This window comes from Rhineura floridana, chromosome 6 (assembly GCF_030035675.1).
Source record: "Rhineura floridana isolate rRhiFlo1 chromosome 6, rRhiFlo1.hap2, whole genome shotgun sequence".
Lineage (NCBI taxonomy): Eukaryota > Metazoa > Chordata > Lepidosauria > Squamata > Rhineuridae > Rhineura > Rhineura floridana.
The window spans coordinates 155801314-155945492 of record NC_084485.1 but is presented as its reverse complement, the minus strand read 5'-3'; the positions used below and the strand labels follow the sequence as shown (position 1 = coordinate 155945492).

General features: G+C 42.8%; 1 protein-coding gene and 1 pseudogene across 9 annotated transcripts; one reads left to right on the top strand and one right to left on the bottom strand.

The window, feature by feature from the left end:
- The first annotated feature begins 45376 nt into the window (after positions 1-45376).
- LOC133388262 (5S ribosomal RNA) lies at positions 45377-45495 on the top strand (annotated as a pseudogene).
- A 32228-nt stretch (positions 45496-77723) lies between these two features.
- Positions 77724-141191, bottom strand: TDRD5 (tudor domain containing 5). 9 transcript variants are annotated; one of them, XM_061634233.1, is made up of 18 exons: positions 141102-141191; positions 136459-136697; positions 135146-135574; positions 132596-132798; positions 129633-129716; positions 129021-129077; positions 118933-119086; positions 118082-118230; positions 115589-115809; positions 108709-108921; positions 107481-107547; positions 100859-101059; positions 93513-93686; positions 92703-92864; positions 90619-90792; positions 89063-89290; positions 79481-79652; positions 77724-78210 (listed from the first exon to the last, which is right to left on the bottom strand). In XM_061634233.1, the coding sequence occupies exons 2-18, from the start codon at positions 136688-136690 to the stop codon at positions 77966-77968; spliced, it is 3165 nt and encodes a 1054-aa protein (XP_061490217.1). In that variant the 5' UTR covers positions 136691-136697; positions 141102-141191; the 3' UTR covers positions 77724-77965. The 9 variants fall into 9 exon arrangements, with proteins under 9 accessions (XP_061490217.1, XP_061490216.1, XP_061490219.1 ...); XM_061634232.1 differs by lacking the exon at positions 141102-141191 and adding an exon at positions 141010-141090; XM_061634235.1 differs by lacking the exon at positions 141102-141191 and adding an exon at positions 141010-141062 and having other exon boundaries at positions 136459-136738.
- Between the last annotated feature and the right edge of the window lie 2988 nt (positions 141192-144179).

Genomic DNA, 144179 nt, shown 5'->3' with positions numbered 1-144179 from the left:
TTTAATCCTATACTCACTTTTCTGGCAGTAAAGCTGCAATGCTAATCCCACATACCAGGAGTGATCTCCATTGATTTCAATAGGACTTACTTTTGAGTAGTCATGGATAGGATTGTGCTGTAAATCAATAGGACTTCTCAGTGAACATAGCAAAGGATTGAGTTTGCATAGTAAATCTTTCTCTCCCTCTTCAATCCTATTTTTAAAGCAATTAGGCAGAGCTTACCTAGGTGTCACTACTTTTATTTTGTAGGAAACAAATACTAATTTTATTTTTTTAAGTCTGCTGCAGTGACCAACTAGTTTTGACAATACACTATTATATGGGGTGTATGTACTTTTACATCTTCAGTGTGTGTGTATATGGAATCTTTCCAACAATCCTGTGAGGTGGGGTTGGAAACCAAGGCAGCTCACAACAAGAAATAAAGCCATTTAAAATCCAATAACCATAAAACAAGTATTAAACAGTTGCAAAACAGCTTAAAGTGACATGATTCTGAATTTTGAGTTGGGTGAGCGTTCCTTTTCACTTGAGGTTGCAGTTCTGTGCACACTTCCCTGTTTGAGTAAGCCCCATTGAATACATTGGGACTTGCTTCTGAGTAAACATGCATAGGATTGCACTCTAAATACCTTTACAGGTTGTGTAAATAATAAACATATTTGACATTCATGCTTATATAAATATTTCTTCATACTCTGTCCTGATATGTATCTGATTTCACAGTATGGTTGTATATTATTATTTTCTCTAAATTTTAAGTGTGCCCTTCTTCCTTGGGGTGGTCATAGTCCCCCTCTGTTTTTTTCAGTCTGAGGGGCAGATTAGGCTGAAAGATGGTGAGTAGCCCATGGTCACCCAGTAAACACTGTAGCTGGTTTCCATTTTAAAAAATTAATTAAAATTATTTACGTACAGGCAAGGTTTATTAAGTAGATCCACACAATAAATTTAAAGCACATCCAACACGCATTTAATGTGCATGATTTCCCAAAAGAATCCTGGGAAGTGTAGTTTCTCCCTCACCACCCTTAACAAACTACAGTTCCCATGATTCAATGTGTGTTGGTGCTTTAAATGAATAGTATGGATCTGCCTGCAGATTCTGTGCATTCATTAGTGAATTGAAAAGAACAATCTTAAAAGATACTTTTTTAAACAGGGGAAGGGCTATAGCTCAGTGGTAGGGTATATGCTTTGCATGCAAAGGGCCAAAATCCAGTATCTGGAAAAGACTATTGCCTGGAATCCTAGAGAGCCAACGCTAATCCACGTCATCAGTACTGAGCTAGGTGGTACCAAATGGCCTGAGTCAGTATAAGGCAGATTCCTTTGCTCCTAAAAGAGGAAAGAGACCTAAGGGCCACAGTGACTGCAAAATTTATTTATATGCTTTATTTACAACATTTATATACCGCTTTATTGTAAAAAACCTCAAAGCGGTTTACAGAAGGAATTAAAATAATACAATTATTGGCAAAAACAGTTTAAGACTTTCAAAATAATTAAAGCAACAATGAGTTAAAAACAGATAAAAACATAATAGCTTCTACATGCCTGGGTAGACTTGCCTGAACAAAAATGTTTTTACAAGGCACCAAAAAGAGTACAATGAAGACGCCTGCCTAATGTCAATAGGCAGGGAGTTCCAAAGTATAGGTGCTGCCCACTAAAGGACTGATTTCTTACAAAAGCTGCACAAATACTATGTGGCAGTCGTAACATGGGAAGCACACCTTGAACATGAACTGGTAGCAAATTGGCAACCAGTGCAGATTTCAGAGCAAAGGTATTATGTGCTGATAGGGTCTTACTCATGTCAGCAATCGAACCTGGGTCAGGTTGTGCTGCATGGGGATTTCTGTGGCCTTGGCTGACAGGGTTTTTTTAGTTTTGGTTCAAAAACCTGACTGTTGTGGGATGCTGCATTTTCTGCCTTACTCATAGGAATCTTCTTGTGGTTGGTATGGTATTGCATTTAAGAAAGTGATCCCATCACTTCAGCTGGACCTGGGAATACCCTTTTTATCTTAATTTCCAAGCAGATAATTTTTTGTTTGAGTGGTATGCTCCAAGCAACTGTGGTTGATACTTAATGTATCATGCTTAATGACATCACTAGGGCCTACCCCCATGACATCACTAGGACCCATCTCTGAAATCTCAGGGTTTGGGATGCTTCTGCCTTGGCAACCCTAATATACACATACACACATTTCAATGAAAGAAGTGGTGGCAAACTACCCCCAAAGCATGTTTGGCTGGCATGCAGGAGGGGTGTAATCCGGTTGCTTCATAGGCCAGACTGGGCCCTATTTATTATCAGGGGGAAGGGGAGGTAGAAGAGATTCTTGGTGGCAAAGTGACCTCCAAAATGTCTGGCTGGCATCAGAGTGGGGGGAGAAAACCTAGCTTCTTTATGGGCCAGACTGGTTCCTATTGGGGGGAGAGGAAGGAAAGGAAACTCTTGGTGCCAAACTGACCCCCCAAATGTTTGGCTGACATCATAAGGGGCAAAGGGGAAGAGAATCTGGTTTCTTCATGGCTGGACCTGACCTTTTTATTGTGGGGAGAGGACTGGATTGGGACTTTTTATTTATTTTTATTATTTAAAATATCTGAAAATTTGATGTGGGCTTGCACAAGATAATTAACTCCCATTAGGGATAAGATAAAGAATGTTTTGTAATTATTTTAATTAAAACAAAAAGCTTAACTGTACTTTGGAGGTGTAGATGTTTATTTTCTTTCTGAGCCCAGGACTGTGATGTTCATTTTCTTTCTGAGCCCAATACTGTGTCTTTCGTGGGGTGGGGTGGGGAAGAGACAAGAGCAGGAGAGTAATTGATGACACAGACATCTTGTCATTGGTAATCCAATTAGCAAGGCATGTGTGGGGTTGCTGCATACTTCCAGCCCCAATTTCACTTTGAGTGGGTAGATGGAACAGTGTAGATTTGGCTGATCAAAAGAAGAAAGAAAGAAGGGTTAAGGAATTATGAAATTTAAAGATACTTTGTCCGAGTGCCTGCATCAGTGGAGTACTAGAGGAACCTTCTGCTACAGTTTTTAGAACTAATCATATGGTGTGAAAGACTCCTTTTTCTAATATTTTGCCTTCCTGTTTCCCCCCAACCATCATATCTTTTTCTCTGAGCAATAGGAGCCTACAGTTACAGGATTGGTTTTGTTTTTTAAAAAATAAACTCTGGAGATCTTTAAACCAATGACTATTATCCATCATACTTGAATACTCTGCTCCAGATCAGGGAGGTCCTTTCTGCATATAAACCAGGCATAGCTTAAATAAAATGTAATATTCCTGAACATAATATTTGCTATTTTCTCAAAGTCTTGCATATGTAATGGTTTACTATACTAAGGAGGAGGTATGATTTAGCTGTGACTACTAACATAATCCTATTCATTTTACTGAGACGTAAGCTCCACTGTGTTCATTTAAGTGAGTGTAGAATTGAACCCTGTCTTCCAGGTCCTAGACCAACACTCTGACCACTAATAATAATAATAATAATAATAAAATTTAATTTATGTGTCGCCTATCTGGCCATTGGCCACACTACATTTTATGTAGTTACAGATGCACATTTTAAATAGTTTTAGTTTTTATGTTTTTGTTTAGCTTTCTTGCTTAGTGTTTGGTGTTTTTGGTGTTTTATATGTTTTTTGCTTTGTACGTCGCTCAGAGTGGCTGGGTAGCCAGCCAGATGAGCGACTAAGAAATCGAATAAATAAATAAAATAAATATGTTTTAATTTAAAATATATTATCAAGTTGTCAAAATGTGGGTTTTCTTTTCTTTTTACTCTTCAGTTGAATTCTTTGCATAGTTTAGGGTTGGTGTTGGGAGACAGCAGCACTCTTGTGCCTTTAACAGCTCTGCGGCAAGCAGAAATTATTATGAAATTATTGGATGAACTTGCACTGAACTGTTTTGTTATTTTTCAAACTCAACTTTCCAAGCACTGGTATTGCTAACACAATTCTATTCATTTTATTCAGAAAAAAAAAACCCACTGTGTTCTGTGTGGCTTACTCATGAGAGAGAGCACAGGATGAAAGCCTTTTGTAGTGCCTGCAAAACGTGAGTTTCCAGCAAATTCACTGTGTGTGTGTGTGAGTGTGTGAGAGAGCATTATTGAATGAGCAGAGACCTAGTTTTCTGTTCACTACTGAAGAGGTATAACTGTCTGCACACTTGTGAGAGCAAGCATAAGGCTAAAGCTCTGTTAGGTGCTTAGTATTTTCTGTTTCTTTGTAAAGGAGGAGGATAGGGAAACAAGCAGAACAAGTGGAGGCCGCACAACTTTTCTCCCAGCAGAGAATCAACAGTGACAGCAGGGACCCCTTCTGGACCAAAGTAAGACAGTTTTCCGTTTAGTTAGGTGCTATTTGTCAAACTGCAATGCTTAAGTGTCCATAATGCCATTTGCAAGGGAGGAGAATGGGAGAAAACCAGAACTTGATCACACCCCGTGACCTCATTGGCCATGTCCCTGTGACATCCTAGCAGCCCTACAAGGTCTAGTGGGCACCAGCTGCCAGTGCTTGAAGTACCAATGAAAATTAAACAATCCCTTTAAGACAGGGGAGGGCAACCTTTTTAAGCTGAGGGGGCTCATGCCATAGAGGCAGTGGGCAGGACCAAAACCAAAAGCAAGAAAGGCTCGCTCTCTCGCTCTCTCCTTTCTGCCAGTGGAGGGGCAAGGTACTCTTGGCTAGGGATGGAAAAATCTGTCTGTTTTCAGTTCTCTCAGTTTTCCAGTCTTAGATTCAGTTCTCCACATTTCTTCAGCAAATTGTGTTTTTAAAAAACACCTCCAGCATTTTAGTGTGAATTTCTCCTACTAAACACATTTCTGTAGGCAGTTTTGACTAACGCATACATTTTTGCAAGCCATTTCTCATCATATAATACATTTTTACATGTTATTTTCACTCATATATTCATTTTTATGTACATACTCTCCTTACATATGCATTTTTGTCAACATTGTTTCATTGGTGAAACAACGCCTTGCAAAATTTGAATAAGTGCAAATGTTGAAGAATGGCTGTGTTTTGGGTCTCATGTTGTATCTGAAAGTGTGGATATGATAGATTATGTTGGAAATGTGAACTAAAAAATTCTCACCCATCCTTATTCTTGGCAGAGATCTGAATTGATTGCTTACAGAGAGTGCTTGAAATTAGGCTGAAGACCAAATGCGGCCCTGGGGCAACTATACTATACCATATGAAGGGAATACAGAGTATATTGTCTTTCTTTAAGCTGCAACATTCAGCCAATTAATCATTAATTGGTCTCATTGGAACATACAACTCCCTTGTTACAACAGCTCCACTGGCTGCCAGTTTGTTTCCGGTCACAATTCAAAGTGCTGGTTTTGACCTTTAAAGCCCTATACGGCCCAGGTCCAGGCTATCTCTCAGACCGTATCTCCCTATATGAGCCTGCCCGGGCCCTGAGATCTTCAGGAGAGGCTCTTCTCTCAGTCCCAACACCCTCGCAAGTGCGATTGGTCGGGACGCAAGATAGGGCCTTCTCGGTGGCTACTCCTAAGTTCTGGAACTCCCTTCCTAGGGAGGCACGAATGGCCCCCTCCTTGCCATCCTTCCGTCGGCAAGTAAAGACTTTTTTATTCCGACAGGCTTTTGGGATAGAAGGTGTTTAGGATTGGGCTTTACAAGGCTTGTTTTAATGTTTTATATTATTATCTGTATTATTTTAAATTGTTTTTAGATTTTTAAGTGCCTTTTATGGTTTTAAGGTTGTGCATAGTTTAATTGCATTTTAATTGTATGTTTTTCTATGTTTTTAACTACACGTAGTTTTATTTATAAGCCGCCCTGAGTTCCAGTTTGGAAAAAGGGCGGGGTAAAAATAAAGTTTCAATTTCAATTTCAATTTCAATTGCTGGTCCCATACTATGGAACACTAGCAGAGATCCAGCAGGCATCCTTACTTTTGACCAGGCCCAGTACCAGCAGCGGACAGGTTGGGCTCTGTCTGAGGGCCCCTATGATTGACAGGGGCCCCTGGGGCTGGGCGGCTGTAGCTCCCACTCCGCAATCCACATGCAATCCACATGCGTGCTGCAAGCTGATGCTGGTGCAGAGCATGGAGTAGGAGCCATGCGCCCAGGCAACCCCCCTTCCCCACCGGTGCAGGCTGGCCACGCCACTTCCTGCCAGGCCTGTGCAGCTGCTTAAAACCTTGTGACTAGTCAGTCAGTTTAATGATGGCTTTGCTCTATTTTTAATGTGTTTTATATTTTATTTTTATTTTTTTACAATAATTTTTATTCAATTTTTCATAAAACATACAAAACAAAATCATAAAACATTCAAAGACAAAACAAAAACAAAAACAAAAATGATTAAACAAAAAAATAAAATGTTGACTTCCCATTTGTCGCAGATCAAATCAGTTGTAGGTCTACAATATATAACAATCCTGTCTCTTAAATTATATTATAAAAGCACTTTCCTCCAGTAGTTATCTTAATTAATCATAAAATCTCATAAACATTACTTTATTCTTTCCACAAAAAGTCAAAGAGAGGTTTCAATTCTTTAAGAAATATATCTATCAATTTTTCTTCAAATAAACATGTCGATTAATCCATCTCGTTAATAATAATAATAATCTTATTGTCATAACCATAGTCCAAATAAACATATCGATTAATCCATCTCATCAAAATCTGTTAGGTCCAATAATTTCAATAGCCATTATTCCATTATCCATATTAATTCCATCTTCCATCTTCAATAGTCCTGTTAAGTCCAGTAATTTCAGTGTCCAATCTTCCATTATCAGTATTCCATAATAATCTTGCTGTCATAGCCATAGTCATATAATAAGAGTCTGATGGGAATTTCCTCTATCCCAAATATTTTCTTGCCATCGATTCTGAATAAGTTGCTGAAATATTGTTGTAAAGTCATATCTGTGTTCTTCTTTTTTACAAAATGCACTGGCTCATCTCTTGAGAGTTTTTCCATTGTCACATGGCTGCAGTTAATTCCATAGATTTTCTCTATATCAAGCTCCATCACGTCATTCCAGTCCAGAAGATTATCCAAGCCATTGATAACTTTATCTCTAATATCTTCATTAATTTCTTCAGAGATAATGTTAAATTCCAAACAGTAGATTTTATTTCTAATATCCATAAACTCCAGATCTTTTTCCAATTCCACATTTGTTCCAATCTCCAGGGCTTGTATCTTCCCTTTATTTTTTCTTTTCTCATCTCTGATCTCATTCTCCTCTCTCACAGGATCCCCTATTTCTTTAAGCTCCTGCGTCATTTTGCTCAGTTCAATTTTCAGCTCCTTACTGCCCTGTCGCAGGGTTTGTTTCGTTATCTCAATCTCATCCATTATTTTCTGAAACATAATTACTTCCAGATTCTCAGCCACTTTCTTGATTGCCATTTTTAAAACCACGAAAACAAAACAAAACAAAAATAAAAAGAACCACTTCTTATTTCAGCAACAATTGGGTTAATATTCCAGGCTTGATGACATCACAGTATAAACAGAGCAGCCTGCCTTATCTCTCTATGTTCAAGAACACAAAACAAATTTAGTTCCCAGCATCAAAACAGTTAGTGGCGTCGTGAAGAAGCAGATTCGTCAAAATAAAATAGACCAAAAAGAGAATAGTCCCAGACAATATAATGTTCCTCGGAATAGAAATCCCTCTTCTGTTTATATCTTTAGAATGCACTTCCAGGACAGCTTTTTGCAATAGAAACAGAGATAAGCTGTTAATTTCGTGAATAACAGAGAAGAGTTATAGCTCACCCAGAAGTTCTTTAAAGCTGATTCATTTGACAAATCTCTTTTTGCTGCAACAATTTAAACCAAGTAAAAAAAATAATAGAAAGAAGGGTGCTTGCCTGTTAGTCCGTTTTCTCTTTGAAGAAAAGATAAACGTATCGCATTAATCAGATAGAGCTTGTTCGGAAGTTCGTCCGGCATTGCTGGCTGGACCTTTTCTCATAAATTAATGAAATCCAGTCCTCCCAACAAAAACAGGCTTTTGAGGTTGATCTCTACGTTTCTCCCTGCCCGGGAGAAATTTCATCAGTCAAAAAAAAATGTTCTGACTGATTTATATCTGAATAAGCTTCTTTTGAGGCGGGAGCCCATCTCAAAAGCAGGCACAAGCGAAGTCACCCTTCCCAGAAGTCCTGTTTTATATTTTATTTTAAACATATAACAATATGTACACTGCCCTGATATTTTTGAGAGGGTGGTATGTAAATATTTTTTATGAATAAATACATAAATAAAAATCTGTTCATCTGTAGGTCCCTAGTTCTTCAGGCAGATTAAAAAATGTTCAAGATTTTTGCAAATATATTGGTGGGAGGTGCCATCAAAGGAGAGGCATCCCTCCCCGTCCTGCTTTCACACAGGAGGGAATATCTCCTGACAAGGTCATGCCTGATGTTCCTGTGACTCATGCCTCCCATCATTTAAACGCAAAGAAAGCTTTCTTTCTTCAGAACTATTATTTTATTCATTGGTGCAGCTATGCAGCTTTAATTCTTCAGTCAAAGGTTATATGATCAATATTTTATGTGTCTTAGGGCCAAACTAGAGATGGCTTTTGTCACATCCCTTGCCCTGGCTTCCTTGATTTTTTACAAATAGACAGCACAGGGAGGTCTGAGCCACTTAGGAACCATGATGCTGAAGGAGGAGGCTGGGTGTTTGTTTCCTTATCATTACTGTCTTTTATTCATTATTTGATGTCGGCGAATGTATTGCATTTTATTCTGGAAGCCATGTCAATCCCCTGTGCCTTATATATGCAAGGGGGAGAAAGCTGTCTTTGGCATCAGCAAGAGCTTTTCTTCCAGGGCAAGCAACAGACATAAGGACTGCAGAGGGGGAAGTGTTCTTGCACTCGGGTCCTGCTTGCGGGCTTCCCCCAGGCACCTGGTTGGCCACTGTGAGAACAGGATGCTGGACTAGATGGGCCACTGGCCTGATCCAGCAGGCTCTTCTTATGTTCTTATGTTCTTAAGTGTTACAGTTCTCCGTCTCCCAAGCTACACTTCTAACCCAGCTCATCCCTCCTCCTTTCCCCATTCCATGCCACCTATTTAAAAAAAAATGGACAAGAAGATTAACCACATTAAAGACAAATCTAGTTTCACCCTTAGTGTTCATAAGATTGCAGCCAAGCAAGTCACTGTTCCGTAGAAAGTCCCATTGAATTCACTGAGGTTGCACCTAGGTAAGTTCCTAGGTAAACCTTCCTCTTTTCTAAGGCATTTTAATCTAACTTAATCTAGTTTTAACATGTGCTGTAACTGTTTTTTAGTTTTCTTATTCTCTTATATTTTTGTTGTATTTTATTATGGGATTTTATTTTATATATTTGTATTTCTTTGTTGTACACCGCCCAGAGAGCTATGCTAGTGGGGCGTTATAAAAATTTAACAAATAAATAAATAAATAAATAAGTGTGCTTAGGGCTGTAGTCTCAGGTGGTTAATTTTATAAGTTTCAATTCATTGTTCATATACAAATTTATGTGGAATTCATCTATTTAAGACAACTATTCTGAAGAAGAAGAAAAATAATACCCCCCTTTAGATGATGCTTTTGAACGTCAGGCAAGGCATTCCTTCTTGTGTCAAAGCAAAGAGGAATCATCCAGTTAAGATAGCACCTGCTACCTACAGTTTTCATAAGTATTTGTAATATGTATGTATGTATGTAGCATTACTATTTTGAGGCAGCTTTTTAAGAGATCAAAAAATTATGAGTTGATTAATTTAACTGATATATACTACCGGTTAATATACTAAAAGTGTATCTCACAATACTAGCTTACTTATGGGGACTATCGTGGAAATCTACTTGTAACATTGCAGACGTCCAACTTCCCCAATGGTAGTGGGATGCTCTATTTACTTTTCACTGTCCCTGGAAGATTTAGCAATGGGTTTCATGATCTCTGGTAAAACTAACCTTGGTAGGACAAAGTAGACAGCTGGTATTTGAATCTTTCATGTGTGTGCTCAGAAGCAAGTTAGTGGGACTTACTTCCTGGGAAATGTACATCACATTGTAGCCCTAGAATCATAGAATAGTAGAGTTTGAAGAGGCCTATCGAATCTAACTCCCTGCTCAATGCAGGAATCCAACTTAAAGCATACCCGACAGGTGGCTGTCCAGCTGCCTCTTGAATGCCTCCAGTGTTGGAGACCCCTCCACCTTTCTATGTAATTGGTTCCATTATTGTATCACTCTAACAGTTAGGATATTTTCCCTGACAAATGGTACTTGCCTGAGAATGTGGCAAAAATGTGGATGCAGAAAACTCAAGTTCAGATCCTTGTTCATAACAATGACCCGCCAAGGATGGAGGGAGGGGCTTGGGCAAGCCACAATATCTCAATTTGCTTCACAGGGTTGTTGCTAGGCTGAAATACTGCTCTACGTCTTTGGAATAAAAAAAGAGACACACATGTTTTCAATGCAACTTTGTTGCTTACTTGATTCCCCCCCTCCCCCATTCAAAATTATTATTAAGGAGTAACCGCAACTCAGGAGTAGAATTCATGCTTTGCATGCATAAAGTCCCAAGTCAAATCCCAAACATTTCCAGTTAAATGTTCTCAGAGAGTAAGGTTGAGAAAGGCCCCGTTTGAGGCCTTGGAAAATGACTGTAGTTACAGAATGCTGAATGACAGGGACCAATAAGGTAGCTGTATATGTTTATACTTAAAGCCTCTAGTCAGTCCTACCCTGTTTTCTGAGCAGATTCTTCACCACTTAACCCATATTTAGCCAGCATATAGATCATTACTACAAAGCAACATTCAGTGTCAAACAATGAGCCACAAGAAAAAAACAGAAGTAAGGAATGGATTGCTCCAGAAGTGTCTTTTTCAGGCACGGGAAGTTTACCAAAGTGATGTAGCTGGCTGAAAGATGTAAGCCATGGCACTTTGGACAGACAGAGAGAGATAATCAATTAAAGAAGGCTTTAATCACATACAACATCCCTTACGTATTACAAAGGAATCAGCTGGTGATAGCAGTTCCAGAGTGACGTGCAGTAAGGGGTAGAAATGGAGAATATTTGCAACATATTTATAAAATGGAAGCAAAATAATGACTACTGTAGAATCAGATGCAGTTACCCTGTGTAGAGAGAGGGGGTAAATCTGAATACATGGTCTCTTTTTGATGACTGCAGCAGCCCTACAAATTAACTGGATTCAACACAAAAGCAGGCTGGGGCTGAGGAAGAAAAACAGACATAGAATATCTCCTGCTCTCACTCATCAGCATGGGATACAATCCGCTAGGATTAAGATTGTATGAGCCCCATTTAAATGAATAGTCAAAGATAACCTCTTGATGGACCACATGTGCTCCCTGAGTGAAATCTGTGTGTCTCTCACTCTGTCTGTCACCCTTCACAGCACCCCAAGTCTACCACACTGATGGGGTCACCTCACTTCATGGCTTGAGGGACCCCTGAGTTTGACTCAAAAGAAAAAGAGAACCAAACAAAATACTAAATTGCTCCTTTCTGTAGAGTTTAATGTGTGATGTCTTAATTTCATTCCACCACCACTATCCATCAACTGGACAGCCAAAGGACCAAGATCATTTACCAATATCTACAAAGGGGCTCCCTTTTTTCTCCCAATTCTACGACCCTCCTCCGCTTTCACAAGAAAGAGAGAAAATTCAAAACGTAAAAATTTCCATACATTTCCCAGCCAAAACGCCTTGGGAAGAATGTCAAAGGGAGAAAAAACAGCCCCAGCATAACTCAGCAAGCTTGCACTCATTTGTATTGCATTCCCTCTGACAGAATTCCAACACGCACCCCAGCCCTCCTTCCCCAACAAAGGAGAGAAGGAAAGAAAAATCTCCTTTTATTTTTCAGGAACGGACAGGAAAGGCGCAAAGAGAGGAAAACAACTTCGGACTGAAAAGACACACCTGGCTGTTAAACAGCCACAGGGATCCCCCCAGCACGTCCCTCCCTGCGCCGCGTCGGTTTGTTTCCCAGGGAGTGATCGCGCCAGATCCGTGGTTTCCACAACGAACAAGCGGTTTTCAGAAGGGGTGGGATGTGAGGGGGAACTGAGTGACCATTCTACATAGGAAGGGGTGGTGGGGGCGGCGGCGAGTCACTCTAATAGACACAACGAACAACCAGGGCAGCCGGAGTCGAGTTGAAACATGCCAAGAGTATCCGTGCAAAGGAAGGGAGAGAGGACAGTCAATACCCTCACCCTCTCCGCACACACTACAAGCCCTTAACGTAGTTTTACAAGGAAATGTCCTTCCCCCTTCCCTGCCTCCTTGTTACAAAGGCATTCAACAAGACCACCAACGGATCATTAGAAGTAAGGTCGCAAGAAGAAGACACACACACACTCCGAATCCAGCACAATTTACCTTGGAGCCGGCTGAATCGCCCGATTTCCTATCCTGCGACTGTCTGACGAAGACTCACCCGGCCACAACAGCAGCTGCGGAGAAAAAGTGCAGCCCGGAAGAGCAGGCAGAAGGAGCGGAGCTGGCTGGAGGGGGTGGCGATCCAAGCACCTTCAATCGCTTAGAGAGCGCCTGGTGGGTTTCGTGGCTGGGATCTCCAGAAGGGCGTGCTGGATTCCCCCAGCCTCAGGGGGCGCCTGTGCTTCATCGCCTGCTGGTGGGAGCTTGACCGCCCTCCCCCCCACCACCACGACACACTTCGGGATGACAGGAGAGGGGGCAACACTGTAGCGGAGGGACTGGTCAGCGGTAGTATGAATCCCCGAGGCCGCGTTTTTCAACTAAATGAGCACGGTCCAAGTTAGGGACTGTGCAATGCGGAGAGAAATCGCTGAAGTCCTTTAAAACAAAACAAAAAATGTAAACGCTCAAAAGATTTGAGGTGTTCCGGGTTCAGCTTCAGGTGCCTCGTGTTCCTGCTAAGGAAGTGAGTTCTGCTTCAGCGCAGCTCGGAACTCATGGCAAGAAGGACGAACAGCGGCAAGAAAGAGGATTAAAAAAAAAAAAAGCCTACAGCGTCTGTTAAAACCCCCGGAAACGGTGACTGAGAAGCCTCGAAAGGGTGGAACCACTGGAGGGAAGGAGGTCCCTTGAGATTTCGCTTGAGTTACAGAGCAGAAAGCAAAAGGAAAGCGACTGAGAGTTACCGGCTAATGTTGGCCCAACAGGTTGCAAAGCAAACCCCTCTCCGGACTCCGTTTAAAATTGACAAATGCTGCCTGAGGAGCTGGAAAACGCCGGCTGAATACGATTAAGCAAGCAGATTCGCCCCTCTTTGGCTGCTGTCCGTGGTGCTGAAAATGCTCCAGTCGCTCATTAGCAAAAATTGCTTTCTAACCTCGTTAGTCGGCGCTCATCAGCGGCGCGCATCATAATTCTTCGCCTCAGTCACAGCAAATAAAGCTTTACGTCTGCTTGGCCGGGTTTTTAAAATCTTTGACCTTTTACCTGGACCAGAATAAACGGATTTTCTCATTAACAAGATAAGAGGATGCGAGAAAGCGAAAGAGGGCAGGCTTAGAGATGCTGACTGCTTTGTGTGTGTCTCCTACGTGCCCATAGGTTCGTGCGCGATGCTTTTAAATCAAAATGTCCCATCTTTTTCTGACTGCACGCACAATAGCAGGTCACTAGCGTGTGCCAGGTGGAGTTTTGGCGGAGGTGGGGGAGAAATGCAGGGGGAAGCAGAGATCCAAAGTCTCGAGTTTGGCTGAAGTATCAGGGAACATTCCCAAATGGATACAACAGGAAAGATCACATGAAGAAATGACAACTTGTCATAGTTAAATAAAAACATTGGTACATACCCACACAAAAGTTTATCATTTTGCCAAATGTATCCAACTTTTGGAGCATATTAAGCCTGCACACCAAAGCCTGCAATGTCTGAAATTGATTTTCTGCTTTAAAGCTCTCATTATGGAGTGGATTACATTCCTATCACCCCTCAAAGGAACCTCCTCATGACTTGAAAAGCCCCACCCAATCAGAACATTTTTATTCCTCCATAAGGCAGAACTAGGAAGCACAGCTATAAATTTCATTTGTTTATTCCTTTGTTTCTGGTAGTACTCCACATTCTCCAAAATGGGCATGATTCCTGCTGTATTACGGTGGCATCTAAAACATCATGCTAGCCTCTCCCAGACTCCCATTCCAGGCCAGTGAGGAGAGCCAGACCATTGGCCCCTACTCAAGCTCAATACTGCCTACTTCAGATATAAATAACTTGTGACACAGTGAAGTGAATTTCTACCAACCCTGCATGGTGCTGTGCTAGGTGCTTGATAGCCCCTTGTTCTTGCAGTCTCTACCAAGCAACAAAAATAGGTGGTTTATCAAGCGTCTAGTGCAGGGGTCACCAACCTTGTTGGACCAGAGGGCAGATTTCAAATTTTGAGAGAGTGCTGGGGGCACCAGTCAAAAAATAGCTTCCATGGGGGTGAGGCATAATGCAAAATTAGACAGTAGTCATGGTGATCCTTTCTCCATAATTGTATTTCCATACTAAAAAAGGCTTGACCTGTTGAATTTCTCCTTGCCATACAGCCATTAAAGGCACAAGAACCCTGTTTTCCCCCCATGCCAACTCTAAACCAAAGCCTAGGCTGCCATCCTGTACCCACTTACCTGGAAGTAAGTCCCATTAAACACAAAGAGACTTATTTCTGAGTAGACATGGATACCATTCTACCATAAGTTACCTACACACTGACTTCTTGATGAGTCCTGGGAGAGAAAGCAGGAGACATGCCTAAGCCTCTTTGCAAAGTGTTCACATGTGCCTTTGGGGGGAGCAGGATTCTTTAAAATTCATCCACACTTATTGTGTGGTAGTATTCACAGAAAATAATTTCTAGGCACTACCTGATCTCAGGTGAACCCAGCACAGGAAAAATACATCCTGGTTGCTAGGGAAAAAACAAGGGAAAAACATGGAGATTCCAAGGACTAGGGGGGAAAATCAGAAGTAGGAAAATGCACTAAAAGGGAAGGCAAAACAGCAGCTCTTTAAGACCCCAGAGATTCATACTGCCTGGTGCTGAAACAACTCTCTTAGCAATCACAACTCTGACTTTCCTCATTGGCTAATAACACTGACAGGCAGGAGCAGCCAGGTTGGCTCGGTTCACAGAAATCACTTAGAAGGGTACCTGCCCATTTTGCTCCATAACTTTCTTTCTAGGAGGGCTAGAGACTTTCTTAAAAAAAGAAAGAAAAAAAAGTAAGTTCAGATTCTGTGCCATCTGCTAGGGAAGCCACTGAAGGCCTTCACAAGCATCATGGTCCCTGTGGAAGACAGTTTGGTGTCTCCCACTCTCTTAGGCTGCTGTAACAAGCTGACTTTGACTCAGTGGGCCATAAGGTGCAGGCCTGGCCTACTTTGATTGGCAGTAACTCTCCTAGGCAAGGGACTTTCCAGCCCTACAACTTGACATCTTAACTGGGAGGTGCCAGCAATTGAACTTTGAATGTCCGTATACAGAGTATCTACTGTGCTTGTGAACTAAATAATGATGTATTTTATAACTGTTGTGACCTGCCCTGGGACCTTTGATGAAGGATGGTTAATACATGGATAATAATAAATGGACCCTTCTAAATGGCATTTTAGTCCCTTGTAGGCTTATAATTTTCTGAGAAAGAAACATCAGAAAGAACAACAAAAACCTGGAGATTCATAAAACAGGCATATAAAATGGAAAAGCTCTGGCCAAGCATGATAGTGGCTGAAGACAGTCTAACGACATCTGGGAGCAAAATCTCTTGCCTTGATGTAAAGGCAATGCTGTGTCAAGGCTGGGCAGTTCTTCTGGCTGAGGCTGAAATCCTGCTGGGGGGATGATATATGGTTCCTGGTAACTGGCTCATTAATTCTGCCCTTTTGCTTAGGCACACTGGGAGAGGAATCTCTGCAGAGAAACTCCAGGAACGACCACCTTGTATTGGATGTAATTGCTGGAAGACCAGCCCAAACATAAGTGGCAAGCAACTAACAGGAAGAGTTAGTTTGATCCAAATCAAGTTTACCTCATTTGCTAATGTCTGTCAATTTGCTTTGAGGCAGCAGAGAGGCTAACTGACCATAGCTAAAGCTCCTCCTTCCAGCCATTCGGCAGCACAGAAGAAAAAGGAAGCCATGATCCCCTAAACAATAGTGTGTTGCCTGTACAGGGAGAAGCAACACATTTCCAGAAGGGCAAGTGATATAATTAGGGTACACACCTGAGCCACTTTCTGGGACACCAAAATGCCAAAGATGAATTTTGAAAATCCAGTTGAAAATGAATGTGGGTTGTGCAGGAGTACTGGTGGCTCATATTCATTCCTCATTAAATCTGGCATTCTCTCAGAATTAATCATGAAGGAATTGAAATTAGAATTCCAAATATGATTTCAGCTTGATTAATCATCTGGCTTTCAACTGGTTAATTTATTTATGCAGATTTGAATAAACCTCAGTGTAGGTGCCCTTCTATAGTTTATATATGTATGCATACACATATACACACATTTTATTAAAATGTATATATTGCCTTTCTTGATAAAATAGGCAGCTATATTATAAATATACAATTCAAGATAAAGCCTAATAAACCAACAAACTAGGAGGAGGTAAGAGAACTTACAGAGTTTAACAAAAGCTACCAATCATCGTTAGGATGAAAGGCCATTCTCTTTTCTATTCCCTGTTAACAGTAACAGAACCCCAATGGCCTCAAAAGCCAAAAAAGTGTATCCCAAGCTCTCGGCCTCACTGGATGAAATTGGTGCCCAGCCAATCAGCTAAAGCCATTGTAGCCTACAGCCATATTTGAAATACATCCTCATAAAGCTGAGTTATCTTGGGAGTAATTAACAGGCATCTGTTGGAAGCATCATCCATTCCTAATATTTTGCTAGCCTTCAACAGCCATTTGGCACCTCTAGGCATTTTTAATAAATCCGTCTGGTGCAGTGCCTCACAGTTTAGCATTCTCTAGCTTTCTCTCCTTCACAGTTTTCCAGTGGTTTAGCCAACACTTCAAACGTGGTATCTTCTCCTGCCAAGAAGGGAGCGAAAAAACATGTGGTGATAACCAGGACATATTTCATCATTTTTATTCTTAAAAGCCATAGGATCTCGTTCCCAGCTGCTTCGGCACTTGCAGAGGTATTGCCTACCAGTCAGAGAAACAGAGAGAACGACTGAATCAGAATGACAGCACTTCATAGCTGCTTTGTGTGGGTGTGAAGGACTACAGAAAGAACTCGAGGTTTGGAGGTTGTCATCTTCTTGGAATGAGTTGGCATTCAGCATACTTTTCATTCAAATATTTCTGTATTAGTTTCTCTTTAAAGAGAAAGAGAGGGAGTGTGTTCATCTGATATGTACACACTCCTGTTTATTCTGCATCCAGCACACTTTCACCACTGGTTTGGGAAGCAATGTACACATAATGTTAGCTACAATCCATATCTGTCTTGTATCTATCCTGTCACTTCTGATGAAATACTGCATTTTGATGTGTTTTCCCCAACAAGGTTCAATCCAAATTGAGTTAGCTGCACTTTAAGCTGGTAATGTATACATAGCCAAGCACAGAGAACCAGACATATAATTGAAGAACTGTATACTACGTGCACTAAACAATAAAACCATACTTTTGCACACTCAGCAGTGTCTAGTATGTATGAATTTAGTTGTTTATCATGGGCAGTTATTACATCTTATATGTATAAACATTTAAGCATGTTTCCTCAATCAAATGAAGGCTGCAATCCTGTCTATAGTTGCTACAGAGGGAGAAAGCCCCAGTCACTTACTTCTGAGTAAACACGCTTAGGACTGCACAGCACTTGTAACTTTGGCGGGCTCAAGTACTAATTCAATGGTGGAGAACCTTCCCATTATCCCTGACCATTGGCCACGCTGGCTGGAGCTGATGATGTATCACAGGTTCCCCACTCCTGCCCTAAATGAATACACAGGCAATATACTCATCGATTAATATGTTAACAATATTTGCCCAGGTTGGCAATCCAGCTTTCACTCACAGCATAAGAGCTCCTTTGAAATGAATGGAAGCTGCAGGATAAGCAGTATGTGGGTGACTTTATATTGTTGAACTAGGGGCTCTGCCCCTGTGTGCGTCACACATCAATGCCACCACCTAACCCCAGGAACAGGAACCCCAGGCAGCCAGTGGCTCCAGGTGTTGCTGCATAGCCATCACCACCTCACTCTCCTCCCGTCTCCCCCTCCCCCAGGTCACCAAAGCCTTCTCTCAAAGAGAAGGGAAGCAGAGAAAGGAGGCAGAGACAAACCACTCAGGAAGGATAGGTAGCACAGGCCTGGGCAGCCCCATAGCAGCTACCCTGCTCTCCTCCTGCTTCGCTCTGTTGGAAGTGGGGCAAGAGCAACTCCTGTTTTGTTCTTTTGTTTAAGCTCCAGAGAGAAGATAGAGCTAGGGTCCTCCAGATGGATAGGCTTTGTTCACCTTTTACCTGTGATGCTCTGACTGACTTCCTTCTGTCGCTAGACTGTGACGCCTTTAGGGAAGCTTACCTGCCCCTCCTCCTTCTGCCCTTTCCATACCTTTGCCCTCTGACTGTCCGGGAGAGAGGAGACATCCCTTTGTCTCTGCTCTCTCCAAGCCATGAGGCTAACCCCTACACCTGGGCGTTATGCCTCCAACTTAGTTAGTTAGAACTAGGTATGCCTTTTCTATCTACTATGTATTTCTCTAAATAAAGTAGCTTTTCTTATTTTACTAAGTCTCCAGTCTCAGTGATCCTGATGCAGGGTAAAAGCCTGCTTTCTTAGGCAAACGCATGCACACACTGGCACACTCGCATTTCAAAATCTGCTGTTACTCTCTGCTGCTGTTGTGTTGCTTTAAATGAAATTAAGCACACAAATTACACACAGCGCAGCACCCTCCTCCGTGCACTACTTTGGTGAGGTAGGTGATGGCACTGGCAGCAGCAAAGCAGGATGCCTGCTGAGGAGCTGCCCCAGATTGTTGCTCTGTGGGTCACCCAGGCTGCCGCCCACTGTAGCTTGCTCGTTTCCTTGCTCTCCGCTTGATCTTACCCTCCCACCTTCCTGCCCTCCTTCCTCGTCCCCCATGGCCTGGAGAAAAGGGAGGCTTCACAGTAGTAACACCTCCTATAAAGCAGCTCCGTAGCTTGTGCAGGCTGCTATGCACCACTCCTGCCCACTTGCTCTCCTACTCTCCAATCAGTCTCACCTACCCACTCGTTCTCACCACCATATGGCCTGGAGGAAAGGCAGACCGCGTGGCAGTTCCTTACAGTCGTGATGCTGTAGTTTGCAGTGCCACCTGTCTGTGGCCAAATGACCTGCAGCGTGATGCTTACAAAAACAGTAGATAGATCGCTAACCATCTAAGTCTCCACATTTACTTGGGACTAAGTTCCACTGAAACCAATGGGACTTACTTTTACAGATACATGCATAGAACAAGGCTGCAATACAAACTGAATATTATCATCCACAAGCCACTTGTTTTTTATTTTTTTTGTTTAAGAAATTGTTATTCTTCTTGCACAGGAAGAATCTTGTTTGTTAAGGAGATTTTATCAGAATGGAACTACACCATGACACCAAACATATGTTTCATACATTAGCTGATCAATGAAAATGCAGAGGGGATTTAGCATCAGTTTGTTTAACCCTTCCCCTGCCCATTCATTCTTTCCCATGACTCCTCCAGACATCTCCTCACCCTCTCCAGGATAGCTTTAATTCTGGCCTCAAAACCAGCTGGAGAGGAAATGGCTGGAGACATTGTGCATCTCCACTTGTCTGCTGATTCTTCCCTGAAAATGCCACCTATCCTCACATTAGCATGGAGAACCCCATGTTTGCCCGATAATGTCAAATTCTGCTTTCATGGACAAATTGCATGTTAATACACACATTCCTTGGCAAAAGCCTCACGAGCCAAGGGATAGACAAGAAGGGAAAGTGAAGCCATCTGCTGGTATGGCTAGCTGCTATGAGAAACAAGACAATGGACTAAATGGACCTTGCTCTGATACAGCAAATAAAAATTGTGTGCAAATAAATGGGAAATGAAGAGGAAAAGCAGCCTGCAACACTTCTTTTCTAGAAGGACAAGAGAAGAGTTCACTCCATGAGCTGTGAATTGTGGCTCTTTCTACACCGATCATAAAGTGGCATAACACACAAGTCATCAAGCTAGATCTGTACAATTAATATTTTTCGAACCCTGATAATCTGAGACAAGGGGAAAAGAACATATGGGGGGGTGAAAAGAACAGTGGTGTTGTCAGGGCAGGACTTTGGGGGCAAAAGCCCGGGCCTCACTTGGCAGAATTAGTAGGAAGGCCCCCAAAGGCAGCAGGTCTGGCTTACTACCTTTTGAAGGAAATGAAATAATACGCATAGCCATTCAAAGAAGGGGTCCCCCAAAAACCATTAAGACCAGAGTCTACAAGCACATAAGTGCACCACTGGGAAGGAACGGTTTGCTTGTAACTCTTCATAAACCTCTGAGTTTACAGGGGGTGGGGGGATCACACTTCTACCCATTAGCACTGTCCACACAACTGAATAGGGAAGACTGACTGTACATAACAGGGGATCTTGGAATTCCTCCTCCTCCAAATATACATCCCACTAGTCACCATGAAGAAACCACTTGTGGGTAGGCTTGTGTATGCGATTGGAGATCCTTTGTTTTGCAACCAATTGCACACATGGAAGGGCAGGAATTGGCACTGTGATCTATGGGGCCATAGCTCAGTGGGAGAGCTTCTCCTCCACAAGGAGAAGGTCCCAGGTTCAATCCCCAGCATCTCTGGGTAGGACTGGGAGAGACCCCTGTCTGAAACCCTGAGAGTCGCTGCCAGTCAGTGCAGACAATACTGAACAAAATGGACCAGTGGTCAGATTCAGTATAAGGTAGCTTCCTCTGTTCCTATCTTGCTCGCCCACCCCCTTTACTCACAATACATCTACACATATTCCTCTCATATTCCTCACAACTTATATCGCAGCTCAGATATCCATTTCACAGAGGCGTAAGACGAAGAAAGCTAGAGGCTTGATTCTCAGGTGTATGAGAAGACCTCAGTGCAAATCACTGAAGATATATGGAAATATCACAGGGAAAATTACATATACACCTACCCTCAAAATGTTATAATGCAATGTAACCCCAGAAATGGCTGCATAGTGCGCAGAAGAAAACCAAGAAACCCAAACTTGCTACAAAGTCAGCTGCCCAGGTAATAATGTCTAATCAACCTGACAAGGAAATAGACTATTACAGACACCTGAAGTGTGCCTTGCTCCTCCTCCATCCCTTGCTTGAGACCCTTCCCCCAGGGCTCCCAAGCACAACTATTCCCAGCATCTCTCCCTTGCCTCCCTCATGTCATCTTGGGACCTAGTGATACTTTTCCAGTGGTTTGCTGCCCAAACCCAGAAACGGGATTTGTGAGAGGGGAGGCTTCGCACAGCACTGGAAATGCATCAACTCCTTTCCCTTTCCTCATTGCCTGAGAATGAGATGCTTTGCCTCCTCCACCCCCCCAGACCAAGTTTGTGCCATTTCAGGTACAGCAATAAGTGGGGGGGGGGAGTAGCACAGCCTTCCTATTGCCTCCATCTATTACATTTGCCTGAAGATGGGATACTACACTATAAAAAAAAGTGTAGGAATGCAGTTTTTAAAAAGTGTACCATGGCATGCTTTCAATGATTGTGCAGAAACTCCAAAGCTCCATCCATTCCATAGCTCACAAAAAATCAAAAGCCATTGTCCTCTGCTACTTTGAAAGTCTCAAACATATCCAAGTGTAACCTTGATATTAACAGGAGTTCCTCACCCAGAGTTTCATACACACACTGGCCATGATGATCCAGCTCAGTACTCATAAGCCCCTGTGGTTCTAACGGGACTTGAAATGTACAGACTTGTCCACTGAGTTGGAGCCACCACCTTCCCTGACTGCTTAGAGCCAACAATTCACTGGCTAATGAATATATAGCCTCCAGCTTTCCATTCCCTTCTACCCTTGTGCTGCCCTATCTACAATTTGTTATTACTGTACCACTTTCATTACCTTCCACTGTGATAGATGTGAATGAAGTGGATTAAACAGTATTAAGACTTTGCTGTTAATTCTCCCTATGTGGCCTCTCTTCTTCATGACTTTCAAAATTTTAAAAAATACCAGAGAAAAGTCATAGACTGAAGAGCCTTAATTAAGGAATTCATTTGGTTTAGAGGCCTGACCACTCCCAACCAAGCCAGGCTGGTGCAGGTTTGTTTTTTTTTGGGGGGGAAGGGACTCCAATCCTCTCTTGATTCATATAGATCATGTTTAGCCTGAGCGAGAAACATGCATTTCTTTTCTTCACTAATGAACACGGGCCTTTATATCTGATGAACTAAGAAGCTCTTTCCAGATCTTAGAATGATGAGGTTAGGTTATAGAAGTGTCTTCGCCAGAGGGATGGCAGAGCATCCGCTCTTAATGAAGTGTGGCTGCCAATAGAACACAAGCATTTCCACTCAGCCGTTTTCAAGAACCGTCGCCTACAACTGAATGCACAGCCTGGAATGGAGGGGGTGCACCAGGGAGATGAGAACTCTAGAACATTAAAGCAAACCTATTCTCAGACTCCCCACTGCTGTCTCTGGATGGAAAAAGACAGGCAGCAATGCTCGAAGCAGTCAATGGTTTTGAAGAGAGGCTTCACTTCTTATTGTTTATCATTTTAATTTTGTTCCAGTGCAGTCAAACATGGGCGAAAGGGGGTAATAATTTATTTATTGTATTTATTTTATTCGATTTATATACCGCCCACAGCCCGAAGGCTCTCAGGGTGGTGCACAACATAGGATAAAATACAATAAAATCACAAAAACAGTAGAGCGTAAATATTAAAACAATAAACAACCAAATATACACTAAAAGCTTAAAAGATAGATTAAAATGCCTGGGAGAATAAAAAGGTTTTCACCTGGCGCCGAAAAGATAAAAGTGTAGGCGCCAGGCGAACCTCATCGGGGAGACTATTCCATAATTCGGGGGCAACCACTGAAAAGGCCCTAGATCTTGTTACAACCCTCCGAGCTTCTCTGTGAGTAGGAACTCGGAGGAGGGCCTTAGATGTTGAACGTAGTGAACGGGTAGGTTCATATCGGGAGAGGCGTTCCGCTAGGTATTGTGGTCCCGCGCCGTGTAAGGCTTTATAAGTCAAAACTAGCACTTTGAATTTAGCCCGGAAACGGATAGGTAGCCAGTGCAAACGAGCCAGAGCAGGTGTTATATGTGCGGACCGCCTAGTCAGCAGTCTAGCAGCTGCGTTTTGCACCAGCTGTAGTTTCCGAACTGTCTTCAAAGGCAGCCCCACATAGAGCGCATTGCAGTAATCCAATCTAGAGGTTACCAGAGCATGCACAACTGAGGCGAGGTCATCGTTTTCCAGATAGGGACGTAGCTGGGCTACCAACCGAAGGTGGTAGAACGCATTCCGTGCCACCGAGGCCACCTGCGCCTCAAGAGACAGGAATGGATCGAAAAGAACCCCCAAGCTACGAACCTGTTCCTTCAGGGGGAGTGTAACCCCATCCAGAACAGGTTGAACATCCACCATCTGGTCAGAGAAGGCACTCACCAACAGTGTCTCAGTCTTGTCAGGATTGAGCCTCAGTTTATTAGCTCTCATCCAGTCCATTATCGCGACCAGGCAGCGGTTCAGCACATCTACAGCCTCACCTGAAGAAGATGAAAAGGAGAAATAGAGTTGCGTGTCATCAGCATACTGGTGACAACGCACTCCAAAACTCCTGATGACCGCACCCAGCAGCTTCATGTAGATGTTAAAAAGCATAGGGGACAGAACCGATCCCTGCGGGACTCCACAATGGAGAGTCCAGGGTATCGATCCATGCTCCCCAAGCCCTACCCTCTGGAGACAATCCACCAGGTAGGAGCGGAGCCACTGCCAAGCAGTACCTCCAACTCCCAACTCCGTGAGTCTCTCCAGAAGGATACCAGGGTCAATGGTATCAAAAGCAGCTGAGAGATCAAGGAGAATCAACAGAGTAACACTCCCTCTGTCCCTCTCCCGACATAGGTCATCATACAGGGCGAGCAAGGCTGTTTCAGTGCCAAAACCGGGCCTAAAACCGGATTGAAACGGATCTAGATAATCGGTTTCATCCAAGAGCACCCGGAGCTGGCTGGCAACCACCCGTTCTAAGACCTTGCCCAGGAATGGAACATTCGCTACCGGTCTATAGTTGTTCAAATTATCTGGGTCCAGGGAAGGTTTCTTCAGGAGTGGTCTCACTACTGCCTCTTTTAAGCAGCTAGGGACCACTCCATCTCTCAAGGAGGCATTTATCACTTCCCTGGCCCAGCCGGCTGTTCCAGCCCTGCCAGCTTTCACTAGCCAAGAGGGGCAAGGATCCAGTACAGAGGTGGTTGCACGCACCAGTCCAAGCACCTTGTCAACGTCCTCAAGCTGTACCAATTGAAACTCATCCAATAAATGAGGACAAGACCGTGCTCCGGATACCTCATTAGGTTCAACTGCCATAATACTGGAGTCTAAGTCCCGGCAGATGCAAGAGATTTTATCGTGAAAGTGCCCAGCGAACTCGTTACAGCGGGATTCTGAAGATTCTATAATATCCTGAGGGCTAGAATGTAAAAGCCCTCGGACAATTTTAAAGAGCTCCGCTGGGCGGTTGAGAGATGATTTAATAGTGACTTCCGGGAAGGGTGACTTAGCCTGTGCCTGCTTTTGAGACGGGCTCCTGCCTCAAAAGAAGCTTATTCAGATATATCAGTCAGTTTTTTCTTTTTTTTTGACTGATTAAACTTCTCCCGGGTAGGGAGAAACGAAGAGATTAACCTCAAAGCCTATTTTTGTTGGGACGACCAGATCTCATTAATTTATGGGACGAGGTCCAGCCGACGAAGGTGGGACGGATTTTCAACAGCAAGCTCTATCTGATAAAGCGAACGTACATCTTATCTTCTAAGAGAGAACGCACTAACAGGCAAGCACCCTTCTTTCTATATTTTTCTTTTACTTGACTTAAATTGTTGCTGTTTAAAAGAGATTTGCCAGATTGATCGGTTTTTGACATCTCACTGGGGAGCCATAACTTCTCTCTGCTACGCACTAATTAATAGCTTATCTCTGTTTTTGTTGCAAAAAGCTGTCCTGGATTTGCATTCTAAAGATATACACAGAAGAGGGATTTCTATTCCAGATTTTTATTTTGAAGAATATTATATTGTCTGAGACTACTCTCTTTTTGGTCTATTTTATTTTGACGAATCTGTTTCTTGACGACTGCCATTAATTGTTTCGATCCTGGGAACTGCATTTTGTTTACTTAACTATGGAGAGATAAGGCTGTCTGCTCTGTTTATACTGTGATGTCACCAAGTTTGGAGTATTAACCCAATTGTTGCTGAAATAAGAAGTGGTTTTCCTATATTTTTCTTTTAAAATGGCAATTAAGAAAGTGGCTGAGAATCTGGAAATAACTATGTTTCAGAAAATAATGGATGAGATTGAGATAACGAAACAAAACCTGCGACAGGGTTGTAAGGAGCTGAAAATTGAATTGAGTAAAATGACGCAGGAGATTAAAGATATAGGGGTCCCTGTGAGAGAGGTGACCCTGGAAGGGGTCCCTGTGAGAGAGGAGACCCCGGAGATTGGAACAAACGTGGAACAGGAAAAAGATTTGGAGTCTATGGACTTTAGAAATAAAATCTATTGTTTGGAGATACAGGAGATTAAAGATATAGGGGTCCTTGTGAGAGAGGAGACCCTGGAGACTGGAACAGGGGTCCCTGTGAGAGAGGAGACCCTGGAGACTGGAACAGGGGTCCCTGTGAGAGAGGAGACCCCGGAGATTGGAACAAACGTGGAACAGGAAAAAGATTTGGAGCCTATGGACTTTAGAAATAAAATCTATTGTTTGGAACTCAATGTTATCTCTGAAGAAATTAATGAAGATTCTAGAGATAAAGTTATCAATGGCATGGATAATCTTCTGGACTGGAATGATGTGATGGAGCCCAATATAGAGAAAATCTATGGAATTAACTGCAGCCATGTGACAATGGAAAAACTTTCAAGAGATGACCCAGTGTATTTTGAAAAAAAGAACAGAGATATGATTTTACAGCAGTATTTCAGCAACCTATTCAGAATGGATGGCAAGAAAATATTTGGGATAGAGGTAATTCCTATCAGACTCTTACTATATGACTATGGCTTTGACAGCAAGATTATTATGGAATACTGATAATGGAAGATTGGATACTGAAATTACTGGACTTAATAAGACTACTGAAGATGGAAGATGGAAAATGGAACTAATAGGGATAATAGAACAATGGCTACTGAAATTACTGAACCTAACAGATTCTGATGTGATGGATTAATTGAAATGTTTATTTTGACTATGGTTATGACAATAAGATTATCATAATTAGTAATGAGATGGATTAATCGATATGCTTATCTGGAAAAAAAAAATTGATAGATATATTTCTTAAAGAATTGAAACCTCTCTTTGACTTTTTGTGGAAAGAATAAAGTAATGTTTATGAGATTTGATGATTAAGTAAGATAACTATTGGAGGAAAGTGATTTTATAATATGACTTAAGAGACAGGATTGTTATATATTATAGACTTATAACTGATCTGATCTTTGACAAATGGGAAGTCAATATTTTACTCTTTATTTTTTATTTTTATTTTTATTTTTATTTTATTTTATTTTTTTTGTTTAACTATTTTTGATTTTGTTTTTTGTCTTTGAATGTTTTATGATTTCGTCTTGTATGTTTTATGAAAATTTGAATAAAAATTATTGAAAAAAAAAAAAAGAGAGATGATTTAATAGTGGCAGCAAAGTATCGCTTTTTCGCTGCCCTCACCGCTTCTGTATACAACTTAGTGGAGGCACTTACCAAGGCGTAATTGCATCCGTCAGGAGTACGCCTCCATCTGCACTCAAGCCTCCTCCTCTCTTGCTTCATCGCTCTCAGCTCCGGGGTATACCACGGGGCTGCATGAGCTCTGCATGGGATAGGGCGCGCAGGAGCGATCGTGTCCACGGCCCGGGTCATTTCCGTGTTCCACAGTTCGACCAGGGCTTCGACAGGAGCGCCTGTCTTATCAGCCGGAAAATCCCCCAGAGCCCTTTGGAAACCCATAATGATAATCACACTGCCCTCAACTCCATTTGAACATATTAAGAAGCGCCCCTGCTCCCCTCTGGATCAGACAGAGGCCTCTTTAGTCCAGTTTTCCACAGGGGCCAGTTGGGAAGCCAACAGTATCAGAGGAATGACATACCCCTCTCTGACTGTCGTTTTCAGCAACTGGTATTAGAATCAAGTTGGCACTGAGGAGCACCAACTGAGAATGCTAAAAAATTGTTTTCAAGAGTTCCAAATTGGCTCATTTGTATTTTTATTGGTGCACATGCATTTTCTTTTTAGAATGTCTGCGCACTCTCATAGTGCTACTCGGGAATTGTAGCCCAGGGGAAAGCAGCTTTGGTGGCTACTGAGGGATGGAATGATCTGTCAATTTCGGTCTTCTCCCAGTTTCTCATTTTCCTGATCTTAAACTCAATTCTCCACATTTCTGTAGCAATTTGTTCTATCTTTTTTTTTAAAAAAATCCACTTGAAAATTCTTCATCACTTTACTGCAAATTTTCCTAATAAATAATTTTTGTATGCAGTTTTGACTAATGTACACATTTTTGCAGCAATTTATGCTAATATTTTGCATTTTTGTATGTTATTTTCACCAATATATTCATTTTGTGCACACCTTCCCCAATATACGCATTTTCGTAAATATTGCTTACAGAGCAGCAGAAGTGCTGGGAAGCTAGCAGAGGGAGGGGGCGGCGGAGGAGCTGGCAGAAAGTTCCACGGGGATCCTCCTCCCACTCGGGAGCCACCAGCCTGACTGAATGACACGAGGTGGCCTGACAAACAGACCTCCCAGGGAGTAGGCACTCCCTGTAGGCCACAATGGAAATAAATAAAAAAATTATCGCTCCAGTGTTTTGGCCAATGGTGTTTGAAGGGGGATCAGGATGCAGGGGTGTATTGCCAATTACCGCAAGAAACTTGATGTACAAGGAGATTAGAAATGACACGTGAATGGCCTCTGTCCCCTAATTATTGCCCCTTAACCCGATTTATGGGGGTGCTGATTGCTGTTGCACTCTGTTACTGCTGGGAAGCTCAAAATGCAGGCTCCCTGACACAATCACAGCATTTGGGAAGTTTCCCTATGCCTCTGTGCTCAAAACAACACAGAGTCTGGGAAGTTTTGTTCAAGTAACCAAAACAGTGCAACGTGTCCCACACTTCTGCTCTGTCAGATGAGATTATTTATTTCTCAAGCTTTCTCAAGCTTGAAGAGGTGATGAGCTAATTGGCTTATGAATGTTCTTACTTGGCTGATGTAAACAAGTAGCCTGATAATCAAAGCAAGCAAGCAAGCAGCTGCATTCTCAAGCCCAAGATGTCATGAGGACAGGATCAGGAGACATCACCTGAGGGGGGAACCAGCTACCTGAATGATGGGAAGATAGTGATCTAATAGGTGTAAGGTGCCCCCTCCCAGGGGGTCTTTGAAGGATAAATAGAGGACCCCCTAGATCAGGAAGATTAAGCCTCCAGGGGCTGAAGAAGCCCCAAGATACCATCAAGGTTAAGCCTTCAGGGGGCTAACAAAGCCCCAAGATACCAGCAAGATACCATCAGCAAGAAGACCAAGCTTCAGTTTCAAGCAAAGTTTCCGGCAAGAATCCACACTGCAGCTGTTTAAAGGCTTCCAGCTGCAGGGCAAACCTAAGAGCAACTAAAGACAAGGAAGGGGGGAAGCAGAGACGCATTGCCCTTAGCTTCAAGTTTAGTGCTTTATTACTTGCAAAGGGTATCTGTAACTCCTGCTTTAATAAACCCATCATTTCCCCACAGCCAGCTGTGTTCATGATCTCTTCGAAATTCCAGACTCAATAGTCTAATACTTGGGGAGGGGCTAAGCATTTGGCATTACAAGGGGAAGGCTTTGAACATGAGTAGGATCTTGTGTAAGTTCTCCCCATGACTTCACCCCCACCATCCCTCCGGAACACCCCATTTTCAGGGCTTCAGCTGGCTTTTGCCAGCCCTCCATCCACTGGACTGGCTATTCCTGCTGGATCCCCGGTCGCACTCGCAGGCTCCTAGTGGAGCCACATCGCTGCCGCGGCAGAGGGCTGCTGCCAGTGGAGTCCAGCACAGCCTGGCACAGCTGGGAGCCTCCCATCACAGCCTGCATTCTGCGGCATCCAATTCACCTCAGCCTGGCGGAAAGGTGGGCTGGATTGCACCCTTAGCTGGAGAACTGCATTGCAAAATAGGATAAGTGCAAATTTCAAAGGATGCTTGTGCTTTCGTTCTCATATTTTCAGAAAGTACAAATTTGATAAATTTAGCTTTAAAGGTGAACTGAATCAAATTTCTCCCCCATCCTGCTCTATGTAGGTAGCAGCTGTCACCCAGAAGGAAGCATGTATTGACAAGAGACTCCTCCAGTTTCCTCCCAGTGCAACCTGGGTAAAAGCAGAGAAGGAACCTGACAATATAGGATTTTAAAACACAAGATTTCCCCCCTCAGTGGTTGAGCTTGTAAACTGCTTTGAAAGTTGCCTTGATGTGATACAAGCCCTTGTCCATATGGACAAGGGCTTGTATCACATCAAGACAACTTACCTGACATTTTCAAACTTAGAAGAACCTGGGCCAATTAATTGCTCAAGAATCAAGGTATTGTTCTGTAAATTACCTTCCAATTTTCAAAAAAGTCTAGCAACAGGATCAATCAATGACAGTTTCATCAAGAATAAAGGGGTCTAAGAACTCAGCTTCTGAGCATGCACCAACAGTAGCAGCTGGCTTTGAGTCTAACCTAGTTTGATGAACTCAGATTGCGAAGGTGCAAGATCAATACATCGGTCCCTCCTAACAGAAAAACCAAGTATTGAGTGATAACAATATTACAGCCAAAATAGGACCACTCAAAAGCAAAGAGGGAGATTTCAGCAAGTGTGGGGGAACATTGAGATTTGTAGAAGTACCAATTTATAGTTCCAAAAACCAAACAAACCTAAAGTGGGGGGGGACTCTTCCTCCAAACAATCCAGCAAAGACTGGAATAGAGACACACTTACTGTTGTGCCGTTTCCAATGCATCTCTATCTGTCTTTTCTGAAAATGAAGGCACACCACACTAGTCAAACTCAGCTCCTATTTATTCTAATTCCCTGGTAGGATCCACTTGAGTGCAGGGTTTTTTTTAGTTCAGCTTCAGGCAGATTTCACAACTGATTGGTAAATCAACCCATTTGTCTCCAGGTGTGGCCAATGGAAACACTTTGCTGCAGGCTTAGGCAGAGACAGTGATTGGCCCAATGCTTTGCTGTGGGGGGTCCTGAAAGGTCTCAAGGCAGCAGTGGGGCAGGGAGGTGGGGCCACCAGAGGGCAGAGTCACTTCAAAACACAGTCAGAAAGCAACTTTGAAGCAACTAGCGTGCCCACAGTCTGGAAACTTGTCAAGTCACTCCTCTTGCTTCTCCTCCTCCAACCTTTTCATGATATTCCACACACTCTTCTCCTGATTCATCATAGGAAAGGGAGAATATTCTTTTCCCTGCAGCTCTATTTTATTATTTATTTATTTCAGAATGTATAAACTGCTGTAGATTCAAGGAGTACCGAGTGGTGTATAGAAATAGAATATAAAACATATTACAAATCATAAAACATTACGAAAACATAAAAGCCACAAGAATTAAACGCTGCAGAAATGAAATAGACTAATTTGGGAAAGTTTGGGAGAAAAGAAAGGTTTTCAACAAATGTCAAAAACATAACATTTGCATCACTTCTAAGGGAAGACAATCCCAGAGAATTGGTGTGCATGCTCAAGTCACACTGCATGTTTTACTGAACCATCAACAGATTTTCATCCACAAATCCACCCCTCTACATAATCTTACCCATAAGCCCTTCCTCTTTCTTTTTTAGCTATTACATACATAAGACATGAAGGTTCCCTGCACCTTATAAGAATGGGGTGTGCATGCTTGTGACCAGGTTGACTGAGCATATATTCTTTTACTTTTTAAACCCTTGGGTATTATTGAATTTGTGGTGTTCAAATATGAACATGTCTCATATTTGAAATCATGCAGGGAAAATAAAGAATAAACCCAACAATTTATTTATATAGATGTGCTGAGGAGTGCGGGGAAATCTCTTATAATAATAATAATAATAATAATAATAATAAAATTTTATTTGTGAGTCGCCTATCTGGCCGAGTTAACGGCCACTCTAGGCGACGTACAACTTCACAGTAAAAATACAATAAAAGCCAGTAAGGACCACAACAATAATAATATTACCATATTAAAAACTAACCCACCCCAGAGGTCCCGTAGGCCTGCCTGAACAGCCAGGTCTTTAAGGCCCGGCGGAAACCTATCAAGGAAGGGGCATGGCAGAGGTCAAAAAGAAGGGAGTTCCAGAGGGTGGGGGCCACAATCGAAAATGCCCTCTCTGGTCCGCATCAGCCTCGCTGTCTTAACTGGCGGGACCGAGAGAAGGTCTTGTGTGGCTGATCTTGTTAGGCAGCATAATTGGTGATGCTGGAGGCGCTCCTTCAGATAAACTGGGCCGAAACCGTATAGGGCTTTAAAGGTCAACACCAACACCTTGAATTGGGCCCGGTAAACAACTGGTAGCCAGTGTAGATCTATTAACACCGGAGTGATATGATCACGGCGACGGCTGTTCTTAATCAAACATGCCGCCTCATTCTGTATCAGTTGTAATTTCCGGACTGTTTTCAAGGGTAACCCCACGTAGAACGCATTACAGTAGTCTAAGCGAGAGGAGACCAGGGCATGTACCACCCGTGGGAGCAGATGGACAGGAAGGTAGGGTCGCAGCCTCTGTATCAGATGTAATTGACACCAGGCTGCCCGGCTCACTGCCAAGACCTGAGCCTCCATGGACAGCTGGGAGTCAAGAATGACCCCAAGGCTGCGGACCTGGTCTTTTAAGGGTAATCTTACCCCATTGAACACCAGGTCTATATCCCCCAACCTACCCCTATCTCCCACGAGCAACACCTCGGTCTTGTCGGGATTTAGTTTCAGCCTATTCCTTCCCATCCATTCACTTACGGATTCCAGGCACTTGGACATGGTATCCACAGCCAACTCTGGTGAGGACTTAAATGAGAGATAGAGCTGAGTGTCATCCGCATATTGGTGGCACCGCAGCCCAAATCTCCTGATGATGGCCCCCAGCGGTTTTACATAGATGTTGAATAGCATGGGGGAGAGGATAGAACCCTGTGGCACTCCACAATTGAGAGGCCAAGGGTCTGAGACCTCATCCCCCAATGCCACCCGTTGGCATCTGTCTGAGAGATAGGAACGGAGCCACCGTAGAACAGTACCCCCTATTCCTAATCCTTCCAGGCGATCCAACAGGATACCGTGGTCGACGGTATCGAAGGCCGCTGAGAGATCCAGGAGGACAAGGAAGGTATATTCTCCCCTATCCAACGCCCTCCTCATATCATCCACCAGGGCGACCAAGGCTGTTTCAGTTCCATGTCCAGTCCTGAAACCCGATTGGAATGGATCTAGATAATCCGCTTCATCCAAGTGTGTCTGTAACTGTTTGGCCACCACTCGCTCAATCACCTTGCCCAGAAATGGTAAATTAGAGACTGGGCGGAAGTTATTCAACTCTTGGGGATCCAAGGAGGACTTTTTCAAGATGGGCTTTATAACTGCCTCCTTGAGGGCTAATGGCATTGCACCCTCTTCCAAGGAAGCATTCACCACTGCCTTGATCCCTTCGCTCAGTCTCTCTTTGCAGCTCATAATGAGCCATGAGGGGCAAGGATCCAGCAGACAGGTGGTTGGCTTCACAGTAGAGAGCACCTTGTCCACTTCCTCAGAGGGAAGAGGCTGAAACCGATCCCACCGGACCGGAATGCAACTGGCCGGCTCTGGCTCGCTTCCTGTCTCCACGGCGTACGGAATCATGCTCCTCAGGTGCTCGATTTTATCGGCAAAGTGTTTAGCAAATGTGTCACAGGAGGCTTTAGAATGCTCCGTGGGTTCCTGAGCAACTGGACCGACCAGATTTCGGACCACTTGGAACAACCTCCTGGGACAGCACTCTGCGGACGCAATAGAGGCAGCAAAGAATTCCCTTTTTGTTGCCTTTGTTGCCACCTGGTAGGCAGCAATTGCTGCCCTAACCAGTGTCCGATCATCTTCAGAGCGAGATTTCCGCCACCGGCGCTCTAGTCGTCTCACCTCCTGTCTCAGACCCCGGAGCTGTGGTGTATACCAGGGTGCAATCTGAGCTCTATTCAGGGGGGAGGACGTTTTGGTGCCACCCGGTCTACTGCCCTTGGTGTGCTTATCTCCTCTTAAACTGTGATATCTTTGTAGAATATGGTCAGAGGCCACAGTGGCTTCTAGACAGCAGTTCTGCAGTAGCTGAAGCTCTGATTTGTCAGAGATTGCCCCCTGGGGTCCTTTGACCTCAGCAACCCCAAGGGGGTGCCTTTGCTTTCGAAAACAGTCCCAATTCCCTAGGCCACTGCTTCCCAGGCAAACACTCACTTTCCCAGGGTTAGTTTATACCTAACACCAACCCTAGAAGGTAGACTGCCACCACCCTTTTATATAGTCCTTCACTCTGAGTAAGGGGAAACTCAAAGCACTATCTGAAATCCTAGAGCAGATCTATTGTTAAACTCCTTGTTCTGGAGCATTAACCTAAATTCATCAACAGTAGTCAGTAGGGTGTGGTCAAGGTCTAGATTTAGAGTCATTAACTCCAAGCAATACACACCATTAAGAAAAGGTAGTTTATTTAAAAGAAAAGTACATATAATAATAATAATAATAATTTAATTTTTAGGCTGCCTATCTGGCCGAAGCCACTCTATAAAAAAAGAGCAGCTTTCCTTTAAAGCCAATTACCCTCAACGGGCTGAGTAAGAGATACATTTACATAACACTGTGAGAGATTCAAGCAGACAAAGAAAATAAGAAAGCTCACCTATCCTAGTTAATACTCACTTTGTAGTCTGATAGCCTGGTTCCTGAAGGCTGTTATTGAAATCCATAGACGAAACAAGATAGATGAAAGGGGGGAACAAGTAACTGAAGGATCACCTTCATCTTATGGTGTTTAGCTGGCAAGAGGGAGGGGGCCAATTAGCCATCCTAGGCGCCCCTTCTGTGATCACCTTCTTTGAAGATAAGGAGGCTAGACAGTCACACCAAGCGGTCCCTGATCTGCAATACCCAAACTCCTGACTTGATTTCAGGAAGCAGATAAGAGATAACAGATAGGACTCAGCTGCATCTTCTTGATGTTGAGCCATTTGCAGCTGTCTTGCACTAAAACACTTGGGTTTCCCCAGCACAGAGTATCCCGGAGGTCTTTGCAACAAAGCCCCCCAGAATTCCCTCTGGTTGAGCCATTTTAGCTTGACCATACTTAGCTATTCTTGACATGATTGTCCCAGAAAAAAGAACTTTCCTTTATTCCAGCTCACTATGGTGCCCTGACTTCACTAACCATAAGGTGTGTGGTGGAATCATAACTACAGCCACAAACTCTCTCTTTCTCTGAAAACCACAAAAGCATCACAGATTCTTCCATAGAAAGATTCAATAAATATGAGATATTAGTTGATTTTCATTAGAAGTAACTCTCTGGGGGAGCAGAGAGATTCTTACACAGAGTTCAGTTTCCTTGGAATGAAGGTCACTGGAGACTGTGTTGTCTATATGGTTATGGAGAGATCAATAATATTATAATATTATAATGATATAATATTATTTATGGAGAGATCAATAATAAAGTAGGTCAAACAAAATGTATCCCTAGCAATGCAATGCACAATATGCTAAGCTATGTCGTGCACCAGAGTGACCTGCATCCAGAATTTCAGATGAAATTTCAGACTTGTTTCATCTCTCCCCTCAGTTTCCTAATCAAAAATGGTAATAAAATGGTCTGTCTCCAGAGTGGAAACACCTCCATCTTTCAATGCAAGCATAACGTGGGAAGGGTAACACATGCAGACATGGAAGATGTAGACTTTCTCAGATCTGTTGATACAAAATTGCTATGTTTTTCATATCAAAACCTTTTCTTGCACGTTTTTGGGTTTTTAATAATAGTGACATGTAACAGTCCAAATACACAACCCCAGGTCCCAATTGGGATGACGGAGGGATTAGATCAATTGGCCCTCTCTATAAAACAATTGGCCCTATCATGCCACGTTGTACCAAATATATGCATTTTGGGGGGAAATGGAAATGGACTGCCTTCAAGTCGATTCTGACTTATGGCGACCCTATGAATAGGGTTTTCATGGTAAGCGGTATTCAGACAGGGTTTACCATTGCCTTCCTCTGAGGCTGAGAGGCAGTGACTGGCCCAAGGTCACCCAGTGAGCTTCATGGCTGTGTGGGGATTTGAACCCTGGTCTCCCAGGTTATAGTCCAACACTCTAACCACTACACCACACTGGCTCTCATATGCATTTTAACAGGAGGAATTAATCATACTGTCATAGGATTGGGGGGTTGGTCTGGATGATGTCTTTGGATCTCCTCCAAACCTGCAATTCTGTATCTGTAAGATGTAATCTACAGTGGTGAACTGGCCAAACCAGTCTCTTTGTTAAGGTAATGGGTTGGGCCAAGTCTGACAAGTATCCCATGTACATTGCAAGAGTTGACCATGTTGCCATAGTAACAACTGGCTGGAGATGCTTCTCAAGAGGGGTTGCCACCCCTCACTTTGCTGGAGGTAATCTTGTAGGTAGAACAATGGCCCAGCAGCCAGTCTTGGCTAGTCTCGTCTGGAACTGGGAAGAGACAGAGAGGCTTGACCTGCTCTCTGTGCTGAATACAAAGCTATGGCTTTGTGAACTCCCCTAGAAACCTAACTGCGAAAACAAGATCTGTTGGGGTGTTAGTGCTGTGAGCTCTTTCATTTCGTGCCAAGATTGTATATATATATAAATAAAACCATACAGACAACACAGTCTCCAGTGGCCTTCATTCCAAGGAAACTGAACCCAGTGTAAGTGCTGGAACCCCCCTAGAGTCTTTCACTGCTCAGAGCTTGGGGTGTGCACAACAGTATACTCCAAAGCACTGAGTTAGGAGTGTGAGATGCGGTTTTGCATATGCAAGCCCAAGAACTGGTGCCTGGGTGGAGCCTCTTTCCCTTTGAGAGCAAAACAGACCTTCAGAGTTGGGGGAAGGGAAAATTAATTTACATAATTACAATAAGTCCACAAAAGCTTATATTACAATAAATCTGCTAATATTTTAAGATGCTATCAAACTCCCCACTGCTTGAGCAAATTTGCAGTAGCCTTACTCCTCCCCAGGGAAATCAGGACCCAAATTTCTGCCTCACCTTTTGCCAAGCTCAAGTGACTGGCTTACAACTCTGCAAAGAGACTACAGAGAAAGGTTGTCTACGTAAGGTCAGCCCTGATCAGACAGAAATAGGCCCTTGGGTACGGAACTGTATTCCCTGTGTCTGCCAAGCCACAGTTGTTATTTGGCTTGGCAGATTCTCATCTATCATCACTGAGAAACTTGTGGGCAAAGTAGCTTAATTCAGTATCTACAGGCGACATGCCCTGTGGGGCATGTGGTTAATATGGCTGCAGTCACTGCTCACACCCCAGAATGCACTGCCAAACATAGAACCGGAGGGCAAGCAGAAGTCACAGAAATAGTTAGGGCTGCCAGACAACTGGGACTGACCCAGAGTGCAGAAAATTCTCTACTTTGTGAGGAACAAACCCTATCCTTTACAGAGAAGGTGGAGGAATAAAGAGTGTATGATGAGATGACTCAGAGAAATTAAGGAGTTCTAAGTTGAGTTCCCCACGCTTCATAACAGCTTCTGCTTGTTCTGTCTGTATTAGACACATACGTGTGTGTGTGTGTCTAATACATATATATTTATACACACAGAGATTACACCCAGTGTATTTAATGGAAACCAATTTTAAAAAACAAACTTCATTTAGCAAAACCTTTAAACTATATATGAAGTTTATTTTTATAAGCTAAGAAGCAGAACAAAAGAAAACAACTAAAGGAAATGAAAGGTAAGGCATGAAGACAGAAGTCAATTTGTGAAGTCAAATATCTTCAATTGTAAAATCAAAGTCAACTTTGGATAGTGTTTTTGAGCAGTGGCTATGGTCAGAGAGAAATTAATGGGAGAGGAGGGAGGGGAGGGAGGGGAAAGAGTGGAGAGGGAAGGAAAACACAGGTTTGATCATTTGCATGCTCTTAGGATAGGTGAAACTGACCATGGGGGAGGAGGAGGAGGAGAAGGGGGAGAGAAAAAGGGCTGGAGTGGGGAGGAGAGGAGGAGGGGAGAGGAGAGGGGGAGGGGAGGGGAGGGGACAGGGGGAGGGAACAGGGGCAGGTGGGTGGGGATAGGAGGGAGGAGGAAGGGAGGGAGGTTTGATCATTTGCATGCTTATTAAGTTCAATGGGATTTACTCCTGTGCAATCATGCTTCGGATAGGAGAAACTGACCTGGGGAGGGGCAGGGAGGGAGAAGGAGGGGGAGGGGAAGAGATTGGGTAGGTGGGCACTGGGCAGAGGAAAAGCCTCTTTCCAAAAGGAAAACATGAACAGTATCATTATTTTTTGGGTTCCCCCCCACCTTTTTATTCTACAGCAGACACATGTGTCTCCCATCTAAATTTAAACCAAAGCTGTCCCTGGCCATATCCACACCAGACCTTTATTCCACTTTAAACAGTCATGGCTTCCCCCAAAGAATCCTGGAAGTGTAGTTTGTGAAGGGTGCTGAGAGTTGTTAGGAGACACCCTATTCCCCTCACAGAGCTACAGTCCCCAGAAGAGGGGCTGACGGTTAAACCACTCTGGCCACTGGAGCTCAGGCAATGGAATAGGAGTCTCCTAACAATTCTTGGCACTCTTCACAAACTACACTTCCCAGAATTCTTTGGGGGAAGCCATGACTGTTTAAAGTGGAATAAAAATCTGGTGTGGGTGTAGCCCCTTGATTAGCCAAGCCAAACAACTGTGAGTCTGGCTTTTAGAACACTAACAGTTGGTTCTTACTGAGCATGCCTGTGCTTATCATAGACACCAATGTTAATTTTCTTAAATTAATTAAAAATCAGCCATTCATTTTAAAAAAACTTTTAAACTGCAGAAGATGACGGTCAGCATATGGGGCAAGGTCAGGAATAGTATTACATGTACTCTATGAACATGGCTGATTCTTATATATATATCAACAAATTATGAGACCAGTGACAGAAAAAAGTCCAGCAGGGGCTTGGATTTTTTTACTCTTGTTTTACACTGTGAATTCTGGATTCTCTCTGAGTGTTTTGTGTATTGCCATGAAAACTTAAAGAGTTGTTAAGCAAGTGTTTCTGGGTTCAGGACTATACGTTTTATAAGATTTTGTTTTGAAATGAGTTTATGGGAAGCAGCAGAATGGTATGGGGGCATTTTCAATTTAACATCGCGGAATGTGCAAAATCTATGCTGGCTATAGGATACAGCCACTCTTGTGGCTAAAATTTGTATTGTTTTTATGGTGTTTTGTGTTTTTTATTATGCTTGTTTATATTGTTGTACACTGTCTTGATATTTTATATGACTTAGCGTTGTATAAATATTTTTATCAATAAATAAGGTCTTGCCTAGCATTCATCCTGAGCTCTGCACAAGGACTGGCCTCACCTAGAATGAGGTCAGGGGTTGCATCATAACAGAGACACCCAAGTAACCAAGGATGTATCTGGAATCCTCAATGAGAAGATCAGTGATGATAGACAAGGTGCCCTGAAAGACAGCTTGCCTACCACTGCTCATCATTCCTCAAATGTGTAGTTGTAGGCAATCTTGCTATGGCACATTCTCAGTTCATGCAGGGCGAAGGTGAAGCCCACCAAGCCTGGCCAGCAGCCTCCATAAAATTAGTGTGCACCTGAAAACATATCCCAGAATCCCCTGAAATATGCAGAAGCACAAAGGGCTCTTGCTCAATGAGCTAATATAGATAGTTTCCTGAATGCAGTAAGAAAACTACTATTACTTTGTTGACCACTCAAGTCCAAGGGCTAGCAACTAGCTTTGGGGGGGGGGCAGGCAGGGATAGCATGGTGTCTCAACCACACCACCCCCACCTGAAGTTGCCCAACGCTAGGAAAAGAAGTAGATATAGTAGCTTTATAAGGAGCAGTAGCATGGGATTGGCCCTCTGGAGGAAGTTTGCCTGATTAGCAGGAGGATTTGGGATCTGGCACTAGACACATGAACTACCTGAAGCTCTCCTTTTCTGACCAAGAGCCCTTGTGCTGCAGGGAGCAGGGGACTAATGCCTGAGCTGCAGCATTCCTGATTCAAGCCCTGGGTGCAGCCAAGAATGGTGGACGTCACACTTTTGTCTTAACAGCCAGAACCTGGCCATTCCAAAAAGTCCAATTGTGACAGACAGCCAGATAAGAGGCGGGGTGCTGTCTCTTTAAGACCTCTTTCTGCATCTGTCCATCACTCTTTATGGCCAAAATACTGTCCTCATTATACGCCTGGCTAGTTGAAGGCTGGCCCCAGAGGTAGAAGGATGATGTCCAAACCTCCTAATGGAGCTTGACAGTAGTGAGATTAAAAGCACGAACATGCCATCCAGAAAGAGCTGAACCATAAAATAAACCTTTTGCTTGGGATATGTGGTGGTGGGGACTCCAACAGAGTGATTAAAGAGCAGTGGGGGTGGAATTGGAAGGGGGAAGATATATATTTCACCGCAGAAAAAGCAGAGAGCAGAAGTAAAAAAAACCCCAGAAGTCCATGTTTGCTGAAATGTATTTGTGGCCTCATCCTCAAAGGTACTTTGTTGTTTGTTGTTATGTGCCTTCAAGTCGATTACGACTTATGGCAACCCTATGAATCAGTGACCTCCAAGAGCATCTGTCGTGAACTGCCCTGTTCAGATTTTGTAGGTTCACATTTGTGGCTTCCTTTATGGAATCAATCCATCTCTTCCTCTTTTTCTACTCCCTTCTGTTTTTCCCGGCATTATTGTTTTTTCTAGTGAATCATGTCTTCTCGTGATGTGTCCAAAGTATAATAACCTCAGTTTCATCATTTTAGCTTCTAGTGATATAAAAACACATATGTGGCACAGTAAGACGCAAATGAAATGGAAACAAGAGATTCGCCACTTTTTACTATTCAGTTTAAACTAATGGATTTGACATTGTAATTCAAAATGAAGTTGAAGTGAGAGTACTGGCAAATATTCAGAAGTTCAAACATTCAAATTGTGAAATTCATATTTTGAATGTAAAGTTTAAGATTTTAATGACACTCAAAGCTCAAGTGCTTTCGGCTTGTTGGCATTTCTTGATTGATTTTACTCTGGCAGACATCAAATATCACAAGCTATCAATGGTCCGGTACTAAATGTCACTCCATGGAACAGAGTCAGCATGGCTTCTGCAAGGGAAAGTTCTCTCTCACTAACTTATTCAAATTCTTTGAGAGTGTCAACAAGCACATAGATAGAGGTGATCCAGTGGGCATAGTGTACTGAGACTTTCAAAAAGCTTTCAACAAGGTACCTCACCAAAGACTCCTGAGTAAGTTTAGCAGTCATAGAATAAGAGGAAAGGTCCTCTTGTGAAGCAGGAATTGGTTAAGTAACAGGAAGCAGAGAGCAGGAATAAATGGTAGTTCTCCCAATGGAGGGATGTAGAAAGTAGCGCCTCCAAGGACTGATATTGGGACCTGTGCTTTTAAGCTGGTTCATAAACAATCTAGAGTTAGAGGTGAGCATTGAGGTGGCCAAGTTTGCTGATGATACTAAATTGTTCAAGGTGGTAAAAACAAAAAGGGATTGCGAAGAGATCCAAAAGGACCTCTCCACATTTATTTATATATTTATTATTTGATTTATATCCCGCCCTTCCTCCCAGCAGAAGCCCAGGGTGGCAAACAAAAGCACTAAAACACTCTGAAACATCATTAAAACAGACTTTAAAATACATTAAAACAAAACATCTTTAAAAACATTTTCAAAAAGCTTTCAATACATCTTTTAAAAAAAGGCATTTTATATATATTTGTATGTTGGCAGCTGATGAAGGCGGAAGCTGAAACGTTTTGTCAACATAATAAAAACCTCTGTTTGGTTAATCACAATTACGTTCATATATAGCAAATACAATTCAATGTAAACAAGGGTAAAGTGATGCATACTGGAGAAATAATCTTAATTTCACATATATGCTCATGGGGTCTGAACTAGTGATGACTGACCAGGAACAAGACCTTGGGGTCATAATGGATAGCTTGATGAAGGTGTTGGCCCAGTGTGCAGCAGCTGTGAAAAAGGCAAATTTCATGCTAGGGATCATTAGGAAAGGTATTGAAAATAAAACTGCTGATATCATGATGCCGTTGTATTAATCTATGGTGCAGCTGCATTTGGAATACTGTGTACAGTTCTAGTCGCCTCACCTCAAAAAGGATATTATAAAGGTTCAGAAAAGGGCAACCAGAATGGTCAAGACATGGAGCAACTCCTCTATGAGGAAAAGTTGCAGCATTGGGGGCTTTTTAGTTTAGAGAAAAGGCGAGTAAGAGATGATATGATAGAAGTGTATAAAATTATGCATGGCATGGAGAAAGTGGACAGAGAAACGTTTTTCTCCCTCTCTCATAACACTAGAACTCGTGGACATTCAATGAAGCTGAATGTTGGAAAATTCAGGACAGACAAAAGAAAGTACTTCTACACACAGCGCATAGTTAAACTATGGAATTCGCTCCCACATGAGGCAGTGATAGCCACCAGCTTGGATGGCTTTTAAAGAAGATTAGACAAATTCTTGGAGGACGGGACTATCAATGGCTACTAGCCATGATGGCTGTGCTCTGCCACCATAGTCAGAGGCAGCATGCTTCTGAAAACTAGTTGCTGGAAGCCGCAGAAGGGGATAGTGCTCTTGCACTCAGGTTCTGCTTATGGGCTTCCCATGGGCATCTGCTTGGCCACTGTGAGAACAGGATGCTGGACTAGAAGGGCCACTGGCCTGATCTAGCAGGCTCTTCTTATGATAACATGCAAATACTGTGTAATGCTCTTTTTCAGTGACTAGAAGGACACAGGTAACATGATTATTGCCAGAAACCACTTTAGTCCATGGCTTACCAGTTGTTGCTGACCTCTTATTTTCTGCAGGGGGAGAGTGAGTCCTTCCCATATATGTTGGCAATTCTTGGATCCCTTGTAATGGCAATAAAGCAACGTAGAACTAGAAATGAGAAATCCTTTCATTCATTTTAACATATTATCTTTGAGCTTTTATGGTACAAATTTGCACACACGTCTCCTGTTCCAGACTGAGCTTCATAAGGCGGCTACTAGGGGCTGAGCTGTGATCAGTATCTTGAATTCCAGCCATAGTTGTGTTTAGGAATCAGCAGGCAAGCAGCAGTGGTAGACAGAAGGCATCAGGTCTCTGGACAGGACTCAGAGAAAAGGGATGCAGGGTTAAGGCCAGCAACATGTGACCTAGACTAGAGTTGTGCCAGCACTTTTCAGATCTAAACACCAAGCCAGGCAAGCACAAAGAACTTACTCAAGTGGCATTTCAGACACCCAGCGCCATTTTTAAACCAGGTCCCCAACTTGTAATATATGCAATGTCAGTATGCCAGGCAGGATGGCATCATCCTTGGCCATGGATCCCTGGTTTACTAACACTGTATGTGAGGACAAAGTAACCTGGCTTGAATTAGATGGAGGAATGCACAATTAAGTTCTTCTTGCTAGTTCAGTGACATGTTTATAATTGAGCCGAGATAGTCAGAGATACTGTTCCAGGGAAGCATGGCACCTTGGACCAAACTCGCCTGAGAAGATCAGCACCCACTTCAAGGACTAAGCACTGTCATTCAGAGATGTGCACTCTGGTGGTACTTGTAAGTCTCTATGCACAGTTGCTGCAATCTCTGGCACTAGATTGGCAATGAAGATGGGATGCCAGGAACTGGGGAGTTGCTGCTAGTATCAGGGGACATCATCAGGAGGCTCTTCTGGTGGTGGGTGTTGCAGAAAGCAGGGTCCCTGGGCATTTTTCTCATAATATATGGACGTTTCCACAGGGGAGGGTCCCCTAGTGCCTGCCTCCCAACATCCAAGAAAGGCGAATCTCTACTGGTCTCACACTCTTATGTAGTCCAAGATTCCTTCTATGATATAGATGCTTCAGGAAGTTTTAGGAGAGTATTCATCTCTCTGCTACTCACCCCTAGCCTCTAGCATTTTAAGGTATTTGGGCCACTCAGTGCATTAGGACAGATACCTTGAACATCCTACTTAAAAGCTGCTAATGTTCATATCTTCCAGCATTTGTCTCAGTCTTTTAAAAATTCAGCTATAGGACTGGCCATTACATTCATTCCCCTTTGCATATTTTGCCTCCAAATTACCTGCCTCTTCCTATTCCACAGACAGTTCCTAAAAGCTGTTCTATGCATTATGCATTATGCAGACTGACATGGTTGAAGTCTGGACTGTACCGCTACTATAGTGTAGCCTTCTGTCCCATCCTGCCTCCCCCCAAACAACCACTTCAACAGTAGTGCAATAATTTTAAGACAACCATTTAAAATTATTTCACTACTGGAAGATGACTTTGCATTGAGAAACCACACACAGGCTGTGTTCCTAAACACACTTACTAAGTGAGCAAGTCCCATTGAATACACTAGGGCATATTTCTGAGTAAACATGGAAAGGACATATTTCTCAGTAAATATGCATAGGATGGCACTGGCAGAGGAGATGCTTCCCTAGTTACAAACTGGGTGCTAGAAACATGCCTACTGTAGAAAAGCTAAGTAATCAAAGAGTACTTTTGGTCTGCTGTCTGGCACTCATATCAGGGATCTCTGTCTCCATCACACTCCTATGCCCTCAATATACCTGACATAGAGGCGAAACTTAATTTGCTCTCAAATATTCTTCCCTGCAGATTTTGATGCCAAACAGTTACTGGATAATGACTGAACATTCAACTATTTTAAATTATATTTGACTTGCAGAGAAATCTAATAGTTTCATGTTTGGCAGACTGGTATTTAGTGTCAGATGTGGGTGTGTTTTACATGATACTATTATTTCATTTGTAATATTTAAAATGTCATTCAACTGAAACGCACAAAGGATTACATAAATATAATAATGTCTTACATAAAACATCAAGCAACAGACACAGTAGTTGTTCCAGAGCATCTCTGGGGGAATGCATAGTGCACCCTTCTTTTTCCTCATTTTTTCCTCATTTCTATTGATTCATATCAGCAGAAGTCTCTTAAGGCTTACTCAGTCACTCGCCTATTATTGGAACATGCCTCAACTTCCATTCTTTTACCACCATCTGCATCAGCTTGCCATAATAATTAAGTTGGCAAAAGTTTCCTTTCATATGGGTTGGGTGGACACAATTATTTAATCATCCCAGAAGACATCATGAAGGTATCTGAGGAATACAGTCTACATCTGTGTTGGAATTGCTTTTAAAAATGTTTTTAAACCTTTTTTTTAAAATGTTCTTAAAGCTTTTTTTTTAAAAAAAGATGTTTTGTTTTAATATGTTTTTAAGGATATTTTGTTGTAATATATTTCAAAGTCTGTTTTTATGATGTTTTAGAGTGTTTTTAACGCTTTTGTTTGCCACCCTGGGCTCCTACTGGGAGGAAGGGCGGGATATAAATCTAATAAATAAATAATACATAAATACACAAACTTTGTCACCTATCACTTCCACTCAAATGTTTATATTTTTTGTTTACATTCTCATCAACTATAGTATATATCAGCCCATCTACAGCATTTGATAGATGATATGAAATAGTATGCAATGTCAATTCAAAATGCTGGCCTAATTTAACAAGGTTCTCTTGATATTTAGAATTTGATTGTTAACAGATTATGAGGTTTAATACATCATGTCAACCAAAAATCAAAATTATCAATAAAAACTAAAGCATACAGATTTCAAATTTCACATTCACAAAAAGTATTGCAAAATTTCACAAATATTTATTAATATTGTTTAGGCCTTTAACCATACTACCCTGAACACTCCCGATCTCATCTGATCTCGGAAGCTAAGCAGGGTCAGACCTGGTTAGTACTTGGATGGGAGACCGTCTGGGTATACTGGGTGCCGTAGGCTTTTCCTTCTTTCAGTTGCGGACAAGGAAGGGGCTGGCTTGTGCAGCTGTGGCAAGCTGAGCAGGCCCTAGCCAGCTGGGGAGGACTAGCCTCAGAGGGGGGCAATGGTAAACCCCCTCTGAATACCCCTTACCCTGAAAACCCTACTCATAGGGTCGCCATAAATCGGGATTGACTTGAAGGCAGTCCATTTCCATTTTCCAGGCCTTTAAATGGAAAAATCTGATTTATAAAGCTTATAACTAAATCATTTCTTCTTCATCATCATTTACAATGGAGGAGGAGGACCATGTATACAACAAAAATCAATGTTTAAAATATATCAGAGAAAGCAGCTATTTTCAAAACCTTATTTTGTTATTGCTGTTTCTGTTTTTCTGATGATTCCCATGTTTTCGAGGCTGTCAAAGGCAGGCGATAATGCATCTCTATCTCTCATTAATCTAACTTCTTGTGTAATGTTTTTGGCCACTGCAGTTTTCCATGCATTTTCCTGCCATAATGTATTTAATTATTTTAGAGATTTCCATTTCTGTGCTACAGATAATCTAGCTGCTGTTTTAGGAAATAGAAGCAGCTCCGTAGACTTAATATCTAAATTTGGACCCTCAAACAAAGATAATCGCATTTACTAAGGTGTAAAGTTAATGGGTTCTTTCAAGATCAAAGAAATGTCTTGTTACACTTTTCTCCAGAAAGTTACAACCTCTGGACATGTTCCCTACAGTTGATAATAAGTACCTCTTCGCCCACAGTTACACCAGCAGATTGTGGAAACTCCATTTACAAAATGTGCTAATTGTACTGCATTCCTAGACCATCTGTACCATAGTTTTAATGTATTTTCTCTTATATATGCAGAAACTGATTTCATGGGTTTAGTTAACCAAATCGCTTTCCAATCATAGTCATATATTTTTTCATATCTGTTTCCCATGTTATCTTTAAACTGGTCATGGCACCTGTTGTAATTTTAAGTAGTTCCACATATAATTTTGATACTAGACCCCAGAGATATTGGATCCTCCTGACAAATTTCAAAACTGGTGAGTGGTCAATTTGCCTGCATTCAAATAACATCATCTTTAAAAATATGTTTCTGAGATATTTCTCACAAATTTAATTCAAGTTCTATATCTGTTCTTATTTGCTCTATAATTTACACCCAAGGGCCACAAATTAAGTGAACTCTGGTAGTATTTATAATTTCATTTCTTTTTATTTTGAAATGTCAGTAATTTGCTTTTGTATTGTTTGGGGTTTTGTTTGTGTATATAAATAAAAATAATAATATTGTTTAGGCCTAGCCAGGACAGACCTCCACAGCCTGGTGTGGCCACGGCAAACCCTTAAAGGCTATTAATATGACATTGCCTGGCTGTGACAACCAGTTACTGGTAGCCTGCCAGGCTCTGGAGCAAAGGAGGCAGTGATACAAGTGAGGGGGGCAAGTTGGCTTCAGACTCTTCAGCTTCCTTTTCAGGTCTTGCTTCATCATCTGCTCTGTGTGCTAGCATGTCAAGGTAGGAGTGGACAGACCTCACTGAAGATTGTCAGAAGAGGGTGGGGAAAATGTTGGCTGAACTGCCTGGAGCATCACTGAGGAATTCCTTAAAAGAAACATCCTTAACCTACCAGTCAGAAGACTTCATATGAAGAACAGGGGATTGGTCCTGAAGACTGTTATTCTTTTGTCCTCATTTATCTAGGCCATTTATATCCTACCTTTCCACTGGAAAGCAGGGATAGATGTCCTTGCTGCTGTTGGCCGTGGTTTTTAATCTTTTTAAAAGATTTTTTTTTAAAGGCTACATAAAGGCCTTTTATTCAAGTGGTAAGGCAGGCAACAACAACAAAAGCAGCTTTCCCTGAGGCGAATGACAGAAGACGCCAAAAGGTATTTATTTATTTCCTAATTCATTACATGTTTGCATTGCTTTCTATGAAACATTTCAAATAATAACGTTAACAATTAAAACAACTGAAACAATTGCATATATAAAAACAATTTCAGGTTTGGATTACATCAGGGAGGGGGAACCTGCAGCCCTCTAGATGTTGTTGGACTCCAGCTCCCATAAGCCACAGCCAGCATGGCCAACAGTCAGGGGATGATGGGAGTGGTAGTTCAGCAGCAACTGGGGAGCCACAAATTCCCCATCCGTGAACTACGTGAAGCAGCTGTCAGTAAACCGGCCCTTTTATTTCGTCTTGTAGAAAATCTCGTAGAGATAATCTCTGTGTGGTCCTTCCAAGCTTTTACTGGCACTTGACCAACCAGGACAAGAGCTTAGAACCTTAGAATCCAGGGGCTCTGCAAATTAATTTTTTATCCTTCTTTGAATTAGGGGTTAATCCTAGGGAAACCCCCTCATATTCCCCTTGACTGTCACTCCACAAGCCAAGTAAGGGGAGCCCAGACTTCCTACAACAGCGAAGGACTGAGGTGAACGGCCTCCAGTGCTCAGAACTTGGCAGCCACAGCAGTACTTTGTCAAAACTGAAATGAGCTGTCATTTCCCAACCTTCTCCTGCCAGCACCAAATGCTTTCTGACAGCCCATTTAAAACTCAAAGCACTTCCATTTACAATCTCTGCAATATAACTGCTGACTGCAACAGCAGAGGAAGAAACTAGTTAGAAGGTAAGAATGGATCACTGCCTCCATCCTTTCCCAAGATACTTGGCACCAAAGTTCAGCTGCTTCACTACCTCCATGCCCCATCTCTCACAACACCGACTGCTAGCCTGCCAAGTCTTCAGATGGTCTTCTGACACTGTACACCCACTTCCAGATGCTTCTATGTGTGCTGCTGTCCCTTATCTCAGGGCTCATCCAGACGACTGTATAATGTGCGATATGATCGCTTTGTGTATTCATTAATTTTCGGTGGTCCATACGACGTCACCTGTTTTTCCACATTTTCTCATGGTTAAATCCGCATTTGCATTACCACAAAAAATGTGATTTGTTTTTTTAAATCAAGAACCATCTGCTGTACCTTCAGGCACTCGGATGCAATACCGTGGACTTTAGAGCTGTGGGCATTTCATGAGTGGTTCTTGGGCGGTTCCCCATACCCCTTCCCTCGTTCCCAGCCAATCATGTATTTCCACTTTTGCGCATGTGCGCGAATGTCCAGGGAAAGCCTGGGAAAACTGAACCAATCAGAGCTATGGTGTGGTGTTGGGGGAGCTCTGCAACTTCTACTGCGCAGACGCAAAAATGTGCATTTGTGCAGAAGCAGCAACAGCTGTTAATTTTTAGCCAGTCTGTAAACTGGGCGGACGCTCCGGGTGAGATCTGTAATTGTGGTTGTTTGTAAAGCCCCGTTTTTCCTGGCTGGTCTCACTGAAGTGCAGCTGGTTGGTGCAGGGAGCTCGCTTTGCTCTTTCCTCCTCGCTAGGAGACAGACAGACACGCACAGGCACACACAGCAGAGAAAAGCGAGAACTTGGCACTTTGCAAAGGGCCACTGGAAGGAAAGGGAGAAGGGGGGGGTGAAGGCAACAGAGCATCAAGTTTTGCCCGAAGTGGTTGGGAAGCTGCTGGGAAGCCTCTCTTGGTGGCTGTTCCCTGATGCTGACGCTGCTGCTGCCTACGGAGAGCAAAAGGCAGGCAGAGAGAGAGCGAGAATGGGGAGGAGCTGGGAGCCGCTGCTGAGCGCTGCACTCTAGAAAAGCTTAGCATTTACCCTCTGCCGTTGATGGCAAGTGGGAGAGCGGCAACCAGCCTTGTGTCTTGTATACATGCAGTTGGTTTTGCGAAATATAACAAAACAAGCAAAAAATAACACAGGAATTATTGGCATAAGCATACAAGTGGTTTGCTAGAGCATCTCGGCCACCCAGAACCATAGAGACTGGTGCTGTACCTTCCTAGACATGACATGTCGTTACCTGCTTTTCTGGAGAAATAAGTGGAATTGCCAGCCGTCTGCATCTCCAGAAACTTTAATATGCATAAAGGCAGAAAAGCATACAGTCAGTTTTGCGAAATATCGCAAATACAAGCAAACAAAAATACAGAAATTATTGGCATATAAGTGGTTTGCATGTTTCTTTTATCAGAGGGAACACTGCAAAGCCTGTGCTGGGTGCTTCAGCGCAGATTAACATAGCAGCGCGCGGGGCTGTTTGCCTGCATTCCCTGCCTGAGCCCAGAGCGGCCACCTGCCGGGGGGGCTGTTTGCTTCCCTCAGGGGCAGCATTCCTGCCGCCGAGCCGCACAACGCCCTACAGTGAATGAGCCCAGGGGTTACGGGGGATTTGCCTGGCGATTACAAGCGCTGATCCCTTGCACTGCCCACAATCCCCCTGGACAGTCAGGGGCACCTGGAGACACCCCCCCGGCTGGCCCTGCTCCAGAGTCACGAGCGGCAAGGAACTCCATTACAGCCACTACTACCAAACCATCAGGGAATTCAAACTTTCGCGCTCTTACGTTCAAGCACATGCACGTTATTGTATTTCGGTGCAAAGGGGGAGAGGAGCATACGTCATATTTTGCGGACCAATTGGCTGATAGGGGGTGGTGTTACAGGCAGAGCTTGGAAAAAGCGAAAAGAATGTATGAGTCTTCCCACTGCATGTGCGGGTGCAAAAAAAGCGTATTTTTTACATCAGGAAAGAGCAAACAAACAGGCAAAGTGGGAACTGTCAGATGACAAAGCGAATATGGAAAACATGGATTATCCGGGTCAGTTTGGACAAACCCTCAGTTGCCATCTTTCACCATCCCTCAAGACACTGAAGATGACAATTGAATACAGAGGCAGGCACATTTAAGCCCACTGAGCTAAAATGGGCTTAAGCACACCAGTCTTCTTGCTGGACTATAGCTGCAGCTGGCCTCACCCCCGTTAGTTGTACTGAACACTATGGACTTCTACAGAACCTAAAATTGGACTATGTATGCAACTATGTTATTCAGTAGTAGATTGCAGTCCAGAAGGACATAAAGGGACTAGCTAGCAATGGGAAGAGCAATCCAAACTATAGGAATCCACCACAAGATGCAGCCACCAGCGATTCACCAGCACAAAAATTGCTGCATCCAAACTCCATTCTGTGGTGGTTTAGAGGGGCCACAGCAAACCTCACAAACTTGTTGCTGTGTGTGTTTGTGTGCTTAATTTCGTTTAAAGCAGCACAACAGCAAGCAGAGAGTAACAGCAGATGTTGAAATGCGAGAGTGCCAGCGTGTGTGTGCGTTTACCTAAGAAAGCAGGCTTTTACCCTGCATCAGGATCACTGAGACTGGAGACTTAGTAAAATGAGAAAAGCTACTTTATTTATAGAAATACATAGTAGATAGAAAGGCATACTTAGTTCTAACTAACTAACTAAGTTGGAGGCATAACTCCCAGGTGTAGGAGTCAGCCCCATGGCTTGGAGAGAGAGCAGAGACAAAAAGATGTCTCCTCTCTCCCAGACAGTCGGAGAAGGAAGGAGAGGGCGGAAGGAGGAGAGGCCCGTAAGCTTCCCTAAAGACCTAACAGTCTAGTGACAGAAGGAAGTCAGTCAGAGCATCACAGGTAAAGGTAAACAAGCCTATCCATCTGGAGAACCCTAGTTCTATCTCCCTTCTGGAACATAAACAAAAGAACAAAACAGGAGTTGCTCTTGCCCCGCTTCCAACAAAACTGTCCCAAACATACACTGTTTTGCCAAAGGCAAGAGGTTCAAGGATTGGTTTCAAGGCAATGTTCAGACCAGTGGAAAATATTTACAATAGCAGCTAGTGTTTTATGGCAGGCAAGGCAATAAACAGATAAAGCAACTAATGAGCACAGATCTCACATTCTCCTTTTAGTTGTTGGGAGCCCCAAACAAGCAATGGTGGAGAGATCCCAGCAAACCCCCATGGAGTTCGTGACAGAAGAAGAAGGAGGAGGTTGCACCTCCATGGAATCCACAAGTTTAAGGAGTTATTTCATAATCTTTACCATTGTCTTAAGGCAGAGAGATAGCCAACACGTTGGGTAGCCTTCCTATTGTCTTATGACTACCCGGCACTTACACAGGGAGGGAGGCAGCTGCTTGGCTGGGTCCAAGAAGAAAAGGCAAATGGCATAAACGGGAACAAAATGCTTTGAAAACCTTAGCCACCCGAAACGGCGGGGACATGCTGCTGCACTCATGTCCTTCTTCCGAGCCTCCCCTGGAGAAATGGGGCTGCTGGAGAGTCAGCCACAGGAAGTAAATACCCAGGGACATATTCTGACTAAGAACCTGTGCAGTAACCACAGAGAGTTCGCTGGAACAGACTGGAGTTATGAAGGGCTGCAAACAAAATTACACAGACTTATGAAGGGCTGCACAGTACCTGTCAAAAAGAGTAAAATCAAAGTTATATATATATGTATTTGTTTTATTTTATTTCCCCTTTAACCACTGAAAAGCTGAACTGATGGTAAGGAAGCCAAATATCCATACAAATATCCCAATGTGTGTAACCTTGAGCCAAGTGACACAAATTGAACAGTGAAGTAAGCTTTACCAAAGGCTAAATTGCTTTGATACATTTAATATGGAATTTAAAACTGTTGTAAGTCTCCCAGTGACCTGCAGATGATGGTCAGGAGTTGACTGAACAACAACCACCTTCCAGACCAACTGCACCGCAGAACATATATGCCAATGTGAGTAACCTTGAGCCTAGATACACAAATTGAAAAACAGCGAAGTAAGTCCAAAGGCTAAACGGAATTTCGCCCAGAAACCTGTTGGCGAAGGGCAAGACTTAACCAAACAATCAGTTTAATTTACAATAACTTGCTAAGGTATGTTTACCCAGGAGGATAACCATGGAACCCCTAAATCTTCCAAGGAAGTTCCTGGATGAATCCAATTATTTACTCAGATGGTTGTGAAGGGCTGCAACTGTTCAGAGAAGAAAAGTGGAGCTTTGCATTGACACCCTAGAAATAGATAGGGCAGAACGCATCATGTAGTTGACAAAGCTGTATTCAGCTTAATTTACTTATCTTGCTTATTTATGTTTTCCACTCTGGAATGACAGTAAGAACCTCCTCTGTAAGGAAATTACTGAATAAATCCAAAAATTTATACAACGACTACAAAATAATAATAATAATAATAAATAATTGCACAGTTATGAAGGGCTGCAACTGTTCAGAGGACAGACTGGAGCTTTGGGCTGAAGCTTATGAAGCAATTCAAATACCCTCACTACACTGAGGCCTCCTAAGATAGGGTTGCCATATTCCAGTTCCACAAATCCGGGCAGGCTAATTTGCACATTATGCAAATATTTGCATATGATTTGCATATTATGCAAATATTTGCATATTAATATTTGGATTGTCCAGATTGCCTAGGAATTACCACCAAAAACTGGGGAAAGATGTGAGAAATCTTTTTTTTTTTAAATTTACATTTTCAGCCTGAAATGCCTAGACTCTAGTTTCCAACACTATGGAATATTTATTGATTGATTAAGAGGATTTATATCCTGCCCTTCTGCTGTTAAAAACAGAGTTCAGGACAGCTTACAAATATAATAAAAACAATAAAAATACACAATCAATATAAAAAACAATAAAAACAGAAAATAGCAACAAACATAAAGTAAGTCAGGGCACCAGTCAGGTTAACCATTACATATACGATATATTTCTGAGATGTGGTGGGTGGAGAAAAACAAGAAGCCAAAATGTTAGGAAAAGGAGTCTTTCACACCACATGCTCAGTTCTAAATACTGTAGCAGCAAGTTTTACAAGTTCCTCCAGTATTCCACTGGTGCAGGCACTCGGACATTCAAAGTATCTGTATGTTTCTTAGGTTTTATAAAAGCAGAGCTTTGCTTAACTCAAAATTTCTTCTTCCTTTATCAACCACATCTACACAGGTTCCACCTCCCTACTCAAAATGAAACTGGGCCTGGAAGTGTGCAACAACCCCACACATACCTTGCTAATTAGATTACCAATGCCAGGATGTCTGTCTTATCGACTACTCTCCTGCTTCCCCCCCCCCCTTACCGGGCATCATGAAAGACTCAGTCCTGGATGTGAAAGTGGACAATGAAAAAAGTGGATAAGAGAAAAATCAACTCATTTGAAATGTGGTGTTGGAGGAGAGCTTTGCACATACCATGGACTGCGAAAAAGACAAATAATTGGGTGTTAGAACAAATTAAACCAGAACTATCACTAGAAGCTCAAATGATGAAACTGAGGTTATCCTACTTTGGACACATAACGAGAAGACATGATTCACTAGAAAAGACAATAATGCTGGGAAAAACAGACAGGAGTAGAAAGAGAGGAAGACCAAACAAGAGATGGATTGATTCCATAAAGGAAGGCATAGACCTGAACTTACAAGATCTGAACAGGGTGGTTCACGACAGATGCTCTTGGAGGTCGCTGATTCATAGGGTCACCATAAGTCATAGTCGACTTGGAGGCACATAACAACAACAACCTCTTCAAAGTACTGATAAGCCTCTTGTTTTAATTAAAATAATAATTATAAATTCTTGCTCTTATCACTAATGGGAGTTAATTATCTTGCATATGCCCACAGTAAACTTTCAGATACTTTCAGACCCTCAGCAATTTTCAAGTGGTCTATGTAGAAGAACAGTTTGGGAACTCCTGGTATAAGACATCTGCTTATGTCCCTATGCTGCCCTCACCCCTCATTTAGGTGCCTGGGATGCTTGCGTGTGGACATACCTCCTTACAGTTATGGAAAGTGATTCTTAATAATAAGTCCAGACACAAAGTTACATAGGTATTTATCAGTTGTTTAGTAGAAAATTCAGAAGTGCAGAGTCCCTTCATGATAGTTGCAGCCACATATACCCTTCTTTGCTCCTGGATTAAGAATGAGATCTTTGTTAATGCATTCTCTCACAACAACAAACATCTCTAGGAGCCAATCAGCATGTAAGTGGAGAACGTTAGCAACTGAGAAGAGTCTTCTCAGTGGCTGACTCACCTCCTTTCACTCTGATTGGCTCCAATCAGCAGGAAAGGCAAGGAACCATATTAGAAGACTCTTCTCAGTGACTAACACACTCCCTTTTCATGCTGACTGTAGGATGCTTGGAGACATAGGGACCCTGCTCCCAAAAAAGCAGAGGGACTAAGACCCCCTGGGTGACTACCCTCCTGGTACTTATGGACATGACCGTAAAATATTTTGTGACATACAAGTTCGATATGACATTTATTAAGTGTGCTTAGGATCACACTGATGGCATTCCCAAATATGTACTTTCACACAGACTTTGGTTTTCCATAACACAATGTTCGTCCAAGCCTCCACACTTGGGGGGCACTACTTGCACACCCCTTCCATAAGCACATCAAAGTTGGATACACACCTGAACCAAGACCCAGACAAAAGGGCACTCAAAACAAAAAGGTAATTACAGTGGCTGAGTAGATCTTGTACAGTGATTATACTGACTGGGCAGCCACTGTCCTTCACATTTTACAAAATACTTTTTCCTGTACAAAGATTAAATTTCTATGTATGAAAAAGTAATATATGAAGTGGTCTCAACAGTGAGAAAAGTAAACAAGTGAATGGTGATCCAAATGTTTTTCATTCTCACGTTATGAAGCTAGCTGCCAGATGATGTATCACCTTCCCTACGCATGCAGCGTAGACTGAAAAAGCAGCACCCAAGCCACCATTCAATACGTGCATGTGTTCTTTCTGACATGAATCTACAGGTCTCAAAAAGTAATGTGTGACAAAGTCCTCAAACACCTTATAACATGCCTCAGACATGGTCTCTTGTTCTACCAGCATGCCTTCACACCATCACTTTGCCAAAACATAAGGATAGGTAAATTGCTTTTAGGGAGGTTCACAATTATGATTTCCTATTTATTTAATCTAAAAATATTTTAAATACATAAAAACAGCCAGGGGAAGATATTGGAGAAATATAAAATAAATACAAATAAAAAAAGGGGGGAAGGTGAAGACATCTTAAATGCGCTACTCACCATCTCTCAGCCTATCCTCCCCTCAGGATGAAAACAATGGAGAACCATGACCACCCCCAGGAAGAAGGGCACACTGAAAATGTAGAGGAAAAACCCATCTACAACCATAGTGTGAAATCAAATACTTATTGACACACAGTATGCAGAAATATTTATATAAACATGACTGTCAAATATGTTTATGAATTACACAATCTGTAAATATATTTATAGTGCAATCCGATGTTTGTTTACTCAGAAGCAAGTCCCAATGTATTCAATGGGGCTTACTCAAACTGGGAAGTGTGCAGAGAACTACAGCCTCAAGTGATAAGGAACTTGTTCTTTCAACTTGTTCTTTTAAGTTGAGACCTTATCCCAGTCTGAGTCTGTGTTGGAATTGCTTTTTAATATGTTTTTAAGCCTTTTCTTTTTTAAAAAAATATGTTTTTTTAAAGCTTTTAAAAATATTTTCAAAGATGTTTTAATATATTTTAAAGTCTGTTTTTTCTGATGTTTTAAAGTGCTTTTAGTGCTTTTGTTTGCCACCCTGGGCTCCTACTGGGAGGACGGTCGGGATATAAATCAAATAATAAATAAATAAACTTCATTCACCCAACCCAAAATTCAGAATTATGCCTCCTTAGGCTGTTTTCCAACTGTTTATTCTTGTTTTATGGTTATTGGATTTTAAAGGGATTTATTTCTTATTGTGAGTTGCCTTGGTTTCCCAACCCTACCTCACAGGGTTGATGGAAAGACTCCATACACACACACACACTGCAGATGTATAAATACATACAGCCCATATAATAGTTTGTCAAATCAGTTGGTCATTGCAGAAAAATCAGTATTAGTTTAAAAAAAATCAGTATTAGTTTCCTACAGAATAAAAACTGTAATACCTGCCTACTTGCTTAAAAATAGGACTGGAGGGGGGACAGAAATAGTTAGAACACAAACACAATTCTTTTTTACATTCACTCAAAAGTCCCATTAATTTACAGCACATTCATAACCTTGTCTACTCAAAAGTAAATCCTATTGAATTCAATGGGATTTACTCTGGGCATATGGGATTAGCATGCTTTTACCCCCACAAAAGCAAGTATTGGGAAGGTTTTGAAAACACTGCCCAGGATCTGACTCCTACACACAAGAGGAAAAAAAACTCAACTTCCCAGGAGGATCGCTCCGCCTGTGCTTGCCTCTAGACGAGCTCTCGTCTCAGAGGAAGCTTTTTCAGTTTTAAAACCAGTCAGAAGAGTTTTTTTGACTGGGAAATTTTTCTCCCAGGCAAGGGAGAAACTTAGAGATTACCCACAGAAGTTCCGTGGTGTTTGTTGGACTGGAATTCATTGGAATTGCCTATGAAGGAAGGTAGCCAACAGCGTCGGATGGAGCCAGGGATTACAAACAGGCTCTAACTGATTAAGTGAGACGTTTTGTTTTTCTTCAAAGAAAAACGGAAATTAACAGGCAAGCATCCTCCTGTCTATTATCATCATTTTGTTATCGTTACTGCAAAAGAGATTTGTCAAAGAGTCAGCAACAAAGAAGCCCTGGGTGAGTTATAACTTTCTCTTTTACATACGGAATTAAGGAGGAAGAAAATCGAAATAGCCTATCTTTGTTTTTTATTGCAAAAAGCTGGCATGGAATTGAGCATTTTAAAGATATAAACGGATGAGAGGCATCTGATTTGAAGAGAAAATTTGCTTTATCTGATATTTGAGTATTATATGTCTGGGACTATTTTTTCTGGTCTACTTTTTTTTTTGGCGAATCTGCTTATTCCTTATGCCACTAATCATTTGGACGCTGTGAACTAAATTTGTTTTGGACATATAAGAGATAAGGCAGTTCGTGCTGTCTAGAGGATGATGTCATCTGGCTTGGAAGATTAACTCATTTGTGACTGGAAAAAGAAATAAACTGTTCTTTGCTTGAGAATACTGACTATATTGGAATTGAAGGGGTTTTGTTCTTTTGGTTTTAAGAATGACAATCAAGAAGGTGGCTGAGACCCTGAATGTTCAGGAAGGGGTTCTCTCTCTAAATATGTTTCAGAAAATAATGAATGAGATTAAGCTAATGAAACAAGAGCTGGGACAGAACAGACAAGAGATGAAAATTGGATTTGGCAAAATGAGACAGGAGCTGAAAGAAATTCAGGATTCTATAACTGGACAAGAAAAAGAAGATGAAAGAAAGATCAAAGGGAAGGTTGAAGCCCTGGAGATTGGAATAGATTTATCAAATATGGACCTGGAAAAAGATTTGGATTATATGGTTGTGATGGATCCTAAAGACAAATATTACTGTTTGGAATTCAGCGCTGCCCCTGAAGGAATTGGTGAAGAGATTAGAGATAAAGATATCAACGACTCGAAAAAATTCCTGGATTGGAAGGATTTGATGGAACTTGAAATAGAGAAAGTTTATAGAATAAATTCCAGATATGTGACAATGGAAAAACTCTCAAGAGATGTGTTAGTGCATTCTGTAAAAAAGAGGAACAGAGATACAACTTTACAACAACATTTCAGTAATACATTCAGAATTGATGGCAAGAAAATATCTGTGATGAAAGAAATCCCTATCAGACTCTTATTATCTATGACTATGACAGCAAGATTATTATGGGTGCAAGGATTGAAGCTGGAAGATGGAATTAACACTGATAATGGAAAAATGGCTATTGAAATTATTGGTCCTAGTAGACTTGATGAGATGGATTAATTGACATGTTTATTTGAAGAAAAATCGAGGGATATATTTCTCAAGGAGTGGAAACCTCTCTTTGACTTTTTGCGGAAAGAATAAAGTGATGTTAATGAGATTTGATAATTAATTAAGATAACTACTGGAGGAAAGTGATTTTGTAATATATTAAGAGACAGGTTTGTTATATATCATAGACCTATAACTGATCTGCGACAAATCGGAAGTCAACATTTTATTTTATTGTTTAATTTGTTTCTTTTTTGTTTTGTTTTGTTTTGTTTGAAAATTTGAATAAAATTAATGATAAAAAAAGAGGAAAAAAAACTGAAATGCATATACTTACCCCAATTTCAGATAAATGGGGGGGGGACCACCATTTTCTGGCATTGCAATGAGGTTTTTTAAAAACTTAAAGCTGAGAGTCCGGGCCACCTAAGGGGCTAAACGGGCACCGGGTGGCATGCAAAGAATCTGGGTAAAACCCGGCTAACCGGGCAATATGGCAACCCTACCCTATGACGGGCTGTAAAAATTTACACAGACGGTTATGAAGGACTGCAACTGTTCGGAGGAACAGACTGGAGCTTTGAGCTGAAGCTCATGAGGCAATTCATATACCTACACTACATTGAGGCCCCAAGAGGAACCACCAGGTTATTCTACTGTTGCCTCTGTAAATGTCCTGCTGCTGTTCAGGCCTGGGAGAACTGGAGCTTTGAGCTGAGGCTCATGAGGCAATTCATATGCCCTCCGACCCTGAGGTCCTCTGGAGGAGCTACCAGGATATTATATTTTGCCTCTGGAAATGTCCTGCTGCTGTTCAGGCCTAGGGAGAACCGGCGCTTTGGAACTGAAACCCATGAGGCAATCCACATGCCTTCACCACACTGAGGCCTCCTAGAGGAGCCATCACATTATTCTGCTGTTGCCCTGGAAATGGTCTGCTGCTGTTTATGCCTAAGGAGAAGGGGAATCAGGTCTCTTAGAAATATTGAACCTGCTGTTCTAGTGCTTCCAATAAAAAAAGGGAGAAAGTGGACCCTGAAGAGGTCGCTGCAACAATTCATTTGAAAAAGCCCGCAAAACGGCATCTTTGAGTTGGGCAGGCCTCAGGAATCAAATGCAAAATTTGAGGACCAGGTGGAAGTGGAGGTGGGTGAAGGTCTGTGGCAGATGACTGAGGCAGGAGATGCTCAACACACTCTCCGTCAGGAACTGAATGGCCCCCACATGCAGACAGTTTCATGGCTGGATGCTCTGGCATGCCAATGTACAGAGCTCTCTTAGTGGCCTTGGTAACAGCAGGTGTCAGTTGTGCCTGATGAGGTTTGTCATTTGCCTTATGCTGTGCACTTTCAGTAGCGTGAGCGTGAGAGGCAGCTTTGCCATGCTTTCTCTTTTTAAGGGCCTTTTGGCGCTGTAATGTGGAAGTTGAAGCAGGCACTATAGAAGGATGTGCCGCAGAGGCAGAGGACTCTGCATGTAGAACGGATATGTCACTGGCATCATCTGGCATGACTGTGCCACTTTTCTGATCCTGGATCTCAGCAACAAGAGTTGTATCCGCCATGACAGCACAGCTCAACTCATGAGCACTGGTGGGGGGCATGGAGGAAGCATATGATACAGACTACTCAAATCACATGCAATGGTTGGGGGCGTGGAGGTAGCGTATTTCAAAACAGCCTCTATGTTGGTGTGAATATGTGAATACGGTCCCACAAAAAACTTTTCCTGCAGTGGATCAGCAAAGAGTGAGAGGTAAGAAAAGCAGGTGGTGGTGTAATTTTTTTTAAAAAAAAAATTAGGACCTCACAAACCAGTAAGGTAAGCAACGGTATACAGAGGGTGACAGAAGATAAGCTCTGTGAGTGCGAAAAAAGGTGAAAAAAGGCGGAAGGCGCTCTACCACTCAAAATGGCACCCGCCTCTCTGCCACTTTAAAAAACCAACACAGCGGTGGAAAGAGAGACAGTAGTGCTGCCGCTCCACACAACAGGGCAGGCGGTCTGAAGGAAAAACAGGAAACCCCCAAGCAAGCCCCATATTCACAGCAGGAAAAAACAAAAGACAGCAACTGCGCTACCACCAAAAATGGCGGGCACCACACGGATGAAAGAAAAAAACACCTCACATTGCAAGAGAGATGTCTCACATTGCCGCTCCATGAAGCAGGTGAGGCTGTCTGAGGGAAAAAGAAAAAAACTAGCCCTCAGGAGAGAGGAAAAACCAACCCTCAACGAGGCTCGCTGGCACTTGCGCTGCCGCTCCACAGAACAGGGACAGTGGCCTGAAGGGAAAGAGAAAAAACTATCCCTCAACGAGGCTTGCTAGCACTCACACTGCTGTGTCACAGAGCAAGAAAGGCAGCCTGAGGGGAAAAAAGGGGAGAAAGAAAACATACTATCCCTCAGCGAGGCTCGCTGTCACACGCGCTGCAGCTCCCCAGAGCAGGGGAGATGGGCTGAGGGAAACAGAAGAGGGACAGAGATGGATACTAGAAATTTAAAATAGAAAATAAGGTTAGAAAAGGTTAAACGAAGCTACTCAGCAGGAGTGAGGAGAAAATGATTTGCCTAGACGAAGTGGCGTACCTAGCGTATTTGACACCCGGATGTCCTGCCCGGAGTGTGAGGCACGAGACAGAGACAAGGGTGAAAGAAATTCTTGATTATTAGGGTGATTGAAACATCAGAGGCAGCACGCCTCATTAACTCGACTAACTAAGAACATAAGAACATAAGAAGAGCCTGCTGGATCAGGCCAGTGGCCCATCTAGTCCAGCATCCTGTTCTCACAGTGGCCAAACAGGTGCCTGGGGGAAGCCCGCAAGCAGGACCCGAGTGCAAGAACACTCTGCCCTCCTGAGGCTTCCGGCAACTGGTTTTCAGAAGCATGCTGCCTCTGACTAGGGTGGCAGAGCACAGCCATCATGGCTAGTAGCCATTGATAGCCCTGTCCTCCATGAATTTGTCTAATCTTCTTTTAAAGCCATCCAAGCTGGTGGCCATTACTGCTTCTTGTGGGAGCAAATTCCATAGTTTAACTATGCGCTGAGTAAAGAAGTACTTCCTTTTGTCTGTCCTGAATCTTCCAACGTTCAGCTTCTTTGAATGTCCACGAGTTCTAGTATTATGAGAGAGGGAGAAGAACTTTTCTCTATCCACTTTCTCAATGCCATGCATAATTTTATACACTTCTATCATGTCTCCTCTGACCCGCCTTTTCTCTAAACTAAAAAGCCCCAAATGCTGCAACCTTTCCTCGTAAGGGAGTCGCTCCATCCCCTTGATCATTCTGGTTGCCCTCTTCTGAACCTTTTCCAACTCTATAATATCCTTTTTGAGACGAGGCGACCAGAACTGTACACAGTATTCCAAATGCAGCCGCACCATAGATTTATACAACGGCATTATGATATCGGCTGTTTTATTTTCAATACCTTTCCTAATTATCGCTAGCATGGAATTTGCCTTTTTCACAGCTGCTGCACACTGGGTCGACATTTTCATCGTGCTGTCCACTACAACCCCGAGGTCTCTCTCCTGGTCGGTCACCGCCAGTTCAGACCCCATGAGCGTATATGTGAAATTCAGATTTTTTGCTCCAATATGCATAATTTTACACTTGTTTATATTGAATTGCATTTGCCATTTTTCCGCCCATTCACTCAGTTTGGAGAGATCTTTTTGGAGCTCTTCACAATCCCTTTTTGTTTTAACAACCCTGAACAATTTAGTGTCGTCAGCAAACTTGGCCACTTCACTGCTCACTCCTAATTCTAGGTCATTAATGAACAAGTTGAAAAGTACAGGTCCCAATACCGATCCTTGAGGGACTCCACTTTCTACAGCCCTCCATTGGGAGAACTGTCCGTTTATTCCTACTCTCTGCTTTCTGCTTCTTAACCAATTCCTTATCCACAAGAGGACTTCTCTTATTCCATGACTGCTAAGCTTCCTCAGAAGTCTTTGGTGAGATACCTTGTCAAACGCTTTTTGAAACTAACTCACTGCAAGCCCTATCTAAGCTACTAAGCATACTCTGCAGCATATGAAGGAGGTTGACTCAGCACCCCGGTCAGGGGGGCCGCAACCTTAAATAGGAAAGGTCTTCGCACGTAATCTCTCACTCCTTCGAAGAACCTCCCTCTGACCGACGCGCTTCTCACGACGTCTGGCGCAGGGTGAAAGAGGGCGCGCCTCCGATGGCTCATCTGACAATACCGACTGGATAGGTGCAGGCTGGAGGTCAGGAGGTGGGGAAGCATTTGAAGTGTCAAGAGGGGGATCCAGGGGGTTAGAATAGGCACGCGCAGCAGAGATTCCCCCAACGGTTCTGTTGACGCGTCTTCTTCAGCAGGAGGACTGTCTGTGGGAACTGGCACAGTGTCAAGCATACTGCCTCCGCCAGGGTCCTCGAAAGTCTCAAATTCCTCTGGCTCTGCCCCTTGCTGCTCTAGCTGAGGGGGCTGAAGCTCCTCCAGCCCCCTTCCTTGATTCCCCTGAGAGTCCTGGGGCTTGACACCGGAGCAGATAATTTTTTAACACCCACCTCCTGTATGCGACCAAATTATTTTCAGTAATCATGAAATGAAACAAATAATAATAATCATGATAAGTTTGGCAGAGATTCGTAAAAATCCCATTCTCCCACTCTGAGGAACACAGCCAGAGGAGGGTGGAGTAGGGGGTGTTTCAGCCCTGGGTTGGGCAAGAGCCACGCTACTGCCGCCGCCACTGCCTCCCTCCGTCCCTCCCTCCGGCTGGCTGCAGGGATGGGTGACCCCTTCCATCCACCTGTCCTCCTGCCCGCCCACCTGCCTGCCTCTAGCGGCTGCTCCTGAAAATCCTGCCTCTGTCACCCCCCAGCCCCACCCCCAGCATCACCGCGCACCTCCCTGCCGCCCGGCTCCTGCCCTTTGCAGAGGGTGCGGGAATCCCTGCCAGGAGATCTCGGGGGTTGTCCAGCCTCCAGGCGCCTCCTGTGGGTTTCCGCTGGTGGGGGTGCCCCCTCTCCAATGAGGGACCTACCTCTAGTCCATGCCCAGGATGGAAGAGCCGGTCCACTGTAGCCTGAGAGCCAGGCAGCCGGAGAGTCCCGCCTGCTGCACAAAGGACATGAGGAGCATGTTCCTGCGGCAGGGTGGGGGAGGGAGACGGCAGGGCAGCTACACCTCACGGGTGTATCCTGAAGGAGGAGCCACGTGACGGGTCCTCAACAGACAGCACTGCTCAGGAACCAGGGGTGGGGAGGCGGGTGTAAGCCCCTCCCGAGGAGACCAAATGGGCACAGACTGCCTTGGGCACCCCTGAAAGCCCTGCCCATCTCTCTGACAGTGCCTGGAGCGCACGGACATTCTCTACAGACAATGCACCCCCTTATTGCCCACACCCGGGGTGGACCAGACCCACCGCGTTGCCCTTGTCATGCCACTGCCTAGACGCTTGAGGCAGGATTCAGGAATGGTCTGGGATCTCACAAGGGATGCTACTTCCTCAAAAAACATACAATTCCTGCCTGCTGATGCTAGGTGGTGCTATTTCCCATCTGGTGGGCTGTTCTCCAGGGAGAAAATTATTTTACACATTTCTCCGCTGTATTCCCTGCAAAGAGGATATGACTGTTAAACCAGCTTAAGTCTGTAGTGTAAATAGGAGGTGGGTTCTTTGGGAAGCATCAAAACTGTGTGGCAGAGCATCTGCTTTGCTATAGAAGATCCCAGGTTCAATCACCAGCAAAGCCAGGCAGGGCTGGAAGAAACCTCTGTCTGAAATCCTGGTGACCTGATGCCACTCATTGTAGAGAAAACTGAGCTAAATTGACTCATGGTCCTAACTCTCTATAAGGCAGCTCCATGTGTTCCTATGTTTCTCCCACAACTGAATACCCAGGAGGGAATAAGGAGGGCCTAATGTGGTTGTCACTGAGGTAAGTCAGAGTTTTGTTTTGTTTTGACATTCAGGGAACTCTTTCAATACCTGATCATGAATTCCTGTATGGTGCATGTTCAAGGGCAGTGGTGGGCAAATGTGCCAAGAGGCATGGCCAAATAAAAAGGTAGGGTTGTTCCATATGTAGCCAATACGGTGGGGTTGTTTTTGTATATTGGGCTACTATGGAGGTTCCAGCCTACCAAGCTGAGTGCAAGCTTCAACCCAGTGTAGGAGAGGCAATCAAGTCAGATCTATTTTCTACAATCAAGTATAGATGGCTATATTCTACCTCCACTGTCAGAAGCAGAAGATCAGTTGCTGGGAACTGCGGGTGGGAAGAGTGCTGTTGTGTAACTGTGTTCTGGTCCTGCTTTCAGACTTCTCATAGGCATCCAGTTGTCCACTGTGAGAACAGAATGCTGGACTAGATGAGTCCTTGGCTTGACCCAGCAGGCTCTTCATATTGTTATGTGTTTGGAGTTGAGTCTGAGGAAAGGCTGGGAACTGGAGACAGGCAGAGGCTGGCTCTCCGCACCATGGTTTTAGGATGCCTCCTCCTATAAGCCTAATGGAAAATGCAAGATCCATTGGACTGCTGATGCTTTGAACCCCCCCCCATCTTCAGCTCAGGTTGTAATGTGTGAAAATAAATAAACCATATTTCATAAAGACACCACAGTCTCTGCTGACCTTCTTTCCAAGGAAACCAAACCCTGGGTAAGCTCAGAGACTCCTGGAGATTTCTCACCGCTCAGAGATTGGGATGGCGTGCAACATTATATTTTTATGACCTGACTTTACTACATAGGCAGACTCATGGGCCTTCCTGTTCCTCTCTGGGAATATCACAAACGACCATTGCCTCTACTGCTTGTGGCATTTATGCCACCCTGGATCTAAGGTGTATAGTCAGCTCACACATATCATTGGACAGTCCCACTGAGCTTCACTGTTGGTCCCCTTGATTTGAGAATCCAGAGAAGCTTGCCTACCAATACTAATCTTCTCGCCGAGGGCCTTCTGAGAAGTGTAAAAGGAACCCTAGCCTTCCCTTGAAAAACAACTTGAAAACCCACTGAAGCAAGGAAGCCAACAAGCTTTTATAATACCCTCAATCTCCTCTTTCAGTACAACTCACTTTAGAGGAGGCCTGAAGTGGGCTGTTTACTAAGCACCTCTGTTCTAAGGGTTCTACAACCCTCACTTCACTAGACTCCCCTGGAGTGCACACCTCACTGGAGTTTACCATGCCCTGACTTTCAGAAACAGCTGGAGTGAGAGGGAACATTCTATTGAAGTTCAATCTTTAATTCACTTTAAACATTTTTGTTTTTCACCTGGGATCTCCCATGCAATAATCCTGCTTGCTAAAATAGCACCTGTTACCAGCTATGGCACTAATTTGCTGGAAGTTTCACCCTCCGCTGATTGTTCTCATAATGCACCATGGTGAGTTCTGAGCATTAGTGCTCACATAGTAGACCAACTCAGAATAGCCTCTTCTCTACATTAGAACAAGGGAGATGGTTGGTGGCCCCCCTAGTGACCAAACTGCATGTTGATATTGCATTGCCTCCCCCTGCACCTAATAGTATGCAGCAATAAACAAAGAAAGGGCCAGTTCCTTTCTGTACCTGCAGTTAAAACTGTGATTCAGGCTCTGGTGATCTCCTGTCATAGCCTCATTCTACTCTATTTTTCTGCACTTATTTTCCATAACAGCTCTGCAGGAAATATCTCCTCCAACTTATACATTCAGTTACTCAAAATTCTGCTCAGTCTCCCCTGCTACCCCTTATCCCTGAATTTCCATCCAAGAATATCTGTGTGGTGCCATCTTTCTCCCTTCAGATTCTTCGGCTCCTTTTCCTGTGAAACATTTGCCTCAAGCTCAGTGGAGGCTGATGACCCCAATGTCAGTGGGGCAGTGAATCCACTCCAGGTTTTAGTCCAATCTTTCAAGGAATGGATTAACTGCCCTACTGACATTGGAGTCACCAACTTCCACTGTTCAAGCCCTTAATCTTCATTCTCAAAAACCCCATTTGGGGGCTTTCCACTGGCTTGCTGGTGATAGCTGCCTGCATGCTTGCCCGCCAGGGTGAAGCTCAGGACCTCTGCCATGACAGAGCTACCTCCGTAGCAGCACTCTTCCTGCAGAGGGGCAACTATATCCCTGCCTGCCCCACCCCATTCGTCATCAGCATTAGGACAGGGTCCATCTAAGTCCATCTTACTGCAGTTCCTTGTATTCAAACCTCTCTCTCTGTTGTCTCCCTATGGTCAAAATTCAGACTGATCTCTCATCTGGGGAGGGACAATTTCTTTTGCTGATGAAACTCTGTTACACAACCAACCACACTCAAGTATGAGTTGACTTCCACAAACTTCTCGATACTGAACAATGGATTGTAGAATATGTCAGACTGGGAGCCCAGTCTGAAAAAATGCCTCTAAAAATCTTGGAGAAGGCATTTTAAGGGGAAGTGGCAACCAAATATTTCTTAATTTACAAAGTGTTTTGAATTTGAAAATCCAAGTTGCCAAATTGGATCTGGCTGCCACTCAACTTTAATTGCTTGATACATATTTAATGCTTAGTTTTGCAAAGTGGGACAAATTTATTTTCAGTGAGGTAGGCAGGGAAATGGAGATCACTGCCGGGCAGAGGGCTCTTTCCTCTCACCGCTGTAGCCATTCTGTAGCTAGGTGGGAAGCAGGGGCAGAGTGGCACAACAGCCTAGGATTAAGCCAGGATATAGAAGTTCAGATGTAACAAGCCACAGTTAACCCAAGCCAAGATTTACAAACCAACATCAAACAATCCTGGTTCGATAGCTGCAAACCAAACCATACTTAGTCATCCTGTTCAGGTTCAGACATACAAAAAAGCCGAACCTCAGCTTAACAAGCCATGGTTTAGTGTTACACTAGAATGGGGTCAATATGACATTTTGAATACTTTAAATCAGGGGTGGGGAACTTATAGCCCTCCAGTTTTTGCTGGACAACAGCTCCCATAATACCTGACCATTAGACATATTGGCTGGAGGTGATGGGATCTGAGAGTCCAACTTCATCTGGAGAGCCACAGGTTTCCTAATCCAGCCTTTAAATGTGTGATGACTTCCCAGCTATTAAGAATAGCTGGGAATGTTTTCATTCTCCTGGTTATTCATAAAATCTTGAAAAATATGTAACTCATTTTAGCATTTATGGCCAAACTATAAAAAATGTAAATGTATTGCCTTCAAGTCGATTCCGACTTATGGCGACCCTATGAAGAGGGTTTTCATGAGGCTGAGAGGCAGTGGCTGGCCCAAGGTTACCCAGTGAGTTTCATGGCTGTGTGGGGATTCAAACCCTGGTCTCCCAGGTTGTAGTCCAACACCGTAACCACTACACCACACTGGCTCTCAGGCCAAACTATACGTTACGTTAAATGTGTGATTGCAAGTGTGCACGTGTGCTTTTTAGAAAAATATTACAGCTGCAGGGAAGATCAGGACCAAGGCATGTGGGGAGTTTGCCCCTTTCCCCTCGTGCTGCAATCCCAGCAAATCTGCCCCCCCCCCAGAAATTTGCTGGAGGAGGGAAGCAGCTTTTGGCAATCTGTTCGGAGAAAATTAAGGTTGAACTTAACAGATCTTACTTCTAACTAAGGATACACAGGATCAAGAGCAGGGGTGGTCCTCAGAATGTTCCTTGGGCCACCTCCCTCACCAGCCTTGCTTTGCACCCTCCATGAGCACTGGCTGCCTATATGTTTCCGGGCCCAATTCAAGGTGCTGGTTTTAACCTATAAAGCCTTACACGGCATGGGACCACAATACCTGTTGGAACGCCTCTCCCGATATGAACCTACCCGTACAACTTCGGTGAACATCGAAGGCCCTCCTCTGGACGCCTGCTCAGAGAGAAGCTTAGAGGGTAGCAACAAGAAAAAGGGCCTTCTCAGTGGTGGCCCCCGAACTATGGAACGATCTCCCCCTTGAAGTACGCCTGGCGCCAACGTTAGTATCCTTTTGGCGCCAGGTTAAAACCTTCCTCTTCTCCCAGGCATTTTAATCATTTTAATTATTTTAATCATTCAATCATTTTAATCATTTTGATTATCTAACCATGTAACATTATAACATCTTTTGTATTTTACACTTAATATTTTTTAGTGTTTAGTATATTAGTATTTTAACGTTAGTATTTTTGTGTCTTTTGAATTCTCTATGTGGTTCTAATTGTATATTGATGTTTTATTCTGTTGTGAACCGCCCAGAGAGCTTCGGCTATGGGGCGGTATAGAAATTTAATAAATAAATAAATAAATAAATATGAGTGTCTTGGCCTGACTGGAATGTGAACATTCATATTCATTCGTTTGGCCACTTGTGCCTCTGGCCCTGCACATCATTGGCATGTGGCCCCTGAAAGTTGCCCAGAAGGCTGAAAAAGGTCCCCCACCCCTGATCAAGAGTCTCAGGCAGGTGGTCACGATAAATCAGAGTACCCTGCACATATTTTTTAAAAGATTATTAACTGCATTTGGAGAAGTTTTGACATCCACAACAGTTCCAAGGAGATGGTAGGATGAAGGTACAAAAACTGCCATTGTGTTTCTTGGAAATATATTGTGAGGCAATTTGGAAAGTGTTAGGGGTTTCATTTGTGTTTTTTAAAACATGGCAGACGGTTCAACTTTAATTACACTTTAATTTACCAAAGGCTACAGTGCAAGTTATCTCAGATCTGTCATTAAGCTGCTGATACAACCTTTGGAGAGAGAGAAGAACAGCTTAGCTAAAATGTGAAGCTGTCCTGACTGAAATAAAGGAGGCAGCCTTGTTAAGAAGGCTGCTAGGTGTTCTGGAAAGATAGTGCCAAAGGAGCAATTATAGCAAGTTGTGCATTTGTTGCAACATCAGCAGGGCAAGGAAGGCAACAGCTACCCTGCCAGACCAAAAAGTTTCAATGAAATCCACTTTGGCGTATGTGCAAACATTTAGAATGAGAACAAGCAAAACACACTAGACCTGCCTTCACCATCCTAGTGGCCTCCAGGTGTTTTGGACAAGACTACAATGCCCATCAACCCCAGCCAGAGTTAGCTGGGGCTGATGGGAACTGTAGCCCAAAACATGTGGAGTGCACCAGGTTGGTAAATGGTTGTCCTGCCCAAAGTTAAGGGATTCAGACTCGGACTCAGCTGTGGCTTTTTCTTTTTCTATTATACATCCAAAGCAGTTTGCCTCATTAACCTAGCTACTCTTTCTAGGAACTCAGCTCTGCTCTAGCACTGACTAAGCATGCCTTCATGACTTTAAGACGTTGACTCAGCAGCTGTGTCACCCCCCCCATCAGCTTAAGTAGGCTTCGATTGCATGCAGAAATGAAGACTCCACCTCAGCTCTGACTGTTGAACCTCCCGCATCAAGCGCCTCTGAGTGCAGGGCAAAGGTGGTTTGATCTCAACCTCCCCCTCCGATGGAGGGGGGCTGCTAACAGTCACTTTGGGTGTGGGAAGCTGGGCAGCGCTCAGCTGGGAAACGTCTGATGTGCAAGGCTGAGCCTCTGGCACAGTTGGCGGGGGCATGTCCAATTGGAGAGCATCCAACAGGCCAGGTGGTGCTAGCTCAGGGGGGTCAGGATCTGAGGGGGCTGAGCTGTCAAAGATGGGGGCTGGGGCACCTTGTGAATACACCCTGCTGCCTGCCCCCTTCCTGGGTTCCCAGTCCAAGTCCTCATCAATCTGTTTCACCCTCATCTATGCACCCACTCCCTGCGTGGTTCACGACAAGGGTGCACTAAGGATTTTAATATTTCAGCCCTTGAATGGAGCTGATTGATCCAGACTTGGATTGTAGGCCAAGCAGCCAGCCCGCCAGCCACTAATGCACAGCACCTTTCCTTAGGCAAAGACCCACATGATAATTAAAGAGAAAAATCACAATGGACTTTTTATTCAGGGTGCTGCAACCTTAGCTTCCTCACCGTTCTGCACTGTATGTGACAAGATGTACATTCTGTCAAGTCCAGCGGTGGGCCAGCCATCAGCCTCTCCTTTCTGTTATTCTTCAGGTGGGCCACCTTTTGTTGCTGTTGTTGTTTAGCGCAATATGTATGTTAGCATGTACATATGTTCATGTATCACTTCTTCTCTTTAAAGGGAAACATTTTGAAAAACAATTGCAAGATTACTCCAGGAAATGGGTGGGGGAAATATCTTGATAACACACCAAGCCAATCAGTACCCTCAATAGCTGATTTTCAGTCCAAAACATAAGTTTCTCACAACCCTAGTGAGAGAAAAGGTACATTTGTATTGAATGTGATGAGGCTTCCCAACTGGGCCCTCTTTTCATATTATCTCCAGGGGAGGGGGGGATAATATCCATATACAAACAAGTGTGCACCACTGTTGTATCTGAACCTGTGTGTGCGTGTGTGTGTATAAAAACAGCAGGAACTCAGTGAACAACATTATTTGTTGTTGTATGATCCTCCTGGCAAACATGAAGGGGCAGGATTGCAGCTTGAGATTAATAGGCAAATGGTCAAGGAATACCCAATTACTTTGAACAAGTTCAAATCTCCAGGGCCCGATGAACAACATCCTAGAGTACTGAAGGAACTGGCTAAAGAACTCTTGGAACCACTGTCTATTATCTGTGTGAAATCGTGGAGGATGGGTGAAGTGCCAGATGACTGGAGAGGGCTTATGTCCCGATCTTCAAAAAGGGCAAAAAGGGGGAACCCAGGACCTACAGACCAGTCAGCCTGACATCAATCGCTGGGAAAATTCTGGAGCAGATTATAAAGCGGTCAACCTGTAAGCACCTTGAAAACAATGCAGTAATTACTAGAAGCCAACATGGATTTATCAAGAACAAATCCTGCCAGACTAATCTTATCTCATTTTTGATCAGGTAATCTCCCTCATAGACTGTGGGAATGCTGTAGACATAATATATCTCAACTTCAGCAAAGCTTTTCACAACGTTCCCTATGATATTCTGATTGGCAAGCTAGCTAGATGTGGGCTGGATGGAATAGCTATCAGGTGGATCCACAGTTGACTACAGAATCATACTCAAAGAGTGCTTATCAATGGTTCTTTCTCAAACTGGGGGAAGTAACAAGTGGGGTACTGCAGGGCTCAGTCCTGGGCCCAGTGCTCTTCAACATTTTTATTAATGACTTGGATGAGGAGGTGCAGGGAAAGCTTATCAAATTTGCAGACGATACAAATTTGGGAGGGTAGCTAATGCCCTGGAGGGCAGAAACAAAATTCAAAGTGGCCTTGATAGACTGGAGCATTGGGCTGAAAACAACAGAATGAAACGTAACAGGGATAAATGTAAGGTTCTACACCTCAGAAAAAGAAACCAAGTGCACAGTTATAAGATGGGGGTACTTGGCTCAGCAATACTACATGCAAGAAGGACCTTGGAATTGTTGATCACAAGCTGAAAATGAGCCAACAATGCGATGTGGCTACAAAAAAGGCAAATGCTATTTTAGGCTGCATTAACAGAAGTATAATTTCCAAATCATGTGAAGTACTAGTTCCCCTCATCTTGAGTACTGCATCCAGTTCTGGACATTGCACTTTAAGGATGATGACAAACTGGAAGAGTTTCAGAGGAGGGCAACAAGGATGATCAGGGGACTGGAAACAAAGCCCTATATGGACAGACTGAAAGATCTGGGCATGTTTAGCCTTAAGAAGAGAAGACTAAGGGGAGATATGATAGCATTCTTCAAGTACTTGAAAGTTTGACACACAGAGGAGGGCCAGGGAGCACAGGACACAGAATAATGGTTACAGGAGTTCAAGTTACAGGAAACCAGATTTCTACTGAAAAACCACCTCACTGTTAAGAGTGGTATGACAATGAAATCAATTACTTAGGGAGATGATGGGCTCTCCAACACTGGATGTATTCAACAGCAGCTGGACAGCCACCTGTCAGGTATGTTTTACGTTGGATTCCTGAATTGAGCAGGGGATTGGATTCAATGGCCTTATAGGCTCCTTCCAAATCTACTATTCTGTGATTCTGATTTATTGGTGATTTTTGATATTTTTGGAGACAATCACTGCCTCTCAGCCTCAGAGGAAGGCAATGGTAAACCCCCTCTGAATACCGCTTACCATGAAAACCCTATTCAGAGGGTCGCTATGATTCAGAATCAACTTGAAGGCAGCCCATTTCCATTTTCTCACCGCCAAAAACAAACAAAAAGAAACTTAAACCCAAGCAAGTGCTTTTGGCCAACAATCAAGGTCATCCTCATTTCTATCCTTTACCAGGAAAAGATATATTTATATGAGGTTATGTTTGCTTGTGTCCAAAAGAAGTCTCAGGCCACAAACACATCTCTGATATTTAGCAGTACATTTCAAAAATCAGGTCACTCATTTCCCCCATTGTGAAGTAATCACACAGCATCCATACATGTTTGATCAAGCCCTAACTTGCAGGAAGAAATGTGTTCAATATGTAGATGATTAATATATAGATTTGTAACATCTGCCTGATGTGATCTTAGATTAAATTTGTTCACCATGGAAAAATCAAACAGTTCTGAACACACTTTTTTCCTGCTTTGCTTGTGATGTAACTCATATCAGCTGCCTTCTCCATTTGACCATTTGCTTTTCTTCCAGAAACTGGACAGCTAAAATCTTAGATGGAAATCATGAAAACAGCTCCTCACACTCTTACAGATTTAGCACCTGCTGGATCTTATTAGTACTTGGAACATCAATCCAGTGAAGTAAAGAATCAATAGTTCTCCCCTAAATTAGATTTTTAGGCTAAATTTTTTAGTATATCCTCCAGACATAACCTTTGGACAGTCATGCTGGGGACATATCTGTGGTCGATGTCCTGTACTTGAGTGCCATCTAGTTGCCAGTAGCTGGAGCACACGCCCTGACATACCAGATCAGAATAGGAGTCTGTGTTGTCCACTGTTCCACCAATAGTGGCCAGCCATGGGCCCATGGAGCATTCGGCAAGGCCACATCATCAGCTTAGAAACCTCTTTTAGGGCTCAGATTCCAAAATCAAAAGAACTTCGGAGCCAAGTTATATATTATATCTGTAGCATGGATCCACAGCAGTAGATATATCTAAACCTAGTAGTCATATGGGATGGATGGATGCATCACATGGGATGTTACCATGGTAGTGAGTGCCGATGACATGTTAACACCTGTGAGATCTGCTGCCTACCTCATGTGATTCCAAGATTTCTGTGTTATTGCTTCAGAAAGCCTACTCACCAGAAAGTAGCAACTATGCTTCTAATTAACATAATTTGGCTCCAAGTGAAAATGAGGATTGAGGGAGGCAATGTCCATGATAGCATTAGCAAGCCAGTCTCCCATGATGCCTAGGCTATTTGAGATGAGCAGCTGAAAATGGGGGGAGGGAAGGGAATATCACACCTGCGTATCACAAGTCTTGCATATTTAGATATGACTTTGTAAATATTTAGGGTCAAAAACAGCAATTTAGTAAAGGGAGAGGGAAAAAGGGGAAAGATAGATGTAAGAATTTAAGAAGTCACACAGCAGATTCTTCACCTGTGGTCTGAGCTTGGCTGTGCAGCAATACAAATCAGATCCTGGATCAGATCTCAATCTGGCCTCTCCAGGTGGGTAGTCTGTATTTGTATAAACATTCACCCCCCATCTTGCAAAAACAACACCCCCTCCAACATCTGAACAACTTGATACCATCAGAGGTGCTAACCAATAGGTGCCCTCCTCACCTTGCTTTCCCAGATTCAAGTTGAACCACCTGCAGAACTGATTCCCCCCCCCTAAGGATCACCCTAGGACAGTGGTTCCCAAACCTTGTCCCCCAGGGACCACTTGAAAATTGCTGATGGTCTTGGATGACTGCTTAATGATTTTTCTGCTTGTTGTAGCAGTTTGTAATGTGCTCTGCTAGATTCTGTGTGGCTTTTAATTGTATATTTTTTGCTTATTTTAATCCTTATATTTTTTGTACAATTTGCATTCCATAGAATTTGGATTGTAATACAATAAAATACAAGAAATAAAAGCAATAAACATACAATTAAAGTCAATGTGAATATTTAATGTGGATATGCCCTGGACCCCCTGAATGAAGCTTGCAGACCATTGGTGGTCCATGCACCAGAGTTTGGGAACCAACTGCCCTAGGAGATTTTATATTTATACGTATGCACACCCTCCAAGGACAACCAGCAACAGAAGGAAACAAGGATGTGAATGTGGGTAAATTCACTAATAGGCAAAACATCCTTGCAGTTTAAGAATGTACTTATAGCCAACAGATATTTTTATCAAACTTTAAAAAGCAGGGAAATTGGGCAACTATAGTGAATACACCAGGAGAGCAGGTGATCTGACCTCCTCTCTTAGACATTGTATTGCCCTACAAATTTGTCAGAATGCAAACACGATTTGGCTTGGTCTTTCACAGTCCAATCCACGTTCTGTGCAGCTTGGAAGCATGTGCCTCTGAGCATATGGTGCTACAATCACCAGAAGAGGGGCTAACTGTTTAAACCACTCTGGCCACTGGAACGCTGTCAGGGGAATAGGAGTCTCCTAACAACTCTCGGCACCCTTCACAAACTACACTTCCCAGAATTCTTTGGGGGAAGCCATGACTGTTTAAAGTGAAATAAATGGCTGGCGTGTGTGTGGCCCCAATTAGCCAAGCCAAACTGTCAGCCTGGCTTTGAGAACACTGACTGTTCTTACTGGCCACGTGAGCACTATCATAGACTCCAATGTTTTTTAACTTTTAAACTGCAGAAGATGAAGGTCAGTAATAGGGTTACAGGTACTCTGTGAGCATGGCTGATTTTTAATTAATTTCAACAGATTATGAGACCGCTGACAAAAAAAAGTCCAAAAGTGGTCTGGTTTTTCCCTCTCCCTTTTTACACTTTGAACTCTCATTTCTCTGCTTTGTCTACTGCCATGAAAATTTAGAGGGTTGTTAAGCAAGAGTTTCTGAGTTCTGTAAGCTTTTGTTTTGAAATGAGCTTATGGGATGCATCAGAATGGCACGAGGGGTATTTTCAATTTAACATTGCAGAATGCGAAAAATCCATGTTGACTATAATATACAGCCACTTTTGTGGCTGTATAATACACATGATTTAAGACCCCACACACACACTTCTTATTGCAGTGGCATATAGCATGGAATAGTATTATACATCAGGGAGATCAAGCTGTATTCCATACAACTTGCCCCATGAGTAGTAATTGCGTTTGCAAAAAATACTAGCATAGCAATGATTCACAAAATAAAGGAGTGGAAGTATGCACCAAGGCTCAGAAGTGTAAGAGGAAATGTTCTTTTGCAGCTGCATTTTAACGTCTATCACAAAGGAGGCTGGAAAGAGCACATGTTAATAATGCCTTGGATCTCTATACAACAGCAAAACAGATTCCCATCGTATCAGGGAAAGGTCCATATTCTCTCAGGGGTAATGTTTTGGCACCATGCCAGCAATGGGTGGGCTGGACCCACCCCACAGCAACCTTGAGAGAAAGAGTGGGTTGGTGATATATCAACTTTCTCACAGAGAGCCACCTTGTTGTTATGTGCCTTCAAACCCTACGAATCAGCATCTGTTGTGAACAGCATCTGTCGTGAACCACCCTGTTCAGAACTTCTAAATTCAGGTCTGTGGCTTCCTTTATGGAATCAATCCATCTCTTGTTTGGCCTTCCTCTTTTTCTACTCCCTTCTGTTTTTCCCAGCATTATTGCCTTTTCTAGTGAATCATGACATCTCACTATGTGTCCAAAGTATGATAACCTCAGTTTCATCATTTTAGCTTCTAGTGACAGTTCTGGTTTAATTTGTTCTAACACCCAATTATTTGTCTTTTTCGCAGTCCATGGTTTGTGCAAAGCTCTCCTCCAGCACCACATTTCAAATGAGTGGATTTTTCTCTTATCCGCCTTTTTCACTGTCCAACTTTCACATCCATACATAGAGATCAGGAATACCATGGTCTGAATGATCCTACATACCTATCCCCACATTTTTCCACACTCAAATCCACCCATGCTTCCCCACTTATACGCCTTGAAATGGTGGGTCCCAAAGATTCCCCCTCCCCTTTCCCAATGAAAGGGTAAGGGAAGATTTGGAAGCCACAGCTACAAGGCAGTCAGGGAGCCTTGAGGTGGTAGCTCTCAACATAGTGTGGTTCCCCTGCTCCCCCACACCCCAAAACTAGGAAAGACATGGGGTAAGAAGCAGCCAGGGCAGTGGGAAAGTTGCTGAAGGCTGAGGTGAGGCCATAGACCAAATGGTAAGTACTGCAAGCTAGGGTCAACCCGTAAGTCAAGAGCTCCCCATCCCTGATGCAAGGAATTGTCCTATTTTAGTGACAAAGGAGCCCATAGGGCATGACAGGAGGATTGCCACAGTACCAAGAACTCCTTTGTCAAGGGTTGGAATGAGGTTTTGAGCCGCTGCTTCCAGTCCACTGCTCCCAGGCTCCATCCCCTTTTGAGGAACTAGAGCAGAAGGTGCCAGCTTTTTTGAGCCAGTGGGCATATTTGGAATTTTGAGGAAGTGCCAGGGATGCCAGTCACAAAATGGCTGCTACACCTAAAAGAGCATTAAAAGACACAAGCCCACAAAATGGTAAAGGCATGCTCCCCATCAATGGGGCACCTACATCAGCCACCACTGCACTCATTCAAAAGATGCTGTTTGCACCTTTCCTCTGCTCAGAACAAAAGGGAGACTGTCCAATGCATCAAATGCATTGTGGGCGTGCTTAAGGGAACGTGTTCAGGAGAAGCTGAGCCAGTGCAAACAGGAACTAAGCAGAGAGCAAATATCCTCTCATGAAGTGTGGATTTTTGAGGGAATATTTACCGAGACTTTTTTTTGGTGGGCACATTGGCACCCACAGGTTGGTGTTGGTGCCCCTGAACTTAAAGGGCCAACCCTTTGTGCTGAAGACAGGCATTTCTGTTCTCCATGACCTCCTGTGTAGTGTGCTCCCTCATTGGGAGGCACTCTGGTCCTCAGGTCTGGGGTGATGGCCTATGTGGGTGTTGGCTCTGGTTTTGTAGGCCCTGGTGCTGTGCTGTCTGGTTCAGCAGGCTTCTGCCTACCAGTGTCAGGGCCCCCCTGCTCACCAGCATTAAGCTTAGAAGCGGAAGCCAGACTGACACCTTAGCCAGTGACACTGTAGGTACCAATTCTGTTCGCTGCTGGACTCTAGGGTTTTGATGAGAATTCATCATGCTACACAAACTAAAAAATCATTTCTGGATTTTCATTTTTCATTGTTCTAGTAACGTCTTGGGGCTGCTGGTGGACTAGTAAACTAGACACTAAGTCATTTGCAAGCATGGGAATGAATTGTAGGAGTATTCCTGAGTACTCTTGTTTTTATATAGTTAGAAGTACCCTAGAATATCCCTATTTTCTAAATACACTCAAAACTAAGAACATATAGAACTGTCTAGAAAGAAGCTTCAATAAAATATCCAGTGTGTGTTCTTCTCTGTTTGGTGCAAACAACTTTACATGACACTATGACAATTCAACAATTTCTTTTGAAACCATTATATTAACAACAGAAGCATCAACACAACTATCCAAACAGGGGCAGGGGGATTACATGAAAAAGTAACACTCATCACAGCATTTAGTCTAAATTGAAAGTGGGTTCTAAGCTGTTATGAGGCAGAGTTCCCACAGCTTTCGATGACAAAATATTTTGACCATTGTGCACAAGAAAGCAGGCAGACTCTAAGTTTCCGATAGGCATCCAGTTATTTCTTGGCTTTCTTCATGTCTTCATCTTCTTAAGGCTAAAGGAAAAATACCCACCAGAAGTAGCCAAGCGTGCTGAGGCTCCCAGGGCTACTGTAGGGCTGCAGGGGACACAGAACGTTGGGGACCCCTGAAGCTCAGCAGTGAACATCAAGGCGTTGTGTCCTGTGGTCTCTTGATGACAGCGGCTGCTAGCAGTATACAAGGTTATTACTTGGGCCTTGGAGGCATCATCCACGTTCCTCTCTGAAGGAGCTTCTCCTGTACAGTAAAGAGAAAGGGAAAATGACCTAGGCCTATGTAGTTTACAGGATTCACATGCAGCTCTCTGACCTGGCACTCCACAGGCAAGTCGCACTTGGACCAGTTTACACTGAAACAGTATGGGCCTGGGTGCCGCTTTCCCATGGTTTCTCCCCACACCTTTCTGATAACAGCTACAAATTAGAACCACATGAGAGTGGCAAATTATGTGGTTCCTTGAAAACTGAACAAAACCTTCACCAAGGAACAGGCAATGCAGGTGGAGAGGGGGATGTCATGTAGTTCCACCCATCCCCATTTTCTTATTACATTTGTTAGTTGCTTTATTTAAAAAAGGCTCAAAGTAACTTAACAGCTAGATAAGATATAAACAGGTAACATCAATTGAGAGCCGGTGTGGTGGTTCGAGTGTTGGACTATGACCTGGGAGACCCACATAGCCATGAAGCTCACTGGGTGGCCTTGGGCCAGTCACTGCCTCTCAGCCTCAGAGGAAGGCAACGGTAAACTACCTCTGAATACCACTTGCCATGAAAATCTTATTCATAGGATCACCATAAGTCAGCATCGACTTAAAGGCAGTCCAACATCAGTTAAACCAATGTACAATACAAAATTCCTAAAATGCTAATCCAACAGTGCAGTAAGACAGATAAGTCCTATCCTAGCCCAGTAAAAAGATGAGCAGTACGACTAGCTTAACCACTCAATGCGTGGGTAAATAAAAATGTTTTAGCTTGGCACCTAAAAACTGACAGCAATGGCTTCTGGCACATTTTTAGTGGATGCAGTAATGCATCAATTGGGACTTGATCTGCATTGCAGGATACTTCTATATATGAAATAATGAAGAGTTGTAGGATATACTAGCCGCCAGCAAGCCTTCAAGGCACTCAGGATGGTGAGGTTTCCACTCATCTCGCCCTATCTTGTTGATTCAAATATTGACCCTTTTAGAACCAAACACACACACACACCCCATTCTCAGAGCAGTCATATCCCTACTATGCTGGAACTTGGTCAATTTAAACTTGAAAAAACACCTCATATGGTCCAAAAGATCACAACCAGATGGTGTTCCTGTCATCTGCAACGTGTTGCATTTCGTAAAACCAACATAGTTCCAACCTCATTTCTAAAGACTCAGCACAGACATTCTTAGGACTTCCACAGAATAATATCACTAGAGTATCAAGAGCACTACTGAAACAGGATTCGTGCAGCTAGATTATGCACACATACAGTTTTGCTCCAAGCTCACAAGTACCATGTAAGGCAGATACTGATGAAAGAGACTGAGAACTGCAGGCAGATAATTTGTTCAGATCGAAATCCAATTGGCTCGCTTCTGCTGATTGCTTGGAATGGACAAGGGAGATGTAAAACTCTTCCATTCTTTGTGACAAAGAATCAGGTGTAGCTCCAAGAGTGTTTTTTGCCTGCAGTCAAACAGACAGGAAAGAAACCTGATTTAGCACAAAAGTAAACCAATGCAACCGGCACTGTTGCAGGCCACTGAAAAGCAAGATTTTCACTTCATACACCAACAGTATCTGCCACATTCACACTGCCATTTGGCAAACACTGTAAAAAATGAACATTTAGCGAACACACATACTGGGGAAGGCTGATCACCCCAGGTCACTACAACCGGTTCCCTGCATGTTAACAAAATCACTTCCATTTCACATTTTATGGTTTTTATTGTATTTGGGGAAGCAAACTCCCTTGCTACCTATTCATTATTGTCTTAATCCACATTTGTGCTGCAAAGCAGATTTCCACAGAGTGCATACAGCAGCTACTCAGCCAGAGAGAGATCAGGGCCTCTTCAAGATGATCCTCTCCTTTTGACCAAATGGCTTATTCTCTGGATCTGTCTCCTTCACAAGGTCACTTCAACCTTTCATTGGAGGGTTATTCAAAAGCATTATCTGCATACCAGAAGTACTACAGTTTACAATCTGACTACTGGAACCTTCAATGGAGCCTTTGAAATAAGGATCCAACACTACAACTTGGATTACCTTAAACGAAGGTGCTTATTGGAAGTTAAGCAACACCTGATAAAGGGAGGACGCTGAGCTCTGAGTATCACCGAAAGGAGTACTGCCTTGATTGAAATTTCACAGCTACAAAAAACTTGAATACCTCTGTGGGAAGACCATTGCTAATTTTTAACAGAGGGGCCAATGAACTTGTCTTCCAGGGGAACCTGTCTTCTCAGGAGAAACAAATGGGGGAATATTGATATCATTTCAACAACAGCAGCCCCGGTAGAACTTATTAAGAGTATAAGGCCATTAACACAAGCAAGGAGAAAAGAGGAGAGCCGACTCTGCAAGTGTGGAGGAGGGAGCTCCCTAGAATGCTGAGAATGATAGCGCAAGGGCATGCTGAGGACGCTGAGCTCTGAGTATATGGAACAGTGAATTGTCTAGTTTGTAAAACTTTTCAACTGAGAGATATGCTTGGGACTAGCTCCTGTTAAAAGTTCACAAGGTGAAGATTTTAAACAAATATTTTAAATATGACGTGCTGATACTTGAATCGTTTTTATTCCCCTATTGAATACCACAGTGTTACTTAGAGAAAATAGGACAATTAAATGTTTTTTAGTCTTTCAGTTTGCTGCAGAATGATTTACAAAAAGTCCTAGGGTTTTATTCCCTTTTATCTCTTTACCTTATTTTGCATTTTTATTCTTTTTTGTTTTGTTTTATTGTTTCATTTATTAATTGTTTGAAGGTTTTTGTTTGTCTGTCCCTAATTAGTTTACCTGGTTTTAATGTATGGTTGTTTTAAAGTATTTCATGAGTTTAATGTCCTGTATGGTTGCCCTTGTATCCCATTCATATTGAGACAGGGCTCAGTAGAGCTGTTGGTTGGTCAGACCCCTTTTGAAAGGGTTGTTCAGTTACTTTACACATCTAAACATTATTATCTCCTTCCCGTTAATTTATTCTACTGCGGTGTGATAGTCCTGACCAGAGGAGGGTACAAACAACTGGGGCTGGTCCCAATGACGGAAGATGTTGTGTCCTTTGTTAAAGCTCACAATCAGCTTAAAATTACAGACTTCTTTTGCTCTAATTTGGAAGAATGTGTTCAGGCAGTTACTGAGAACATGGCATCTGACGAAGAGATTTTAGACTGGTCTTTGGGCCCCCAATGTCTAATGAAAACTATGGATTGGGAAATCCATGAGGAAGGCAGGTGCAGCTTAGCCGCAGAACTAGCCTATGCTGAGGATGTCCCCATAATATTTAGACAGCAGGACAGTAGGCACGAACCCTTGCAAGGAAGCCCCAAGAGCCATAAAATGTCAATTTCTCCAAGAGGCTCTATGGGGGGAGAACGGTGACCCCCCTCCCTCACAGCCAAGTACTTCTCCACTCCCTTTTGGTGATAAGAATTCTGGCTCTCACATGGTAACAAATTTGCTCAATAACCAACTTGAGCTGATTAGGAGTTTGTTTATGGGGTGGACAGATGATATATCCCAGATAAAGAAATTCCTCTCAGAGTGCAAGGAATTACTGACCACTTTAACAGATCTAGTACTAGTTAAATTAAGAGGGAGAGGCAAGCCAGCTTCAACTCCATTAGAAGTTAAGGACTTAATGCAAAAGCCCAAGATAGATCTTTGTGCCAGAAGTGCAAGTGAGCCCTCTTCTCAAGTAAATCAAAATGGAAAGAATAGTAAAAATTCTAGTAATAAGAAGAAAGACAAAAATATTACAGATGTGGCCAGCAGGGAAACTAAGTGTAAAAACACTAAGGTCACTATCAGTCTTAAAAAGAAAACCAACAATATAAAATCCACAGCTAGTACCAAAGGCTGTTCAAAAATGAACTTCAACAAACTATTTAAGCTATTGGAAGCAGAGGATAAGAGTCAGAAGGTCTCTGACTCCAAAAGGCAAGATAATAAAGTGAACAAGGATATCTATGAAAGGGCACATTTGACCCAGAAGCCAAAAATCCCGTTCAACATGATATTTCTGATGAGCCAGGTGAAATACAGGACCCCTGGTCAATCTCCCAGCTCCCAAACAAGACAACATCTCTCACCTTGGAATATGTGGTGCAAGACATTCCCAGAAACCCACTTCAGCAAATAAACAACGCCATTTACAGCTAACAAAACAGAATGTTTTTTATTAACTACCCAAAGCCAAATGGTTTGCTGACACAACAGGATCGCAAAGCACACCTTGTGCAGCTTATATCAGCTTCAATTGCAGTATCCCTAGATCTAGAATATATCCAGAAGATAGAATATCTTTTTTATAACTATAAGTCAGTGCGAGCAATTGTAACATTTGCATCAGCTAATATAGCTGCCAAAATATATTTTGCCAAAGAGGAATGTAAAAGAAAGGGTATGGAAGTCAGGAGACATTTAAAGGATATGACCCCTGCTATATCCCTGGGAACTCTAAGGGAGGAGAACAGATGTCCCCTCAATTCAGTGAGCAAGGATCCACCGATTGGGAAGCTAACTGAGTTGAGACCAACGATATTACTCTCATTCCGTCTCATCAACTATGTAAAGCCACTCCAGTCTTGGGAAGTTTCAGGAGTATAAATAGGGCTGAGAAGGTTCCAGAAAGTAATGATAAATTCACTCCTGGAGATTTTACACCAGAAGAACAAATGTTAATTAGACGTTTCGGTGCCCTCCCAGCGCAGGAACAGCAGATCGTGCTGCGACTCTCTTCCTTAAAGGAGTTATTATTGAACACGTGCAATCAGGGCACTGGGCCCAAATTAATTGAAACCTGCCCACTTGCTCCCAATACCAAAAACAAAACAAAAACAAAAAAACAAAAACAATTTCAGCCTGGAAAAGATCTGTATAGATCCCTGTGAGCTCCCTAGAGGTCCCCAATCAGACAACAGTTTGTAACACTCTCGAGGGAACGCCCTCAACACCTAAGTTACAGCACCTTAATACGAAGGGACCGCTGGCTTTAAGCCCCAAAATTATGGTATTGCAACCACCTAAACTGTCTCAAAATAGTATTTTTTCAGAGTCTGGAGAATTGGGGATTACTCCCAAATTACCTGGACTTACTAAATGTGACAGTGAACTAAAAAAACCTGTCTCTGCAGACTATACAAACTCAAACATTAAAAACATTGATTGGATAGCTCTGCAATACTTGGAAACATATGAGACTGGTTCACAACATTCCAACAACGCACACAGGCCTGTTTCTGTAACATCTAGCCCCTGTGTTACCAGTGCATGGACAACAGTGGTCAGGCTATCTCAATCCAGAAACGGCCACAACTGTCTTACCAGCCCAAGTTGGTAAAAGGTACTGCTAGCCACTGAGCTCACCTGAGCCTCTAGTGACAAAGATGGATACAGGAGCACCCCCAGACTATGGACCTGCTCGTTCAGAGGGAGTACAACTCCATCCAAACCAATTATCCGAATTCAGGAACCACCAACCCACAGCGCCTCTGTCTTTTTGGGATTCAGACTCAGTTTATTAGCCCTCATCCAGCCCACCACCAAATCCAGGCACTGGTCCAGGGTCTGCATGGCCTCTCCTGATTCAAATGTTACAGAGAAATAAAGCTGGGTATCATCAGCATACTACAGACATCTCACCCCATATCTCCTGATGACTGCTCCCAAGGGCTTTATATAGATCTTAAACAGCATTGGGGACAAGATGGTACCCGGCGGCACCCCACAGCACAACTGTTAGGGGGCCAAAATATAATCACCCAATGCTATTCTCTGAAAATGACCCTAGAGGAAGGATCAGAACCTTGTAAAACAGTGCCTCCAATACCCATCTCACCAAGTTGGCCCAGAAGGATACCATGGTCAATGGTATCAAAAGCTGTGGAGAGATCAAGTAAGAATAACAGGGTCACGCTCCCCCTGTCCTTCTCCCGATAAAGGTCATCCATCAGGATGACCAAGACCAATTCAGTCCCATAACCAGGCCTGAACCCTGACTGGAAACCACAAAACTTTAGTAAAAGGCGAAAGATTTATACGATCTGAAGAGAAACCAGACTTGGACTTCCCAGGAGGATCCCTCCGCCTGTGCAGCTCTAGAGACGGGCTCCCGTCTTGGATGAAACTTTTTCAGTTTTAAATTCAGTCAGAAGGGTCTTTTCTGACTGGGGATAATTTCTTCCGGATAAGGAAGAAACGTGAGATTTCCCACACAGCTTTGTTGTGATTGTTGGAGTCTGGAATTCGTCAGAATTGTCTGTGAAAGACAGTCTTCCAGCAGCTCAGACGGAGCGAGGATTTCTATGCTAGCTCAGCTGAATAAGTGACCCGTTTTTTTTTCTTTAAAGAATAACGGATTAACAGGCAAGCATCCTCCTGTCTACGCTTATAACTTTCTTATCTATACAGCTAAAGAGATTTGTCAAAGTAACAGCAATTAAGATAACCTAGGTGAGTTAAGACTTTCCTTTTTTACTCACGGAATTAAGAGGGAAGAAAATAAAAATAGCCTATCTTTCTTTTATTGCAAAAAGCTGACATGGAAAATAGCATTTTAAAGATTACACGGATGAGGGATTTCTGATTGGAAGAGAAAAGAAAAATCTTTTTGATTTATAAGATTTTTGTGTAATATATGTCTGGGACTAATTTTCCTGATCTACTTTTTTTTTTGACGAATCTGCTCATTCTCTCTGCTACTAGTTATTTGGACGCTGTGAACTAAAGCTGTTTTTGCACTTCTGGGCATATAAGAGATAAGGGCTGTCTAGCGTGTGACGCCAGTTGGTTGGAAAGATTAACTCCTTTGTAACTGGATAAAGAAATAAACTGCTCTTTGCTTGGGACATTGAAAATTGAAGGAGTTTTGTTCCTTTGGCTTTAAGAATGACAATTAAGAAGATCATGGATGTACAAGAAGGGACTTTATCTTTTGACATGTTTCAGAAAATAATGAATGGGATTAACTCAATAAAACAAGAACTGAGAAATAATAGACAAGCGTGGAGAATTGAATTTCACGAAATGAGACAGGAGCTGAAAGAAATTCAGGATTCTATGAGAAAGGAGAATAAAGATAGATCTGGAAAACCAAAAAAGGATGAAAGAGAAATTAAAGGCAAGGTTCAAATTATGGAGATTGGATTAAATATGGATATGAAAAAAGATTTGGATTTCCTGGCTGTGACGGATCCTGGAGACAAATATTACAGTTTGGAATTCAGCGCTGTCCCTGAAGGAATTGAAGAGATTGGAGATAAAGATATTATCGGTTCAAAAAAATTCCTGGACTGGAAGGATTTGATGGAACTTTAAATGGAGAAAGTTAACAGAATTAATCCCTGTTTTGTGTCAATGGAAAAATCTTCAAGAGATGTACTAGTGTATCATGTGGAAAAGAGGAACAGAGATGCGGCTTTGCAACAATACTTCAGTGATACGTTCGGAATTGATGGCAAGAAAATATCTGTGATGGAGGAAATTCCTATCAGACTTTTATTATATGACTATGACAGCAAGATTTTTGGGTGCGTAAAGATGGAAGATGGACCCAATAAGGATAATGACAGAAGAGCGATTTGAAATTACTGGACTTAGTAGACTTGATGAGTTGGATTATTTGACATGTTTATTTAGAAAAAAAAATTGATTGACATATATCTCAAGGATTGGAAACTTCTCTTTGACTTTTTGTGGAAGATTAAAATGATATGATGTTAATGAGATTTGAAACCAACTAAGATAACCGCTGCAGGAAGGTGATTTTATAATCTATTAAGAGATAGGTTTGTTATATATTATAGATTTATAGCTGAATTATGACAAATCGGAAGTCAATATTTTTATATATTTTTTTCTTTTTTTATTGTATTAGTTATTGATTTGTGTTTTTTTCTTTTTGTATGGTTTTGGTTTCAAAAATTTGAATAAAAATTAATTGAAAAAAAAAAAAGAAACCACAAAACTTGAATTTTAAGCACAGTTTAAAAGGTTGCGAAGCCTTTTCATTTCTCTCCTTTCTTGCCTGGGAGATGTGTTCCTCTTAATGGCCAGACATTATTTTCCATGTCGGAGAATTGGCCTCACTACCAGCAACTGGGATGCAAGTTGTGTCTTCTTGCCAGAAAGCAGCGCAGGAGAAAAATTCTTATGGCCAGAGCTGACTTTCTTCTTCATATAGGAAAGATGCCTCTGTTATCCCCCAAAGAGGATGATTTCTGCCCAAAATACTTGCAATTCCTTGTCAGAAACTAGCACAATAGCTACATCCTTCTTTGCAGCCAGTTTTAATTTTATATTTCATTGGCCACACAGCAGTCATATGGTAAAAACCATATGCCAGGTAAACAAATGCTAGCACAATAAACATTGAAAAGAGCTGGAGCTCTTTGAAAGCCTTGGCTGCCTTGAAGCAGGCAGGACTGGAACTGGGGAGGGGGCTCCTGCCGCTGAATAGGGCTAAGCACAAAGTCCTTTTCACAGCCTTGCCTCTCCAGCAAGTGTGAAAAATAACCTCCACCGCTGAAGGAGAAGGAGACAAGAAGAGACTGAAAATGGAAGAGTAACAAGGTTTACATGGGACAGCCGCTAGCAGTCTGGGGCAAACAGCTGTGCAGGCTCAACAGCCAGACTCCTAATCTGGGAAAGCCTCTCATCAGCAAAAGACTCACAGGTTCAGATTTCTCTTCGAAGCAATGAGGCTTTAGGACAAGGGTGGGGAAGGTTTTTAAGTCGAAGGGCTGCATTCTCTTCTAGGGGCCACAGAGATGGGAAAATGGGCAAAGCAGCACGCCTAAGTTTTGCATTTGTACTGGAAGCTAGTTTCCACACACACTCCTCTTTACTGTCCATCCCATTGTTAGTAATTAAAAATAACTAAATAAGAGCTGCATCCCTGCCACAGTAACCCCTCACAAATGCATACGGAGAACTGCTAACAACGCAAGTCCCACTCTGATTCTTTCACACCAACCACACAGATAAATAATCTCCAGCCAAACAACCATTATGGAACAAATGCTTGGTCTACAAAAATACATAGCATCACCAGTGGAACTACAGGACCACTTCCATGCACCTGAGGATGAAGCTAGACAGTCTGCAGGGGAAGAATTACAGGAGACCCCATGTGACAGGAAGTGAGAGGCTGGAGTTCAGTCAAGCACAGGCAATGAAACCATGCCCCATGACAAGAATAAGAGCAGTAGTGGTGGGAGACCCGCTGCTTGGGATTGAAACCCAAGTATGCCGAGAAGATCCATGGACTCGGCAGGCATGCCACCTCCCTATCTTCTCCTTAGATTCTTAAGAGTATATTTATACTTATTGATGAACCATTTCTAGGTCAAGGCCTTTCTTCAAAGAGTTAGTTTTCCAAAATTCAACCAGCAAATGTTATGTTAGGTTGTTGGCCTTCTCAGAGTTATCAGAACTCAAGGATACATTCTAGCCAGGCAAAAACTCTGGATGCGAAATAGGGCCAGTGAGCGGTGGGGCCTGGGAGAGTCCCAAGGGACAGATAGATAGGCTTAGGGGTCTAACATTTGGGCCACAGGTCTGAGGTTCTCCACCCCTGCTTTAGGGCTCTCAACAAAGGCATCATTGTGTTGTGCAACCATGCAGCCCCCCTCCCAATAATGGGATTCATCTGTGCCTGTACAAGTAAAGCCAACACAAACGAATTTACCCCCATTTCTCCAGAGGAGCCTAGGATTCTGCTCACAGTTCCAGACTAGGGCAGTTCACTCTCTCAACATCATCTGAAATATCCACATTCTGCCAGACATGATATGCACATTTTGTAAGCAAAAAGGCCCCGCAAGAGCGGTGCTCATCGGGAGAGTAAAACCAAGAGAGGGGTAATTTTGAATACAGTCCACATATATACGGGCAGAACAAAAGTGACCAGGGAGGACTAGGCCAGAGAGAAAGAACGCCTTCTCTGGCGAGCACAAAGGAGGTTGCTGGCTCCTCCTCTTCTCCAGGCATTTTAGCATGTGTTTTTAAATTTGTACATTTGTTTTTAATGTTTTTAATTGCTGTAAACTGCCCAGAGAGCTTCGGCTATGGAGCGGTATACAAATGTAAGAAACAATAATAATAATAGTCATCTAGCAGTAACCATTCCATCAGATTATAGCCATGATGGGACTGAGGGCACTTCTATCAACTCAGCTGAGAGACCAACAACTTTTAGTTCCTCCTCTCCTTCAACTCTATTCCAGCTGGTCATTACAAGAAGTCTATAACAACTAATAACTAGTTAGCTGGATTTCCTTTTCCCTCCTCCACAGCAAAACCTTTTCCTACTGTGTTGTGTCTTTTACATAGTAAGTCTGAGGGCAGGGTCTGTCCTCTTACTGATCTTTGTAAACTGCTTTGGGAGTCTTTTCAGCTGAACAGAAGGCTAAACAAATGCTCTAAAATAATTAAAGATTGGTACGGTCCAGGTATTTCCTGCCTTTTTTCATTCACTTCTCTTTGTTTTCAACAGATCCCTTCAGGTGATGGGTGAAAGTCTAGCTCTTTTGGAAGGCATTTAGATACAGCTTAAATTACTTGGGATATTTTTGCTGTTAATTCTCTGTGTTGTGTGGTCTTTATGCCTGTTCCTAGGGTTTGCTGCTTTTGTTTTTATTTTTTAACATAATGCTTTAGTCTTCAGTTTGTATGTTAGCCATTTAAAGTTTATTCTTCAAGGTGGATGAGGATATAAAAATTTAAATAAATAAATGTGGTAAGGTGTGAATCTTTGGGATGGAGAGCACTGCATTTGCTATCATATAATGGGATAATAAAAGGGCTAGAAAGACATGGATAAGAGATGTGATAAAGGGTTGAACATTAACACTGAAGCATCACCACCTGTTGTGCCAGTTCTTGGGTGAGCTGGGCCTCACTCTTGCTTCCTTCCCCACTTGGAGAATGGTGAGGAAATGCTGCAGTATCAGAACAGAAATCATCACAAGTATCACAGTTTCTCTTTTCTTCATAATACTTTGAAGGCATCCAGTTCTCATCCCAAATTTCTGTGCATAAATACACTGGCTCCAAATATGGCATCTCAGGATCTGAGCACAAGCCTGCTGTATCCTAGAATATGATTCAGGGCAAAGTTAAGAGTACTGTCAGCTTTAAAAAAAGAATTTAACATGCTTTGTTTTAAACAATTCACTTGCTGGAAAAACAAATTCTATCTACTAAAAGTAACCCACCAACTTCTACCTATGTTGTCTGCGGCCCCACCCTCCACAATGTAGTTTAAGGAAACTGTTACAGAGATCAAGCAGGCCCTAATTAAATCATTGTTTAAAAATACAGTAAGTAAATAAGAGTGAGATATTTTATATTGTTGTGACCCTCCCTGGAACTTTCTGGTGAAGGGTGGGTAATAAATTTAACCACCACCACACAACTGACAGGGTCTCCAAAGCAAACTGGCATGGTATTTAACGCCCTTTCCCGTATTCATTTCTAACTGAGACACCCCCTCCTTGGATACTTTACTAAGGCACTTTTCCCTTCATTCCCTTCTGAAAGAATAAACAACAAATGCCAAGTACTTGAGAACTTATTTTAATTGCTTGGATGTATTTCATTGGATATGACACTAATTGCTTTCAAATTGCTCTTTCAGAGCAATCCTGATTTTTTTCAAAAAATGATTACATGATTATGAAAGTAAAGAGAAACCAATTAAGTTTCTCTTTCTATTCATGTCCATTCCTGAAAAAGGCAGAAAACTGAAAAAAGCTTCAACACAAACCAGATTCTAGTATGAGAATCATTTTAAAACAGCATGAGGAAAACATTTAGGTAACAGTTAAAGGTCCATTCCCTCATCTGTTAGTACATCCTGATTCTTAATCTAGCAGTACAACAACAACAATCTTTATTTACAGTCGACCAACCACAAATACAAAAACATGGTATTAAATATTAAAGATAAAAAGATAAAAATGCTTGAAATCAGAAACTAAAGCAGACAAAAAAACAATCCAATTGAGTTAGTTGCCATTTACAATCTTACAGAGTCTGATTAAAATGGCCAGGTTCAGAAATTTTGCCACCTGCACGATAATTGCCTTGTCAGAACCCTCAAGTAGAGCGATCAGAAGAGACTCAAGGGGGCGGTCAGGGAATTAATTAGCAGTAATTAAAAGTAAGATCAACTTTCATTTATTTTAAAGGCTTATTAGGATAAATAGATCACAACTCCCCCCCCTGCAAAATAATATCTATCTATCTATCTATCTATCTATCTATCTATCTATCTATCTATCTATCTATCTATCTATCTATCTATCTATCTATCTATCTATCTATCTATCAGTGTGTGTTTGTGAAAAAACTATAATGCTACACCCATCAGCTTAGTACAGCATGCCTTTGTCCTTCCAATAAAAGGATTTTTTTTGCACCTTGGCTTGCAACATCTTTTTCTCTTGCCCGAGGCCTGAATTCTGAGTTTTTTTGAGGTGGCCTTCTTCTAGGAAGTCACATGAACGATAAGAAGAATCTGAAAAGTTGTCTCCCTGTGCCAAGTGTTCAGGTCCCAAAGGTGAGAAATTCTTCCCATCATCATCCTCAAACATCTAGGGGGAAAAGCACATTTACTGTCAGCTTCCCTGCACCACACATTTTTTACTTGTCCAAGTTACACAAAATGCAAAAAAAAAAAAAAAAATTACAGTGACACCAACTCACTGAACTCAGAATTTCTCATCATGAGAACAGCCAGGATTCAAAAGTCCATGACATTACTTCCAATGGGCCAAGGCAGCTTTGGGCATATTTTCCTTGAGTAGAAATCCTTCAAACTGCTTGGCAAATTACTTCTGAAAATCCCACACAAGTTTCAAAAGCAGCTTGCCATGCTGCTGAGTCTGTCTGTTGCAAGCTCCATCCATGACCCTAAGCACCTCTTGGTTAGTATTTGTAAGGGTTAAAAAATTACTGATGATTTATAAAATGTACTGCCTGTTAGATTTGAACAAGTAATTCTACACTAAAAAGAATACATTGCTGCTCATTGATTATGCACTAGTTGGTAAGTTAAAGGATCACCTAAAAGTTTACAGTCCTATTCTAGTTTAAACAAACTATTAGAAAACATTATCCCTAGGGTAAGAGATAAAAGGACAGATGCTGCATGACAGAAGCAGGTAGAAAGTAAAAATATTGATACAGAAAACAAATTAAGGCCTATGCAGATGTGAATGAGCTGAGTTGAAAAGGCAACAAGCCACATAATCTTATCAGAAGCCACATAATCTCACTGGTTCAAGCTGAAGTCCATCCAGTCCTACACTCTGCTTCCAACAGTGGTATTCCCAAAGAGGGCACATGGGGGATAACTATGCCTGTCCTCTGCATCTAGTATCCAGAGGTAAGCTGCTTCCAGTCAAGGAGTTCCCACATAAATTGAATATGCTGCTGATGGATTAACCTTCTTCCATGAGTTTTTCTAACCCTTTACATCTGTCTAAACTACAGACTATCATCTCATTTGCAGCAGTGAAGTTCCATAATTAAGCAGTGCTACAGAGATGGGGGAAATGCTCTCTTTAAAAGTTCAAGAAACCAGCGGTATTGGAGGGAGTGTGGAATGCTCTGTGCAGATTCAAGCTGTCAGACTCCAGAATAACCAATTTAAAACCTAGCTTAAAATTATGGAAGCCAGCCGAGCAATTTTGTGTACACTGTTCCCACCCACTGTTGAAAACCAAGATGATCTCCATGCAGGAAACGTGTCTTGTGGAAAGCAGCCACAAGTGGAGCCAACACCAGCTGGGCAACACTGAACTGGTTGAGACAGGGTTACTACCTCTTCTATTATAGACAACATTCTCCTTCTAGAGCACTTAAGATTACCCACCAGCATCATCCACATCTTCACCTTTAGCTCATTCTCACCACAGCTTCCAGATACTGGTTCAGAATGGAGACACATGCATTTCCACATAGAAGGAATGCAGAAATGGGTGTCATGACACTAAATCCCCAATGCCTTGGATGGTCTCATTCAGCATCATCATACAAATGGTATAACTATCGGCAGCAATACTGAGCCCTATGGTACAGTGTGTGCGTGGACACACACGCAAAACCTCCCAAATGGCCAAGCTGGTGTCATTAAGCCACACTCCTGGTGTGAAGGGTCACTGTCCTTGGAGAATGGAGTTACAGCAATGCAAGCTCAGACAACTCGGTCAGTTGTTCAAGTCTATTAAGAAGTCTGACAAAATCCCAAAGTACTGGAAGCCACTGAGACATCCAACAGGATCAGTAGTGAGGTATTTCCCCACTGGCCTCCAGATTATCCACCAGGGTCTTAGATTAGGCTGTACTCATTTTCAACAGTTAACTGTTTAACTGTTTTGGAATTTACAGTTCAAATTGTGGCATTTACGTCATTTGGGGTCTCTGGCATGGAAGAGGTTAGAAGGGTTAAGGAACTGAAAGAGAAAAACAGAGGGGGGTAAAAAGTAAAAATATTTTGCACCTGGAAAAGCACTTTAGTCTTGCAAGGCCCTGAATCTGTTATTTGTGGGAGGTCACTAAGGGATTCCTGCTGAAGCAAGGTAGTGTCTGCCTTTGTCAAGCCAGCCTGCTGCTCTAGACTTGGTTTTATATACAAGGTGGAAAGATTTAGCTCTCTCAAATCCTGTTAAAGGCAGAATGAAGAATTTTATTAATTTAATAAACGTGTATACCACTTTAAGAAATAATCTTCCCAAAGCAATTTACAAGCCACTTGTTAAACATCCAATAAAATGCAATGCTAAGATCACATAACACAATATAAAATCCTCATACACAATATTTCAAAACATGACTAAAAGCCAAGAGGACCAACACCAATCTACCATAATTATAAAATAAATGTTTTGCATCTACCAGTTTTAACCTGAAACCTACAACAAGCAAGCAATAACTTGAACCTGCTCATTTGTACTAAAGTTAGTTTTCATTTAAAGTATGTCATTTTCCAAAAGAGAACAATAATGTAACTGAATTAAATCATGCTTTAAAAAGAGATTGTTTTTAAATCACTTTTTAACCACCCTGTAAATGTCAAACCTGTATTTTCACATACTTTCAGATAGGGCTCAATTAGAAAATAACGTATATCACATCTTCCTTTTGATCTTCCTGTCCCCATGTTTAATATTTAGTGTACATTCTGGCAGCTATGAGCCTTTTTATTGTTGTTGTTTAGTTACCCCTAAGAACACTTGGAACAGTTTCCCCTCCACCTCCAGCTTTGAGTGGTTAATCACAAATCAGTTTGAGAACGGACCATTGGTCTCACCTGAAGGGTGGTTTTCTCAGGTATCATGCCATCACGTGGGTTATAGCGCCATCTATCGTTCGAAGGCAAGAATGTGCTGGAGTCAAAACTTGTGGCGAGCATGCCCCTCCCACTCCAGTTCATTTGGGACAAGTCTGAAGTGAGATATCTGAGAAGATGCAACGGCCAACAGTCCTGCCAGCAAGGAATATTTATTTATTTATTTATTGTGCTTTTATACCACCCTTTAGCAATAAGCTCTCAGGGCGGTGTACAACAATAAAAACAGGTTAAAATACAAGTGAGTATAAATAAAATGCACTATAAAACATATGTGAAAACAAGATTGCAACAAAAAAAAATTAAAATTAACATTTGAAATTTAAAATTTAAATTTAAAAAGCCTCGGCAAAGAGGTAGGTCTTTACCTGGCGCCGAAAAGATAACAAAGAAGGTGCCAGGCGTATCTCATCAGGGAGGTCGTTCCATAATTCGGGGGCCACTACTGAGAAGGCCCTAGTTCTAGCTATTGCTCTCCGGGCCTTGCTATGCGTTGGAACCCGGAGAAGGGCCTTCGACGTCAAGCGCAGCGAACGGGTAGGTACATAGCGGGAGAGGCATTCCGCCAGGTATTGCGGTCCGATGCCGTTAAGGGCTTTATAGGTAAGAACCAACACTTTGAATCTGGCCTGAAAACATATTGGTAGCCAGTGCAGTTGGGCCAGAATAGGTGTTATATGGTCAAATTTCTTTGTCCCAGTAAGAACTCTGGCCGCAGCATTCTGCACCAGCTGAAGTTTCCAAACTGTCTTCAAAGGTAACCCTACGTAGAGTGCATTACAGTAATCCAATCTAGAGGTTACCAGAGCATGGATAACTGTGGCGAGGTTCTCCCTGTCCAGGTAGGGGCGTAGTTGGGCCACCAGCCGAAGCTGGTAGAACGCATTCCGTGCCACCGAGGCTACCTGAGCCTCCAGTGACAGGAGCGGATCTAATAAGACCCCCAAACTACGGACCTGCTCCTTTAGGGGGAGTGTAACCCCGTCTAGGGCAGGTCGGACATCAACCATCTGGGCAGAGAGCCCCTCCACCAACAGCATCTCAGTCTTGTCAGGATTGAGTCTCAGTTTGTTAGCTCTCATCCAGTCCATTATCGCGGCCAGGCAGCGGTTTAGTACATCAACAGCCTCACCTGAAGAAGATGAAAAGGAGAAGTAGAGTTGCGTATCATCAGCATATTGCTGGAAACGCACTCCAAATCTCCTTATGACCTCACCCAGCGGCTTCATATAGATATTAAAGAGCATGGGGGACAGAACTGAACCCTGCGGGACCCCATATTGGAGTACCCAGGGATTTGAGTAATGCTCCCCAAGCACCAACTTCTGGAGACGATTCTCGAGATAGGAGCGCAGCCACTGCCAAGCAGTGCCTCCAACTCCCAAATCCGCAAGACCCCCCAGAAGGATACCATGGTCGATGGTATCAAAAGCCGCTGAGAGATCCAGGAGAACCAACAGAGTTACACTCCCTCTGTCTTTCTCCCGGCACAGGTCATCATACAGGGCGACCAAGGCTGTTTCTGTACCAAACCCTGGCCGAAAGCCCGATTGAAATGGATCTAGATAATATACAAATACTGACCCAGTAGAGCCCATCACATTCATACCTAACAGATGTAGAGGTCCTGACTTAATTCTATAAACTAAAAACAATGCAACTTTGAACTGTAACCCATTAGAAGGTGGTACTCACACCCAGGTGTCCTCCAATCGGGAGAGCCGTGATGGCATGATACCTGGGAAAACCACTCTTCAGGTCAGACCAATGGTCCATTTTCCCCAGGTAGCATGCCATCACGTGGGATGTACCAAAGCAGCCCCCAACAGGGAGGAGCCACCACTATTTACCCATGAGAAGGGACCTGTTGCAGCACATGCCTCCTAAAGGAGGCATTGGCAGACGCTTAGCAGTTTATTTTATAATACTTGATAAAGGAGTCTGGAGTAGACCATACCGCTGATCTGCAGATGTCTGCAAGAGGTGCGTTGGTTGCGAAGGCAGCTGAAGTGGCAGCTGACCTGGTGGAATGCACCATTATCTTACTAGGCAGTGGGAGCTTAAGCAACTTATACACCATTGGAATGCAGGTGCGCAACCAAGAAGACAAAGTGGATTTCGAGACCTTTTTACCCAGAGTCCTTGGGTGAAATGATACAAATAATGACTCTGTCAATCTTATATCCTGAGTTCGAGACAGGTATATCTTGAGGGCCCTCCGTACATCTAGCGAGTGCCAGGCCTTCTCCAGTGGATGAACAGGATTTGGACAGAAGGATGAAAGGAAAGGATGGATCTAGGCACAACACCACTGAATCCTTATGGAAGATGCAGAGTTGGCAGGCCAATGACAATGCTCCCAGCTCTGAAACTCTTCTCGCCGAGGTGATCACCACCAGAAACAGGACCTTGAAGGATAACAGTCGCAAAGGCACTGACCGGAGGGGTTCGAAGGGAGGATGCTGCAGGGCTTGCAGGACCTTAGGTAGACTCCAGGAAGGGAAATGGTGGCACACCGCCGGAGAAAGGAGGGCAGCTCCATTCAGAAAACGTCTGATGAGCGGGTGTGAACCGATGGGAATAGCAGACAAGGAGATGGACAGGACTGATGAAACAGTGGAGGCGTGACAACGCAAAGTGTCAGCTTTTAGTCCCATTTTCAGTCCTCTATATAGGAACTGCAAAACCTGTTGTACAGTGGCTTGAGAGGGTTGGCAGCCTTGTAAAGCACACCACTTGGAAAATGCAAGCCAAGTGCTCTGGTAGATGCAATTCATCGACGGCCATCTAGATGCCAGAATTGTATCAACAATCCCTTGAGATAGGCCTGCGCTAATCAACTGCCTCCATTTAAATGCCAAGCCGTCAGACTCAGCCAGTCGGGGTCTGGGTGCCACATCGGTCCCTGTAAGAGAAGGTCTGGCCTGACTGGCAACTTCCAAGGATCTGTTACTGATAGGGAGAGCAGGTCCGAGAACCAGGGGCGGCGAGGCCAGTACGGGGCTAACAGGACCAGTTGAGCCTTTTCGCGTCACAATTTTTTCAGTGTCCTGCCCAGTAGAGGTATTGGAAGAAAGGCATATAGAAGACCGTCCAGCCATGGAGTTGACAGTGCATCTATTGACTCCGCAGTCATTTCCAGATACCTCGAGAAGTAACAGGGCAGCTGGCAATTGTGGCTCGAAGTGAAGAGGTCCACAGAGAAGTTGCTGAATCGGCGCTGGAGGAGGTGGAACACCGCTGGGTGAAATTTCCACTCTCCCGGAATCACCTGCTGTCTGCTGAGCCAGTCGGCCATTATGTTCAGAACCCCACTGAGGTGTTCTGCCCTGAGTGACATCAGATGACTTTCAGCCCAGTTGAAAATCCGGGTCGCTTCCGCCTGGAGGATTTGAGACCTGGTTCCCCCTTGCCTGTTCAAATGCGGTTTTACGCAGGTGTTGTCTGTCCGGATCAGAACATGTTCCAATTGGAAGATTGGATGAAAGTGTCGGACAGCCAGATGGACAGCTCGTAGTTCCAGCCAGTTGATACTCTGACTCTGTTCTGATGTGGACCACACACCCTAGACCAGCCTTTCCCAACCAGTGTGCCTCCAGATGTTGTTGGACCACAACTCCCATCAGCCTCAGCCAGCATTGCCAATGGTCAGGAAAGATGGGAATTGTGGTCCAACAACATCTGGAGGCACACTGGTTGGGAAAGGCTGCCCTAGACAAACTGGGAGTTGTAGTGGGGACCCCAGCCAGTTAGGCTGGCATCTGTAGTGATCACAGTTCTGTCCAGTTCTCGGAATGGGGTTCCTTTCTGAGGTTTCGAGTTGTCGCCCACCATCTGAAGGAAGCCCGCAGTGAGGGATCCAGATGGATTTCACGATGGTTGGAGTTGGCAATGTATGCTTGAAAGGGTAATAAGGTCCACTGGAGCGGTCGAGTATGATGCTGAGTCCATGGAACGATGTGAATGGTGGACACAAATGTCCCCAGAGCTTTTGCCAGAAACATCACGTCCGCCTTCAAACGACACATCAGGAGGCATGCTATATCTCTGATGGTTGAGATGCGCTCTGGTGACAGGAAGACCATGGCTTGTACTGTGTCCAGTATTGCTCCCAGATGCTGTAGTCGCTGATGTTGACTAGCCAACTGTGGGCTCTCAGGATCTTGAGGGTGCAGTGAACCTGGCTGCATGCCTGGCTGCTGGAGTCCACCCGGAGCAGTAGGTTGTCCAGGTAGGGATAAATATGGACCCCCTGGAGGCAGAGGTGAGCCACCAGGGTGACAATCATTTTGGTGAATACCCTTGGGGCCAACGCGAGTCCAAAAGGCATGGCCCGGTATTGAAAACGATGCTGGCCGAATGTGAACCTCACGAACTGTCTGTGGGCAGGGCAGATTGAGATGTTCAGGTATGCCTCCTTTAGGTCAATGGAGGCCAAAAAGTCCCCCTGCTGCAGGGCTTCTATGATTGAGGCAAGGGGCACCATTTTGAACCGTCAATACTTCACAAAGCGGTTGACAAACTTGAGGTCTAATACTGCCCTCCACAACAGATCTCGCTTGGGGACCGCAAACAGGATGGAGTATACGCCCCCCGATCTCTCTGCTGGTGGTACTGGTTCTAGTGCCACTATGTTGAGCAGATGTCCTATTGCTTCCTGCATGACCCTCCGCCGTTCCTGAGTTCTGGGAATGGGAGAGAGAAGGAATCTGTCTGGAGGGGTCGACCAAAACTCTAAGTTGTAACTGTGAGAGAAGATATCTCTGACTCAAAGAGACCTGAGTTAGACCAAGCCAGAGTCTTGCGTAGTGCAGCAGCCTGCCTCCAATAGGGATGGCATCAGAACTGCGTACTCTGACGCGTTCCTCGTCCATATGATGAAGAGGAAGGGCCTTGTCATCCCTGGTACTGAGCTTTGTCCTGGAGTTGTTGTTTGTGCCAGGTTCCCCTGAAGGTGTGGAAGTTGGTAAATTGAGAATTGCGACCCTGCCCCCCAGGCCGCACTCCTCGAAAGGACCAGAAAAAGCAGTATGGAGCAAACCTTCTCAACAGCCTGTGGTCATCCCTCTTGGACGTGGCCATAGTCGGCTTTTGGTTATCTTTAGGATCCACCAAAACCGCTTTAAGGGCTTCTTCGCCTAACAGCAATGACACTGAATATGGAGCTGTGGACACGTTGACCCTGGCTGTGGTGTCTGTGTCCCAGTGTCGGAGACGGAGAGTTCGCCGAGCCACTACTTCCGCAGCCAGTGCCCACGCTCCTTGCTGAGTTGCATCCAAACTGGCATCACCTACAAATACAGCCGCTTTGTGTAACTTGACCAGGCTCTTTCTGAGTTTGACCGGATCCAGAGCAGGATCGTCTAAGAGCTCATCCAGCCACATCATAGAAGCTCTTGAGAAAATGGAGGCTGCAGCAGCAGCTTGAAAGGAGTAGGCGGTAGTCTCGTGGTTCTTACGCAGGGCAAAGTCTAGGCGCCATTCCGATGGATCCTTGAGGTGGGAGTCTCCTTCTTTCAGGAGGAGAGACCTGGACACCAAGTTAGAGATTGGCTGGTCTACCCCTGGGACATTAAAGTGATTCATGAACTCAGGAGGCAAAGCATAATGTCTTTTGGCCAGGGCTGAGAAGCGACGTGGGGACAGTGGCTGAGCCCATTCCTCTTTGGTCAGCCTGTTGATGGGATCTGGCACCGGAAGGAAGTGATCTGCCGATCTGGGAGATTTGAGGACCCTGCCCCCCCTCACAGGAAGGGCGTTAGATTGGGGTGGCAAAGACTGGAGACCTAGGGTGTACAGAACTCTGCGGAAGAGTGGGAGGTAGTCTGCCGGATCAAAAAGACGATAGGACGAGTCCTCCTCCAGTTCTGAGTCCCCACTCCACTTATCGTCTTCAGCCTGGAGAAAAGATGAAGGATCCTCCAGTTCGGGCGCCTCACCTTCAAGTCTGCCTCTGCAACATCTAAGGGGCTTGGAGAGAGAGGTGGAACCTCATCATTGCAGACTTGATGCCCCATTGCGATGGAGGGCCACTGTGCACCTTGCTGAGACAATGGATTTGCCTGAGAAAGGTACTGAACTTGAGAGAAGAACCCCATTATGTCCTTCAACTGGGAAAGAAATTCAGGAGTCAGCTGTAACCCCAGGAGAGGGTCGGGCACGGCCGCCTGAGGGTCCGAAGGCAGGGTCTGTCCTTGTTGAGGCAGATGCGGCTGTACTGGTTGAAGCAGAGATGACACGAGGTGTATCAGATTGGCGAGACGTCGTCGTCACCGGATGAGATGGGCAGCCTGGAGTTGGTTGGGTAGGAAACCCTTCAAACTCGTCCTCTGAGGACACAACAGGTGAGTGGGAAAGTGCTGTCAACGCCTCCTGGCCAGGATTCTCTGAAGCTGGGACTGACACTTATCGTACTCACTTGGCAGCACTGTGGGTAGAGAGGTGTTTGGTTTTAGCAACAGCCTTGGAGTGGAGCTTGGAGTGCTTGTGCTTTGTGGTGCGACGGAGGTTTGCACTGCTGGTTTGGTCCTGTCGCTGCGTCCGCCTCAGGTTGCTGATCTGCCATTATGCATGCGCACAAAGCAAGGGGTGCAGAAATATCACCAACACACGCAGGGGGTGAGGGAAGCGGAGTGGGTAGGGACAACAGTGCACAACCTGGGGCTAGAGGAGCACCAAGTCCAGTAGTCATGACGGAATAAGACCAAGAGATAGCTAAGGTACACACACAGAGGGGGAGTGCAGTACTGCTCTTGTGCACCATACCAGGAAATAAATCTCAGTACAGTAGGGCCCCACTCATACAGCAGGTTAGGTTCCAGACCCCCGCCGAATAGCGGATCAGCTGTAGAGCAGGGATCTGGAACCTAACCCACTGATTGCGCTGGAGGAGAGGAAGATCAGCTGTAATGCACTACAGCTGATCTTCCCTTCATCCAGCGCCATCAGCTTGAGCGTGGGAATCTCATGTGCCAGAAGAGATCAGCTGCAGCGCGCTCCAGCTGATCTTCCCCTCCTCCACACACACACACTTCACAAACAGACACACTGAATACAAACTCCTACACTAAAGCCTTACGCTACGGAGACATGAACAGCCTCGGATGAAGGCAGGAATGAACTGGAGTGGGAGGGGCACACTCACCACAAGTTTAGACTCCAGCACATTCTTGCCTTCGGACAATAGATGGCACTATAACCCACGTGATGGCATGCTACCTGGGGAAAATCCCCTGCCCTAAAAAAATATCAGTCCATTTTTACCTTCCCTCCAATACCCCCATGGAAATAATCTGCTCTCCCCTCACCTTAGATGGAATATTCTCTCTGCAGATGAGTGCATGGCCCTCCAATCTCAGTATATTGTGTAAGTAGACATCTTCATCAGAGCTGGTGTCACAGAGGAAGAGGTAAAGGATGCCATCTATGTATTCATCCACCACCCCCACCAGCAGCTTCAGCCCACACAACCTTTGGAATTCAAGTATGGCATTTAGGGTCCAATCCCCCTTGATAAGAAAAGGATAAAGCACAAAGCTAAGCACAGTAAGAGCCAATTTATTCTGCACTTCAGATTCTGTTTGATTAATTCTAATACATTCTAATTGCTTTTCAGAACCTCCAAGTCTTCTATATCTGAAAAAAACATTTTCTAAAATATTACTTCAAGTCTAATTTCTTATCTTTACTCTCGAAACATGCCTCCACTTTTCTTGCTTTTTTAGTTTGTACCATTTCCCCCCTTTGTCTCTTACTTATTCTATGAGTTATTCTACCTTCTGAAATATTAAAATTCTGATGCTAACTCTGCTCCAAAACTGTACTGTAAATCCTTCATGACTCCTTTTCTTCCTCCCTATTATGTTGTGATTTTTGTTCCCTTTGTCCAGTGTTTATGAACTAGTTTATAAGTCACTCCTGACTATTCAACTGCCCCATAAATAATTCAGACCTTAAAAAAAATCCCAGACACAAAAATACTAAAGAACTAAAAGACTATTCATTAAATAAATCAAAACAATTCTAAACCAGAATTTTAAGTACAAAAATCAACGTAGCAGGTACTTCATTCCAAATAATCGATTCAAGTAAATAGCCCAGCACCCTCCCAACCAAGGAATCTATCACAGTAATCCCAGAAATAATTCTCTTATTACAATTAATGTAGTGGCAATCAACTGATAAAAGTCAAAATCATCTGTATGTTGCTTACTAATTTCATTTTATAGAATAAACACAAAATTCAGATGTATTGTGTCTCAGTCTACTTACCTCAATATAGCCCATACTCTGGCAAGAGATTAAGAAAAAGTACTCTCTCTCTCTCTCTACCAATTGCTGTGAACATCCAGATGCTGTCCATAAACTGACAATAACAGATCTGACTCTGACGACACATACTTTAATTACATCATAATTGGCAACTGGAATGTGCTCTACGTGGGGCTGCCTTTGAAGTGTTCAGAAACTTCAACAAATGTTGAACAGGGACCATTATCAGGATCACGGGCTGTATCTAATGTTTACTCTGAGTAGACGCAATGAAATTAATGAACCCAAGTTAGTCATGTTTGTTAACTTCAATGAGTCTACTCTGCGTAAGACTAGGACCGAATTCAACCACATGTGACACAATTATTCCAGCAGCTTTACTAACTTCCCGTCCATTTCCAGGCACAATTCAAAATGCTGATTTTTGCTTTTAAAGCTCTATATGGCTTAAAATCAGGTTAAAAAAAAGAATTGCCTCCTTCCATATGAAGCTGTGAGGCAGCTGTGTGTCCAGCCAACAGATATGCTTAGTAAGACACAGGATGGGGAAAGCCTGCTCAGTGGCTGCACACAAATTTTGCAATCTTCTGCCTAGAGACCTATTTGACCACCTTATGAAGATCTTTTTATTTTGGAAGATATTTGATTTTGCAGGTCGTTAGGGTGGTATCCAACTAAATGCTTCTGCAAATGCAAGGACTTTTGGCTATGGAATGCAACTTCCCCTTCCACTCCTCTCCTTACAAGCCCTGTAAATCTGTTCTGGGTTTTCTCCCAACTTTTTGAAGCAGCTTTCAGGAGGGCATGGGGCGTACAGAAGAGAAAGGGGAAGTTTGGTGGCTCAAGTGGAAATCCTTGCACTGACAGAAGAACTCTGTTGGATACTGCCCTTAATCTTTTTTTTAATTTACCTTTTCCCAACTGTTATCTGTTCTCCACTTTAATTTTATTAGAAAAATAACATCACTACATAAAAAAATGCTCATACATGTAAACTAAACAAATCATCACCAAATCAAATGTGTCCAAAGAGCAGTAATCAATACTAACAATGGCAGGGGGGTGATGAGAGTTGTAGTCCAGCATCATCTGGAGGGCCACAAGTTTCCCATCTTCGTTTTAGTTAGGGGGGAAGAACAGATTGCTGCAGCTTGTCTCCACTGGTAAGGTTTGCATTAGAACAGTTGCTTCCAAGCTCCCCCCCCCCAAGGACCACTTGAATGTTGCGGAGGGTCTTGGTCGACCACTTAATGAATTTCCTGCCTACTGTAGCAATTGTAATGCACTGTGTTAGTTGCTTTAAGGCAGTGGTTCTCAACCTTTTTTGCTCCATTCCCCCCTTTCACCATCGTTCAGAATATAATTCCCCCCTTCCCAAGATAGTCTCTCATAGCGTGTTGACGTTTCATGAGTGACGGTGGTGTTTCTCGTGAGAGAAAAATTTCTTAGTTTATATTGTAACAGAATTTCTTGGAGCACTTTCTGGTCTTTAAATAATAATTTAATTTTGCAAATGAAAATAATGCTGCATGTTCAAGAATTGATTTTAATCTGTGACATTCAATAAACTTTACTGAATGTCGCAGATTAAATTAAAAACAAACTACAATTTTACAGATTGTACACAATCTACAGGATATCACACTTTGCTGAATAGTGGTCCCAATTCCCCCCCGGAACCCTAAAATTCCCCCCCGGGGGGAATTCCCCCCTTGTTGAGAACCCATGCTTTAAGGCTTTTAATTGTATTTTATTGCTTCTTTTATTACTTATATACTGTAAGAAATAAAAGCAATAAAAACACAATTAAAATCCATATGAATATTTAATACTGTACAATGGGTATGTTATCCCATCTTAAAGCACAAATCTACAGACATGGTGCAGACAACCTGAATGAGGCTTACAGGCCAGTGGTGGTCCATGGACCACAGTTTGGGACCCCCTGTATCAAAGGAAGCAACTGAGACAGCATGCTCCCAGTAATACCCCAGATCAACCCCACACCGCCTCCCCAAAATACACTCGAATTAGCAGCTTGTGAAAAATACAACAAAAATGATGTAACACCACACAGATAAGCTACAGATCAGTCTTGAAAAAGGTGAAAGAAAGCAGTAAAATCTCAAATGTGGAGATCTTTCAGAAAAATATGAATTTCATGCCTAAGGAAAAGTTTTCAGAAGTTATACTTAACTGAATTGGCAGTTGGCATAGAAACAGCCACCGAAATTGGGTGCAACTCCAGCAAAGTAATTAAGTAAAACTATGGAAGATTCAGACCGATAATTCAATGAGCCTCCAAATCCAGGGGCTCTATCAGAAGAATTCTACAAAAAGTTTCTAAAGCAACATACCTCCTCTAGGATGCACATCTTAACATGGTGAGGGGGTTTGAGAGTGCCGAAGAAGCTGACAGCTATGCTGTCAGGAGTCTTAACCGAAAGGCTAGACTCCTAGCAGGGTCACCCAAGGTAGAATGGTCAAAGCTCAGATACCAGACTAAGATGCATCCAGACTCAGAAGAAGGCAATGGTAAACCACATCTGAATACCTCATGAAAACCCTCTGAACAGAATTTCCAAAATGCAACACAAGAGAGTGCTGGAAGATGAGCTCCCAGGTCAGATGGCACTCAGCAAACTACTACAGAAGAACAACGTACAAGTACGAATAGAGCTGTGACTAACGAAGCCACTGGGTCAAAGCCGAATGGAAGCCCAGAGGCTGATTTGCAGATGGGAGAGTCTGGAGTTGTACAACATACACACTAGGAACACGGAATATGAGAAGCATGAACCAGGGAAAGTTAGAAATTGTCAAGCAAGAAATGGAATGCATCAACATTACAATACTTGGCATGAGTGAATTAAAATGGACGGGAATGGGACATTTTCAATCAGGCAACTACAAAATATTTTATGCAGGAAATGAGAAATTAAGAAGAAACGGGGTTGCTTTAATAGTGAGAAGTGATGTAGCAAGAGCAATTGGGAGCTACAATGCAAGGTATGAGCGAGTGATATCAATGAGATTAAATGGGAAACCTGTTAAGATAACCATCATCCAAGTCTATGCTCCAATGGCAAACACAGAAGAAGAGGAATTGGAGAGTTTTTATACAGAAGTATAGGAAGAAATTGATCACACACCAAAACAAGATGTTCTCATAATCGTGGGGGATAGGAATGCAAAAGTAAGGAACAAAGAAGAACCAGAAATTGTGAGAAAGTGGGGCTTAGGAACAGAAATGAAGCAGGAGAAAGACTTACTGAATTCTGTGAAGCCAATAATTTGTTTCTGGCAAACACATTTTTGAGCAACCAAAAAGAAGACTGTGCACATGTAGATCACCAAATGGTCAATATAGGAATCAAATTGATTATATAATTGGTAGCAGAAGATAGAGAAGTTCCATTCTCTCTGCAAACCAGGAGCAGACTGCAGTACAGATCATGAACTGGTCGTATCGAAAATCAGAGTAAAGCTGAAGAACAACAAAGCAATCATAATGCCAAAATACAATTTAAATAATATCCCAGAAGAATATAAAGATAAAATAAGGAACAGATTTGAGGCTTTAAACTTAGTTGATAGAGAACCAGAAGAACTATGGAGTGAAGCCAGAGACACCATCAGGGAAGAACGCAAAAACACAATACCTCTAGTTAAAAAGAGAGGAAGACCCCAATGGATGACTGAAGAAACTCTTAAAATGGTTAAAGGGTGAAGGAAAGCAAAAGCAAAAGCAGACAGAAACATGGTGAGAACCCTAAATGTAATAGTACAGTGACCAGTACGTAGGGACAAAGAACTATTATAATAGTTATTGTATAGAAATAGAAGAGGACAACTAAAAAGGTAGAACAAGAGCCCTATTTCCAAAATAAATTAAAGGGAACTTTAAACCAAGAGTAGGGATGTTGAATGATTAACAGGGGAACACACTGACTGACCAAGATAAAATAAAAGGAAGATGGAAGCAATACAGTGAAGAACTCTATAAAAGAGACGCAAGGATGACAGATTCATTCACAGAGGAACTGTATGATGAAGAACCAGAAATTTTAGTAATGTGAGGTGAAAGCTGCTCTTAAAATACTTGGAAGAAACAAATCATCAGGAACAGATGGCATACCAGTAGAGTTGTTACAAGCTACCGAGACTGAACCAGTCCAAATTTTGACTAAAATATGTCAATAAATACGGAAAATAAAACAATGGCCCACAGACTGGAATCATTCAATATACATCCCAATTCCAAAGAAAGGGGAACCCAGGGAATACAGTAATTATCAAACTATTGCCAATATCCCATGCAAGTAATGCTCAAGATTCTACAACAAAGGCTCTTACCATATGTGGAGCGAGAAATGCCAGAGGTCCAAGCTGGATTTTGAAAGGTAAGAGGTATCAAAGATCATATCGCAAACATGGAACGGACCATGGAATTTCAGAAGAAAATCACCCTGTGCTTTATAGATTACAGCAAAGCCTTTGATTGTGTAGATAATGAAAATCTATGGAATGCTTTAAAAAAAATGGGGGTGCCACAGCATCTGATTGTCTTGATGCGCAACCTATACTCTGGACAAGAAGCTATAAGGACTGAATGTGGAGAAACCAACTGGTTCCCAATCAGAAAAGGTGTGAGAAGGGTGTATTTTATCACCCTATTTGTTTAATCTGTATGCAGAACATATCATACAGAAAGCGGGACTGGACCAAGATGGAGATGCAAAAATTGGAAGGAGAAATAGCAATAATTTAAGATATGCAGATGATACCATACTACTAGCAGAAAACAGTAATGATTTGAAACGAATGCTGATGATAGTTAAAGAGGAAAGCACAAAAGCAGGACTACAGCTGAACATCAAGAAGACTAAAGTAATGACAACAGAAGATTTATGTAACTTTACAGTTGACAATGAGGACACTGAACTTGTCAAAGAATATCAATACCTTGGCAGTCATTAACCAAAATGGATACAATAGTCAAGAAATTAGAAGGCGGATAGGACTGGGGACAGCAGCAATGACAGAACTAGAAAAGGCCCTTAAATGCAAAGATGTATCACCGGACACTACAGTCAGGATCATTCAGACCATGGCATTCCCGATCTCTATGTATGGATGTGAAAGTTGAACAGTGAAAAAAGCAGATAAGAGAAAAATCCACTCATTTGAAATGTGGTGTTGGAGGAGAGCTTTGCGCATACCATGGACTGCGAAAATACAAATAATTGGGTGTTAGAACAAATTAAACCAGAACTATCACTAGAAGCTAAAATGATAAAACTGAGGTTATCATACTTTGGTCATATAATGAGAAGACATGATTCACTAGAAAATATAATAATGCTGGGAAAAACAGAAGGGAGTAGAAAAAGAGGGAGGCCAAACAAGAAACGGATCGAGTCCATAACGGAAGCCGCAGACCTGAAGTTACAAGATCCAAACAGGGCGGTTTATAACAGATACTACTGGAGGTTGCTGATTCATAGGGTCGCCATAAGTCAGTCGACTTCAAGGCACATAACAACTGTTTAATTTCATTTTGTTGTTTTCAACAACGCAGCATAAAGAGATTACATGTTGGCTGGAATTTTGTTTTGTAAAAAAACACAAATACACAAAACATCTTTATATACATACCTCTGTGGGTTTCACCCAGGCTAAGGAACAAGGGATTGCTTGAGCAGGAAGCTTTGCATAACAGTACCTGCAACAGATGATCAAATGCAAGGATCAGCATATGTCAGCGATTCACAGGGCCACTTTTCACTTGCTGCCCCAAGTCGTCTTGTATGTTTCATACTGGATAATGAACAAGGAGTTGGCATTTGTCCAAACAAGACAAAGGCCTACTTTGTATGACACGGTAACCCAAACTATGGCTTACCAGGACCACATGAACGTGGGGGATCTCAGAGGCTGGATCTTCTCAGTTACCATCAGCTGTAGCCAGCCATAGCCATTCAGTGGTTGAAAACCCAACCACAATGTGTGGCAGCTAGAGAGGCATGTGTCTAGAGCGTTTCCAGTGACACTATGCTCTATAGTACGTTGGTATGTTCAAGCTTGCATGCCTACCTTCCTCCTGAAAGAGCTAGAAACTGAACAGAGTGTGGAGGATGGTAAAAGCAGCAATGATCCCAAGGAGGCAGGAGCAAGAAAGACATTGGGAAATATCGGTAGCTCAGCTGAAATTCAACATTCCATTTCCTTTCTTTTTGCCTTAAACAATCAGTTATACAGCCATTAAATAATTGTGCCAGAGTCTAGCTTTCATGGCAAGCATGAAAATGCACTGAAGAGAACAAGACTATAAGACTGAATGGCAGGAGTAACTTTGCACTATACCATCAGTGCTTTTGAATGTTACCTTATGCCTGTGACAGAAGATGAGTCAGTTTTGAAAGAACCTGGGAGCTTTGGGTTTCAGATACCAGATGACATGATGCAATACCTGTTATGCAAGTGCTATGTTTGAAATTAGTATTGGGAACAATTGGGGGTGCGTGTCTGAGACAGGAGAATGAATAAAAAGATCATGAACGAATGAGCTTGTGGGTGTGAAAGGATGGGTGCGGAATTTGTGTTTAGGAATGTAAGAGTTGGACCAGACCAAAGGCCCATCTCGTTTACCACCCTGTTCTCGTGACATCTGCTAGAGGCCTAGAGAAAGCCCACAAGCAAGGTCAGAGTGCAACAGCGCTGTCCCAACTTGCAATTCCTGCAACTGGTATTCAGAGGTATACTGCACCTGACAGCAAAAGAGAAGAGGCACGTCCCTGCCCACTTTGGGCTCAGGCCCTCCCTACTGCCACTTTGAAGTCCTCCTCCTGCCCCTGATAATATGGCTAACACACAATTTACTTACTTAAGAAACCTCAGTGAAGATTTTTGAGCTATTCCCGTATTTCCAAAGTCAGGGTAAAATACTTCCACTTCCTGGTAATTGAGCACCTGATGAATGACAACTCTGTACCACCATTTGTCTTCTGAATTCCTTACACAACAAAGGTGACCAGGATGGATTGATGCTTCAGGTATGATGTAACGATCAGCTACATTTTTACTAGAATAGCATCGTCTAAAAGACAGGATCCAAGTGGGTCATTCATGGTGTAATCACATACATATCTTAGTAGAGTTTTAAAGCCCCCCCAAACTTATGAGACCCAGATACGTGAACAAGTACATATTCCCTTTACCAACCTGCCTCTGCATAAAGATTTGCAGGAGTCTATCCTCGTGATCCTGCTGACGGGGCAAGTACAGCATGCGGTAACCTGGGGAAGGCCTTTTCTGTGGTGGCACCTTGGCTGTGAAACCCCTCCCTCCTGAGGTACAGCTAGCACACATACATAGATTCAGTAGTGGACAGCAGGATAGGATGCAGTGCTCACCTGACCATTAGTTGCAAGAGTCACTGCTGCATCCTGGGACAGAGAAGGGAAGGGGCAAGATGGCTGTGGTACAAATGCATCAGCAGAGCCAATCCAGTGCTCCCACTGCTGTGTTTGCACTGCTCCAATCTCACTCCTTCAGTGTGCAGCAGTGACACAGGCAACCAGAAGTCAGGTGGGCGGTGGCATCCCACCCCACCGTCCACTACTGTCAGCAGAAAATGTGCCTGTGCTTTTGTAGAGAATGAGAAGACAGTCTACTGTCTTATTTTGTTTTTAATGGCGTTATTGTTGGAAGTGGGGCAAGAGCAACTCCTTTGTTCTTTTGTTTATGTTCCAGAAGGGAGACAGGGTCCTCCAGATGGCTAGGCTTGACTACCTTTACATGTGATGCTCAGACTGACTTCCTTCCATCATTAGACTGATATGCTTAGGGAAGCTTATCTGCCCCTCCTCCTTCCACCCTTTCCCTTCTTCTCTTCTTCAACTGTCTGAGAGAGAGGACACACCTTTGTCTCTGCTGTCTCCCTCCTGAGCCATGAGGGCAACTCCCAAACCTGGGCGTTGCACCTCCAACTTAGAACTAGGTATGCCTTTCCTATCTACTATGTATTTCTATACATAAAGTAGCTTTTCTTATTTTACTAAGCCTTAAGTCTCAGTGATCTCAGTGCAGGGTAAAAACCTGTTACTCAGGTAAATGCACACACATCTCAGGCTGTTGAAAATCTCTGCTAATATCTAAGCAAATTTACACAACAGTTATTGTACATGTGTTATTTATATTACAACCAGTCCTGCGGTCAGTTTTGTTCAAGGCTGATACAGAAATGCATGTAATAAATAAATATAAGGGCAACTGTGTTCAATGGGGCTTAATACCAGGTAAATGGATATAGGATTGTAGTCAATATTAAGGACTGACAGAAAAAAATCCAGTTTTTAGTAGTCCTACAGTGCCCACCTTTTAAGAGAAAGCATGCACAAAGAATTTCTTTGGGAACCTCAATTTAGAAACATCAAGACTAAGGACAGTTTGCAGCAGTAATCCATATTATAATGAGGGAGGGAGAAGGAACAGGGAATTTTCCTCCTAACACAAAGCAATTTTGCCAGATCATTCATAATGATATATGTTCTATATTGTGATACATTTTATAGCCAGGCTGGGGCGTGGAAGTCACTGTGATCCCAAGGGTACCATGCTCACCAGGAAACTCTCCACCAACACGCTGTCCAAGCAGGCCTGTACTTAATGTTGGGTCAATGAGACAGGCTGAGAATGTTACCGCTGTACTCTATACCATGCTTCCCAGCAGCTTATCAGATGGCGCTGGCAAGGGACACTTCAGATGCAGTGCTGGAAAACACAAGATCTCCAACTTTGGAGGATTTCAAATCTGAACTGAGGCTGTCTCAGTGGGACCAACTCGGAACTTAATGGCACCATGGGTGTGTTTCAATTTGGCATCGGCCAGACACACATGGCAAAGTGTAACTTGGTTAGTCTCTGCCTCTGGTTATGAGGGGAGTGGTCTAGATATCACCATGTTGTAATGGTCAGTTTGCAAGTTTGTGGGGCTGGAGGACTATTAAGATGGTCTGCCTCCAAAGACTTATGGAATCCAATAGATTCCTAAATGAACTTGGGAATTTTCCAGTAACCAGAGTTGGCAACCCTGTTGAAGAGAGAATGAAGGAATGGAGGATATGATGAAATCTAGTCACATGGTTTCCTGCTGGGCAAGTGTGAGGACACAGTTAGGCTAGCTCGCATTTTGCTAGGAAAAAGCCAATTTTGCTGCCTCCATTGCATCTTCAGGTAGTCATACGACTGAGCTTTGTCAAATAGTCTAGGGATACTTACATCTACTTCAGTTAACCCTGTATTGGAAACCTCAGTGACTGATTGTAATAGTTTTTCAGGGCACTTTGAAGACAAAATCGTTCATCTTCAAACCAACCTGTGTATCACTGTAGCTATTTTATGGGATCAACTCCAGCTTTTGAGGCCTAAGGATCTGAAGGTGACACTTGCAGCAATGCAGCCTACTTCTTGCTCAATCTACCCTTGCACATCATGGCTGATTAGAGCTAGCCGTACAGGTTTGACCAGGTGGATCCAAGCAACAGAGTGGTGCCCATGAAAGAGGCAGTGGTGTGACTGCTCCTGAAAAAGCATCCTTGGGCCCAGAGGTTTATTCCAACTACCATGCAGGTTCTAACATCCCGTTTTTGGGGAAAGTGTTCAAAGCAGTGGAAATGGTTCAGCTGTAGACACTCCTGGAAGAAACTGATTATCTGGACGTATTTCAACCTGGGCTCCTACTGGAAGGGCAGGATATACATTTAATAAATAAATAAATAAACCTGAGTTCAGTCCTGGTTTGGGGACAGAAAGTCTTGGGTCTCCCTGATGGATGACCTTCTCCAGGATAGTGATGGGGGAGTGCAACCCAGCTGTTCTTCGCAAATCTTTCAGCAGCTTTTGACACTTTTGACCATAGTGCGCTCTTGGATCTTCTCCCAATGGCATTTTCATAGAATCATAGCTGGAAGGGGCCTATAAGGCCATCGAGCCCAACCCCATTGCTTAATGCAAGAATCCAAATTAAAACATACCTTACAGGTGGCTGTTCAGCTGCATCTTGAATGCACTCAGGGTTGGAGAGCCCACCACTTCCCTAGGTAATTGGTTCCATTGTTGTACCATTCTAACAGTTAGGAAGTATTTCCTGATGTCCAGTTGAAATCTGGCTTCCTGTAACTTGAGCCCATTATTCCGTGTCCTGCACTTTGGGACGACTGAGAAGAGATCTTGGCCCTCCTCTGTTTGGCAACCTTTCAAGTACTTGAACAGCGTTATCATATATCTCCTCAGTCTTCTCCTTTCAAGGCTAAACATGCCCAGCTCTTTCAGTCTCTCCACATAGGGCTTTGTTTCCAGTCCTGATCATACTTGTTGCCCTCCTCTGAACCTGTTCCAGTTTGTCAGCATCCTTCTTAAAGTGTGGTGTCCCGAATAGGACACTACTCAGGATGAGGCCTAACCAGTGCCGAATAGAGGGGAACCAATACTTTACAAGATTTGGAAACAATACTTCTGTTAATACAGCCTAAAATAGTGTCTTTTTTGCAGCCACATCACACTGTTGGCTCATGTTCAGCTTATGATCAACAATCCCAAGATCCTTCTCGCATGCAGTATTGCTGAGCCAAGTAACCACCATCTTATAACTGTGCACTTGATTTCGCATTTTCGATTGTGGCCCCCAGCCTTCCTTTTGATCTCCGACATGCTCCCTCCCTGATGGGTTTTCGCCAAGCCTTAAAAACCTGGCTATTCAGGCGGGCCTATTGGATTGGGGAGGATTAATTTTATAAGGTTTTAAATAGAAATTGGTTTTAAATGGATTATGATTGTGTTTGCTTGTATTTCATTTTGTATTATGTACTGCTCTCTATTATTGTAAGTCGCCTAGGGTGTCCACTAACCTGGACAGATAGGCGACCAACAAATAAAATTTATTATTATTATTATTATTATTTTTCTGAGGTGTAGAACTTTGCACGTATCCCTGTTAAATTTCAGAAGACTAAAGTAATGACAACAGAAGATTTATGTAACTTTAAAGTTGACAATGAGGACACTGAACTTGTCAAGGATTATCAATGCCTTGGCACAGTCATTAACCAAAAGGGAGACAACAGTCAAGAAATCAGAAGATGGCTAGGACTGGGAAAGGCAGCTATGAGAGAACTAGAAAAGGTCCTCATACACAAAGATATATCAGTGAACACTAAAGTCAGGGTCATTCAGACCATGGTATTTCCAATCTCTATGTATGGATGTGAAAGCTGGACAGTGAAAGAAGCGGATAAGAGAAAAATCAACTCATTTGAAATGTGGTGTTGGAGGAGAGCTTTGCACATACCATGGACTGCGAAAAAGACAAATAATTGGATGTTAGAACAAATTAAACCAGAACTCTCACTACAAGCTAAAATGATGACACTGAGGTGATCAGACTTTGGACACATCATGAGAAGACATGATTCACTAGAAAAGACAATAATGCTGGGAAAAACAGAAGGGAGTAGAAAAAGAGGAAGGCCAAACAAGAGATGGATTGATTCCATAAAGGCACAGACCTGAACTAACAAGATCTGAACAGGGTGGTTCACGACAGATGCTCTTGGAGGTCACTGATTCATAGGGTCGCCATAAGTCATAATCAACTTGAAGGAACATAACAATTGTTAAATTTCATTTTGTTGTTTTCATCCCAATGCTGCCACTTTGAATTTTGTTTCTGTCTTCCAAGGTATTAGCTATCCCTCCCAATTTTGTATCATCTATAAGTTTGATAAGCATTCCCTGCACCTCTTCATCCAAGTCATTAATGAAAATGTTGAAGAGTACTGGGCCCAGGACTGAGCCCTTCAGTATCCCACTCGTTACTTCCCCCCAGTTTGAGAAGGAACCATTGATAAGCACTCTTTTTGAGTATGATTCTGTAGCCAACTTTGGATCCACTTGATAAATCCATGTTGGCTTCTAGTAATTACTGCATTGTTTTTCAAGGTGCTTGCAGACTGACTGCTTTTTAATCTGCTCTGTAATTTTCCCAGGGATCGATGTCAGGTTGACTGGTCTGTAGTTCCCAGGTTCCTCCTTTTTGCCCTTTTTGAAGATTGGGACAACATTAGCCCTCCTCCAATCGTCCGGCATTTCACCCATCCTCCACAATTTCGCAAAGATAATAGACGGTGGTTCAACTCTTGCCTACACAGATAGTTCCAAAGAGGAGCGCTGGGTGACTGTGTCTTGGTTCCCTGGCAATTACACTGCAGAGTACCACAAGGCTCATGCAGTCAGTACTGAGCAGCACATCTAGCCATGCACGTGCTAAGGTTCTGCACTGACTGCCTATTCACAACTGAGGGAAGTTCAAGGTACTATTACTTACATAAAAAGCCCTAAACAACTTAGGATCGGGATATCTAACAGACCACCTCACCTACTACAAGTCAAATAGACTTCTGTGATCTTCAGAGGAGACTGTGGGTCGTGCCTCAACTGATATATTACCACCTAGAAACCTCACGGAAACTGACCTTCTCAGTTGTACGAACCCTCTGGAATACCTTTGCAAGAGAGATTTGGGAGGCTCCATGGACTGAATGTTCTAAATATCTGTTAAGAACCCACATGTTTGTTCAGATCTATTTTGATGTTAGGAGGGTTATTCTGTTCATTTGTTGATTGTGCTGATTTAAATGGTGGATTTTTATAATGTATTTTGATTTTTCTTTGTAATACGTTATGTTGTTTTGTAAACCACTTATATACAGCTTAACATTTGACAGAATAAGTCACCTAAATAAAATAAATACAGATCTATAATTAATATCAGCCTTTTACTGTATAAACTTTGACCTATTGCAGACAAATATAGAAAAACACAATCTGCAACTGACTTAGGTCAATGAAAATGAGCTACTTGGTAAGAACCCAAAATGTTGGCGTCACCAGGTCTACACAAACTATTCTAAATATTTGCCCCAGAAGAACATGCACTTAAATATTATTACCTATGAAACAGAAGGTTGTGTTACTTGGAAAGTCGACTTGTGATTTTCTGGTATCATGGGTTATCTAAGTCTGTACAAAAAGGGAAATACTTAGTTCATCTTTATTCCGGGAGGTGGAGTTTTTCAAATTTATTTGTACTATCTGAAGTCTGATTACCTTGCTGCAAGTCCGTTTTTCAATAAAAAGAAATTACAGTGGCAGCCCTTGTATCTAGTCTGCAGAAATATCTCCTATATCTTTTCTGAAACTTATCACTGTGGAAATTGTACATATACTTGCAGTCTTGTATATTGGAATCAAAATGGATACGATTAACAGAATATGACAATGCATGGAGCCTTTGGTGTCTCATGGGGAGTTCTAAGAACTTTGGTCCCCACCATTATTGTTCTTGATTTTACTTAAGTTAAACCTAATCTCAGCGTGTGGCCTCATCGTTCTTATCTTTGATTACTTAGTTCTTGCCTGCATTTGTATTACTGGGCATATGTCCACTTTTTAAAATAATCTTTATCTTTGAGCAGCATGACTATTATAAAATCAAATGTGAAAACTGTGCACTTTGAAATGTACAGATTTACAGATAAATATATTGCAGTTGGATAGAAGTTTGTACATATGAGTTTCAACAGACTACATGCTTGCACACACACAAAACCAAAATGGATTCTCTTTCTCCCTGCAATCTGAGCCAATAAACATGCAAAGCCCAGACATCTCCACCACATGGCAGAAGTGGCCAAGTGTACCCTCACCTCATCTCGATCATCATGTCTTCTAACTTCTCAGAGGTTTCTGCACTGTAGATTCGGACATAGAATTGTGAAGGAGAGACAATGAACTCCACAAATAGGCCCACTAAGGCACCACTGTCCAGCTGGGGAAGGCTATAAAGGCTTCTGTCCTGGACAGCATCCGGTGGGATTTCAACCTCCATGATCTCTTGAATAATGTGAGGTTCCTCCATACCCAGGTGCTGCAAACAGAGGGAAAGTAAAAGAAATCTATCTTAATCCATGTAGTATAACAAGTTCATCTGAAACACACAACCGATTTCCAGGGTTGGGAAATCCCAGGTACTGGCCACACAAGAGTAAACTATTTTTCCAGCCTTCAACTCTCCATCCCAATACAATAAACACAGCAATGAATCCAGATGTCCTAACACTCAGCAAAAGCTTTGTACAGAGCAACACAACACACAGCCTGCCCCATATCCACTACATCCCTTCCCTGTTTTCTTTAGCCAGAAAGGCTACAAAAAAAGTCAGAGAAGAATTCCTTTATGGCAGGACTCTGCTGAAACATCAAACCCTCTCTCTCATTTTCCTCATTTATGTATTTCTATTCCACTTTTCCGGGCAAAAGCTTGCACAAAGCCACTTAGAACATAACCAACATAACCATAAATTATATAACAGATGCCAAAAAAATTAAAATCAGACAGAAGCAGAAAAACATTCTGATCGGATCTATAGGACAGTCAAAGGCCGTGTCACAAAGAACAAGAAAGTAGGTTACAAAAGGATGCCTCAGAGTTCAACAGACTTTGTACAATCCCTGTTCATGTAATACTTATGTCCCTATTAGATCTGTCTAATAACAAGCAATTACAGCAATAAGGTGAACCAGAAAACTATCAGAGGATGGGATTCCAATTAATTAGGATCCATTTCTAGACCACTGGTTTAGGATAAGTAATACAGCATTATGTGACTGCCAATCATCTACAAAGTAGTGTTTCTGTTAGGTTGACACACCACCTACAATCCTACTTGGACAGCAACAGCCTTGCTTCAGTTATCCTGGTAAATTCCCATTTGGATTACTGTAATGTGTTGTGTGAGGGGCTACCTTTGAGGACAGCCTGGAAACTTCAGTTAGTTCAGAATATGGCTGAGAGATTACTTCCTGGGACTTTATATCACACTAATGCTTTGCTATCTTTACTGACTCTCAGTCAATTTCCAGACACAATTAAAAGGTTTTGACATTTAAGGCCCTTCAGCTTGGACCAGGGTACCTTAAGGACCCTCTCTCTCTCTCACACACACACACACAGTCATTTGGAGATCTTCTTTAGAGGCTCTTCTTTGCATGAGATGGCTACAGGAGAGAGGGCCGTTTCAGTGGTGGCACACCCAGTTGTGGAATGCTCTTCCCAGGGAACCTCACCTGGAACCTACTCTGGTGTCAAAATTTATGTTTTTATGTTGTATTATACTTTTTTTTGTTTTTATTATTTTAAATTGTTTTACTTCTTGTTGTGAGTTGCCCTGAAAACTTAAGTTATACGGCAGCCTACAAACCACTGTTAATCAGTAATAAATAAAAGGTTAATGTATGATCAATGATTTGAATATCATATGTTAAGGTAAAACCTTAAAGAAATCTAATTGTGGTAAACAAGTTAATATATATTTGTTACAAGTTCTGACTGAATAATCCTAAAAATAAAGCAACGCCTGGGATCCAAACTGACAATTAGACACAAGGGTCTTGGGCTAGTCCAGTAGAAGTTTTTAATTTTCTTCTTTGAACAGTAGACTTCCATCCCATATCACAGCAATCTGCTTTTCAAACTCTCCTTAGTTTCACAGACCGTTTGTCATGCAGCAGCCAGGGGAGGGGGCTGCTGTTCAAGAAAATGAGCCTACTCGTCTTGTACAGTCTTAGTATAGTTCTCTGTTCTTAGTAGAGTTCTTTGTATTCTGCTAATAATTGCAAAACAATGTAATCAATGCATATCACTGCTGTAAGGTTAGAGAGAAGGAATGACATGAAAGATAATAAAAGCATACATAAAAGAGTTAGCCGAGCTGTAAAAGATAAGAATTAGTTATATTAGGATAGGATACTAGAACTGAGTAGACTGTGTAATACGGCTACTTGTTCTGGATATGTTTTATATTCTGGCCTGGGTGAATTCTAAGATTAATGTATCTCACCCACTTTTCTTTGTGTGGGTATACTAGAGTGAGAATAAAATGGGAGAGCCTTGCTGTGCTCTGTTAAATCAGCAAGTAGTGGAAATAGGTATTTTCAAGGAAGTCAGGACTCTGTGGAATAGCTGAGTGACTGACCTAGTGACCTCCTGGGGACAGGGCCTTGTAAAGGACCATGGAAATATCACAACTTCATTCAAAATAAAACAAATACCATCCACTGTTAGTTGTCTCTTGATATCTATCCCATTGTTCTGAAACATGATTCTATTCATTAACTGTATTACTGCAATGTCACTCTACCGGTGTCATCTTCGTTACCGCACTAAATTTAGTCTCCAGATTCTTAGAATCCTCCAAAGGAAAATTCCAACAGGGCAGCTCATGTGCATTAGGGGTCTCCTCTTGTGCAAATGAGCCAGGATGGGCAATCTCATCATCTGCATGTTCATCTGTAGGAAAAACATGTTCATGTTTAGAAGGCAAACACATGGCCTGCATATTAAAAAGTCAGAAATGGCAGTTCCCAAAGTTCATGCAAAGGAGAAAATTTGCACTCAAGAATTCTACATCATGAAGACAAGGCCAAACTCCATGTGATGGTAGGGATGAGTCATAAAAAACATGCTTCATCTGCCACTTTTATGTTAGAAGGGGGAAAAACCAGGGCAAACCGCTGGAATGTCCTCCCATTCTGGATCAGAGCCCTAAATAGCTTTCCAGCTCAGAATCCCCCCTACTTGGTTGCTATTTGTCCCCATCCCCCAAGGTGCTCTTATATCCCAGAATAAAAGCAGCCATGTTAAACACACTTCTTTGAGACTCTTGATTTTCAGAGGGGAAATGGCTATATGCCACAACTTTTCTTTGCAAACATATACATGGTATTTTGTGCGCCAAGGGGAAAACAATACACCTCACATCTAGAAGACATGGTCTACTACATGTCCTTTAGTAGAGAGGGAATATTTATATATGCAATGTAACAAGTATAGTCTTATGAATATATTTTAATTGTTTCATTATAAGCATTGGGACAATTCAAAGGCAAGTTTGCTTTATCGAATTGTATGGGTTGAGCAACAGTTGTCATTTTTTGGCTCAATCCAACCTACGTCCTGGGAGGAATCTGCACATGCAGTATTCCTACTTACCATCTCTTAAGCGCTGGGAATCAATGTCAAAGATGAGCCAGTCTTGTTCCCCTTCTTTGCATTCAATATGGAGAACATCACTAAGGGCACCAACAAGTTCCATCAGGTTTAAGAAACCTAGCTTCCTTACTGGCAGTGTTTCTTTAAAAAGCACCTAGATGGAAAGAAAATCTAACTAATCAAAGCACATTTTGGGGTGGCCTGCAGCATTCTCCCTTTGGCTTGGCTTGCAACAGCTATACTAACAGCGATCAAAAGAGTTAGGTAACTCAGCTAACATGTTTCCAAAAAGATTTATCTCAAGTCCCAATAAAACCAATTAGTCACAAAGGGAATGGGGGGCAAAATAGGTAAAAAAGGTAAAATATTGAACTAAAACTTTTAGTAGGAAATTGATATGAAACTGGTCTGTAAAAACAGGAAAGCATCTCCATTCTCCTAGCCCAGATTATGCAACCCAGTAAATGTTCACTAGTTTATTTTTTCCAATTTTAGTCTTAACTATGATTTTAGTCCACCAAGTTGAGTTCAATTGCATAATTATAGATTTTTGCTCCAAGTCAAAGAAATGGAAGATTACCCCTTTCCTCCCTCCCCTCCCCTCCCCAATAGAGTAAGGTTACATGGCTCACACATCACTCTGCCATCTCGCACTGAGAGGGAGGCCACAATCATACTAAACCATGTGCAGGCAACTTTTTTTCTGTTGAGGGCCACGTGCCCTCTGTCATGGGTGGTATCATTATTTTTTCCCCTTTCTGCTATTCCCTTCTTCCCATTTTTCCTCTCGTTGTCACCTGTTAATCCAAAGGCTGTGTTGAACAAACGTTTATTATACAGCCACAAGAGTGGCTGTATACTATAGCCAGCATGGATTTTTCACATTCTGCAATGTAAAATTGAAAATACCCCCATGCTATTCTGATGCTTCCCATAAGCTCATTTCAAAACAAAACCTTACAAAACTTATAGTCCTGAATTCAGAAACACTTGCTTAACAACTATCCAAGTTTTCATGGTGTACACAAAATACTCAGGGAGAATTAAGAGTTCAAAGTGTAAAACACGAGAAAAAAAATTCAGACCCCCTTTTGGACTTCTTTTGTCAGTGGTCTCATAATTTCTTGAAATTAATTAAAAATTAACCATGTTCACAGAGTACCTGCAATCCTATTACTGAACTTGCCCCATACTGTGATCTTCATCTTCTGCAATTTAAAAGTTAAAAAAATGCATGGCTGATTTTTAATTAATTTAAGAAATTTAACATTGGAGTTAATGATAAGCATGGGCATGCTCAGTAAGAACCAACTGTCAAGTTTTCTGAAAGCCAGACTCACAGCTTTTTGGCCCGGCTAATCAGAATTCTGGGAAGTGTAGTTTATGAAGGGTCCTGAGAGTTGTTCGGAGACTTTTTAAAATTTTGTATTGAATTTCAAAATAAAATACGCATTTGTCTCAGTAACGTTCTGCAGGTATTACAAATCACATAGATATGATATGAGACTTCTATTCCCCTGGCAGAGCTCCAGTGGCCAGAGTGATTTAACAATCAGCCCCTCATCTGGGGATTGTATCTCTCTGAGGGGAACAGGGTGTCTCCTAGCAACTCTTACCACCCATCGCAAACTACACTTCCCAGGATTCTTTGGGGGAAGCCATAATTGTCTAAAGTGAAATAAAGCTTGGTATGGATGTGGTCAATGACAGCTTTGCTTATGCCTGCTGTAGAGTAAAAAGGTGGGGATAATCCTGAAAATCAATGACACAATTCACAGTTTTCCTTTTAGAAAGGAAAGGGGCCTTCCATCTGCTCAGTGCCCACCTACTCTCCTCCCCTCACCCTCCCTCCTTCCCCTGGTCAGTTTCACCTATCTATATCTATCTATAGCCAACAAACATTTCTATCAAACTTTAAAAAGCAGGGAACTGAGGCAGCTGTAGCAAATGCACCAGGGGAGCAAGAGACCTGACCTCCTCTCTGAGATATTTACTGCCCTAGAAATTTCAGGTCAGTTTCACCTATCCTAAGCATGATTGCAGGGGAGTAAATCCCACTGAACTCAATAAGCATGCAAATGATCTATCCATTCTCAGCAAACTTGCACAGGATCCCATTTCTTACCTCCCAGATTAAAAAGCAGAGAAATTCACTAATAGGCAAAAAAACTTGCAGTTTAAGAACGTACCTATAGCCAACAGATATTTCAATCAAACTTTAAATAGCAGGGAAATCGGGCAGCTATGGTGAATGTACCAGGGGAGCAGGAGAACTGATCTCCTCTCTGAGATATTTAAATTTGATTTAATTGACTGTTTTGTATTTTGTGTTTTGACATGTATCTGTATTATATTTTTGCTGTACGTCGCCTAGAGTGACAGGATTTTACCTGCCAGATAGGCGTCTAATAAATTTTAGATAATAATAATAATAATAATATTGTACTGCCCTCCAAATCTGTCAAAATGCAAGCACAATTTGGGTTGGTCTTTCACAGTCCAATCCACTTCCTGTGTAGCTTGGAAGAATTTGGTAACATGTGCCTCTGAGCATATGGTGAGTGGTGGCAACACCTACAATCAGGCCAAATAACAGAAACAAGACATGTGCTGTGCTGATCTTGTTTTAGCAGGAAGGAAGCAACAATGTTAAGACAAGTTGCTATAGCTCAGATAGTCACTTTAAATATGTTTGATCTACTTCGCAATTTTAGTGAAGTTTCCTACAGTAAATCTTTTTCTTTTTCTTCTATTTTTGTGAATATGTGAAGGACAGCAACACTTTGCATAATTTATACTAAACAAACTCCACAAACAACTGTGGAATAATGGCACTGACTATTCTGCAGAATAGTCTCCAGTGGACATGAGGAGTGCCTCAGTTTGCACAAGATAGAACCATGGGAGGTAAAATATATTCTAGCATAATTCTAGGTGTACTCTATGTTTTTAATTTACCGTGTCCACCTTTCCTTAAGTAGAGTAGTGCGACGCCCTTCCCTGGCTCTCCCTGTCAGGTTCCTACCTGCGCGTGGCTACTGCCTGTCACTAGGCACCACCAGGGACTCCACCAGTCAGGACTGTCCTTTTTTATTGTTTCTCTCCCCGCTCTAGCACAGATCTCAACAGATCCCCCTGCTAGGCAACCACCAGTCACGTCCTAATACTAGTATTCCCAGAGACTCTGAATACTGGTATTGTTATTCTCTTCACCGCTGCCACCATTTGTTACAGTTCCCCTTCAGCCTTGGTCATTACCTTACCCTCCCTTCTGGTCTGTGAAACCCCAGCCAAGGATCAGGCCTTTGGTAAACCAAATTAAGTATTTATTAAAGATAACAAAGCTAACAAGATTAACAAGATTTCTTCTTAAGGCACATAAGCATATGGTTTTACTCAATACTAATCTGAACTCCACCCCCCTCCTTCTCCACTCTCTCCTGGCAAACAACTCTCTAAACCCCACTAAGCAACCCACTCAGTTTCACCTCATCCACCACCCAGATTTCACTCTCACTCTTCCTTTTATACGTTCAGCCATTTTAAACACTCAGCCAATCATCTAGCATTCTACTGCCCATTCACTCCCCCTCCTCTTTCACTCCACTTACCATGTATCTTCTAAACAACCAACACTTACCATATATACATTAATATAGGAACATCACATTTCCCCCCCCTTAAAACAACGGCAGAGTATTATTCCTGTTCCAGGATTTATACATCGCGTTAACAAATAAAAGTCTCTATGGGGAAAATGTCTTTCTTTGTTCTTCCGTCTGGTCACGTCACTGCAGTCCCAGCCACTTGCCTGGAAAGTCCATTGGCCAGTACACTGTCCTTGCCTTTTATGAACTGGAAGTCCACTTGATAGTCCTGTAGGGCCCAGGACCACCTCTGCAGCATAGTGTTATGGTTTTTCATAGTCTGCAACCATAACAAGGCCCGATGATCCGTAGTCACTGAATCTTCGTCCCCACACGTATGGGCGCAACTTGTTCAGTCCCCACACGACCGCTAGGCACTCCTTCTGGACCGACGAATAGTTTTTCTCCCTCGGCGTCAACTTGCGACTCAGGTATGCCACTGGATGTCTGGTGCCTTCTCTCTCCTGTAGCAAGACGACTCCCAGCGCCAGGTCCGACGCATCTGTAGCCACGATGAATGGTTTCTCATAGTCTGGTGCTGTTAATATGGGTCCTTGGCACAAGGCTTGCTTCAGTAGATCAAAAGCCTTCTGACATTCATCCGTCCATACCACACGCTCAGAACACTTCTTCTTTGTTAATTCATGCAAGGGGGTTGCTATTTCCCCAAAATTTCTCACAAACTTCCTATAAAATCCAGCCACACCTAGAAATGCCCTTACTTGTTTTTTGGTTAAGGGGATCGGCCACGCTTGTATTGCCTCCACCTTGCTCCATAAGGGGGTGATTTTCCCACTCCCCACCTTATGTCCTAAATAGATTACTTCCTTTAGTCCAAACTGGCATTTCTTAGCTTTTATTGTGAGGCCTGCTTTTCTTAAGGCCTCCAATACTGTTGTCAGGTGTTGGACATGCTCAGGCACCGACTTGCTAAAAATGGCCACGTCATCGATATAGGCCACTGCAAAATCTGACATGCCTCGCAACACAGTATTGATTAGCCTCTGAAATGAACTTGGTGAGTTCCTTAGTCCCATGGGTAAGGTCACAAACTCATATAACCCATCTGGTGTACTGAAGGCAGTTTTGGCTCTGGATTGCTCGTCTAGTTCCATTTGCCAAAATCCTTTACAGAGATCTAGTGTAGAGATAATGGTTGCTGCCCCCAATAACTCTTAACATTGCGTCTACCCTAGGCATAGGATACGCATCTGGGACAGTAATTTTATTGATTAGCCGATAATCAATGCAAAACCTTGTCGTTCCATCTTTTTTCGGAACCAGGACAATACTTGAGGCCCAGGGACTGATGGATTCCCTGATCACTCCTAATTCCAGCATCTCTTCCACCTCCTTTTTGATCTCATTCAAAACTTTCCCATTCACACGGTACGGAACAGATCTGATTGGGGCATGATCTCCAGTATCAATGGAATGTATAACTATACTGGTTCGGCCAGGTTTGTTGCTAAAGAGATTCCTATAGGTTTTCAAAACTCTCAGAATCTCTTCTTTTACTTCCTCCTTCACCTCCTCTGACCATTCCACTTGATCTACCCCTCCTTTGTCTTTGCTTTCCTGTACCAAATCTGGAAGTTCAGGCCCACTTCCCTCAGGGAATAAGGTAACTTGCAACACCTGTACATCCCTGGTATGGTAAGGCTTCAACATATTTACATGAACCACTTTGCTTTTGTTTAATTGGTCTGTGGTGATTACATACGTCACTGTGTCAAGCCTTTCTCTGATGGTATATGGTCCTTCCCAGTTAGCCTGTAATTTGTCATGTTTCCTGGGTATGAACGCCATAACCATATCTCCCACATCATACACGCGTTCCCTGGCTGTTCTGTCATACCAGTAACGTTGCTTCTCCTGTGCTTGACTCAAATTCTTTTCCACCACCTCCATCATTGATGTTAATTTATTGCGGAATTCCAATACAAAATCTACTACAGATGTTTTGTACTCTCCCAGGGTTCCTTCCCATGAATTTTTTAATAGTTCCAAAGGTCCCCTGACTTTTCTAGTGAACATGAGTTCAAAGGGTGAGAAGCCTGTTGACTCTTGAGGGACTTCTCTATATGCAAATAAGAAGCATCCCAAACGTTCATCCCAGTCTTGTGGGTGATCTTGAACATAGCTTCTGATCATGCCCTTCAAAACGCCACTGAATCTCTCTGTTAACCCGTTAATGGCGGGATGGTAAGTAGTGGTCTTTAGATGTTTTAGACCACAACATTTCCACATACATTGCATCACTTCTCCCATGAATACACTGCCTTGATCCGTCAGCACTTCATGAGGGAAACCCAGCCTCATAAAGATTTTTAATAAAGCCTCTGCCACTACAGGGGCTTCTACAGATCTTAGTGCTTCTGCGTCTGGGTACCTGGTGGCAAAATCCACCACCACCAATAGATATTTCTTGCCATGCCTTGTGGGTTTGGAAAAAGGGCCCACCAAATCTATTCCCACTCTATAAAAGGGTTGTCCAATTATAGGAAGGGGCTTTAAGGGTGCCTTAGTCTTTACTCCACTTTTTCCCACCTTTTGGCATATTCTACAAGATAGACAATGTTGTTTTACATCTTTGGAGATGTTTGGCCAATAATAGTGTGCTGCCAATCTCCTCTTGGTCTTTTTTATCCCCAGATGTCCTGCACATGGGACATCGTGGGCTACCTCTAGCAATCTGGTTCTGTATTTGCTAGGTACTATCAATTGCTTCACTGGTTCACATTCATCCTTTCTCTCAGCGGGCATCCACAGTCTATATAAAATCCCATTCTCACACACAACTTGATTCCTCAGTTTGTCAGTGAAAGGAATCTGTTGGGTCAGAGCTTGTTCCTTTATCTGCTTCAAACTTATATCTTTATGCAGCTCTTCCCTGAATTGATCTGCTTCTTTCTTATCAGAGACCACTTGATACAGTTTGTCTCCTTCAGCAGGCCTGCTAGTGGTTGCTATGGTGACCTGAGGCTGGTTAACAGATTCCACCCTGTTTGTTTCAGCCCCCCTTAATATGGCTTCTTTTTCTCTGCCAATTTGCTGTCTGGTCACTACATATATCTTTCCTTGGGCTCCCATTACATCTCTTCCCAGTATTACTGGTTCTTGTTGCTGGGCATTAATGCCTACTTTATATCTGCCCTCTCGGCCTCTCCAAGTCATTTCCACCAGGGCCACAGGCAAACTTTCTGGTTGACCCCTCACTCCTTGGATAGTCACAGTTTCCTGAGGTAATATTACCTCAGATTTTATTAAATCTGGCCTCAGTAATGTCTGAGCAGCACCAGTATCAAGCAATGCCCAATAATTTGCCCCTTGTACACTCACGTCCTCTCTCAGACTTGAATCAAGGTCTGTTACTTCTGTCCAGTTTATCTGGCAGAACTGAACCTTTTTCGCTGTTTCTAAAGCCTTGGGCTCTGTTTTCACTGCCCTTGTCTGAGCAGGATTACTAATGGGGTTGGCAACCTCACATTGAAAACGTAGGTGCCCTGGTCTACCACATTTGTAGCACAATTTCTCCTCACTTTTAGGGTACACAGATCCACTCTGGGGTGTCCTGTGCCCTTCAGATTTTACTGGAGGACTCCCTCGCTGTGGTACCACATCCCTTCTGCCAGCATTATATGGTCTGGGTTTAAAATCTCTTGATGTTTTCCCCACCCAGCCAGTTCTGTTGGAGGCGAAGTGATCCGCCATCTCTGCGGCCTCCTGCACCAATGTAGGGGAGCGGTCTTTGACCAGGAGCCTTATTTCTGGTGGTAACTGATGGTATAATTGATCCAATATCATGAGGTTTTTCATCTCCTCCACAGACTGAGCTTTTGCACTTGTCAGCCATTTCCCAAATATGTCCATCAGTTTTGCCCCCAGCTCCACGAAAGACCTCCCTGTCTGTATCTGGCAGTTTCTGAAAAGCTTTCTAAAATAATCAGGCCCCAGTCTGAATCTTTTAAACACTGCTTCTTTGAATTCAGCATAGGTGACGGGCCTGTCTGAGGGGAAATATTGGTATACCTCAGCCAATTCCCCTTTGATCAGGTTTGATAAATACTGCATGTATTTATCTTCAGGTAGCCCCCACAACTGAGCTGCTTTTTCAAAGGTGCTGAGGTAAATTTGAGGATCTTGACCAGGCTCATAGACAGCAAAGTCCTTTGGAGTAATTTTTATTTTTGCTCCATCTCTGTCTTTCCTTGTCTCCTCAGAGTGAAATTTCTCTCTATCAAATTTTAACTTTTCTACTTGTAATTCAGCATCCAATGCTCGTTGCTTCTCCCTCTCCTCAAACCCCAATCTCATTCTCTCAATTTCCAACTCCCTCTGTTTTTCCTTCTTTGCACCTTCCATCCTCAATCTCTCAGCTTCCAACTCCCTCTGCTTGTCTTTCCCATCAGCTTCCATCCTCAATCTCTCAGCTTCCAACTCCCTCTGCTTGTCTTTTTCCTCAGCCTCCCATCTTAACTTCTCTCTCAAGTACTCCATATAAGCGGGATTGCTTAAATATCTTTCTGGGGTCTCTTCCCTGACAGGTTGTTTTTGCTGGGCAGTTGCAAATCCTATAAGTACTACCCTCAATTCATCTACCCCTTTACCCTCGTGAGGTAAATTGAATGTTATGCACTTCTCCACCAGCTCCTCTCTTTTCATTTTTATATATTCAGCCATGGTGTTTGAGTTCACTCACTCTTTGCCACACACTCTTTGCCAGTCACTCTCACAAGTAATCTTGTTTTGTTATTTCTGTTTGCCACACCACTGTTAGGGATTCTCTAGTATTCGTATCTGGATTCTCTGTTGTTCGTATCCCAACGCTACTGCCACCACCTGTGACGCCCTTCCCTGGCTCTCCTTGTCAGGTTCCTACCTGCGCGTGGCTACTGCCTGTCACTAGGCACCACCAGGGACTCCACCAGTCAGGACTGTCCTTTTTTATTGTTTCTCTCCCTGCTCTAGCACAGATCTCAACAGATCTCCCTGCTAGGCAACCACCAGTCACGTCCTAATACTAGTATTCCCAGAGACTCTGAATACTGGTATTGTTATTCTCTTCACCGCTGCCACCATTTGTTACAGTTTCCCTTCAGCCTTGGTCATTACCTTTCCCTCCCTTCTGGTCTGTGAAACCCCAGCCAAGGATCAGGCCTTTGGTAAACCAAATTAAGTATTTATTACAGATAACAAAGCTAACAAGATTAACAAGATTTCTTCTTAAGGCACATAAGCATATGGTTTTACTCAATACTAATCCGAACTCCACCCCCCTCCTTCTCCACTCTCCTGGCAAACAACTCTCTCAAACCCCACCAAACAACCCACTCTTTCTCTTCTCCCCCCCAGATTCCACTCTCACTCTTCCTTTTATACGTTCAGCCATTTTAAACACTCAGCCAATCATCTAGCATTCTACTGCCCATTCACTCCCCCTCCTCTTTCACTCCACTTACCATGTATCTTCTAAACAACCAACACTTACCATATATACATTAATATAGGAACATCACAAGTAGTTTAAGCATAGTAGGCTGAAAACATGCATCTTGGGCAAGCCAAATTTCTTTTTTCCAACAGCTAGATCTGTTGCTTTAGTACCAACATAATCAGTCTGATTTTACATTAAACTGCAGTTTCAGATTCAACTGTTAATGCATCCAAAATAGAAACAGAACATAGCCTCCAGTTTATACACAAAAGGCTGTCTTCACCATCATATGAAGTTGACCAATAAAAAGGCCTTGAAATTAATGAAAATAGATTTGACATAGATTTCTAGGATAATGGGAGAAACATAATTTTCTAGGTTAGATTTTCTGTACAAACAGTAGTAAAACAGAAAAGAAGCGAAGTAAGAACAACAAAATACAAAAAATGTAATTCTCCTTTGGAGATGTAGGCCTCATAGCAGGTGTTGCCACCACTCACCATATGCTCAGAGGCACATGTTACCAAATTCTTCCAAGCTACACAGGAAGTGGATTGGACTGTGAAAGACCAACCTACATTGTGTATGCATTCTGACAAATTTGTAGGGCAGTCCAATATCTCAGAGAGGAGGTCAGGTCTCCTGCTCCCTTAGTGCATTCACTATAGCTGCCCAATTTCCCTGCTTTATAAAGTTTCAAAGAAATATCTGTTGGCTATAGGTATGTTCTTAAACCGCAAAGATTTTTTTGCCTATTAGTGAATTGATATAGGTCAAGGGCTGCCAGCTGCACATTCCTGTGCTAAACCATAGTTTAGAACAGTGCACATGAGCTGGAATGAGCCCAAGCAAACTGCAATTTAATGTGATGTCTAGAGCTGCATTACTGATGCTCTTTCCAACTCATGTTCCAATATTTGTTTCAGTTGAAACACACACACAGAGCAAAGGACAATGTGCAAAATCAAGTTTGTGTAACACCACTTTTGAAGGGAAAAATTTACCTCAAATTCCCCAGGCAACTTAGAAATAAGTAATCCTTCTGGGTGCTGTGCTACAATCTAAATTAAAAACAACAAAATATAATCAACAGTTAGTTGTCATCTGTATTAAAAGCTCCAGTTCAGATAATGTGCATGAAATAAACATTTATAATACACACAACAAACCAGAATCCATTTGTCTTGTCTTATCAATTAACAAAATCATTCATAGTATTAAAATATCCAGTCACAAAAGTTATAGCCTCTGTGCGCAGCTGCTCCCCGATTTCCCAAATATTTTCATAACGTTTTTCAGAACACAATACAAGGGGTCAAGCACAGGGGTATGTGGCTGGGTTTTAAAATAATTTATTAGGCATTCTTGTTTAGTTTTCAATCCTAGTTTAAGGGGCAAGCACAAGCCACAGTTTGCCAGCTCAGACATACTGGCAAATCACTGCCTCACACCAGGAAAGGGGCAGGAGGGGATGGAAGTGTTTAGCAGAACAGGTAACATGTGAGCCTAAGGATCATTCAAGGCCTGCTCACATAATGCCAACCAACGGTACGAGTGAACCAGCCTGCTGCCTTTAAAAATAATCAAGTTAAGTTACTTCAGTTATAAACACTTACAGTTTTGATTTTTCCCTTAAGTTCTGAGCTGATTGTTCCTCCAGGTCCTTTCTGGGCAAGAACTATCTGCATTTCCTTCTCTAGCTTTGAGAAACAAAAATTGATAGCTATCAAGTGAATGGGAGGGAATGCTGGTGCATACAGGTTGACATTCATTTTTCCAAGATCTGGCAGCTCAAATATGTCACGAAAATATAAAGTATTTACACTGGAATTTTCACAGTGAAACAGTTTTGAACAATACATTACCTGTCATTTCAGATACATTAAATATAGATCATAAATCAAGAGTCTGTCTTTCACATCAGGACTGCATGATAGGAACAGTACACAAATTGTAAACAAGTTCCTTTTTTTTTTAAGCAACAGATGGAACCTTTACCAATATTTTGCCTTTGGGGGGCTGCCCCCTCTCCTTCAAGCCACTCTCTCTTAGCTGCAGCCTAATCTCCCACCAACATCTGAATTATAGGGATAATATTTGATTACTTGGTAGCAGGAATGGGAAACCTGTGGCCTTCCAGATGTGGTTGGACTACAACTCTCACCAATTCTGACCACTGGCCATGCTCACTGGGGCTGACAAGAGCTGGATTCCAACACGTAGAGGGTCATAGGTTCCCCATCTCTGCTTTAGAGGAGTGTTTTAAGAGTTACTAAAAATAAGAAAAATAAGAGCTTTACATGATGAAAAAGCACTACAGAAATATTAAATTACTTAGTGAAGATGTAGGGTGCCCTCTATTCACTGCGTATTTCCCAGTATGACTGTAGTTCTTTCTTTTTTAATACAATGGACGTGGTAAATTTACACAAGTCTATACAAGTTCAAAGGGACTTATTTTCAGGGTAGTCTACAGCATGAAATGCCAACTGAGCTCTCATCCATTTATCCTGCCTTGTTGAACAAAGAGCTGCGCAGTTTGCATCGTTTGTGCACTGACTGAAACACAAGATAACCATTCCAAGTCTGCTTCCAGCCAGGCAACTTTGAGAGCTAATAATCACTGCTCTTCCACTGCAAGGTACACATGGAAAAATAATCCACTGGCTGTTTTCAGTGTGTATATCCTGTTATGTTCTATCCACACTAATGCATGCAACACTACTCAGGGAGGATAGGAGATCTAATTTGTCTGAGCAGCCATTAAATAAAATTGAACCAATCCTTTAAAAAAACCACAATTTAATTAGTACTAAGTGATTATTCACTGAGGCTTGATTGTCCATTACTGTCCACGAAATCTCAAAACATGTATTTTAATATTTGTCTGGAAACAAAAGTGTTTGAATTAGGAAAAAACCCAAACACATTACTACAATGATGGTGACCAGAAAGGGAGCAGGATTCATTTTTTAGATGTTATACAGCTATAGCATTGTAACACTCATTCAAGAACTATTTTACTAATATTTCAATATAGAAAGCATTTCAGTGCCAATTAAAAGACTGATAAACAAATAAAGGTGCTGGCTGAAAAGGTAATAGTGAATGGGTCCTCAATGGCAAAAGGTTAATCTTCCCAACATGTCATTGTGCACATCAAACCTCTGCCTCTTCTTTAAAAACAGAAGAGAAGCACCAATACTGAGTATACTTGCAGAAACTGTGCTATTCTTCTTGGTCTGAGAAAATACGGAAGAACCACAGAATGAAGAGGTGCAAAGAGCTTCTGTGAGAGCAGTGGCAGGTGATGTATGTGCTTTTCCTCTCGTGGGGCATGCCATTTCACGGTCCTCATTTTCTGCTCTTTCAGATGTTGCAGCTATTGTGCGTTATGCCACAGCCCCATAGCAGCCATTTTGTGACTGGAACCTGTTACAATTGCTTGGCTAACCCCATTTTGGTTCAAGTGGAACCCAGGAGGTGCAAGGCCAGGAACTATAACCCCCACCCGATGGTATGGCTGGTGATGCGTTCCAGAGGTTTTGTGCGAAGGGTAACGAGGGCAGCTGTTGAGACACAAAAAGTAACTAACTGCATAAAGGTTCTCTCTTCCTTTGGCAGACTTCCCTCACCCACAGTGAATCCCATTGTTTGTTAGGAGTCTTAGTTTTCAGGGTCAGTTAGAGATACACACACACGTACACAACATCACCGGACTTTCATACCCTCCTTGGCAGGAGGTGGAGAGAGGAAGTCTTTTAAAACCAAAGCTCGAATCAAGTGGAAGGGGAGGAAGAGGAAGGGGGGCCGAGGAACATCAGAGCTCCCACACACGTGTACGACGCTCTCAAGGGACGCATCAAGGACTGCAGGGACAGAACCGGGGAGACTCTGGGTCTTGGTGCAAAACCTCGAGACCAAGAGATTCCTTCCTGGTTTTGGATCAGAGCTCTTCCACATAGCTTCAGCTGTATTCAGCCGCCCATGCCGGGCATAGGATAGATAATCTCTCCTACCTTTCACCTCTCACAGTAATAGGGTCCTTTGATTTCTTTAGTTTAAACTTATGAATGGGTTAGGATATTAATGATTAATGCTGCCACGCACCCAAGTAATTCTGTAATGCTTTCCTACTCTTTCTCTCAATAAAAGAAAGCTTTGCTTTATTTTGGTTTGGACCTGCATTTCTTGGGTTAAATAGATACACCATTTAGGCACATTTCAGGGCAAAGCGCTTGTTCTTATCCCTAGCAAAAGATCCCCTCCTCTCAAGGAGGTGTGTTTCATGGGACATGAGGGTGGCAAGTTCACACACTCAGGTTCCCAAGAGCACGTGTCATAACAAACCCACAGCTCTCTCAAAATTCCAAGTGTGCCCATTGGCCCCAAAAGGTTGGCAACCTCTGTACTCACCCAGCTTGAAGCACTTTTCTTGACTTTTAAGAAATTAGGAAGATGTTAATAAGAGCAAGAGACCAAACACAATGAAGTGATCCATAAGGATTCTCATTCTTTCATAATATCCGAATGAATATTCCCTTAGCCACCTTCAGAGTGCAATACTTGTATTACTTACTTGTTTCATCCTCTCATCAGTTCTCACTACTGGAGTTTCCACAGGTTTCAAGAGAACAACTAAAGTATCAGACTCCTGGCTTGGAGGTGAACTTTGATTACTCATAGGCAGGGCAGGTGTTGAAGACAGTATCTTCACTGCAGGTGCTGGCAGAGTAGTAGGCAACGTCTGCTTTGTCTTATTTGATGGAATCACAGCTTTGCCTTAACAAAACCAAGAGAAAGTTTTCAGCCACGACTTTACCTGACAATTTCTGTGGGCAATACTGGAAGGTTCACACTCATCTCCAAGAACATCCTCAACAGCACCAGACTCTCCATTTAAGCCAACAGCTGAGCATAAAGTCAGACCCTTCCTGTGTTATTTATCACTTGCTTGTTTGACCATATACAAAATGACTCTCTCATCAGCTGCAGAGCACAAGGTTTAGAACAACTATTAGCATTTTGCTTAACTGACAAAGCAAAAAGAGAGAATTAGCTTAGTTCAGTCTCTGTGAATACAAATTTTACCATGACTTTCCCTGAGCCAACCTTGGGCAGTTGGTTCTAATTTTGCAGTTAAAAAAAAGTCTGTCGAACTTTCTAAACATGGGCCCACCACCACTTCCTAAATTTACTCTTAAAACATTGTCTATCTGTAGATTGTTCACAACAATGTGTGGAACCTGCAGTTGTGTGTGAAAATGTATATAAACAGCCAGCCAGCTCCAGGTGCTCTTGGATGAAACCAATTATCTAGATCCGTTTCAATCCGGTTTTAGGCCCGGTTTTGGCACCGAAACAGCCTTGGTCGCCCTGTATGATGACCTATGTCGGGAGAGGGACAGGAGGAGTGTAACTCTGTTGATTCTCCTTGATCTCTCAGCTGCTTTTGATACCATTGACCATGGTATCCTTCTGGGGAGACTCACGGAGTTGGGAGTTGGAGGTACTGCTTGGCAGTGGCTCTGCTCCTACTTGGTGGACCGCCTCCAGAAGGTAGGGCTTGGGGAGCATGGATCGATACCCTGGACTCTCCATTGTGGAGTCCCGCAGGGATTGGTTCTGTCCCCTATGCTTTTTAACATCTACATGAAGCCGCTGGGTGCGGTCATCAGGAGTTTTGGAGTGCGTTGTCACCAGTATGCTGATGACACGCAACTCTATTTCTCCTTTTCATCTTCATCAGGTGAGGCTGTTAATGTGCTGAACCATTGCCTGGCCGCGACAATGGACTGGATGAGAGCTAATAAACTGAGGCTCAATCCTGACAAGACTGAGACGCTGTTGGTGAGTGCCTTCTCCGCCCAGATGGTGGATGTTCAACCTGTTCTGGATGGGGTTACACTCCCCCTGAAGGAACAGGTTCGTAGCTTGGGGGTTCTTTTTGATCCATTCCTGTCTCTCGAGGCTCAGGTGGCCTCGGTGGCACGGAATGCGTTCTACCACCTTCGTTTGGTAGCCCAGCTACGCCCCTATCTGGAAAGCGACGACCTCACTTCAGTCGTGTGCTCTGGTAACCTCTAGATTGGATTACTGCAATGCGCTCTACGTGGGGCTGCCTTTGAAGACAGTTCGGAAACTACAGCTAGTGCAAAACGCAGCTGCTAGACTGTTGACGAGGACCAGGCGGTCCGCACATATAACACCTGTCCTGGCTCGTTTGCACTGGCTACCTATCCGTTTCCGGGCTAAATTCAAAGTGCTAGTTTTGACTTATAAAGCCTTACACGGCGCGGGACCACAATACCTAGCGGAACGCCTCTCCCGATATGAACCTACCCGCTCACTACGTTCAACATCAAAGGCCCTCCTCCAAGTCCTGACCCAGAGAGAGGCTCGGAGGGTTGTAACAAGATCCAGGGCCTTTTCAGTAGTGGCCCCCGAATTATGGAACAGTCTCCCCGATGAGGTACGCCTGGCGCCTACACTTTTATCTTTTCCGCGCCAGGTTAAAACCTTTTTATTCTCCCAGGCATTTTAACTTAATTTATTTTTTAGCTTTCAGTTTATACCAGGCTGTTTTACTGTTTAATATGTATGCTTTTTACTGACCTTTGTAATTTTATTGTATTTTACTCTATGTTGTGCACCGCCCTGAGAGCCTTTTGGCTGTGGGCGGTATAGAAATCGAAATAAATAAATAAATAAATAAACAGAACAAAGATTAAACGCTATATTTTAATATGAGTGCATCCTCTTTCCCTCACCCCAACTCCCACTCTCTTGCTTAGCAATAGGACCTGCTTGATTGCTGTCTCAGAGAGTGTGCAACACAGGGCACACGTTCTCAGAAGGGAATGAACTCCACATGACTCCCACTACTCATCTTCCAGCAGCAGATGGTTTCTCCAAGTCCCTTTATTTGCAATTCCCACCTCTTGTAGCTATACCACTGCCGGGGTGTGTGTGTGTTACCTCCACTTCGATTATAGGAGTTTAAGATATTAATAAAAGTGGGAGAGAAGATAAGACTGCAAGACCATATTGGGTAAAGCAAATGAGGATGCAAGGGTCTAAGTAAGAGCCATTTCCCCCCAAAACTGAATTTAAGCAAACACTGTCTTACGCTCTGGCAGCTTTTCCGGCTGTTTCTTAAGGGAGGGGCTCTCTTTTAGAATCAACAGAGAGCCTGCCCTTGTCTGCACAACTGTGATGATATCCGAAGCTGCATTCAGCACCTCAAGTATAGAGAAGAACCCATAACGCAGAAAGTCAAACTTCCTTCCAAAGCGCTGAATAAAGGCTTTGTTAAAATCTGAAAGCAGGACAGGGGAAGAGCTCAGCAGTTCCTTCAGTTCACTTTTTACCACAGCTGGCAGAGTAGGATGAACTCGGCCACGGCGAGGCAGAGAAATGTGGGGGCCCTGAGGCAGGACAAAGCGAGATCTGGGATGAAAAGAAAAAATCGACCTTTCCCTGGAAAGGTGCAATTTAGATCTGTTTCTCTGTCTGGCAACCAAACTTGCAATCTTCTCAGTGGATTCATCTGGAATAGCTAAAAGACAGAAGCCCAACTGGTTAAAGTTGCATGTTGATACAAAAAGTAGTAACAATACTCTCTCCTCCAGTCTCCCTTTTTTTCTTGCCAGGCTCTTACAATAGAATGATACTGCCGAAAGAAATAAAGCTCTTTACTGTAATACTAGTACATAACGTGCATTCTGCAAGCAGATATTTTCCCAGCTGTCCAGACCAGAAAATCTTCCTTCCCCCAATGCCAAGATTATTAAGTGCATAAATTTTCTCCATTTCCAGACTTACTTCCCTGGCTACCACTGTCAAGGCAACCCAACCATCCACTCCTGCCTATCTGTATGTAAAGGAAAACACCCACAACTGTTGATTCTGTTGAATACGTAGCTTGGCTCGCTCTCTTGGAGCACTGGCTGCTATTATTAAGCAGACATTACACCTCTCATTTCAAAGAAGACATAAACATGTACTATATATCCATAATGTTGAAGTAGTCAAGATGTCTTGGACTATTCATGTCCAAATCTATTTGTTGTGAAAATACCTTAATTTTTATAACCCTAAGAGTGAAGTCTAAGCTCACTATAACCTGTAAAACAAATACATTAAACAATATATTGCATACAGATTTCATCTTCCAAGGTGGAAAAACTGGTTCATATTTAACCAATGTGTTTGGTTCACCATAGCACAATACTGCAAAAGAATTGCAACTACAGTCCTTGCAAATCATACTCTGCTGGGAAATGCAAAGTTATGTCCTTGATTGCTTTATGCCCAGAGTGCCTGTGAAATCTTGTCTCTAACTACAGGCCAAGTTCAATCCCCTCTTGAATACCCAGTTTAAACTCCCTCCGCGTCTGCATTCCCTCTGCTCTTGACAGACTAATCTAATCTGAAACCCACCTTTGAGGATAGATGTGCCATTTCCACTAGGACATATGTCAACAACATCAGGCATATTCATCACCAGTTCCATGACAGAATGGTAACCCAGGGCACGAAATGGAAGTGGTTCTCCTATCATAGCCCTGTATTCTTTTTCTAACATGCAAGGGGTGAGGCCTTCCTTGACTGGTGTCAGCAGTGACCTCATTTCCTTCTTCAATGAGTTCATCAGGCGTTCTTGATCCGACATGTTTACACTAGTTGAGGGGAGGGGGAAGGGTGAAAAGACAAAGAAATACTGCTTTTGTTGACAACAGGCTTCACAATAACCACATAATTTTACCTCTAGATGGATAAAGGCGAACACAATATGAAATCTTAAAGACTAAGATACAATGCTTGCCCTGTAAATCAAGGTTCTCAAAACGGTGAGGGCAGACCACTTTGCCCTCAAGCACAGGCAGCTGGAAAAGTATGCATATGTGAAGTTCCAAGGATGGAATGGATCTGGAAGCATGTAGTGTCTTCTAGATCTATTAGCCAGCATCTGAGTGGACTGTCACCAATACACATGAAGTAACAATCTCCCTGCCTCATCATCCCACAGTAAGCTGAAAAAACCAAGATTCAGAAAGGGCTGCTGATTTCTTTTTACAATGGTACCCTATGCATGGTTTTAGGAGGGAGTCAGGGATATTCTAATTGGTTATTTCTAATGCCAGTGTTGGGATTAGTACACCATCACAGAGCCTCACATGCAGTAGCAGCAGGCTGCTTGCAAATGACTGCTTCCAAGGATATCTGCACGCCCCCTGCGGAACACATTATTTGTTCTGGGCTTGGATCCCTCAGAAAGTAGAATAAAATTTTAAGGCACACTCTTCCCAAATTCAGAGAAACACCACGGTAAAATAGACCTACAGTTAATCTAAGCAGATTGGGTACAAACTTTATTTTCCCTCTCACCTCTCTTCCACAGCACTGAAAACTCCAGCATCCAGACTCCATACTGGCAAACATTATGTGCATAATCCAGTCAAAGTTAAGCACTTTAAAGTTCTCTCTCATTGGCAACTGATAGGTGTAAATATGTGCTTAACTCCCCTATTAAAATAAATTGAACTTAACAAGTACTCAACTTTGGCTGGATTACAGCCACAAACACCTTTAATAACAACAGTGAAATTTTAGGCTGGTAGTATTAAGATTTTGTTGTTGTTATGTGCCTTCAAGTCGATTACGACTTATGGCAACCCTATGAATCAGCAACCTCCAGTAGCATCTGTCGTGAACCACCCTGTTCAGATCTTGTACGTTCAGGTCTGTGGCTTCCTTTATGGAATCAATCCATCTCTTGTTTGGCCTTCCTCTTTTCTTACTTCCTTCTGCTTTTCCCAGCATTATTGTCTTTTCTAGTGAATCATGTCTTCTCATGATGTGTCCAAAGTATGATAAACTCGGTTGCATCATTTTAGCTCCTAGTGACAGTTCTGGTTTAATTTGTTCTGACACCCAATTATTTGTCTTTTTCGCAGTCCATGGTATGCGCAAAGATCTCCTCCAACACCACATTTCAAATGAGTTGATTTTTCTCTTATCCGCTTTTTTCACTGTCCAGCTTTCACATCCATACATAGAGATTGGAAATACCATGGTCTGAATGATCCTGACTTTAATGTTCAGTGATACATCTTGGCATTTGAGGACCTTTTCTGGTTCTCTCATAGCTGCCCTCCCCAATCCTAGCCTTCTTTTGATTTCTTGACTATTGTCTCCATTTTGGTTAAGGACTGTGCCAAGGTATTGATAACCCTTGACAAGTTCAATGTCCTCATTGTTAACTTTAAAGTCACATAAATCTTCTGTTGTCATTACTTTAGTCTTCTTGACGTTCAGCTGTAGTCCTGCTTTTGTGCTTTCCTCTTTAACTTTCATCAGCATTTGTTTCAAATCATTACTGGTTTCTGCTAGTAGTATGGTATCGTCTGCATATCTTAAATTATTGATATTTCTCCCTCCTATTTTCACACCTCCTTCATCTTGATCCAATCCCGCTTTCCATATGATATGTTCTGCATACAGATTAAACAAATAGGGTGATAAAATACACCTCACACCCTTTCCGATGGGGAACCAATCAGTTTCTCCGTATTCTGTCCTTACAGTAGCCTCTTGTCCAGAGTATAGATTGCGCATCAGGATAATCAGATGCTGTGGCACCCCCATTTCTTTTAAAGCATTCCATAGTTTTTCATGATCTACACAGTCAAAGGCTTTGTGTAATCTATAAAGCACAGGGTGATTTTCTTCTGAAATTGCTTGGCCCGGTCCATTATCCAACGTATGTTTGCAATATCATCTGTGGTGCCTCTTCCCTTTCTAAATCCAGCTTGGACGTCTGGCATTTCTCGCTCCATATATGGTAAGAGCCTTTGTTGTAGAATCTTGAGCATTACTTTACTTGCATGGGATCTTAAGGCAATAGTTCAATAACTACTGCATTCCCTAGGATCCCCTTTCTTTGGAATTGGGATGTATATTGAACGCTTCCAGTATGTGGGCTATTGTTTATTTTCCATATTTCTTGACAACTTTTAGTCAAAATTTGGACAGATTCAGTCTCTGTAGCAACTCTATTGATATGCCATCTGTTCCTGGTGATTTGTTTCTTCCAAGTATTGTAAGAGCAGCTTTCACCTCACATTCTAAAAGTTCTGGTTCATCATCATATGGTTTGTGAATGAATCTGTCATCCTTGCATCTCTTTTATAGAGTTCTTCACTGTATTGCTTCCATCTTCCTTTTATTTCATCTCAGTCAGTCAGTGTGCTCCCCTGTTGATTATTCAACATCCCTACTCTTGGTTTAAATTTCCCTTTCATTTCTCTAATCTTTTGCAATAGGGCTCTTGTTCTTCCCTCTTTGTTGTCCTCTTCTATTTCTATACAGTAACTATTGTAATAGTTCTTTGTCCCTACATACTGGTCGCTGTATTGTTGCACTTAGGGTTTTGACCGTGTTTCTATCTCCTTTTGCTTTCCTTCTCTCTTTAACCATTTTAAGAGTTTCTTCAGTCATCCATTGGGGTCTTCCTCTCTTTTTAACTAGAGGTATTGTCTTTTTGCATTCTTCCCTGATCATGTCTCCGACTTCACCCCATAGTTCTTCTAGTTCTCTGTCAACTAAGTTTAAAGCCTCAAACCAGTTCCTTATTTGATCTTTATATTCTTCTGGGATGTTATTTAAATTGTATTTTGCCATGATGATTGTTTTGTTGTTCTTCTTTAGCTTCACTCTGATTTTCGATACGACCAGTTCATGATCTGTACCGCAGTCTGCTCCTGGTCTTGTTTCACAGAAAGTATGGAACTTCTCCATCTTCTGCTAGCAAAAGGAACAACCCTACCATTAGGCAAAGTGAGATACCTGCTTGAGGCAGCACGTGCTGGGAGTGCGTGCAGGTGCCTGGTTATTCAGGCCACCCCAAGCTGTCATGCTGTCTCAGGTACAGAGGAAGAGGCTATCCTGTCACCAGTGCTTAAGTAAGATTCAAGTGCCAGTCCAGTTAGCTTCTGTGTATGGAATAGGTGCCATCATGCTCCTGGCCTCAGGCAGCAGTATGTCTTGGATTGGCCCTGGCTTGGAACAATTTCTGTTTTCACTATCCCATTGGGTTGTTGGGGCAGAAGGAAGAGAAGATTTAATACAAATTGTTGTAACTCATATCAGCCAATTTTTGAAAGAAGATGACAAGTCATACAGAAGAGGCCAAGCCAAAGTCAGCAATCTTGCTCCTCCACCCATTTTAGATCCTTTTGCAGTAATTCCCACATTCTCAGTCCAGCTTCAAGAAACTGGCTCTTCTGCATTCTAACAAAAACACTGCAACATACTGAGCCAGCAACCTCAGCCTGGCCACATACTTTTGTAACCTGTCTTTTCTATATAAAGGTGGAACTATTATAAATATTTACTTAATAAACAAATGGGCAATCTTAGAAAATTCCTACACAAAGGCACTCCCACGCCACGCAACATCTGTAGTCACCCCTGGGCAGTGACCCTATATTACATGTACATGCAACACTTTGCATAATCTATTCTACACATATATTTCATAGAACCATATTTATGTTAAACATTTTGTGTAAGAAACGTAGGTAATTCCGTTTCTATCCCACCCCTTCCTAAGGACGTAGGGGAGCTTAACAAGTTTGAAACAAAAACAGCCAATTCAACGCAGGCTTCCCTACACTTGTTTAGACTTAGCCAGCGCACACGAACATGCCCCCTTTTCTCTAAAAACAGCATTCCTCCTCCCCACCCCTTTCTGATCACGCTTCTCACCGCGGTGCTCCACTTGTGCCTGGGCTGGTCTTCGCCGGACCTGCAGCGCCTAAACGGAAGCTGGGCGGATGCAAGCGCGTTCAGTTATGTGAACCCTGACCTGCACGTCTGAAGTCGCTCAGTTACAGAATACTACCCCCATTTTTTGTCTTACTTCTCACCCCTCAACACTTACAGACCCCCCACTTTAAAGTCCTCTTCGCCCGACTCGCGCACTCACACCTTTCCCGAAAGTTCCTCCTCCTCCTCCTTCCCCGCGCTTCTCCTTCCCAGCCAACCAGACTTCGACCCAAACTGCCCACGCACACACAAACCGAGGCACGCGGTCGCGCTCTGCTCTTCCCCTCGGCGACGCTGAGGGGAGCCAACGTCTTCTCCGGCGCTTCCTGGTTTAAAAGGAAAACCATAGAGAAAGAGGGTCGTGTGGGACAGAAAGGCTCTGATGGCGATAACCTTTCCTCGGCTGCTCAAGGGTCAAGGCCAGAACTCCGAGGGGAGTTGCTTGCAGCCACTGCAATCTTAAAACATAAATAAATAAAGGTCACAGTTCTGCGAAGGAATGAGTTCCTGCGATCTCACCAAACTGCATATCCCCAGGATTCAGCGAGCGAAGAGTTTTATATCCACTGGGGTAGCCCTGCTTAGCGAGTGTGGCCCCCCAAAACAGAGACTTCACACGCACACACAGGTTGGGTGCTTGGAAAAGTTACTTTTTTGAACTACAACTCCCATCAGCCCAATCCAGTGGCCATGCTGGCTGAGGCTCATTGGAGTTATAGTTCAAAAAAGTAACTTTTCCAAGCTCTGTAAGCGCAGTGAGATCAGACGGAAGTGTAATGCAAAAAGTGCAAGCAGTGACAATTCAGTTATAGACTGAATGTACGCAAAATAAGCAACGTAGCCCATAATCAACTTAGCAATGTTATTTAACATATTTAATGCCTGAGAAAACCATTACGTCGATTCAGACCCATATGGAATTGAACAATAGTTGCACGAATGTTATTGGCCGTAAGGGGGAGTAGAGATTGAGTGCCGACAGAAACAAGATTTGCCGTGATGTAGCAACGATATCAAAATGGACAAATTACACAGTTAAGAGGACACACAGACAAAACCAACCCTAAACAATTTGAAGAACTACGATCGCCTTTTCTAATATACATGAAACAGGAATTTAATGTAGAAATGTTTGAAGCCTTTTCAGTGCTGAATTGAGAAGTTGTGAAGTTTATAACTGCTTCAGAAGCTGTAGGCTAAGAAATTCCCTACACCCATAGTTTTTTCTATTGAACTTCTTGAAGCTACTGATTTCAGTTTCTGGCTTATTGTGTCCCTTGGGCTTATGGTGGATAACAAAAGCTTTGGCCCAAACTGATACTCTTTTACTGATGTTACCATATTCACTAATCAGCATCAAGATAAATGTATTCCAGTGTCTTAAGATAGTTATAATTTCCCTTCTCCACCCACAAATTCATTTTTACCCACATTTTTTAATAAAATTAAAATGCATGTAAAATCTACAGTATTTGAAGCATTAATATAAAGGAAGAGGATGACAGGCATCCCTTCTCAGAGCATGCATCTGATCATTTGCAGGGAAGTCCAGTGTGGTGTAGCGATTAGAGTGTTGGACTACAACCTGGGAGACCACAGCCATGAAACTCACTGGATGACCTTGGGCCAGTCACTGCCTCTCAGCCTCAGAAGGCGGCAATGGTCAACCACCTCTGAATACCGCTTACCATGAAATCCCTATTCAGAGGGTCGCCATAAGTCAGAATCGACTTGAAGGCAGTCCATGTTCATTTAAATGCTCTAGCAGTCACTTTCAGTACTTGTGCTCTTTTTCCTGACTGTAAACTTGCTCAGTGAGTTATAAGGCTGTTAAAATAATAGTTAACCCCATGCTCAGTGTGCCATTATTCCTTGGGGTGTTCATGATTCCCCTCTGTTGTTTTCATCCTAAGAGGCAGATTAGGCTGAGAGACAGTGAGTAGCCCATGGTCACCCAGTAAACTTTGTAGCTCATTTCCATTTTTAAAAATTAATTAAAACGATTTATATCCAGGCAAAGTTTATTAAGTAGACACACACAATATGTTTAAAGCGCATCCAACTTGCATTTAAAGCGCATGACATCCCCTAAAGAATCCTGGGAAGTGTAGTTTCCCCCTCACAGTTATAGTTCCCACCACCCTTAACAAACTACAGTTCCCATGATTCTGTGGTGGGATTCATGTGCTTCAATTGTGTTGAATGTGCTTTAAATGAATGGTCTGGATCTGCCCTAGGTATGATGTGCATTCAATAGTGAATTGAAAAGATAAAGAACCATTTTAAAATATACTTTTTTAAACAGGGGAAGGGCTGTTGTTCAGTGGTAGGACATATGCTTTGCATGCAAATGTCCAAAATTCAATATCTGGAAGAGACTATTGCCTGGAATCCTGGAGAGCCAATGCTAGTCCATGTCATCAGTAGTCAGCTAGATGGTACCAAATGGCCTGAGTAGGTACAAGGCAGATTCCTTTGTTCCTAAAAATGAAAAGAGATCCAAGGGCCACAATGACTCCAACATTTATTTATGCATTTTAATTACAACATTTATATACCACTTTAATCTCAAAGCAGTTTACAGAAAGAATTAAAACAATAAAATTATTGGCAAAACAGTTAAAGACATGTATTTATTAAAATAATAAAACCAACAGTGAGTTAAAAATAGACAAAAACATAATACCTTCTACATGCCTGGGTAGGCTTGCCTAAACAAAAATGTTTTATCAGGTGCCAAAAAGAGTACAATGAAGGTGTCTGCCTAATGTCAATAGGCAGGGAGTTCCCAAGCGTAGGTGCTGCCACACTAAAGGACTGATTTCTTACAAGAGCAGAACAAGTACTATGTGGAACCCTTAACATGGAAAGCACACCTTGAACTTGGCCTGGTAGCAATCAGCAACCAGTGCAGATTTCAGAGCAAATATATTATGTGCTGATAGGGTCGCGCTCATGTTAGCAATCATGCCACAGCATTCTGCACTAACTGCAGCCCCTGGGTCAGGGTGTGCAGTATGGGGATTTCTGTGACCTTGGCTAACTGGCTGCCAGGATTTTTTTAGTTTTGGGTTTTGGTTAGGAATCCTGACTGCTTGTGGGATGCTGAGTTTTCTGCCTTACTCATAGGAATCATGTTGTGGTTGATATGGTGTTTCATTTAGGAAATCATCACTGTCTTTTGTTTTTCTTTTTCTATTTGTATTCCATTTACCTTTATCCTCATTCTTTCATCCACAGAAGCAACAGTGGTTCCATGCGCTCCACTCAACCCCCTTAAAGCCATTGATGATGCATCTTGTTGTTTGCATGATGGTTTGTTTCTTGCTCAA

What these genes read in the sequence shown, in the direction of transcription:
- TDRD5 (XM_061634233.1), bottom strand. Translation starts at nt 136,690, where the DNA reads ATGTCGGATCAAGAACGCCTGATGAACTCATTGAAGAAGGAAATGAGG. An exon ending in TGGCACATCTATCCTCAAAG is followed by an intron (nt 135,575 to 136,458) that starts GTGGGTTTCAGA and finishes TCTGTCTTTTAG; the next exon opens with CTATTCCAGATGAATCCACT. An exon ending in ATCAGTATCTGCCTTACATG is followed by an intron (nt 78,211 to 79,480) that starts GTACTTGTGAGC and finishes TTTACTGTACAG; the next exon opens with GAGAAGCTCCTTCAGAGAGG.